The sequence below is a fragment of the Phaseolus vulgaris genome, chromosome 11 (assembly GCF_051622355.1).
Source record: "Phaseolus vulgaris cultivar YP4 chromosome 11, ASM5162235v1, whole genome shotgun sequence".
Classification (NCBI taxonomy): domain Eukaryota; kingdom Viridiplantae; phylum Streptophyta; class Magnoliopsida; order Fabales; family Fabaceae; genus Phaseolus; species Phaseolus vulgaris.
The window spans coordinates 2,051,321-2,194,646 of record NC_143508.1 but is presented as its reverse complement, the minus strand read 5'-3'; the positions used below and the strand labels follow the sequence as shown (position 1 = coordinate 2,194,646).

Genomic DNA, 143,326 nt, shown 5'->3' with positions numbered 1-143,326 from the left:
AGTATGTCCGTGGTGAATACATGTATCGAACACCGATACTCGTAAGATACGTATCGATGAGGTGTCATAGTTCTAATACAATTTTAAAAGGAAGAAATACATTATTTTTTTAAAAATTTAAATCTTGTTAAAAAAAACTAAAATATATATTTGTGTACATAAATTTTTATTATCAATTTATATAATTTGTGTTTTACATTTTAAAGATTATATAAATGTATTTATGTTAACATCATAGTTGATAAAGTAGGATTGCATCATTTTGAGCTTAGTCATTATTTCATATCCTGAGGCTGGAGGGGGAATCCTCTAATTTTAGAGAGTTCCTTTGTTTATATTTTCTGCAATTATGTCTTTTATATGACACAATTGTTATGACCTTGCATTTCCTTTAACCATTCAGGTTCTGTGTTTTTCTTTTTTTGACCTATGAATGAAGTGAAATCATTTTCCATTCTCCTACTGGTGCTCTGGTTTGATAAATAATTAACCATTCATTCTTTCTTTCAATTTTATAGTAATGCCAGGGTTTACTGCGTATTGGTTAAGTTGCAGGGTTGCTATGTTGTTGGAAGTGCTGGATCAAAGGAAAAGGTGAGCTTCACTAATGCTTGCAAAAGTAAAACTGAATGCTTGAATTAGTTATTCCTTTCATGTATACAATAGATGAAGTATTGACATTCAGACACATGAACCGAGTACTTTGTTCATTTTCTTACTGAATTTGTTGTATTAGGTTGACCTTCTAAAGAATGAGCTTGGACTCAATGAAGCTTTTAACTACAAAGAAGAATTAGACTTGAATGTGGTTAGTTGAATTTCCAACACACCCTAGTGACCATTTGTGCGTGAGATAACATATTTTGGATGTGATGATTTTAGAACTGAAAGTGACAATTTGTGGGTGAGATAACTGTAGTAATATAGGCTTTAAAACGAACAAAAAGGTTTCCCGAGGCGTGAGTAATCACTGTCCGTAAGGACTTATCCGCGGTGTATTCCGCAAGTCCCCCAGGATACAACAGGAACTTCCCGGTAATTTTCGAGGATCAGAACTAGCAAGTTTCTCTTCTTTTATAAGTAAAACCCAAAAAGAACCCAGAAATTATAATAATAGGATAATGAGGTGAGAGAAAATGAGAAGGGAAAAATTGGAGAAGGAAGAAGAAGGCACGGTGGTGAGTGCTGTGAGGAAGAAGAAGAGGAGATCGATGTGCCGAAAAAACCAATGTCCTTTGAGCATTCTCGTGCCTCTTATTTATAGGCAAGGAGAGAAGCTCAAAACCCACGAAAAAGGGGATATGGAGAAAGCTGTTCCGGCGGTTCGGAGGTGACGCCGGAGACGCGCCGGAAATGGCGGAAGGCCACCACAACAGAAGGAAGACCGTGGAACAGGTCTTGCAACGTTCCAAAAACCCTTTCAAACTCAAAGGCACAAACTTAAAACAGAAAGTGAGTGGAGAAACGGATTGCCGGAAAAATCGGAGGAGATCTCGCGGTGTCCGTCGATCTGCAACGACTCTGCGACCCTGCGGAATGTGCACTGCAACGGTTCGCTTTCTTCTTCAATATATATATAATACATATTGACAACAATCCCCCACATATTGCAGAAGAAAGAAAAGGAAGAAAAGGAAATTTTGGGTTTATCTAAGATGTAATGCATCAGAACTGGTATAGCAAGCTATATGAACCAGTCTTAGATTGATGAACGTAACACATAGTGTAGTTGGTATAGCAAGCTATATGAACCAAGACACTTAGTATGTGTTAGAGGTTTATAAATCACAATACACCCCCACATTACTTGCTGTTATCGCTGTGTTGCGCTACTAGGCCATGCGCGTGCCCGGTATTCATGAGTGCTATAGAGATCTTGCCAAGATCTCATGCAAGCGGCCCCACTTGACACTCATATAGGTGATTTCATCAAGTGTATACTGCAAATTATACACCACCCATAAGGGATATGAAAATCATTAAAACTTTGTAAATCGTTAAAACTCTTTTACCTCTGAATTTTAACCACAAAGTTTATCCTCTCGATAATGCAGTATCTAGCACTTTCACACACACCATAGGAATGGACAAAATTGATTTAAAATCAATATTAGTGCTAGCAGAACTAACAAGTGACTTGTTTTTACCCATATGAACCTTATTCATGGGATCTCCAATCACAAAGGTTGGGTTTCCATCACTTGTTTGTTTGCAAGTGGCTTAAGTCCCATTCCCCTCGATGTTTCTAAAATCATTTTTCTCCCTAGGGGTTTTGTCAGAGGATCTGCCAAATTCCGTTCTGACTTGACATAGTCAATAGAAATCGTTCCACTCTTTAACAGCTGTTTCACCAAATTGTGTCTCAATTGTATATGTCTATTCTTTCCATTATAGCTTTTATTTTTAGCTATAGCTATTGCCGATTGGCAATCACAATGCATTGATACAGATGGGGTTGGTTTCATTCCTAAAGGAATGTTTGCTAAGAAGTTTTTCAACCACTCAGCTTCACTACCAGCCATTTCTAGAGCAACAAACTCAGATTCCATTGTTGATCTTGCAATAATAGTTTGTCTGGCTGATCTCCATGTAACTGCACCACCCCCAAGTGTAAATACATAACCACTAGTGGATTTTGTCTCATCTGAATCAGAGATCCAGTTAGCATCACTGTACCCTTCTAGCACAGCGGGAAATCCACTATATTCAATGGCATAATCCATTGTACCTCTCAAGTATTTCATGAGTCTCGCAAGTGCTTCCCAATGATCCTGACTAGGACATTGAGTGTATCTACTCAATCTACCTACTGCATAAGCAATATCTGGTCTAGAAAAGCTCATTAAATGCAATAAGCTCCCAATTATCTGGGCATACTGAGTTTGAGAAATAGATTCTCCTCTGTTCTTCTTTAATTTAGAATTAGCATCATAAGGGGTACTCACTGACTTAAAGTCATAGTAACCAAACTTCTTTAGAAGTTTCTCAGTGTATTTTTCTTGGGATAGAAATATACTATCTCCCTTCCTTATGATTTTAACTCCTAGAATCACACTTGCTTCACCCATGTCTTTCATCTCAAACTTAGATCCAAGAAACAATTTTGTTTGAAAAACTATATCATTGCATGTACCAAAAATTAGCATGTCATCCACATACAAACATATAATGACATATTCACCATTTTCAGATCTAGAATATACACATTTATCAGCATCATTGGTAGAAAAACCCTCACAAAGTAAAACATTATCAAGTTTTTCATGCCATTGTTTTGGTGCTTGTTTCAAACCATACAAAGATTTTAAAAGTTTGCATACCTTTTCCTTTTGACCTGGGACTACACAACCTTCAGGTTGAGTCATATAAATTTCCTCTTCTAATTCACCATTCAGAAAAGCTGTTTTAACATCCATTTGGTGAATTACTAACTTATGGATAGATGCTAAGGCTAGCAATACACGAATAGAGGAAATCCTAGTAACAGGTGCAAAAGTATCAAAGTAATCTATGTTATGTTTTTGAGTAAACCCTTTAGCAACTAATCTTGCCTTATATTTCTCTATGGATCCATCAGGATGGTACTTCTTCTTAAAGATCCATTTACAACCAATGGGTTTTGCTCCTTTAGGCAGATCTACTAAGGTCCACGTATTATTTTTCTTAATTGATTCAAGCTCTGTTTTAATGGCCTTATCCCAATGTTTAGCATCAGGAGCACTAGTAGCTTCTACAAAACTTATTGGATCATTCTCAACTAGATAAGTATAAAAGTCATCTCCAAAAGATGTTTCCTTTCTCTGTCTTTTACTTCTCCTAACATCCTCACTCAAGGTATCATTAGCACTATCTATAGGTTGTTCAGATGTACCACTACTCTTTAGAGGAAAGATGTGTTCAAAGAACTCAGCGTTTTTTGTCTCTACTATAGTGTTGCGTTCAATTATATCACTATTAAGAACTAGAAACCTATAGGCAGCACTATGTTCTGCATATCCTAAGAACATACAATCAGATGTTTTAGAGCCTATTTTCCTTTTCTTAGGATCAGGTAACATCACTTTAGCCAAACTCCCCCACACTCTTAGGTATTTCAAATTAGGTTGATAACCTTTCCACAACTCATAGGGTGTTTTTCCAGTTTTCCTATGTGGTATCCTATTTTGTAAAAAACACGCAGTAAGCAGAGATTCACCCCATAAATTATCAGGAGCATTAGAACTAATAAGCATGGCATTCATCATTTCTTTAAGAGTCCTATTTTTCCTTTCAGCTACTCCATTAGACTCAGGTGAATATGGTGGGGTTACTTCATGAATAATACCTTCTTTTACACAATAGTCATTAAATAAAACATATTCACCACCTCTATCTGATCTAATTCTCTTAATTTTCTTATTAAGTTGATTTTCTACTTCCGCTTTGTAAGTTAAAAACATATCAAAGGCTTCATCCTTATGTTTAATTAAATACACTTTGGTGTATCTAGAAAAATCATCTATAAAGGTTACAAAATAATTTTTACCACCTCTAGACATGGTTTGTTTTAAATCAGCAAGGTCGGTATGAATTAAACCAAGAATTTCAGTTTGACGTTCTACAGAGTGACATGTTTTCTTCGTTATTTTAGATTCTACGCATACATCACATTTACTACTTTGTTTGTCGTGCATGTTGATTAATCCTAGTCGTTGCAATTTTATAACATACGACGAATTCACATGTCCTAATCTAGCATGCCATATATCATACGAGTCAACTATATAAGCAGAAGATTTAGATTCATTCATAATTTCAGAAATGTTTAATACAAAAAGGCCTTGATCACAATATCCCTTTCCCACAAAAACATTGTTTTTTGTCATAACAATCTTGTCAGATTCAAATGACACTTTAACCCCAACTTTGCTTAGTAATGCCACAGAGACCAAATTAACTCTAATTGATGGCACATGTAGCACATCATTCAAAGCTAGAGTTTTACCAGATGTGAGCTTCAGAAGAACTTTTCCTTTTCCTAGGACAGGAGTTGTCCTGGAGTCACCGAGATATACTTGTTCTTCTCCATCCCCCACACTTGTGTAGGAGGTGAACACATTTCTGTTTGCACAGATGTGTCTGGTAGCCCCAGAGTCTACCACCCATTTGCTCACATTTGTCACAAGGTTTACTTGTGAAACGACTGCCACGATAGTATCTTCCCCATCGGCTAGATTTGCCTTAGGAGGATAGTCGTTTTTAGCCCTATGTCTGCACTGAGGTGCATGATGGCCTGGCTTTCCACAGACAAAGCAATTTCCTTTTTTCTTGAAAGTGGGGTTAGTTCCACTGGGACGAGAGAATTTGTTATTAGGTTTCTTTTTGTGATCAAATTTTTTCTCGTACCTTTTTGGAGCTGGTTTGTCTTCTATCACGTTTGCTTTGGCAGACAAAGCTTTGGCCTTTGCAGCAGCGCACTCCTTCCTGTTTGTGTCTTCAATGATGATGTGGGTGATCAAATCTGATAGAGACATCTGTTTCTGTCTGTGCTTCAGTTGTTGTTTGTAATCCGTCCAAGACTGCGGAAGCTTTTCGATCAAGAGTTCGGACACGAATTCATCTGGCAATTTTATGCTTTCAGTTTTGATATCTTCAATCAGCTTGTGATATTCGTTTATTTGGATTTTGATGTCTTTGCCTTCGATCATCTCCCAGCGGTAGTATTTTGCAATTACGAACCTTTGTCTGACGATGTCTTCGGCAGTATATTTGAGGATAAGAGAATCCCAAATATCTTTCGCATTCTTATAAGAAGCATAAACATCGAACAGATCGTTAGATAACACACTGAGTAAAGTGTGACGGCATACCTTATTCGCATGGATCCAGTCGTCAACTTGTTTCGCAGCCGTGGTTGAGTCGGGTTTGGCAGTTGTAAGTGCATGAGCAACTCCGTACATGTCCAATAGGGTGGACACACGTTCTTGCCAACGTCGGAAGTTCTGACCGGTGAAGACTTCAATTTTGGAGACGTCCGGAAAAGGTTTCGCAAAAATGGTTTGCGTTGCGGAAACAACATTTGATGTTTCCGGAGCAGTGTTGTCGTTGTTGTTCGGATTTTCAGCCATAAGTCCTTACGAGTGTAGTAATATAGGCTTTAAAACGAACAAAAAGGTTTCCCGAGGCGTGAGTAATCACTGTCCGTAAGGACTTATCCGCGGTGTATTCCGCAAGTCCCCCAGGATACAACAGGAACTTCCCGGTAATTTTCGAGGATCAGAACTAGCAAGTTTCTCTTCTTTTATAAGTAAAACCCAAAAAGAACCCATAAATTATAATAATAGGATAATGAGGTGAGAGAAAATGAGAAGGGAAAAATTGGAGAAGGAAGAAGAAGGCACGGTGGTGAGTGCTGTGAGGAAGAAGAGGAGGAGATCGATGTGCCGAAAAAACCAATGTCCTTTGAGCATTCTCGTGCCTCTTATTTATAGGCAAGGAGAGAAGCTCAAAACCCACGAAAAAGGGGATATGGAGAAAGCTGTTCCGGCGGTTCGGAGGTGACGCCGGAGACGCGCCGGAAATGGCGGAAGGCCACCACAACAGAAGGAAGACCGTGGAACAGGTCTTGCAACGTTCCAAAAACCCTTTCAAACTCAAAGGCACAAACTTAAAACAGAAAGTGAGTGGAGAAACGGATTGCCGGAAAAATCGGAGGAGATCTCGCGGTGTCCGTCGATCTGCAACGACTCTGCGACCCTGCGGAATGTGCACTGCAACGGTTCGCTTTCTTCTTCAATATATATAATACATATTGACAACAATAACATATTATGGATGTGATGATTTTGGGTTGTTAACATATTTATAAATTTAATTCGACCCTCAAATTAATTTAGATACGATATCAGTTCACATATTTTAGATTAGATTTTTCGTATGTAATTCACAAATTCTAGATTAGATTTTTCGTATGTGACGACTTTGGGTTCTTTTTCTATTTATAGTAATTGTTTTAGGCTTTAAATGATAGTAACAGATCCAATAGGCATTGGGTATTTATGTGTAAATGACAGAATCAACGGTAGATACATTCATGGTCTCACTTTTTCTCCTCGCTCAAAAGATAAAGCTAAATTTGCACCTAGTTTAGTTAAATTAGAACTGCAAAGAAGATAATTGTAACTATAAAAGAAATAGATGAGAGGAATTAGCTACGAAATTCAAGTCATGTTCTCTATTTGAGCTTCATGATTGATTAGTTGAAATTAAGAATTTTGAGCATAACTGTTGAGGTTAAGAACTCACCTATAATAAATTATGGCTAGGAAGCTTGTTGTGTGAATATTGAAATTATATTAGAGATAAATTGTTTAGAGAAGATATATTGAGATAACTTCATGGAATCCAACTCTGATGATGAATATTTTTCTTTATTAAGTAATATAATATAATGTTTGGTTGTTTTGAATACTTTGAATTTAAAATTACTTGCACACTTTAATTTTGAATAAATCTATGTTTTTAAATCTTTTGTCAAAATTAGTAAAATTGTAAATGGGTTAAACACATCATATTTAGATATGGTGGCTCATAAGATCAAATTTATTGTAAGTTAATTATGACTAGTAATCACAAATGTTCTTGTATGAACTCTAAATGTCTCCTTTCTCACTCTGTTAGTTGTCGAATTTTTTAATCAGTAGGGTGTCTCAGTTTTCGAATACCAGCTGAAGCGTGTTAGAAGTTGGGGGCGGAGTACAAGTAAAAAGTAATTTGACGCTCAAGTCAATATTCGGTATGCGAAAGTTAGGAGTAATAAATTCTATTAAATACATACTTTGGTTTAACTTTGGTCAACCTATTCATAGATTCATATTGGACTTTTGGGTTGATGAGTTTGATTAGCATGAATACCACTATTAAAATGACTATTAACATGACATTGAGTACAAACTAGTTGTGTTAAACTAATCTTTAAGTCATTATTGTTTTTAAGTATCAAGATATCTACGATCATGTTATCAAGGTCATTCTCAACTATTTAGTTACGATCTTACTCATCCCGACCATATAGAGTACAACAAATTAATAGGCAAAAGGTGAAGAGAGGAGAGAAAAGAAACTCATTTCTTTTTATCTTATCTTAGTTTAAGATATTTTTTTAGATAAATAGCTAACTATTTTGCTTTGTAACAAAGTTGAAAAATTCTTAGGATTTAAAAAAAATCTTAATAGGGAAAGAGGTTTCAAAAATAGATTCTTAACACATGATAAAATTGTGCTAATCAATTATAGGGACAGAAAATAGCAAGAGCATAATTTAAGCTCATGAAAGATGGATATTTTTGAAATAGTTGCTTTATCAAATTAAAAAATATAATTAATGAAATTGAAATTAAAAATAACATTGAATACTCAATAGACAAGATGTAATAAACAAGAATATTTCATTTAAGAATAGTTTCCAAAAAATAATTTTTAGACAACTATCCGTATTTATAATACACGATATATTGGTTATATAATCAATATTTAATATTGTGTGTTTTTTAAAATATGATATCCTTAGGGTTTAGGGCACATTTTGGTGGTTGTTTCTCATGAAATTTTGTTGAGTGGAAACTTTTGGAGAGAGAAAAGAAAACAAAGAGAAAAAAATTATCGATCCATTTTGTTTTGTCTGAGTCTCGGTTTTGGCATTGGGCTATTGTTTAGTTTGTTCGTTCCAATCCAACGTTGGTTGTTGTTTGGGCGTGCGTGTGGGTGTGTGTTGGGTGTCCAAAAAGTTGAATCAGCGACCCCATGAGACCTCAGAGAACGTCGATCCACGCCGTCACGTCATGGGTGAGGCGGCAACCCCCAAAGGTGAAGGCTTTTCTCGCCGTCGTTTCCGGCATGGCGGCTCTCGTCCTCCTCCGCTTCATCGTCCACGATCACGACAATCTCTTTGTTGCTGCCGAGGCCGTCCACTCCCTCGGAATTTCCGTCCTCATCTATAAGCTCACGAAGGAGAAGACTTGTGCTGGTACAACACTCAGTTGCTGTTTTCTCTTGATCTTTCAACATGTATATTCTATTTCTGTTTGTTCATTGGATAGGGTAGGTTAAGAGTTTCTCCTTCTAACTTATTTCAAATATCAAATGGGAATGCTCAGAATATTAATTTAGGAACGTCAATTATTTGGGACTGGTTTCTTCAGATTTTAATTTAACCCATCTAGATTTCCTTTACCAAATTTTGATTTTTTATAAAAAAATTCTTGTTTTCTTTTATGGTTTGCAATTTTCAATTTATTTTGACAATCGGGTAGGCATTGTTTGGCTTATTTGATTTGTGTGTGTATTTTGGCTTAATCAATTCTGCGTGTTGTCTTTTGTTGTTGAACATGTTGGAGGTATATATTTCTAATGGTTTTGAATTATGAACAGGGTTGTCGCTCAAATCCCAGGAATTGACAGCTATCTTTTTAGCTGTTAGGCTTTACTGCAGTTTTGTCATGGAATATGATATCCACACCATACTTGATTTCGCTACTTTCATTACAACACTGTGGGTTATATATATGATTCGTTTTAAGCTGAAGGCTAGTTACATGGAGGAGAAGGATAACTTTGCAATATACTATGTGGTAAGCTCCAATGCCTCTCCACTACCTATTGTTTCATCCTAAGATTAGAAGCCCACCCCCATCTATTTTGTCCTTTCAAAAGATAGTGACATTTTATTAGTTCTTGTAGGTGAAGCATTTTTTTTCTATTGGTTTCTGCTGGAATTGGAAACTTGACCATATTAGTTTTAGAGTTTCATATGGTGTCTTAAGATGAGCCATTCCATAATCACAATTTCATTAAGACATTAGCTGGGGGTGGTAGTATATATTGCTTGTACTGAAAATCATACTTTCAATATAATTATTTTCCAATCATTGAAATAGTTGTATTAATGCAAACATCCTTCTCCATGAATAAGGCTAGAAAATCTGGATCTGTAGAGTCAAATGGGAGAATTGTTTCCCATGAGATGATGCATGTGAAATGGAGTTCCTATTACTAATTTCTAATGGCAGTCACAAAGTCTGAGAATAAAAGCTTGAAACCTGTCCTATTTCCCCACGCTAGAGTGGGGTTGGGGTGTTTTTTACATATGACTTACTACTTGCTCTTATTTTGATTGAGCCAAGTGCCATTGCATCAAATAAAACTGCTGCAGACCATATATGTAATGTGGCTTTCCTTTTACTCCCTCTTTCTTCCTTTCCTCCTCCTGTCTGTCTACTTTGAGAGATTTAACCTATTCCTTTTCACATGTTTGTTATTTTGTCTCACATTGCTTGTAGCTTATAGGTTTACCAAGAGTCAGTTTGATGTTCTTTACTTTTGAATTGAATGCAGGTGGTACCGTGTGCTGTCTTAGCCTTGCTTATTCATCCATCAACTTCTCATCATTTATTAAACAGGATTTCCTGGGCATTCTGTGTATATCTGGAAGCTGTCTCAGTCCTTCCCCAACTGCGGGTCATGCAGAACACCAAGGTATTATTTCTTGACTTAAAATTCTATCTTCAACATTTTGTGTATGGGATCTGATTCTATCTTCCATTTTCATTTTACCCTTTCAGATTGTTGAGCCATTCACAGCTCATTACGTATTTGCACTGGGTGTCGCAAGATTCTTGAGCTGTGCACATTGGGTTCTTCAGGTTCGATCATGAAAACTTCAAAATTCATTTCCAAATTTGATGCTCAGTTGTTTTTTTGACACATGCTGGTTATCAGTGTCCCTAGGACAATATTTTTTTTTCGAATGTCTATCTTGTTGAAAGGTCTGAAATGTGAGCATTCCTTTATAAGTTTTAGTTCCTCTTTCATTTTAAAATTTAGTATCATTAAAAGTCTTTCCTTTACCAGAATTTTAGCAGGACATGTGTTCCTACCTGTATTTAATTTTCCATTTTAATTGACGTGTTCTGAGTTTCTCAATTAAGTTAAAACCAATGTGATAATAAACAGATACTAGATTGCTGCTGTTATTGGTTTGTTTCTTTAATGGTATATCTTACTGAATTTTCTAACTGTTGGTCTCCTACGAACTTACTGTTTTTTCCACAGGTGTTAGATAGCCGTGGGCATTTGTTGGTAGCCTTGGGGTATGGTTTATGGCCATCAATGGTTCTTATCTCTGAAATTGTCCAGACCTTCATCTTGGCAGATTTCTGTTACTATTATGTCAAAAGGTTGGTTTAGTTTCTAATGAAGTTCTTTTTCTCCCTGTCATTCGTTTAATGCTTCTTCTGCTTAGAGTTTCTCAAGATCACTCCAGCGCTTCTCTTGTATATTTGACCTCATGATTTTTATTTAATTGCAGTGTTTTCGGGGGACAGCTTGTTCTACGTCTTCCCTCTGGAGTGGTGTGATTGAAGACATGGTTTGGCGTGCGTTGTCACACTTATTTTAACTTAATCAGGCATTATGGTCGGTTACCCTTGTTAGAGTACATTTTGTGTTGGCTCACTTGTTTGGTTCTTTGGTGGAGTGTAAAGTTGGGGATGAAAGAAAACCAAGTATATTTATGTTTAACGTACTACTGTTATTTATAGTTGGAAGTCATTTACACAAAGTCTATATGCTATGTGTGGTTCCGCAAAGGCAATGGTCATAACGGTTATAATCTGTTAACAGCTGAAGACAATACCAGTTATTAAAATGGTTTAAACAGAATTTTATTAGTTGGATGATAATAACAGAAGAGAGCCCGAAAGTCCAAAACAGCTTTAAGATTTAAACTCTTCCTACAATATTTTAACAATACGCTTTTCTATATAGAAGTTAAACCATCTGTGCAAACTAAACTAAAATCGCAGAAACTTGCTTTTTTCCAAAAGAAATACCTGATATATTTCTCGAACGGCGCCTCAGAAAATTGAGAAATTGTTCTTTTATCCTGTATTAGTTTTCTGGTTTAATGCATCATAAATATTGAAATTCCTATTCACTTCAGTTTAAGTGTTATCTCCTGCTTCCACCCGAAGTTTCACCAGTAATACTCAACAAATTAGCTTAGTTGTTTTTCTTTTCTCAAAATTGACCCTTTTGCTTATTGTGTACCATCCTAATATTTTCAATGTCTTGGAGTTATATAAAGTAAATGTGTTCTGATAAGTATCTGATTCATCGTATGAGCATTGTAGGGAGTCACCAGAATACTGCTTTTATTGGATTTTGCAGATGAAATAATTATTAAACTTTTCTTCTTTAATCCGTTAAAGTGTTGAGTTTGCTTTCGATTGAGTCATGTTTCACATAACCACACCTGTGATAATAATATCAATAAGCATGAGACTTCAAGCACACAAGTTCCTGGCAAGAATTCCCTCAAATGTAATTCCGGGTCCAAATGCAAGTATCAAGCCCCATTCAGGATCTTCTCTACCATCTTTTCTAGTCTTGAGACCCTCCTCTATCATATACTCCAGCACATACACAATGGTGTTACTGCTAGCATTGCCATAATCCATGAGAGCCCTTCTACTTGCACTTAGTTTCTCGGGTAACAAATCAAGTCTCTTCTCAATGCGATTCAAGATGGCAGGTCCCCCTGGATGTACAGCCCAAAAGAGCTTGTTGTACTCCTTATTCTGGAACTCAACAACACTCATTAATTTGTCACAGAATCCTTCAACATTGTCTTCAATTATCTGAGGAAGTTCCCTTGCTAGCTTGAAGCTTATCCCCTCTTCTGTCAGCCTCCCATCAATTTTCTTCTCAGTGTGTGGCAAAAACTCCTGAACTGCAGTGTGAAGCTCAAAGAGAGGCTTCTCATGCTCCAATATTGGGTCTGAGCCAATTATCATGGCACCAGCACCATCCCCAAAGAGTGCCACTCCAACAAGATCATAGGGTCTATCTGCACTTGGTGGCTTGAACCCAATGATTGTAGTTTCTGAGGTAGCAAGCAACACCCGACTTCCAGGGTTGTTCTCAGCTATGTCTTTTGCAACACGTAGGCCAGCCACACCTCCTGAACAACCAGCGAAATAGAGCATGATTCGTTGAGTATCAGGGCTCAGTCCTAGTCCTTTCGCTAGGTAAAGATCACCACCAGGTAGTCTTGCTTCACTGGATGACACATAAACCAAGTGTGTTATGTCTGATAATGCTCCACCCCAGTTCTTAATGCAACCTAGTGCAGCCTCAATGGCCATTTCTGTCACTGCCTCGTTACATATCTCTAGCCTCTGCTTCACTGTGGGGGTGCCTTCAGTCACAAGCTCTGGATACTTTATCAGTATTTCCTCTGACATAACCACGTACCTTGTTTTCACTGTGGTTGTTTTGCCTGTTTATACCACATTAAGCCAAAGTCAGTGTCTCATTGACCTGCCTTGAGGTTTATTTTATTAAAATCAGTTTGGTTTGGTTTCTGTTTAGTAATTTTGCATATGTTTTGCTTCAAATCAACTTCCAAACGAAAACATCAGGGTTGCTTTTAAACACACATTTTCAACTTCTGATACAAACTATTATATGAATACTTAAACAGTTACAACTGAAAAAGTAGTTAGAATTGAAAATATAAAATATTATATGACATCCTTTTTATCATCTAACATAAACATTCATAACATGTTTTGGCCAAAACCATTGTTTGTATTCGAACAGATTTCAGGTTTCCACACATTTGAAGGGTAAAAGGTGGTGGAAATAAAGAGTACACCAATCACACATGAATAACAATATCCCTACATATACATAGAAAAGGGTAAATTGGTGAAAGCTTGTGTGTGTACTTACAAAGTCTAGTGAGCTTCTGCTTAAGCTCAGGATTGTCACAGTTTGTGCTCCTGAAATATCCATCAACTAAAAACTCTTGCATGACAAGCTGTGGAGGGAAAGCCTTGCCAAGAGCTAATATGGTAGCCTTCCCAGGGTTGACCCCTTTCTTTGTAACACCTTTCCAAATACCTTCTTCTCCCATATTTCTTCTTAGGTAGTGATATCAGATGCATGTAATTTGCTCTACCTGGAGAAAGCAGAACCAGTCGTATATATAATCTTCCAAGCATGTCTATGACGTTGTGGCGTGACAAGTTTATAATAGTATTACATGATGCACACAACTTTTGTTATATGTATAAAATGTGGGTTAGTTAGGAGGCAAGTCGTTCATGGAGATCATATTGTATTAGTTGATGGGAAGATGTTGAGGATTTGTTATTCAGTTGAAGTTAGATCAACCACACAAATGGCAGCAACCATGAACCATGAACCATCTTAAGCCACTTCAACTACCATGATTAAGGTGGTCAACATAACACTTGAGATAAGAAAAATCCCCAGCAACAATATTGAACAATATCGATTTGCTATCTAACCATCCATCGTATCTGAAAAGAAGAAAGAGAACCTTAGCTAAAAGAAAAAGAAAAAAGAGAGTAGAGAATTACTTAATGAAGATTTAATCCTATAGTATGCGTGTGTAGTGTATTTCATTACTTAAGATCAATGTGTTTATAAAATGTATGCAGTGTATGTTACTATTCTTAGTGCAATAACAACAACTTTAACAATGTAATCATTTGTTGGAAAATATTTGTTTGACATTCTATATTTCATCTACATCCACTTAACAACATTTTTTATAATAAAATATTATATTAAAATAATAAAAATAAATAAATAAAATATTAAAATAAAATAATAATTTATAGAATTGTAAGTTGGATGTGAAAGAAAATAGTGTTAAAGAAAATTACCTTTCACACAATCCATAGAATTGTATAAAATTCTTCATGAAATAAGTTTAAATATATATATATATAAATAAATAAAGAGTATATTTATAATTAAATAGTATAAAAAAGAGTTTGAGCTTAACATTCATGTAAGTGAAAATAAACGGTCATCGAATAGTTTTAAAGTACTTAATGAAAGAGTAATGATAGGTTGACACTTTTAATTAACATCCATTTTACTTAATGAAAGAGTAATGATAGGTTGACACTTTCAGTTGACATCCACTTTACTTAATTAAAGAGTAATGATAGGTTGACACTTTTAGTTGACATCCACCCACTTTTAGTTGACATCCACTTTACTTGACAATCAAATATATTATTATTTATTTTAAAATTTTGGTTATATTATTTTTTATTAAAAAAATATAATATTTTATTATTAAAAGGGTTGTAAAGTGAAAAAAGAGAAAAAATTAGTCTCAAATAAACTTTTCCCTAAATGAAAACTTAGAATTATAAAACCAAATTTAACTAGTATAAACTTTTTGAACCAAGTTTGATAACTTTTTAAGTAAAATTTACTAAAACAACTCCTTAAGATATATTTTAATAAATTTAACTAAACACATATAAAATATTCTTTTATAATAAAATTATTTCTAAAATTCATTAAAATAATAAAACTTATTTAAAATATGAGTGATGATATTCACAACTCTCAATATTACAACTAAAAAATTACCGAGATGTAAACCCACATAAAAAATTGGAGAATTTTAAAATTATATTTTACCATATAAAATCTTTTATAATGCATATTTTACTGTATAATTGACAAAGTAATATAAAAGTATATTTCATACATGTTCTTTATAAAAGTATGGATCGATCTACTTGAGTTTCTATTACTCAGGAATATTCAAAAGAGATGTATGAAAAAAATACTTTCTCTGATGTTTTCATCACCAATTCCCAAAACTCAGTTTGAAAATACTTTTACTCTCTAACATCACATTCAAAGATGAGAGGAGTTTATTTAATCATGAACAATTTCTTATCTTGTTTATTTAAGCATTTGCAACTAAAAAAAAACATCTACCATCACTAAATCTAGCGAATTTTTTCAATATTTTATTAATAACTTCAAAACAATATTGATATTTCATCCATATAATTAATCTAGCATTTACTGTCAATTAAACTAATTATCCTTCCTTAATGTTGCAAAGAAATATTCCTTAGTCATACTCACACATTTTCCTAATGAATGTTGGATCATATTGATATACTCACAATAAATATTAGTTGCTTACACATTATAAAAAAATATGTTTTTAAATATGATTTTTACTATTTTTTGTCAATTAAACTTTGGAAATATTTTTTAAACCCTAGATTTTGAAGAACTAAAAATACGCTATTTTTAGTAGATTAAAAATGTATTTTAACTAAATATATCAAATAAATAAATGTTGCATAGTAAAAACATTGCTTTATGCAACTAGAAGATATTAATATACTAAATTTTAAGTCTTTGCATAGTTTTAGTGGATGGTACTTTTGTGCATATTTTTTTCCTTTATCAATAAAATTAAGTAATAGATCAAATAGAATTTCTTGCGTAATTTAGTAATATGTTTTATAAATTTTGGGATATCATTTCACTTTAAGTATATTTAAAAGATATATAAAGATCATGAATGAATACTTATAAAGTTAGGGTTTTAATATTTATGGAATGGGGAAGAAAATTATAAAATAGAAGGATAAAGCCGAGATTTTCGTAGCTAAGGGGTGAAGAAAAACATTATGGGAGTCCGAGAAGAATAAATTTGGGCCTGCTAAATGGGGATTGTCCAAATTGGGCCCACTTGAAACATTGCATTCATCGCGTTCTCGTTGAGAATTTTTCAACGTAAGAAAATGCTGAGAAATCTCCGATCCCGACGCCGCCCCCGCCACGGCGTGTACCTGTGCGTCGTCGTTTCGGGTCTCCTTCTGTTGGTGTGCGTCTCCGTCTCTCTCCTCCACCTCCGCGCCACCGTCCCTCACCTTTCCCACGATGTCAATTTCGACTCCCTCCTCTCCGACTCCGTCAACGACGACTTCATCACCGGCGACGACACCATCGACGCCCTCGACGTGGGGGAGGAAGAGCAGGAGGACGCCATAGACGCCGAAGCCGACGACGATGAGCCTCTCGATCGGAGCTCCGGCTCGTCTGGGTACTTCTTCAATCACGCGGAGGGCGTGATCCGTCGCGCCATCAGCAAGAGCTCCTTCATGGACGATGACGACGAAGGGCCCTTTGTGGGCCCGGAGGATGTCGGCATGACCGTGTTTGGCTCCGACGACGTGGCGGTGGAGGAGAAGGTGAAGTCGAAGGTGTTGCAGGTGAAGTGCGTTGAGGACGCGCTTTTGTTGAAGGCCATGGGAAGAAGGGTTTCGCCTCTGAGAGAAGGTTGGGGCGATTGGTTCGATAAAAAAAGTGATTTTTTGAGGAAGGAGAGGATGCTGAGATCTGGTTTGGAGGGATTGAATCCTCTGCGTAATCCCATTATCCAAGACCCTGATGTTGCTGGTGTCACCGGAATCACCAAAGCTGATAAAATCATCAGAAATTCCATCTTACATGACCTCAAGAACCTTCCCTTCCCTTCTAGGAAAATCACTCACTCTTCCAATTTCTAACTCTTTTCTCTTCTTCTATCACTTTTCCTCTCAAATTATGTATAATCATCTTTCTTAATTAGCCCTTAGTTTCAAGCTTGTTTCTTTAATTTCCAACCACCTTTCTAACTGTCATATTGCATACTTCAAAACACTCATCCCAGATTCCAGTTGCATCAATTAATATGATCATTGATGTCAAAATTTAAAATTTCAGTTTATCAGCTATCTGGGTTCACAAGTTGTCATTGAATCAACTAAAAGATCACATTTTGAAATACTGCAAGAACAGCTTATACCAGAAGAAAACATTGAAATGTGTTTCTTCTAGTCGAATAAGAAGAAAATGAGGGTGCAAATTAGTGCCATGTTTTTTGTTTTTAAACTTAGATTAATTCGTTATTGCTGAGGATAATTGATCCTGTCAAGACCTATATCTTTTTAGCATATACCTAAAATATGCCCTCTATATACAATGCAGTGGCTTTGATCATAACTTCGTCAAAAGAACACAAATAAAAGATTAGCAATCAATAACTACAATAATATTACAAACGTTTTTTCATAGGACGATGTGAATTTTAATTAGAGTCTTGATATTATGGTAATGTTATCTACATATTCACGTACTGATTTACTTTTCAATAGTCAAATGGTTGGAATGTGGAGGTTGCAAATAGTTCCAAAAATTGGCTTTGTTCACAGAGAAGAAGTTGTGGAAAACTAGAAATAACATGTTATGAGTTCAAACCTATCCATGTCTTAGACATTCACGCAGATACATTATTCCATCACACCATTATGCAGTCATTCATTGTGCTATTGGTCATATTTAAGACCAATTAACACACCGTACTCTACTTCATACTCTACCTATTTTCAAATGTTACCAAAAGCTCTATAAATATTAAATACCATTTCAAACAGATGCAGCCTTATAAGGGTGGATATATATGCTTGGAAAAAATAGTTTCTAGAAATATTTCTTCTTGAAACATGGATTTAGCTAATTCCCATGTAGTTGTTAAACAACTTCCGAGTTCTGTTCACACCAGCAAGCCAGTCTGTTTGTTGAAAAAGAACTCTTTAAGGCGAAAGTGTTTTGCTTTTACTGGTGCACATGAGATTTTCAGACCAGAGGTAATTTAACACAAATTTTAGTCATTGTGTTCTTCTTAGATCCTCTTATATATTATCTTGGTTAGATTTTAGCAAATAATGCTTTTACACTTAAAATTTGTTGAAGTTGGCAATTTCATAATCTTCCACGATACACAGTTATCATATAATTACACTTATAATTGGTTGATTGTTTTTATTTTACATTAGTGAGTAGAAGTTTAATCAATCTTATAAGCTTCTGTAAAGAACTAATTAAATGGGTTTTTTTCCTCTCTTATCGTGCCTTTCGTTAAGTGCTATGCATGATAGCATATTCCCATGCATAGTCTATGACTCTTACGTTAAAAAAATATTAGTTTAAGAGGCAGAGGTTGAAACGTAACTATACTCTCAAAAGATAATAGTTAAATAGAACCACAGGATATGATAACATTTTATTCATTTATAATGATGCCTTGAACTATAACCATGTTCCTTGAATTTTGTCCAATCAATATACTTTGAGTTGAAGCATAATTGTCAAACATTTAAATAAATTATTTTAAAAATATATTCATACTTAAATTTTTCGGTATACATTATTAATCCAATATAATCTCACATCATTTAGGAGTTCAGATTCATGACTTCTTTAACCCTATGATAATATAATATCTTTTTAAAGACAAAATCGTGATAGATTTCCAAACTTTAAAACAGATAATATCTTAATACGGTGATCGATGTCATGAACTCGTTCCTCAACTGGAAACTTGGGTTCAAAACAATTTTTTTTACATCACGTTTTGTAGAAGTGCTGAAATAATTATACTCATTAATTCACTTTTTCTCTCATCTTATTATCATATATATATATATATATATATATATATATATATATATATATATATATATATATATATATATATATATATATATAATAACATAGTTTCCTTGGTTCAGATGTGGAGGGCAGCCTTAACAGAATTAACAGCAACTGCATCTCTAATGTTCACCTTGACAACTTCCATTGTTGCATGCTTGGACTCACAGGAGGTGGATCCTAAGCTTCTTGTTCCCTTTGCAGTTTTCATCATAGCCTTTTTGTTCCTACTGGTGACAGTTCCTCTCTCTGGGGGCCACATGAGTCCTGTTTTCACATTCATTGGTGCTTTGAAGGGAGTTGTAACTCTCACCCGTGCTCTCATTTACGTCTTGGCACAATGCATTGGCTCAATAATTGGTTTCTTTATACTAAAGTGCGTCATAGACCCCAAATTAGCCTACACATATTCCTTGGGAGGTTGTGCCATTGATGGGCAAAGAGTGAGTTTTGGCATTAAGGCACAGAACGCTTTGCTAGTGGAATTCGCATGCACATTTGTGGTACTCTTTGTGGGAGTCACATTGGCATTTGACAAGAAAAGGTCTAGGGAGCTGGGCTTGCCAATGGTGTGTTTGGTGGTGGCAGGAGCCATGGCACTGGCAGTGTTTGTGTCCATAACTGTAACTGGGCAGCCCGGTTATGCTGGTGTGGGCCTCAACCCAGCAAGATGCTTAGGCCCAGCACTGCTTCATGGAGGATCACTTTGGCACGGGCATTGGGTTTTCTGGCTTGGGCCTTTCTTGGCCTGCATGCTGTATTATGTTGTGTCTATCAACCTGCCAAAGGAGGATTTGGTTTGGGTAGAGGGAGAACATGATGTTTTAAACTTGGCTCTAGCTTCATGCTTCAATGTTTATGATACTTCCTTTTCAAAGGATCTGTCAGAAGAACGCAGTGCAGGGTTCCAACTCCAAGTATGACAAAAAAAATGCAGCATGAAGAAAATACTTTTACATGCAGTTTTGATGGAAGTCTCTGTGGAATTTTGGCTGCTCAATTTGGTTTGACACAACCAGAATATAAAAATGGGATTCCATGTAATTTAGTTACAATACTTCTTGGTACTATTTTTAGTGTTAATGTTAATCTTTACTTTGAATGATTGACTACTAAGATTCCAAGTTCTTATATAAGAGAAGGTGAAAAGGTTCAAAATATCAAAACTCTCCACGTATCCAAATAAAAATAAAAAAGCCTGTAGCGTTATGGAATAAACCTTTTGATCCAAGAAAAAGTAGAGTCCCTGTGACAGAGGTGTTGAATGCTCATTCACAGAATCAAAGAATAGTTTGAAAATAATAGTGGTACAATTATTGCGTGTCCTTGTTTATAACCATGATTGGGTTCTTTCATGGCTTCTGGTAACTTTGGTGCACATTTATTAGTATACTTATTCCCCTCCTTTATCATTTCATCCACACACACCGCATTTATACTTCCCCTCTCATCGTTTTCAGAGCACTTCATCCTTGTTCCAGTTTTCCTCTCCCACCCACACTTGTGCTCTTCTTTCTCTCGCTATAATTTAAAATGAAAGAAAAAAATCAGCAGAAATTACTTTTAATCTTTGGTGAAAGATGCCCAGAAAGCGATTCCACACTGATTGCGTTTGGCAAACTCACAATGATAAATACAAGGCAGATATCGCATAATAGATCAAGTAGTTGAATTGAAATGAATGACCAGTTTTCAATGCCCGTTCACAGTGCTGACACAAAGCCTAGGGGCTTAGTTCATAACAAGTCCAAATTTCTTGCCTTCATTGGTGCCCATGAAATTTTCACTGCAGAGGTTTTTGAATTCGTGTCTCTATTTATAATTTTTAATAGTTGTTAAATCTGTCTTGTGATTGATAAGTTGAGGTTAGAAACAAATTACTAAGGTTGTTTTTAATTCCTTGTGTCAGACGTGGAAAGCTGCTATGGTAGAGTTAATTGCAACTGGTGCACTAATGTTCACCCTAACGAGTTGCAGTGTTGCATGTTTGGAATCAAAGGAGGTGAATCCCAAGCTTCTTATTCCCTTTGCAGTGTTCATCACAGTGTTCTTGTTTTTGATTGTGATGGTTCCTGTATCTGGGGGTCATATGAACCCTATTTTCACATTCGTTGCGGCTTTAAAGGGTGTTGTCACCCTTTCTCGTGCTCTCCTTTACGTCCTGGCACAGTGCATTGGCTCAATAATTGGTTTCTTTGTGCTCAAGAGTGTGATGGAGCCAAAATTAGCGCACACTTATTCTCTGGGAGGTTGTGCAATTGGTGAGAAACTACAAAGTTCTGCCATAAATCCACATGATGCTTTGTTGTTGGAATTCTCTTGCACACTTTTGGTACTCTTTGTTGGTGTCACGGTGGCGTTTGATAAGAAAAGGTGCAAGGAATTGGGCTTTCCAATGGTGTGTTTCGTGGTAGCAGCATCCTTTGCACTCGCAGTTTTTCTGTCTATAACTGTAACAGGGAGGCCTGGTTATGCAGGTGTGGGCCTCAACCCGGCAAGATGTTTGGGCCCGGCGTTGCTTCACGGAGGCTCACTATGGAATGGGCATTGGATTTTCTGGGTCGGGCCTTTCTTGGCCTGTATAGTCTATTATAGTGTCTCCATTATCTTACCAAAGAAGGGTTTGGATTGGGTGGATGGAGAATATGATATCCTAAACTTGACAATGGGTTTTTCTGGAACTATCCCTAACAATGCTGTTTTAAACGATCTTCCATAACTTTCTTGAATGAAACCAAAGATACCATTTTATGCCACTATATTTAGATATCATAAACAAATGAACCATAAGCTAATTTCACTCAAAGTTCTCCTAGTTAGTTCCACGATTTTTTGAACATATTGAAGATCAAATAAAGTTTTTGTACTACATCAATCATCTTCATAGTGTGTGAAAGTAAAGTGTCTACCCACTTAGATGTGAGAATGATTTGATTTTCTTTGATAATTTTTAAATTTAAGTTTTAGTCTTCTCTTATGGGAATTTACTTCATATTATTTGTAAGGCTTTGTCTAGTAAAAAGTAGTCATATGGATAAAAACCTAAAATGTTGGCATCCACAATGTTTGATAATGTATGCATCATTATAGTAAAATAATCGAGAGTACTCAGTTTTCGTTCTCCATGGTTTCTGTATTTTTCAGATTCACAGATAGCCCCACATCAAAAACACAAGTTATGGGAGTAATAATAATTTACATAAATAAAATTTTTATTATATGTCATGGTTCATTTAGCCGTCATATATATTAAACACGTACGTACAGCTAGGGTGCAGTTTCACTAGAGGATGGCTGAAGAAGTGTAGAAGATGAGTCTAGAGGCTCGTGCACTACAGAATTTGAAGAAACTGATATGGGACTTCCCTCTAACTGCAACATTATGCTCCCCAGTATTTCAGTTAAAACTTTCTTGAACTCCTCTTCTTTCACCAGCTTTGCTTCATCTGCATTCACCATCTTAAACACTTCACCAATAACCTTATCCATCTGCACAACCAAACACCTTAATGTTCAATTAATGGCCAATTAATGGCCAAGAAGCACCCACACTTCAAAATAATTTGTTACTCTTCAAGGACACTCTTCATAGTTTTACTTTGATGCCTGTGTCTATACATAGTTAGATATAATTAATGGTAGCAGCATTATATACCTGTAAGTTACAATGAATCATATGCCACATGGGGATGATAAAACCAACCTAAATTCTAGCACAACCTCGTACAAATTACTTGTTAACTAATTTATATATCCGACAACTTCAAGTTAAAACTGTTCCAACATATTTTAAAGTAAATCCAAAATAAAGATAATTTGGAAGTGTGTTGACACCATACCTCTTCAATTGCACCAAGGGGAGGTAAACCAGCAGATGGAGCCACCGTGTCCAGTGCCACCCGTAGATACTCTTTTGACATCTTTCCATTGCGATCTTTAGGCAAAGTCTCTAAAGCTGAGTTCAAAGTCTGCACCACATGATATATGGGTGTGTTCCATATAAGGAGGTTTAAGAAAAAGAGAGAGAACATGAAAGATATTGCAAGCAATCACTAAAAAATTAGACCTTGTCCAATTCAAACTTGTTGGATAATAGTCTCTTGACACCACTTCCATCAAAGATGTTCTCACTGTGAGCAACTATCACTGGTTGTTCCTTAAGACGATTAGCCACACCCAATGCCACTACCTTAAATTCCTCCAAAAATGTTTCCTGAGAAACAGGCTTATCCAAACCAGATCTATCTTGATATAGCAGTGCAGGTTCCACAATGTTGCTTAAAACCTAAACAAACAAAAAAATATGATAAGCCAAGAGAGGAAGGATATGAAATAAGTTTGAGAAATTTATTTGTCTTGGTTAGAGTGCAAAATGAGCTTCTTAGCTGATAAATTGTTTTGATCGTGTTTAAATTTGTCATATTTTTTTAGAAAAAGAAACTTAAGTTACATCTCTAAAGAAAGTCAACGATATCGTGTAAATTGGCTACCCAAGCATCTGATGTAGGAGGAATTCCTTGTTCCACAGTGAGCTTGCCAAGAGCTTCAATTATATAGCCATGCAGTGATCTGTTCGGGGATTCAATCTGAGAGAATATGGATGTCATTTCTGCTTCATAACCTGAACCATTAACAAATTCCAGAAGATCTTCCCCATCAATGCGAAGTATCACAATTGGGTCACGCTTCAGTCCAGCAGCCATACCCAAGAGAATATCAGAGAGAACCTCTTTGAACTCAGTTTTGCTCACTTTTTGCTGCTTCCCATGTGTGAATTCATTCAACACCTATAGAATAAGTCATTCTAAATGTCAATTCTTGGTTCTTGATTGGTTCAAACATATTGGACAATCAAAGTGTTGTCACACAAATATAATTAATCTTTTAAAGGCAATAACAAAGATAAAATTAATCCATTTACTCCTCATCACGTCATGTCATTTTAGAACCAAATGCTACTTTTATTTTCTTTGTCTTCTTGTGACTTTATAAATTTATTGATGTTGGCTAACTTTAGTAGGTAGGTGAGAAAGCTTTAACCCAAAGTATGCCGCTAAAGAAAACCTTTGGCTGTCCCCACGAGAACATTGCCTTCTGTTTCTGGATGCAGCTAGTAATTTATCATTGACTAGAATGATAGCAGTTTGACATTTTGCACTCCAAAGTCTAACACAAAACTTTCTACCAGCATTTACTGACTATTATTTATTAGTAGTCCTGAATTCAAGTATATTTTAAGCTTAAATAATGCTATTAAACCTCAGATGTCAAATGCCAGCTTATCTTTATTTTCTACCACATTCTTCATTAGATTCCTCCTTACACGGAGATAAGAAAATGACCACAAAAAGTTAAGTTGAGCAGAGAAATCAATTGCAAGTTTGCAATCAAAGGCCAAGTCCCACAGGACCGACCATTTTATCATGTTGAAGGATAAGTCCAAATTATCATAAACAGATTAGGATGTTTCTGGGGACCAACTAGAAGTCAAGATTTTGACAAAAAACTTGCTCCATAATTGCCCGAAAAGGATATGTATTCCAAGCAACATGTTATATTTTCCAAAATAAAAAACGATTGTCGAAAACCTAATTGCAAAAATCAATTAAGGTCTGCCTCTCCATCAACGTCTGAAGCATTGAAAGCACATAAAAAATGTTGCAAATGCGCCAAAGACATTGGATAAAAACAAAGCTTAAAGCCCTAAACCACAACCGAACAATGTTTTAATAAGGCTAAAACAACAGACATTGGAACCGAAACAAATCAGATGAAGATATAATGATATCACAAAGAGGATACAAAAGTCAATTATATATTCCCCCTTGGACACGAATAATAATTTATTAGAAACATCCACACATAGGCAATTCAGGATACTGCCAAAACTAAAGCCACGGAAAAAGTTTCAAGCATATACGCCATATTGTTTCCTCACCCAACAGTTTTCTCAGCAAGGTGAAGGACATCTTCATAATCTTGCTTCTATTCTAGCAAAAACTGATTCTTTATTTTGGTCTGTTATGTAATTAAAATAACAGTGTTGTAAAAACTGAAGCAGAAGTAATAACAAGGCTTGTGTAAAGAAAAGGAAAAACCTTTCTCTGCCCCATGAAGCAGAATTAAAGTGACATAAATTTGATATGAAGCCGGCATGCTCACAGCATTGGCAAAATCCCAAGGCGGTTATAACAGACAGGAACACAAGCAAGAAAGAAAGAGAACAGTAACTAGTTTTTTTTTTTTTTTGTGCGACACAAAAAGTTAGAACACAGAACCTCGTACAATAAAGAAAGTATTGAAATCGTCATGAGTAGGTGGTGGTTTGAGTAAGAAAAACCTCGGAATAGATGTGATCGGATTCAGGATTGGTGCCGTGAGCAGGGAGGCCGAGAGCAGCACCTATGTCAGCAACAGCAGGTTGGAGCTCTTTCACAGAGAGTTTGCCATCTCTGTCTGTGTCTAACTCGTGGAACTTATTGTCGACGAAGGTGGTGAAAACTTGGTCGTTTCCAACCAACTCCATAATATTGGAACCGTCTAGAACCTGTCCGTTTCCACCACTTTTCTTCCTGCTCAGCCTCCCACAACCTGTCTCCATTCTCTCTCCCTTCAACTCTTCTCCCTTTTCTTGTGACTCTTGTGACTTCCTCGCTGCTCTCGTGACTCCCACACCGCCAAAAGTCACTTCTCTTCAGATCACTCTTTTCCTTTTATATCTCTCTCTATGCTCCTCTCTACTTCCTCTATGTCTTAACCATCTCCTCTTCAAAAACGCTTTCTCTTCCCCTTTATTTATTCACTTTTTCTCACCTTATTATTTTGCTTCATTTACCATCCTAATTACCAAGACACAAATATTAGAAATTAAATTAATTAATAAACTAAAGTTTTACATTGGAATAATTGGATAAATTTATTAGCAGAATATATAATAATAATAATGTAGGATCATGCATATCTATGTGAAATATGAAGGTGAAGTGTTTGTGAAGATAGCTACGTGTTTCTAAGAATGAATACACACGTGCCCAACAAAAGGGGCATCATGATTGGTGGAGAGTTCTATTTTTTTTTTTCTGGTTTTGTGTTCTATTTCTTTATAGTTTTTTAAAATTCATTTTAATGATATTATTCTTGTTAAAATACCATTTAAATTATTAAACATGAAAATAAAAATAATTTAAAAATGATATTATTTGAATGAATATAAAAACCTTGGAGTGGGTCCATTGGAAGAATTTTGATAATATTGTGATGAAAAAAGAGTGAAGGTGGGTAATGATGAAATTTGGGGGTGGGAGAGAGTTGTGGGGCGGTTGGGCTTTCTTTCAAGTGGCAACAAACCACTAATGTCCAAACATAATAGACCGAATAGAGGTGAGGTTTGGTGGTTTGTGTATTTATGGATTGTTCCCTTCCCATCTACCTTTCAATCCAACTCCATTTCAACTATAACCTTTCTATTTTTTGCTTTCAAAGTCATCATATTTGATATATTTATGTAGAAGTATATCAATGTATACTAATTTTTTTTTATTTGTTATATTTAATATTATTATTACTAACTTATCATTGATATTATTAATGATATATATATATATATTTTGATTATTTTTGCATGTATGTTTTTTGTGTGTTAAAAAACTAAAAGTGTACTACACGTGTGACTAGATGTATTATGCATGATCGCCTACTTGAACATGTAAGTCATTTGTCATTTAAACAAAAATTTATAGAATTTTTGTATTGGATGTTAGACTAATATAAAGATTAACTATGATAACTATATTAATTTAGGTCCATTAATATAAGGGTTCAATATATTTATATAAATAGGTTGAATTATATCAAGCTAAGGTACATATATAATATATTGATTATCACGTATAACTTGATTCAGACTTATTGACTTAAGCATTAAGCATATGAGTGTTTGTTTCAGATACCTTTTCGATCAAGCACGAGAAACCGAAGAACACGAGAAATCGAAGAAGCCGACTGAATGAGAAGTAAAAAAGTGGAGGAGAGGTAACATTGTGTAATAGGATCTCATAAAAATACTAATCCATTCTATTAATTTATTTATTTTTCACCAATCTCAATCCCAGTACTATTTGCTTCCCAAGTTTTACTATATATGAAGATGAAAGGAGTGAATTTCCCATAATTTTAAACAACTGGTTTTACATCAATGTGTACATAAATGAAAGGAAGGACTGTGTGAACCTCCCTGTTCATTTTCACACTTTGGAAAGAAAAGAAGACTAATGAAGTGAGAACAAAGAGATTCTAATTTGAAACAAAAGCTTAAAATATCTTTGTTTTCTTTGTTGAGAATTACCTTGCTAAAGCTGCATATGCTCTTCAAAATTCACATGTTGGAACATCTTAGAATTAATCAAATATAACATGATTATTGTAATGGCCTTTTATAATCAATTATATGTAGTTTATCATTGACTATGTAAGCCTAAAAACATACTTATTAAGTATAATATCTCTATATAAGATTATATTTTTTGACTTATTTTTATTAGGTGGAACATAACCAATTATCACTAATCATAATCGACTATGTACTCATTATAAATATAAACGCAACATTACCATGTGAATCGAATAGAAAATATAGAGTGCATTAATTTAGATTAATTTAATATATCAGCATCATGGTAAATAATAATAAAAACAACAAATTTGACTTTGGATTCTAATGTTTTGTATGCTTTATGACTTTCCATCACACATCTAAACAAAGCTAATCCAAAGTGGTCCAAGATAGCTCAAATTTGAAAGGAAGAGATATTACATTATTACTTAACTTTCACAGGAGGACAAGAGTAGAATTGGTGGTGGTGAGTTCAGAGAGCAACTCAAAGATTCAGACAATTTGCTTTGATTGCTTCTCATACACACTAATTCATGCCTAAAAATGGCCTTTTGTCAGCAGAAACTCTTAAAAAAATGAATGTAAAGTACCACCGTGATTGGTTTGGATTTGAATAACGTCTGTGATAAAAGCTGTGATCTCAAGATGTAATTAAAATAAGGAATTAATCTGTGCTTAGAAACATAACTTTTGCTAGTTAAACATTATGACAAACTATTTTAGGAGCACTACTCGGTCCATTTTATTTGCCTCAGGATAGATCTTACAATTATTAAAACAAGATCTTTTACTCGTATTTGAATATTATTAAAGTTTAATTTTGTTTAAATAACTGCTAAAAATAAAAATGTTATTTGAACACAATAGTCATATGTTAGATTTTTTTAAGAAAGTCACCGAAAAGATTTGAATCAGATTTAACAATGAAGCATAACAAAATCATGCATAATACTTTAACTTTTGAAGTATGCATGAGGGAGCCGAAATGTCTGAAACTCGTTAACGAAGTGGTAGGATTGAGCAACAGGAAAAAGCAAAATAATTGTATATAGTACTTGTTGGTAGCTACTAATTTATATATTTGTTTTCAACTTAAAGATGATAGTTTGAGACTAGGCATTGGTTTGCTGCTGTTTGGAATGGGTTAGTCCTGAACACTACTTAGAATTTGGAAATTATAGAAGCCTACTACCTCTAGAAATTTATACTTGGGAGGAAACATTTTTAACTAATAATCCATTGGCATGATCTTTCAACATAAGCTTTTCTCATACTGCCTAAGAATATACAAAAATTAGACCCTCATGTACAGGGAGCAGGACCAAGGACTTTAGCCAGATCCACATTAAGACAAGATGATTGGTGAGTACCTATGGATGCAAGTTATACTAATTGTAAAACTTAGTCTCTTTCTGGAGCATCACCAGAAGCTCTTCTTGCACTGAGGTTTCCAGCATATGACCAAACTCTCTCAAACTCAGATTTGGCCAACTTGTCTGCCTTTGAATCTGCACCCTCCTTTGGAGCATTTCTCTTCGTATCATGTATTCTTGCAGGACTACACGGGCTCCCAGTAACAGGAGAGGAGGAACAAAACGTTGGTGTTGCAAATGGGGAGGCATATGGGGTGTGTTGAATTGAGAATGGACTAGGAGAGAATCTCTTCTGGATGGGCATGCCACCAAAACCTCCCCTGCTGAACAATGACAGTGAATCTGCAGCCGCACATCGCTTTATACTATCATCTACATAAAGGACATCATCAATCCTGGCCATTATGTTAAACGCCAAGCTCTCCATCACTCTTGAATAACTTTCAAGAATAGACTGTCCAACATCCTGCAATGGAAAAAACAAAACCACACAAACTTAGACCTTATACCAAGCCACCCCTTCTCCCAACACAAACACAATCCTCAGTAATTGTGCACTAATCACGAACCATCTGTAACACCAGAATACGTAACACAGGTCACTTGTAAACATGGTTTCCATTCAATATTGACAGTGTCATACACCAAAAAATGCTACGATCAATCATCAATGTGGACCATGAAATTGAGAAAAAACAAGTTTTTGTATATTGCAAGGGAATACAAAGCACTTAATCTCAGTACATACTTAATATTCCCCCACTAATAACTTGCAAAGAAACCTAATAGTTCTTTAGACCATTGTCAGGTCATGGAATGGTTGCTCAAATTTGTGAATGCTAACTGGCACTAACAATAGAAGTTCTCAATCAGATGTACATAATATATGCCACGTGACCAATGCGTTGACAAAAACACTTTGCTTTAACATATATTCCAAGCAGTGGCCACACCTTCTAGATGAACAGAACAAACTATGAGTTCAATTCAACCTAATGATTAAGGGGGAAAAGTAACGTACCTTATTATATTGAATTTTGGCCATATCTAGTGCAGTCTGAGGGAGCCCTGGAAATCGGTGTTTCAAGCTTTCTAGAAGTGTCTCTGCCCGTTGGGCAAGAAAATGATTCTTGTTCTTTTCACTGTCAGCAACAAGTCCCTTCACCTTTCCACCCCAAGACCGTCTGGCTTTTGCCGAACTTAAATGTTTCTTGTGGTCCTTCAGCCTCCATACATGTATGGCAGCTTCAATTCTATTAGCTATATCCAGAGTGTGGTGCTCTGACGAAAGATCCAAACAATCAAGGAGACATTCAGATGAGAACTGGTCTGCCGTAATGTATCGATAAATTATATCCCCCAGACAAGCCTTTCCATTCTGCATTAAAGTTGCACAAGAGAACACACAGACAGTTCAGTCTTCACCAAGTTCTAGCTTACATTATAAAGAAACAGGAGTCCCAACTACCTATGAAGACATTACTGAATTGCTACCCTTTCATTTTCCTTGAACAATGATTTTAGCACTCAAAAACCATACATTTCACTAAATTATAAGCTTGTGCAGCTCACAGTGCATTGTTAGAATTGATAACTGACTGCCAACTACTTGTAGCATGATACTCACAAAACAGTCATAACTAAACAAAAAATTACTTTATTTCCTATTTGCAGCACAGAGCGTGATTACTTACCTTGGGTAAGGACTCTACATACGCGCCGGGAATTTCCATTTCCGCAATCACAGAAGTATTAATTGCGACAGCAGCTTTTAGTATCTGATTGGTGCAATCCCTACATTGCTGCAACCTTTTCCTGTTCTCCTCGGACAAGCCATTTGGGGGTAACTTGGGAGAGGGAAGCCACCATTTCTCCTCCTGCCTAACCGATGGTCTACCGTAGGCATCACAATCCTTGGAATCACCCAATATGATTCCCCGCTCAACATACCAAAACTGTGTGTCGTGAAACCCATCAAGCATACTAAGCAGCATCCCATCAAGCTTCTTCAGAGCCGGAAGATTGATGTACAAATCCGAGCGAGGACGCGTCGCCATCACCTCGTAGGTTCCACCCCCAGGAAACTGCTGCACAGATGGCACCAGCTCCACGATGGAATCACTCACGCACAGCAGCCACTCCATTTCCCTACGCCACATGGCCTTCTTCTGCAGTGCCAGCGGCTCCAACCTCCAAAGTTCGCCAAACACAGTTGCTGCAATCACCATCAAAACGCACATTTCACAAACCTTGGCTCTACTTCAACAATCTTATCCATAAGCACTTCCAACTTATTTTCAACATAAATTCTGGACTAACTACTTCCAAAGCTTAACTCATTCATTAATTTCAGCTTATAGTGAAAATTTATCCAAAGCATTAAACAAATTAATTAATAACACATGGCAGGGGCACTAACCAGAGAGATTAGTTATAGCATTGGAGATGGCAAGCGCAGTGCACACCCCCTTTCCACCACCAGACATGTCTTCTCCGAGAAGCAGCTTAGCGAACCGCTCCTTCATCATTTCCACTTCTGCAAAAAAAAAAAGCAATCGCTCTTCACATTCCACACTCGCGCTCTCTTTCACTCTCAATTACAACATAAAGCGATTCGCGAAGAAGGGAGAGGAAGAGTACCGGTCAGATCGAGGTCGCGCTTGTGATCCCAAACGACGACGTCTTTCCCGCCAATGACGGGAAGCATTACCTGCGGCGGCGGGAAGTTGAAGTGAGAGGCGACGGGACGCGGCGAGAGGTTGGCGGAGCTGGAAGCTCCTTCGGCGTCGAAGCGGCGCGCGGAGAAGCTGCCGCAGCTCTCGGACTCGCTGACGTCAGCGCTGAGGCTGTAGCTGCCGCAGCGGTCGCTCTGCTGGTCGGAACCGTCTTCGGACGAAACGCTCCCCATGGTTACCGGAAATCTCAGGCAGATCTCAGGCACATTGGTAGTGAGAAAACGGCAAAGGCGAAAATAAAAGTGAAGAAAACAGTGAGGAGACAGAATGGGTTAACTCGTAACGTTCTCTTTCACTTCACTGTGTAGTAGTGGTGGTGGTGGTGATGATTTGATGGGAGCAAAAGCAAGAAAAGAGACGCCGTTTGCAGGGAGTGTCTTTCCGTTACACCGCGGTTAAGTTAAGCACCCGACAAGGTCCTTTTCCGGTGGGTCCACCTCCCTACGTTTTATTTTCATTCCACCGTGTAATGTTTCCATGACGTGGCGTCCTCTGGTTGGCCAGCAGTGGAGCGAGAAACCGTTGATGATGGATCACGATGGAGGAAATCCACATGCGGAACATTACCAAACGCCGCTTATCTCTGCATCGGGATATGTGTGGGCAGTGTTAATCTGTGCCCAATCTCATCTTCAATTCCAAAACCATGATCAAGATTTTAACCTCTTCGAGAGTGGGTCCCAACGTAGAAAGGTAAAAAAAATGGAGACATTACTGACATAGTGTGTAGCCAAAGTATTCCCCTTTGAACCACCTTAACTTTTGTTCGTTTGTTTTATTACAAATGCATTGCAATTTGCATAGCCTTTTTTCTCTGCTGCTGCTACTATTCTACAGTGCGGTAATGTGTTTGGTACAGAAGAGGAAACCCAATCACGCTTCGTCGTAACCTGAACCCAGAACAAATCTTTTGCGTCACGGAAATCGTTTGAGCATGAGATCAGAGGGTACCTTTTTCATTTACTTTCCTCCTACCCACTTCGTAGCCGTTGATTTCAGTCCACGCTGCATCAACTACTTCCTCTCCCTGGACCATCCTATTCTTGAACGAGGTTAACATAATCGATTTCACAAACCCACTCAGAAAAGATGCTTTTGTTTCAATCATAAAAGGAACCAGAAACACGTGTATGTTGATTGCAATTCAATGCTGCAAACATTACAGTTCTTCGCTTCTTAATTCTATAATCTCAAACATGTTTACCGATTTCAACTTCGAAGGTTGTCTTAAAACATTACGTGTCGATTCGTGAGAACTTCAATTTTAACCCTTATGCCAACACATTATTATTATTGTTGTTGTTTGTGTGTAGAGTCTAGACACATTAGTAAGTTGAATAAAATAGGAACAATAATTTATAGATAACGTGTACGCATAGTTCCCTCTTTACAAGCCAAAACAATGCACTTAAGCTTCTTCTATCCATGGACCATAATGAGTATAGCTTTTATTTTTATTTAGACAGTTTAGTTACAATCTTCAATTAACGACTTCAACAAAGCAAAATCTTGTTTTAAATTTTTTTAAAATATTAGCTACTCTTTTGGAGATCAAATATTTTTTTCTCTTAGTTACTATAAAAATATCTTATGAATAGGACGAGGAAACATTTAAAAAAAAAGGAAAAAGTAGAGAACGTCTTAGATCTTGTTTTTCATGTTTTTCTGTATTGGAAAGTGCATTTCTCAATTTTACAGACTTCAAATTCCAATAAACGCACACGAAGTCTTTGATTAAAAACAAGGCACTTTCAGGGAAATAATAAACCCTAACAAAGAACATGGGTGGTTCTTATTTTAGCTATTAACTTCTTTTGGGTCATTATTTGGGCTGAAAGGATGCTTGGTTTCCGTGGGCTTATCATAGCCTTTTGCTTCCTGCAACTCTATAATTTTTCCGTAAACCCCTTTACTTTTTCAAAAATAGAATATTGTTTCTGACTATTTTATATGTGTAAGCTTTTTTTCTGAATTCTGAATTCTGTTAACTAGAAAATGTTTTGTATAGGGTAATCCATGATATATTTTGAAATTTTATTATTATTATTATGGATTGCATGTAGTAGAAGGAAAATACTGCATTTCAAATAGTAAAATTCCTACTGAGGTTTTGAATGACATTATCCTACAAGAGTTTTGTGATAACTTCAAATTATGCATTTGAGAAGCTTTTTTTTATCAATTCAAGATTATGTAATTTCTAAGTTATAACTTGTTCGTTTAATTTTTAATTTATAAGTATGAAAGTTTTAAAATTCCTTCTCATTCATATTCACTTTGTCAAAAATGCACAAAAGCTAGAAGGTATAGAATTAAAAATAGGAGGCGTGGATATTTTGTGTACACACAACAATTTTTTGAACTACTTTATTATATATCCTAGATTACTACTAATTTTAATTCAATTTCCTCTCTTTAGTATTAAAATAATGAATATAGTAAAAAATATATAACTTTGAAATGAATAAGAATTATTACATTTTTGTAATAATTTGTATTGAAAAATATAACAAATGATAAACAAAGGGAAATATTAAAATACTTTCCTATCTATTTGACTAATACAAGTAGTATTTAACTATTTGACTAATAAAGAGAGAGCAAGTGGATTAAACTACCTTATGTATTTAAAACAAGAAATTTTCTAATACAAGTGAGAAATTTATTAGTTTAAAAAATAAATCAATGGTGACAATTTAATTATTGCAATAACAGGATGGTGAAGTATGAACACAAAGAAATGGTGAGACAAATTTGCAAAGAATGGGAACAAGTGAGTCCCTACATAGCAAGGTCAATGACAGACATCTTAGGTGTTTTTGAGATTGATTTGATTCTGGTGGAGATCCTCATCTACTTGTTCTTCCTGCTGCTTTGCCACAAAGAAGAGCATTTTTGGGAATTGGGTATTCATCCCTGATTGATCCAACTGGTGAATACACTCGCATATAGAATTGTTGTCCAAGGTACTGTCGTGCCCAAAATTCACTCCTCACATTCCACATACCCACATTATCCAGTGCCATGTAAATTGCAGTCCATGACTTGGGATAAACCTGTAACACAATTTTTTTTCATCAATTTACTTGTCTGATTCTGAATTTGGAAACATGCCAACCAAATTCAGTTAAGTACCAAGTTACTAACCTGTGTTGTGGACCTTGATACTGCATCTCTAAGGTTGTACTCGTTACGACTTTGAGGTGTCCACACACCACCATCCATTCTGAATCAGAAGAAATACCACGTTAAAATTTTACTGATATGAAGTGAAGGTTTTAAACTAAGAGTGATGGATATAGTATTATGGATATGAAAGGTGAAAACTTACCCTACAACCCAAAACGAGTATCCGTCAATGTGCCAGCTTTGGACAATGTTTTCGTGGTTCTGAAACACGATCTCAACGAAGGCTCGAAAATCAGCACCCATGACTGAGGTGTCAAGATACATGGGTTTACGAGAAGGGCTATCTGGAATGCTTCCAACTTGGAAAACCCCACCAATCTTGAAGTAATCAGCGAGCTTCAAAGGAGTGTCTGCTGGTATGAATGATACACTGTTCACTGCATATCTCTGTTTCCTATTCACTTGTGCTGCTGAGCTCACCAATGTAATTGTCCTACTTACGTTAATTAAACCATAATGGTAGGAGCCTTGAGGATTTGGCCTTGGTCCACTTGCTGTCAAGTTTGTCCTATAAATTGCAAAGCTTATTGTTAGCCAAAGAAACTAAAGGGTCATCAAATCCACCAAAAATAAGCACCAAAGTATTAAGAAGTGAAGGACAATATACCTGATTGAACGAGCTTGTTGGAGGGACCAATCAATTTGATCAGTTGGGCCACCAGGAATTAGGCCAGAAACAGATTGTTGAGAGTTACTGTAGTGAAGAATGGCAGTGCTTGTGATGATTTTGTCAGTGAAACGGGTGGACACTGCAATGTAGTAGTCCTTGGGCGCTTGATCAGCTGTGATAAGCACAGAATAAGATTGTCCCACATGAACATCTAACGAGGAATAAGTGGTTTGTATGGTGTGAGTTCCCTCAACTTCCACCAACTTCATGCTGTGGCCTTCTATCCTGAAGTTGAGACTGTTTTCAAGTCCAACATTTGATATTCTAAGCCTGTATGTTTTCCCTGTTGTCCATCAAGAGAAGGCAAAATATACATTACCATGCAAAATCCAACAACCTTAAACAGAGTAAAAATCCACATTTGTAAAGGGAAAATAAATAGTCATACCTTGTTCAACTGTGAATGTTGTGCCGTTTGGACGACCGTTGATAAGAACGGCTTGAGGCAATGGAAGTCTATGTCCCAAATCTAGAACAGTTTGAAGCGTCTGAGATAACAAAAATCACATGTCAATGAAAAAAAAAGAAACATAAAACAAACATGTAGGATACAAATTTTGACACCAATGTTTGGATAGTATTGATTACCTTGTGATTGATTTGGTACCAATCTCCAATAAGAAGACTGAAATCACCAGCTGGGTCAGGAAATGGGACAGGGATCCTTGGCCTGCTAAGGATTTTGATTGCTCCAAAACCACCAGCTGCTTTGTGGAAAGCAAGAGATGGGAAATAGAAGAAACTTCCAATTTGATCTTTGACTTGAAGTGTGTAGGTGAAGTTCTGCCCTGGAGGGATGGGGCATGTGGTTCCATAAACTCCATCTTGGTAAGAATTTCTCCTTTGTTGAACACCATTCCTGTTGCATTCATCCAAACAAATAATTAATCAAAACTTTTTCACTTTTTTGTACTTATTATTATGCAAATTATAGGTAGTCAAATCAAATTTCTGGAGAGAAACAAAAAGTTTTCTGTTAAAACTAAGTGTATGCTTTGGGTTGAAGGCAAGAGGATACATAGATACCCAAGTGTCTATAAACATTAATGGGCCCAAACAAGGATGGGCTTGACTCGTGAGACACGACATTATGAGTTAAGGGCCTGACTCGTGAATTATAGATGTTCCAGTTAGGTGTGGGCTTGCAGTTGAATGGGTCTGGTCCGTGACAAGACTTAAGGGCCGAAGTGATGGGTGAGAGAGAGACATTTATTAAGTCCGTGTTTGGTTTTGGTTTGTATAGATCTGTGAGTGTATGGAACCTCCTCTCTCTTCATTGATGAAGATAAAAAAAAAATAGTAATAAAAAATAAACTAAGAAACTAAAATAATTAATAATTAAACATACATAGGCACATGCGTGTGACTTTAATTATTATTACTCTTTTCAACAACTTGGAATCGTATAAAACTGAATGTCTTCATTAATGGTGTATTTGGATTGGGGAAAATATTTGAGAAAGTAAATTTGAAGTAATTTGATAGGAAAATAAAATTGTTTGGATTGAGATATATTGATGTAGATTTATAAAGAAAGTTTATTAAAGTTTGTAAATGATATGATGATTGTGTGAAATTTTGTGAATGACTTAAATTGGAAATAATTATAAATAATTTAATATAAAAAAAATTAAAAAGTTAAAATTAAAATAAATTAAAATTTAAAAAATAAAATACATATTAATAATTAAATTTTAAATCACTTCTTATTTATTATTTTAATTATTCATTTTATTATAATATAAAAATATATATTAAGTATTATACTTATATTTATATTAAAACATAACTTTTATACATAATCAATTTTAAGAAAAAACAACTTTTTTCATAAATATCTTCACATCATAAAAGAAGATTTGAAAGAATAAAAATACATTGTTTTTTCTTAATTCTCTATCATTTTTTTCCTTATTTTTCCAACTTTTCCTTCAATACTCTCATTCACTCATTTATTTGCATTACTCTTCCTAGAAACAACCTAATAGAGTGAGTTTCAAAAACATGGTATGAACGCGTTTTTCCAAACAAGGTAAATCGAGTTTGATAGGAAACTCTGGCATTACTAGTTCTATCAAAAAAAGGAAAACAGAACAAGACATTTAGGAGATTGCACCACTCTGCCAGTTGGATTATGAGTGGCCGCGTTAAGAACCTTGTTTTCAACAAAACTTTGTACCGAACTACATTTGTAACATTTTATGTTTTTTTCAAGAAATGCATTGAAAGAGAGAGTTGTTACCATGACAGAAGAAACGGCTCGGTCAAGTTATTGCGTACGTTGATGATCAAATTGTCATTGGTAACAGAGTAGATTTCAGGGCCTGGGAACTGGCCATTGATCAAAATACCCTGCAATTGCAACACACATTCAAACCAAAAACAATGAGAATGAGAACATATAACAACATAAAAAAACCAAGATACGAGCAATAACAAACAAACAACCTGCTGTTTAACTCCCAGAGGATAAATGTCACCGTAGGTAACGGTCCAGTCGAAGAATCTATAAGGGTCTTCCGCAGCAACAAAAACCAAATCCAAAAGCAGCAAAACGGAACAGAAAGCAGAGAGAGCACGTAGTTGTTGTGATGGTTTATTCATCATGTTGGCGAGAAGGTAGAAAATGCAGAGAGAGAGGCAATAAATGAAAAGGGTTAGGAAGAAAACGCAGAGCTTATGTTGTATTTATAAGAAGAGAGTGAAGGTTATGGAAAGGTTGAAGGTAAGGTGAGTAAAATATTTTGACATTTTTTTAATAGAAAAAGGAAAAAGTAGTTGTTGGATTGGCACGAGTGAAAACGGTGGGAAAAGGGAAGGGTTTGTTTGGCGGTGAATGCGTGTTATTGAGTTAGCATTGAGCAATGCTGAAGCTGTATAACAGTGTATTAAGCCGCGAATTCTGACGTGACACGCGCTGTTTTAATCATATACTTAAATTTCCCCAAACAATGGTATCTGTACGCGGAAACAATTATAGTACCTTTGTCGTTTCTGGGACATTCTGTTTATGTTGTTTGGGTGTTGGGTGTTGGTGTTGCTTCTTTCATTCATTGGAGTTATAAAGGAATGAGAATTGGAACTAAGAACTTTAATGGGACCCTGCAAATTATCACAATAATGTACACTTCTTTAAGCCTCATTGCAAATTTTTTTTCATTATTCTTGACTCTCTCATGACAACCTGGTGGATTTGACTATTTGGTGTGGAATTAGATTTACTACAAATTAGTTCAATTATTCAAAGGCTTTATTTCGTTTCATACATGGTTTCATGTAACATCTTTGGTTGGTTTCGAATGAGTCACATGCAAGAATTGCTTGTTTCTTCTGCTTCACCATTGACAACTGACATGTCAGTTTATTATTGTTATTATTTTCTTTGACGTTTGAATGATATATCAATTTGAAGGGTTTGTTTTCCACCTTGATTGAAGCGTATGAGCTGGTGCAAGGAAGACAAAGTCTGCATATACGTAACCTTGGTGGCTTCTCGATATTTCAATTTCTTCCACCATTATTTTTTTTATATATTGGTATTCAATTTAGATATTGTTCCCATAGTTTGATCGCTGCGTAATTTTAGTTTCTATGAGATTTAACAGTTCAATTGGTTTTACGGTTTTTACAAATTCAATATCAGTATCTTGTGTAAATATGTTATCTTTGATAATGGTTATGATTAAAGAACACGTTAATTGTTCCTGCTAGGGAGATGGGACCTAGAGAACTGTTGAAGTCTTCTTCTCCTTCCTTCGGTCGGGCAGGTGGCTGGGTGATGAACTGGGATCCTTCTCTTTCTTCTGCTTATCCTTCGGCATTCGGGACTCGGTCGTCGGGTGAACACCGGATGGTGGGGGTACCTGCGAAGGCACTTCGACGCTCAAGTCAGTAAAGCGGGTGGTTAGCTCTCAGGTAGGTGAACAGTAATAATGACACACCTCACTCCTTGAAATGCGTGCTATTTATATTATTCTAGTGGGCCTACCTTGTTGGGCCCGTTTATCGAGGTGGATACCGCTTAGGGTTGCATTACCTAATTCTTGGTGATGGATTAGCTTCACTGATCTTGGTTTGAGCGTTAATTGTAATGGGGCTCGGCCATCAGCCAAATTCTCAGAGTGAGGATCGGCCACCGGCCAAATACTCGTGGCCTTCGGCCGTCTCAGTTGAGTCTTCAACGGTCTCGGTCTCTCGGCCAAGTCTCCAAAAGGTCCCGACCCTCGGTCTCTCGGCCAAGTCTTCAAGGGGTCTCGCCCTTCGGTCACTCGGGCAGATTGACTGGGCATCGGGCAGCCAGGTGGGTCCCAGTCTCGCCCGGTACCGGTACATTAATATTAAAATAATGATTTTAAGAAAATTTTGAAATTACACGTGAAATTAATGATTTGAAAAACCAAAAATTACGCATTTACAGTGAAACTAAACTAGTATAAAAAAAAAAATGGATTTAGGTGTCTTTTTCTTCTTTCTAATGTTTGGTACTCAGAAGAACCAGCAAAATAAAGAAAAGGCCCAACCCAGTACTAGAGCAGAGCCGGAATTAATAAAAAAAAAAACGGAGACAGTGCACTATGCTTAAGGAAGTTTCTTCATGCACCCCTACGTTTTTCTTCCTGCACCCCCACAATGTAATGCAAAGACAAAAATATCCCTATTATTTTTTAAAATTTCCAAAATACACATAAAATCCACACTACTCTTTCTTCTTCCGGACAATGCAATTCGGTAATTTTACGGAATAAGAAATCCGCATTTATTTTTTTGCATTCCGGATTGGTAAATCCGGTAATCTTCCGAATTGGTGAATCCAGTAATCTTCCGGATTGGTGAATCCGGTAATCTTCCAGATTCAGCAATCCCAAAATCAACAAGTTGCTTTCGAAACATCCCTTTATTTGAAAAAAGAACACGAATCACTTCCGGATTGATGAATCCGTAGCACACTCCCGGATTGATGAATCCGTAGCACACTCCCAGATTGATGAATCCGGTAACCTAAAAAACTCTAGTTTTTTTAAATAAAAGGTGAAGGTCAGTTTTGGAATTTACAAAATTGTGGGGGTGCAGGAAGAAGAAGCCTATGCTTAATTAACAATGGGCCCTAATTTGGGAATTGAATTGTGCATTCTTTTCTGACGTAATTGCTTCCTGCAACTAATGATTTTGAACCTGCTCACTTAATGAATTTTTTAATTTACAGAATTGTCCTTCATTTCAAAATTAGAAATCTAAAATTGAAGAATACATTTTGAAAAAAGAAATTTAAAATAGATTTTTTTTTAAAACAAAATTTCGAAACAGAATTGAGAAACTAAAATCTTATTTTAATTTTTTTTTCTGAAAAACAAAATCCGGATGCATGTTCTTTAAGAAATAGATTGTTAAAAACAAAATACGGAAACATATTCTGAAAATAAATGTATTCCAAAATAACAAATTGACTTGCACTCCTATTTAAAAAAAACATTTTAATCATTTCATTTCACATTATAATGAATAATAAATATATAAATAATTTTATTTTTTAAAATAAAAGTCTTTAATAAATCAAAGAGTTAAAAACCAAGCTTTCATTAGGATATGTTTTTTGGAAGAACAAAATGATTGGGATTTTTTTAGGCTTTCTTTCTTGATCCATTGCACAAAAATTCCTCCATGTTCTGAAGTGATGGAGAAACATTAGGAACCACACAAATTTGTGGCTAGAGTTTTTTCAATATATTGGCGCCACGCCAACGCTGTAAAATAATTTAGGAAAAAGAAATTGCAGAACAAAAAACAAAGGAGTGTCCAGTTTGGCAGTTATGATTTGTTGATATCCAGTGGCTGCCACGAAATGGATGTGGTTCCTTATCCAGTAAGTCCCCCAAACATGCCCCTTTTCACTCCGTCACTGCCACTGCCACATGTTCAACTTCAACCCTCCCAAACACACCACAAACCATACCAAAAAACCATTACCAGATTATTAATGGAAGCTATTTTCGTCACCAAACCAGCTTCTCACTCTCACTTCAAAACTATATTCTCTTCAAACCCCAAACACTTCTTTAAACAACAATCCTTTCTCCCCATCCCAAACAACCCCACGCGCTTCCGCCTCGTCACCGCTGCAATCCAAAACCAACAACAAGAAGCAGCAGCAGCTTCCAAAGACACCGAAGACGAGTCCTATGGTGAAGTCAAAGGCATTATCGGCAGCAGAGCCCTCGACACCGCCGCCGGAATGGAGTACCTTATCGAGTGGAAAGACGGCCACGCGCCGTCATGGGTTCCGGCAGATTTCATCGCCAAAGACGTTGTCGCGGAGTACGAGACCCCGTGGTGGACCGCTGCGAAGAAGGCCGACGAGTCCGCGCTCAGGAACCTCGTTGAGTCCGGCGACGGCCGCGATATCGACGCAGTGGACGCCGACGGCCGAACCGCGCTCCTCTTCGTAGCGGGACTCGGCTCGGAGCCGTGCGTGAAGCTGCTTGCGGAAGCCGGCGCGAATCTGGACCACCGCGACCGCAGCGGGGGTCTCGCGGCGCTGCACATGGCGGCGGGGTACGTGAGGCCTGGCGTGGCGAAGTTGCTGCTGGATTTCGGCGCGGATCCCGAGGTGGCGGATGACCGCGGAAGAACGGCGTTAGATCTGGCGCGGGAGATTCTGAAGGCGACGCCGAAGGGGAATCCGATGCAGTTCGGGCGCAGGATTGGACTCGAGGGCGTGGTTAGGGTTTTGGAAGGGGCTGTGTTCGAGTACGTGGAGGTGCAGGAGATTCTTGAACGGAGAGGGAAGGGAGAAAATTTGGAGTACCTTGTGCGGTGGAAGGACGGTGAGGCCAATGAGTGGGTGAAGGCGAAGTTTGTGGCGGAGGATTTGGTCAGAGACTACGAGGCTGGTCTTGAATACGCGGTGGCCGAGGCGGTGCTCGCGAAAAGGGTGGCGGATGAAGGGACGCCGGAGTTTTTAGTTAAATGGGCGGATTTGGATGAGCCCACTTGGGAGCCCGAGGAGAATGTGGACCCTGACCTTGTGAAAGCGTTCGAGGAAACTAACAACCAGGCCCAGCCCAATAGTAATGGGCCTGCTGTCGTCGTTTCCAATCAAGATAGCCCATAATTATTTTATTTTTTTGTATTTGGACTAGGATCGCTAATAACTGTTTTGTACCAAATGAAATGAGGGACTACAAAAATCTTAATCAAAATCTATACAAATTTTCCTCGCGGCTCAAGCTTCAGTAACAAAGGTTGGCTTTATAGCAGAACATGTCACAGATTCAACGAAGTCCTAAATTTTATGTACAGTTAATAATTAATTAATAAGGCTCATTTACCACTAACCTATCCATATATATATATATATATATTTATGAAGTGACACTAAGAAATATATTTAATTCATGCTTTTCTTTTTTTCAAAAACTAAAGTTTATTATGGAAAAATTTAGGAATCCTGAAGCTTTTTATTTTTAGCTACATACATTTTATTCTTGTTTTATTTTTACTTTAAATTAAATAAATAATATTTAAATGTTTTTTAGTTCAAACATCACCTAAGAATAACATGGATGTGCTATTTGTTTTTGGTCCTGTGGGGTTGTTGAACTGTAGGAGACCAATGCAATGCACTTAGAATCTAGAACCTAGCTTCCATTTTATTAACTAAAATTAACTCGCCACTTAGGATCACTGCAACAAAAGCAAAAGAAAATAATGGAAGCAAAACTCTTAATGGCGGGAAGGGAAAAAGGGAGTTGGGCTGGGCTTGGGCTTTCGCTCTTCCACTTCTTATTTGCACTCCCCTTTGTTTGGGCTCTACATTCAGCACCTCATAGTCCACATGTTTGGGATGTTTGTATTTCAAAATGTATATAATCTAAACCGCAACAAATATAATTTTAATTCACAATCCAAAATATATAAGGTATATTATGAACTGTGCAATCTAAATGATAGAGTTTTTATTTTGAATTTTACATTCCATAACATGATTTTAAAAAATAAAAAAAGAATATTAAAAAAGTTAAAATAGATTTTTGATATTATATGGGGTGCACGATGCAACTTCCCCTTTGTTTGGAGATACTAGTGGACATCCCATCACTCTTCCAAGTCAAAGTGATTAATAAATGATTAAAGACAGACATCGAAGTATAAAGATGAAGGGTGATTAGAATTGAACTGATATAAAAAAAGTAATAGAAAATCAATAAAAAAAAACTAATAACTTAATAAAATAAAAAAAATGTCAGGAATAAATTTGAATATTTTTTTTTATAAAGGGATAACGAGAAAGTCATGTGCACATAATCAAAAACTAATTATCCACTTATTTGCCCCAAAAAACTGTGCCTCCCGTTATTTGACCCAAAAATTTATCAATTATTTTTTAATTTTTAAAACATAATCAAATATAAAAAATAAAAAGATATTTATTTACATGTTTGATTAGCAATCATATATGATAAAAATTAATTAAATTTATTTAAAAAATAATTTTCCAAAATATATTAATTATATTACAAAACAAAAATATTAATCATATTTATGGTAAAAACAAAAAAAAATATAAAATATATTTATAATAAAATAAAAATATTATATATATTACTATAAATAAAAAATTAGTTATATTATTGAAATTCAAATATTATTTTTAAAATTTTCAATGTTAAATTATTTTTTTTATACAAGATCAATGATGTAATATGTTATAAACGAGACAATCATTATCCACTAAATTTGAAGGCATAATCGATTACATTATGTTATAAATGAAATATAATTAATTATTCATCAGTTTTGAAGATATAATTGATTATTCATTTGTGTTTTTTTTTTTTTTTATGAAAATGAATAATTTTTTTTTAGTAATTTGCATAAATGTGTGTAAATGTTGAATCATTATTATAATTTTTTTATACAATTAATAGTGTTATTTAAATTTAATACAATTTTTTTTAATTATATTTTATAAAATTGTGAATATTTAAAATATTTATTTCTATCTAACAATTTTAATTTTTTTTACGTATATTGATAATTTTCCATCTAACTATTTTTACAATTATGAATATCAAAATATTATTTTTAATGCAAACACAATTAGTTTATGATAATTTTATATTTTTTATTGATTTACATAGTTTTTTTTTCTTATCTAAAGTCAGTTTTCACACAGTTTTAAAAATAATGTTTTATTACAAACAACTAAAATGTATAAATAAATAAATTATTTTTTAAAATTTATTTTATGAAAACTTTTCATCCCAATGTTAAGTAACTTTTTTTTTAAAGTAATTATTTAATAGTACCGAAAATAATTTACAAAATGTTAACTAACTCAAATATACACAAAAATAACTTATATTTTATTATTTAAATATTTTAAAGACAAAGAAAATTTGTAATCTTACATTTAAAAATTCAAAATATACTCAATCCAAACTTACTAACTTTTTTCATATTTTTTCTTCACATTTCCACTCTCTCGTATCCTCCTAATTTCACTTCCCAATCCAAATACATCATAAATTCAATTACACACATCATATGCATTCATATGCACTGTAAATCATCTCATCTCAAACATATACATGATTAATTGATGATTAATTCTATAAACTAAAGATAAACATTTAAGCATCTAAGATAATTCCTACTCCACTAACTCCTTATCATTTTGATCTGACTATAAATGTAAGATCAAAATCTTGGTTTAGGTTGAAAAGAATATAGAAAGAAATTATAATAAACTAATAAATGAGAACTTATATTGATATCATATTTAAAATCTAGTATTAAAATATTGTTGGATCTTAAATTAAATACGCAGAATCTCTTTATATTATTATTATATTATTCATTAAAGAAAAATAATTTTTTTCAAAATAGAAATGTAAAGATATGTCTAGATTCATTTTACATTTATCAGGAGAGATACAATCCAAGTAGAATTAAAACTTGAAATATTAACAAGAGTGAATAAATATTTTTTTTTAAAAAAAAACATTACCAGTAATTCTCTAAAAATAAAATATTTTCTTCCTTAGAAAATGAATAATTATATAACTTTTATTGTTACTAATTTGAAATAATAGTTAAATCAATATTTTTATCCTTGCTGATATTATTTTAATTATCATTCATTATTATCTTACCATGCCATATTATTATTATTTCCATAAATATATATTTTTTTTCTGCTTGTGAATGACAGTGAGGATAAAATAGATTAAAGACAATAGGATTGGAATGATGAATAGTATAAATAAAAAAGTGGTGATTATGATGATCATAAATGAGATTTTTGTGCGAATAAATCCATGGAATAAACGTCAGAAAACGTTTACTATTTGAAAAGAATCGTGAAGAGTAGTGATTTAATTTTAGTTAGACATTAGGTGCTAAATGAAGCAATGGGTACCAAAAAAAGAGTTAAAAATAATGATTACAGAAGAATGTATAATAGGAGTTAAGAAAGCGAATTTGGAAGATGGTATTCTTTTGATATTTTGGGGAGGTATAATGAATGGTTACATAATTAGAGAAAGTGATGCAGAGATATTTTGGTGGAGTTGAAGGGTTTCAGAGCTCATTTGGAAATCTGGTTGCTATGGTCGTTTTCCCCACAGCTAATATCCGTATGAAGTAGTTGTTGTTTGATAGAAACCACTGATGATGCGTGGTATTCTGGTAACTTCTCTCACAACTCCCACATTCAAACCCTTTCGCTTAAAAAAAACCTTATAAATTATAGAAAAAAGTTATTAAGAATTGCAATTTAAATCTAATTCAACATCATTGTGAATGGGCAGAGCAAGGTGCTCTTATTTTACGATGGTAGGGATGATTGCTTCCATTACTGACCAGAAAGACACCAAATTCTCCTTTAGGTGCTTCAACAGCGGTATAGGTAGAAGGAGCTGGTACCGAAAAACCTTCTGTATAAAGTTTAAAATGGTGAATTGAGGTAGAGTAGACCAATGATCCTGTAGTCATTTTGTCGGCGTGAAGTTTATATTCATATATAAGAATTTTAAATTTAACTTAATCTTATAAATCAATTTATAAAAAAAAATTCATACCTAAATATATCAATTTTAAACTTAATTCAATACCATAAATCAACTTATAAGATAAAATTTACATTTACATGTAATATTTAATTGATGTAAGATTTCTAACCGAGAACTGAAGGAGCTAGTTTTACTATTTGTTCTCGAACGGGTGTTAGGGTTTAGAGAAAGATTGTTTCTGCTTCTACCTCTGGTTGGTTGCTATCACTCCAAACTTCATGTTCTCCTTCCTTCTTTCGGTTGTCTAGTCTCAGAGGCGGGGATAGTACTTACAGAAAGCACTTCAACGCTTAATCCAGTCAGGTTGTCGGTTGTCAGTACTCGGATGTCAGAGTACTGTAGATAATGACGTATCTGGTTCTTGAAATTTGTGCTATTTATATTATCTTAATGAGTTTTTGTTGGTGGACCGAATTAGGAGATTGATTCATATTTAAGGTTGTGTTAAATAATTCTTAATTATAAATTAATCCTGCTGACTTGATTAACCTATAACTTGTTGTAATGAGTCGGTCGGTCACGTGTCGCCTTGTGGTTAATTGATTGAATAATCAAGTCATCGGAATACACTATTATAAAAAGGTTGATTAGGATTACATAATAATTTTTTCTTATAAAATAAAAAGTTATGTATCTAAAAGACTTAGGAGTTTGAATTTTGAATAAAAAATAAGCAAAGTCTCTTGTAGAAACCGCGTGGTAGCAAATGGTGCAACTATTCAACACATTGGTGTGCCGGCCCAAAACCACAAGCCACCACTTAGACTTATTTAATGCAAGAAATTGAAAAATTGAAGAGAATGGCCCCACAATCCAAGTGTCTCACGCATTCTCACTCAAATATTCAAACCCTTCTTAACTCCCCATGGATCTTTGGTGCTTCCATTAACACTATCCTACTGTCACAAAAAACAAAACACTCACCAATGTAACATCTTATTACACTGCAAAATATAAGACACACCAATGTTTTGTTCCAAAACATATACTAATATAAATTAATTTACTAAATGTTAAAATTTTTATTTTATTTTAATAAATGTGGAGTTAATGCCACATATTAGTTAATTGTGAAAGGGTAAGTCTGACAGTAATTGAATGGTTTGATTTGATTTGATCAGTGGTGTATAAAAACTATGTAGTTGGAGAGAGAGAGAGAGAAAGAGAAGAGAGAAGAAGATGGGTGGAAGAATGCACACGAAATCGGACTCGGAGGTAACGAGCAACAGCATGGAGCAATCGTCGCCGGCGCGTTCGCCTCCGCGGCGGCCGCTGTACTACGTTCAGAGCCCTTCCAACCACGACGTCGAGAAAATGTCTTACGGTTCGAGTCCCATGGGTTCCCCGCACCACCATTTCCACTACTACCTCTCTTCCCCCATTCACCACTCTCGCGAATCCTCCACCTCTCGCTTCTCCGCCTCCCTCAAAAACCCTCGAAACTTCTCATCTAACTGGAAGAAGCTCCACCCCCACCCCCAGCACGACGCCGACCCCGACGACGACGGCGACGACGGCGACGACCTCGACCGCTCCTCCCGCAACCTCCGCCTTTACTTCTGCTTCTTCCTCCTCTTTCTCATGCTCTTCACACTCTTCTCCATCATCCTCTGGGGCGCCAGCAGGAGCTACAAGCCTCGGGTCATTGTCAAGGTAACATTTCTCGACTCGGTCAACCCCGGAGTTGAGTTGCTCTTCCCCTGACTCGGTTTAATAATCACAATTTAATTCGTGATATCGTTTTTATTTATTATTACGTATGCGTACCTCGTTCGTTCATACACGGAATCGAGACTCTGTTTTGGGTAGCTAGCGCACAGTGCAATGATTAATTTCTAAGAATGTGGCATGGTGGGGCCTTGTTCTGATTTGATTTGATTCTTGATCTTTTTTTCTTGTTATTATGTCTGTGATGGTGTTTGTTTGTTTGATCTGGGTAACAACCTAAGAAAATGTTGTGGAACAGAGCATAGTGTTCGAGAACTTGAATGTTCAGTCGGGGAACGATGGAAGTGGCGTGCCAACGGATATGTTGTCGCTGAACTCAACGGTCAGAATGGTGTACAGAAACCCTGCGACTTTCTTCGGCGTTCACGTCACTTCCACGCCTTTTCAGCTCAGCTATTACCAGCTTGCAATAGCCTCTGGCCAGGTTTCTCTTTTCGTGCTTCAAATTTTAAATTGAGAAAAAAGTTGTTTGTTAGTTTTGGTCGAAGCTTTTGGTTAATTTGATGCATAAAGTGGGGAAAAAGGGTGAGAGATATGGGTTTTGGGTACGTGGAAGGGTGCATGGGGGTGTGTGTTTGTGGGAACAGCCTTACTGGGAAAGCTGAATTTGATTGGTCCTCTTTATTAAAAGCTGCTATATCCCTAAGCTTCCTACATCATCATCATCCTAGTTGTGGGGACCCGCAAAACAGAATTTTTATATAATAAAATGGTTCATTCTTTTTATGACTATTCAATTCGCACAGAGCCTTTATGCCTCTCACGTGATTTTCACATAAATTATTGCATTGCAGTTTTTTTGGATTAGAATTTGATTTTCGGATACCCACAGACATTCTGGATACCCGTTGCACCCGACACGCTTCAACGTTACTCTCCACCACATATCTTTGTCTTTTTCTCATACTGGTTTTGGTTAAAAATTACTGATGCATGTATATGATATGACTGATTTCTCTTGCATTTGATTTCTGCATTCACTATGTAAAATGGGTGTAATGTAACAGATGCACAAGTTCTACGAGTCTAGAAAGAGTGAGAGAAAGCTGTCGGTAGTGGTGTTTGGGCACCAGATTCCTCTCTATGGGGGCGTGTCAGTTCTGGGAAACACTAAAGAGCATTTGCAGAATGTTGCATTGCCTCTGAATCTCACGTTTACGGTCAGATCAAGGGCTTTCATCTTGGGAAGGTTGGTGAGGTCGAAATTCTACAGAAGAGTGAGATGTTCTGTGACATTGCATGGCAACAAACTTGGAAAACCTCTTCATTTAACCGATTCATGTGTCTACAAGTGAGATGTTGTGTCCCCTTATCACGGATTCATGTTTTCCATTTATCACTTGTAAAGGTTGCTGCTGCTACATTTTTTGCTCCTTATTTTTAGTCCTTTGTCACCCATCTTCTAGAACAACAAATTTGTCCATTTGTATCCGTAAATATCTGAACGCCAATTTTTAATGTAATGTCTCATTTTCGTAACTTTTCTCTTCCTGGTCCTGCGCAATTCTAGCTGCCCAAACCCCATATCTTGTCTATTTAATCCAGCTAGTATGATATCGTACAATTTATAAAAAAAATTAAAATAAGTGTGGGGTCACAAGCCCCGTCCCTTATAAGATGGATTATTCTCGAGTTTTTAAGTTTTACTATGATCATGAACTTGTATGAACCAAGTCTAGTCTAGTAATGTTGTTGGGTGATTCATTTTCGATCATAATATTTGAAGAACTTGTATTTACTTTTAGATAGGAATGAAGAGAAAGAGATCACTGAATTGGATAAATACGAATTTAAATATAATTAGGAAATGGATGGAAATTATCCAAGTTAACAATTCACGAGAACAAAGAACGATTCATAAGACACGAGTCTAAGACTAGAAATCGCTATTTTTAACTTAATTGTATGTTCTATAAGGAGACATATCTCTTAGTTAAATATAGTAAAAAAATGGAATAATATATATTGTACACTTATTATAGGTAAAAATAAGTAAAATATATATGTAAAAAAATGATATTATTTTGTCAACATATGCTTGAATTTTAGAGGGACAAAAATAAAATATAATTTTAGGGTTGTATTTAATATATTTAAAGTTTTATAAGAATGCAAGCCATATTTAACCATACATGTAAAATGGTATAAAACTGAGTCAGAAAACATACCCATCAAGAGTCAACATTTTCGCTTTCATATGAATAGACTATTATTTTTCTTGTTGATTTCCTTTCCAAAATAAAAACCTATTTTCAAAAAATTCACCCAACTGAATCCATTACCTCTTTAATTTCTAAAATAGACCTACGCAAGGTTCACAACCCAATTCTTACTTTGAAAAAGGCCCTTCTACTCTTTTTTTTTTCAAATTTTCTAAAAAAAAAACAAACACAGGATCTAAACTAAGAATTGGGAGTAACCACGTCGAGAATTTGATTTTTGAAAAACTGATTTTTCAATGTAGTCATCTCATACTGAGAAACTAGTCATATTATTAAATGTTAAAATTTCGACTCCATTGTAAACTAAATTTGAATGAAGTAAGTTTATTTCGACATTTTTTAAAAAAAAAATGGTATATTTTGAGAAAAATAATCTTTTTTGTCACCATATAAGTAAACATAACGTTAACTATTTTTAAAGAACTAGACTTGTACGCGTTCTTATAGTGACCTTTAACCACTAAAAACTTTAGTATTTTAAGCCCTCTTTTTCAAATATATGACTATATGTATGCGACTGTTTTAGTTTTAATAATCAGTCTCAATATTAAATATCTACTTCATAAATACGTGATTATTGCATTTTGCTTATGATGTTTTTGATAACGTAAAGTTGTTATCATTATCAAAATGCATGACAAGTTCTGTATTTTCTTTTCCCTGAAGTCAGATAGTTTTGGGTTGTGCAGAATGTTTGGAAAAAAATATTGCAAGTATGAGATACTTAGATATGCAATAAAAGTTGCTTTTAAATAGCTAATTTGAAGTGAATTGGATACAACAAAGTGAAAGGTGATTTAGATATCATCCAATGCAAACAAACAAAATATTTATATGATTTTATGTAAGTTATTTTATGTATGTTTATGACATAGAATAAAATTCCATTAGGCCTCTTTCTTATTCAAATTGTTCTTTGTAACAATGTAAGTTATTTGAAATTTTGATTTTGTGATTAGGATTTTTTTAAACTTTTATTCGAATGTCTTGAAATTGGACGAATAATGCGTGAAATTAAACCATTTTAATAAAAACATATTATAAAGAGCACAAATGTTAAAATTTAAAGAGTTGAAAACTATTTTCATGTACAATCCTAAAAGATTTGTCCGGAAAAACTCCGACATATACCTAAATATAAAAGAAAAAGCTATGGGCCCAAAGCCCAATATATAGTTCTTCAATACTTTATTATTTGTGTGATGATATCTAACTGCTATAAGAAAATGTGACTATAAACAATTCTTTGCGGTTTTATTTTCATTTTCAACTTAGCTGTATGTCTTAAAAAAATTAATGATTCTTTTTAGATAGTTTGTATATGTAAGCTACAGTTTTTTATATCATAACATTTATATTTGGAAGAATAATTATTTTATAATTTAAGTTTTTTTTATTATTAGTGTCTACTCATATTTAACATTTTAAAGGATAGTTTAAATATAAGATAACAAAAATTAATGCATGTATAACTCAAGATACTGAATTTGTATGTTAACGTGTTGATTAATTAGGTTGATATTGACCTATAATGTAATGTAATATACACGAGAATAATTTATGCAATTATTAGAAACCTCATATTCTAACTACCACTCAACATCAAGAATTTTCGAACCTTCCTTTAAAATAATTTTTAATTATAATTAAAACTCGTTTCTTTTTCAATAATGAAATAATTATGAAAAAGGCTTACCCAGCCGCCACTTGTACCTTTGTTATCTTGGATTTTTTATTTTTATTTTATTGAAATAATTTATCTTTTTCTTATAATCCTTTGTAATAACACATCCATGAGTGCATCATGAATGAGACTAAATACATTAATAATTTGTTTCACTTTCGGGTAGCTTTCATTATGATATATAATGGATTCACCAAGAATATATAAACATGCATGTTTTAATATTTTTTTTTCAACAATAAAAAATTAGATAAATAGAAGTACTAGGTTACTCCAACCCATATAAAAAAAAATCACCTTAGATGAAAAAAGGGTGACAAAAAGCATAAATCTAGATCAACAACAAGGTCTCAAGCCTTACATGTGGATAACTAAACAAAGAACAAAACAACTTAGTATACCCCTATGCATAAAATTACCTCAACATATTACAAAAAAGTTTCATTGCACCACCTTCGTTTTCACCCAACAATAAAAAATTGCAATGACATTGGTTGTAGTCCTATTCAGATCAAAAAAACTTCCATGCATAAAGCCATTTTTTAATGTTACCATTCAAAACATTGCACACTATCCATGGATTTCACAACCCTTTTCTATCATCTGCTTGCTCTAGCTATGCTCTTGAAAAGGAGCTCTCATACATGAAAATCATACAAAAGTCATTCAATAAGCAAAATTTAAACATACATATAAATTAGTACACCAATCAAAATACGAAAAATTTGAGTTTGAAAATTTATAGTTAATCCATGCCTAAGCCTTCATTTGTATCATAGTAAAAGTTTCAATATGATCCACCACTGTATTTTTTAAAATAATACAATTTCTCTACAGATACCCCATATTATAGTCATCCACATGGATTTTCACATGTTATTTCCCACACAATTAATGTCCATCAAACCAATTTGTTCAAAGTGTTTTTCAACTCTATCCCAATGTACAAATAATCTACCCACCTAGCATCAATCGTATACCACACCTTACATTACAAGAAAATCATAAAATCAAAATCAATTTTAGAGATCGAAAATAATTAATTGTTATAGTGACTAAATTAGAGACTAAAAAAGGTATTGATTTCTAAATTAATTTATTGATAAAGAGTTTCTAAATTAGTATCTAATTAGCTACTAATTTTTGGTAGCTAATTAGATACCAATTTAGAAACTATTTATCAATAATAAAAACCAATAATTTTTTAAATGTCTAAAATGATCTCTAATTTAGCCAATAGAAAAATTAATTATTTTTTATTTTTAAAATTGATTTTTATTTCATAATTTTCTTGTAATGTTAGAAGTCACTTTACAAATAAATAAAAAGAATGTTTTACACTTTTCAAAATAATTCCACACATAACACATTCTCCACAATCTAAATTTTTCTACTAATAAGATTATCATAAGTTCTAATTTTTCTTATTAAGACAAGTCATGCAAAACAAAATGTGCTGAGCACAAAGTTTTTACATCTCAAAAGTATTTAAAATTAAAATTAGAAAGTGACTACACATTAATTAATTTCAACATGATTACGTAAGCAGATTTCGTAGAATAATTATTTTGATAATTCCCCAACCAAGACCACTCATCTACCGAAATTCTTCTAAAGACAGAGTTCTTAGTTCCTCCTCCATCCATGAGAGCACTAACATGTTCGTATTCTATTTATTTTGAAATTTAAATTGATTTTATTTTCAACAATAACTATTCACAGCATGTCCCACTAAAAGTAAATTGTTTTGGTACAAGTTGGTGGTGTGTCCACTAATTAAAATATAAAAACTTTTCCTTTACAATTTTTATTTCTAATAAAATATTATATTATAATAAAATAATTTTGTTCAGTTGTTAGGTAAGAAAAATATAAATGTAGATTGAATGTTTTGTATTATTAAAATAAAAAATTACAACTTACGAAAATTCAAAAATCAAGACAAATAAACAATTTGCCTGCTAAGGCAACAAAAAGTTAGTGTCCCTTAAAACTTGCGCCAATTTTTTTTTTCCTGTATCACTAAATAAATGTTACTCTCATAAATTTATAGTCATCTCTTTTTCCTATATCATTAGAGAAATGTTATTTTAATAATTACATAATCAAAATATCCGTCTCCTATTTTTTTTTTTATCTTTCTAATAAAAGATTTTTTTTCTTTCTACTTTTAACAGTTTTAATATTTGGACTTGTAGTTGACTTCTCTGTATAAAAAAGGTATATATTGAAAACCAACTTTTTTTTTTCCTTTTAAAGAACTACTTACCAAGTATTTTTTAATAATAATAATAAATATAAATAAAATTTTAAATAAGGCAATAATATACACAATTATATAAAATAACAAAGATAGCCACTCATTATAACTCATTCTGTATGATAGAGGAGATCTTGGTGGGGCTAGGGTATAATTAAATATAGGGTTGAAAAATAAGTTAATGGTATTTGGTAAGCAGCTTCTGGTTGTTGCCAACGGTTGCAGCAGTGTTATGGTTTGAAGAAGTTCGCATTTAACCCTTTGTTTGCAAGAGTCCTTGCAGATGCAGCTAACAGAAGAACACTGAGAAGCAACCCTAAGCACCCGAGTGCAGCGTTGAAGCACCAAACTAAACCTCTTCGTGGAGGCTTCTTCAGGGATAAGAACATGAAACAGGGGTATGCATAGGTGATCGGCACCAGCGTAATGCTTCCAATGAGTGCTGATAGGCTTGGCAGGAACGGGAATGTGACTGATATAAAAAATGTCAATCCCCCGAAAAATAATCGTATGCATGTTCTCGCCAATACTGAACATTTCTCGTTCTTCATGCTCGTGTATCTTATCTCAAGGTTGTCGAAAACCGGCATCGCGTAGATTTGGTAGCTGCTCAAACAGTGTATGATCACTAGAACGTATAGTGCTCCCATAGAGAATTTCGTTATTTGGTTTTTGTGCAGTTGCGGGAACGAATACAACAATCCACCATCGTTTATCTGAAACAAGCATGCAAATTTATTAGTTAATCAGGTGAATCAAAAACCGTGCGTAATCTGAGAAGTTTGATCGATTGTTGCTGCATTCTTGCCTGGTTTCCATAGGCCCAGAATCCGGCGATTGCAAGGGGAAAGACGCACATGGAGATCAGTACATATGACATACTCACTCCTCTGCGCATTGGTTCTTTGGATGTTCGTTCGAAATCTGAAGGCAGTGTTCCCTGCAAAACCAAAATCCAAAACACTTCTCTTATTATTGTCACTTTCAACATGAAAAGTTTATGGTAAATCTCATCTCATAAATCAGTCACTATGAGAGGTTTATTGAAAATCTCACAAATCTCTTAGATGTTTTAAAAACTTGCCTGTATTTCGAGCAAAACATTATGACCTCTGTAGGCTAGAACGATGATTCCGATTGCATTGAGAACGTCACTGATCTTAGCCACCGCAGTGGAATCCTGGGAGAGGGTTGATTTATAGGAGACGTTGCTGGGCCTACCCTTCTTGACGGAGAGAACCCAAAAGAGGGTGCAGTAAGTGATGGAGGTGACGGCTCCGACGAGAGAAACCATGGCCATGGAGTTGAGGTTTGGCAACTGTGCAACGAGAATGGCGGCGCAGGTAAAGACCAAGAACCACTCAGCCCCGGTAAGCGCGTGGGCACTGCAAGTGTTTCCATTATCACTGTCGCAAAGTGTGTTGAATAATAGTTTCAGGGTCCCACCACCGGTGATGATAAGCATGACGCATGTGCCTCCTGAAAGATACATCACCGGGAATAGTGCTGCCACTTTCCCTAACCTTTTACCTACAAAAACATGTTCAAACGTAACAATGTTAGCCATTTGTTTCTTTTTTTTACTCACCCGTTGGATCCCGTGCAACGTGTTAAACGAAAATCCACGTGTTTTTGTTTGTTGTCTTTTCCAAGTCTGAAAAGCTTGCATGGTAATAAATGAAAATCCACGTGTCTTTGAAGAAACTTTTGTTGTCTTTTCCAAGTGTGAAAAACTTGAATGGTAATAAATGAAAATCCACGTGTCTTTGAATAAACTTTTGTTGTCTTTTCCAAGTATGAAAAGCTTGCGTGGTAATAAATGAAAATCCACGTTTCTTTGTTGTTACGAAAACCGTTTACACGTTAAGGAAATTATCATGTACTTTTGATTTTACGCGCAATTTAGATTAGTCTTTAACAAGATGTTCTTGATTTATTTGTAAATTGAAAATTTTAAATGCATGTCATGGAAAAATTGAAGGATAATATATACAAAAATAGTTTTGAAAACAAAAATAAATCAAGGTTTTGGGTGGAATAAAGGGTGATTATGACTGCTTCGTGGTAGTACTAATATATTCGCAATAGCATTTTCCATAAATAATAATAGCACTAACCCATGATGATTTTTTATATTTAAAAAAAACAGGCAGAAAAAGACAAAATGATGGGGTATGGTGTCAATCATGGTAGAGCCTTTATATATTTCAGTGTGAATCAATGAAAAATAATGTAGCGTCAAAAACCTAATTTAATTGTGGTTGTGGATGAAGAATGGAAAAGAAATGCAGACAGCACTTTTGGAAAAAGAGGTATTCATGTGAACAAGGTGAAGGTGAACACGGATTTGATTTGAATTTGAATTTGAATCTGAATTTGGAGAAGGGAGAAGTTGTGGTTACCGAATGCAGCCATGGCGAGGAAGAGGTATCTGCTGTGACGAATTCCAGGGACGGATTCGTGAAGTTGAACAAGAAGAAATATTGAATAGAGCTGCCAAATGAATGCTACTGTCAAACATGCTGTGCCCCACGCCCTGCATGCCATTCATATTCTTTAGTACATAAAAAATCTCTATAGATCACTATCACTATGATATGCATGCATGATAGACCCGCACAAGCCAGAACATGAATCATGTGGATCGTAGGTCCAACCAAAGACTTTCGCGTAGACTAAGACTGCTTTGGATGTTCACAACTCATATCTTTCACAATCTTAATTATTATTAGAGTTTTTACATCAATTAAAAATTACTATTTTTTTAATAAAGTTCAATTCTTAATATGTTATCAAAACCTATTTTAAGGAGTGTTGGTTGGACTTATCAGGTTACTCGTTATCTGGTTGTTATCAGACTAATCATAATATAGACTACTCATAATATGTAGTCTCACGTTTGATTTTGGTAGTCTAGGATTGATTAGAGATTTCACATATATATGTGAATGTAAATCTCACCTGATAAGTGAGTTTAACTTATAAGTCGGTTTGATTAGGGTTAAAGTTGAATAATGAAACTGAAAGATTGATTAATTAAGTAGAGCTTTCAAAGGTGTTGACTCTTTGTGCAGGTACATGCATGTGTTGTCTTCATTATACAGCAGACTCTAACACATGTACACCTACCAAGAAAGAGTGTGACACTTCAATTTTTTCTTGCTAAAACTTAGACCTACCTAATTTATTATGAATTTTCAACAAATTTTAACTAGAAACTACATGTAGATGAGAGATTAATCGTGTACAACACTACAACTTGAGATCCATGGAAATATATATTTCTAAATGATGATGATTATTATTATATATCTTAGCTGAATAAATAGTACTGGAGTTGAAAAGGGTAGTAAAAATTTCCATATTTTAATCAAACAAGTTTGAAAGGTGGTTAAAGAATGAGGCATGACGTACCAACCAAGAGTGGCGAAAGCAAGTGGAAGCATGAGAGCCTGGAATCCGATGTTGGAATTAAGAACATGGAAGGCTGCATAAAAGGCATTCCCGTTTCTTGATTCAGTGATGGGAAGCCACGCATCTTTGGGGTGTTGGTGAGTGAGTGATGGATGAGCTTCTGAGGGAGAGGAACCAGTTGGTGTGAGTGGATCAATGTGGATGATGAGAGGAGAGAGTGGGGGTTTGAAAGTGGCATCTGAGTAACTCAGAAGAGCTATTTCTGATCTCAAATATTCATCTGCTTTAGCCACTTCTCCCATCATCAACCAAACCTATTTCTACTTCCAATGAGATAATTTGGTTTCTGTATAGTTAGTTATATATATATACCCCAATGATATAACAGCTAAAACACCCACAAAACCACACTTTCTGAGAGAAGAAATTGAAGCTTCCTTTGTTTCCTGTGTACCAAAAAAAGGGAAAAAGAATTGAAGGTGCTTTTAACTTTGAAGGGCACAAGAAACTGCAAACTCTTTTATAGCATGGATTTAAAGTCTCCATAAACGCGTGGAATGCACTAAAAGATCAGTGACATCACGGTGCTGATCTCACTCCTGACCTTCTCACAAGACCAAGTTACGTAATCTACTTTTTTTTCCAAAACAGTTTTGGAAATGATTCAACTAAGATTGGAGATAAATTAGAGAATCAGAACAAACCTGGATGGTTGTAATTGAGGTTTTTTTTTTTTTTCTATTACAAATAAGATGGAATCACTTTTTAAATGGTGAAATCTATTCTTATTTTTATTTTATCCTTTCTATAGAAAATCATGAATTAAAAATTAATTTTAGAGACAAAAAATAATTAGTTGTTGTAATGACTAAGTTAGAAACTATTTTAAAAACTAAAAAAATATTTATTTTTTAAATTAGTTTATATTGTTAAATGGTTTCTAAATTGGTATCTAATTAGCTACTAAGGTTTTTGCTACTAAATTTAGAATCTAAATACTTGGTAGTTAAAACCTTGGTAGCTAATTAGATAACAATTTATAAATCATTTAACAATAATATAAACTAATTTAGAAACCAAAAAATTTTGTAGTCACCAAAATGATTTATAATTTCGTCACTATAGCAACTAATTATCTTTGGTTTTTAAAATTGTTTTCTAATCAATGATTTTCTTGTAGTGTATTTCCACACTTTTAATTTCATCAAATTTTTTTATATATTTCTCAAATGAAATGAAATGGTTGAATCAAATGGGTGAAATATATTAGTACATGGTCGCAATAAGGAGAATTGTTATCTTACTTAAATTTTGAATAACTACAAGAGAAGAAGACAAGAGAAGAAGACTGAACTGTTATCTTACTTAAATTTTGAATGACTATAAGAAAAAAGACTTAGAATATTTAATATTATTATATTTCAATATCTTAATTGATTTTTCTATTGAAAAATGTCAGATAAATCCAACAACAATAAGCCATGAACATTTATATATATAAAAAAATTAAGATATCACTTTTAATCCAAAGCTTGAAGACATTAAATATCTGAGTTTTATTTTTTATATATTACTTTTCAAGTACAAAAACTTAATATATTGAGTGCACAATCTTACTCCGTAAAATAAACTTATATTTAAAATGCACTTAAATTCTCATCTTTGGAACTTCTTAAATCATAGCCTCTAAAACTTTGAGTGAGAACAATTATGTAAAAAATATTTCATTTGTAGATTAGCAACTTTAAAAAATGAATCGATTTGAATTTTTTATTTGGCATTATAGAAAAAGAGATGGGTTCCTTGGTGAGAAGAAGCTACGTAGCAAAGGAGTTCCATGTTCAGATTATTAACTAAAATATAAAGTAATTAATTGGAAACTAAGAAAAAGAAGACTTTTGCATGATGTGTGGATCTTGGTCTATTTGTCGGTCATAGCCAGCCATTTCATAGTCCTTCCTTATAAACTTATACTTAAGAAATTATTTCATAAATATAAAAAATATAATCATACAAGTTTTATTTAATATATAAAATTTTTTATTTTTAAATAAAAAAATGTATTATTATGTATATATAATATTAATTTTTTTAAATATATTTTTTAAAATGTATAATGAATTTTTATTTGGACAAATAATTTTATTTAAATGAGTTGATATAAAGAGTATTAATTAAATTTAAGGTTCATTCTTTTTTTTTCAAACATTTATATTTTTTATTTGTTTCATTAAATTAGTTTTACATCAATTTATTTTTTAGAATTTTGATTATCTGTAATTTTGGAAGAAAATACCCGCACAAAATTTGTGCAATACAAAATATTATTTGTAAATTTGTGTCTACAAGAAAAATATGAAATATAAACCAATTTTTAGAGACCAAAATAATTAGTTACAATAATAACTAAATTATAAACCATTTTATAAACTAAACAAAAATTGGTTTCTAAACTAGTTTCTATTATTATTAAATAGTTTCTAAATTGGTATCTAATTAGCAACCAAGGTTTTAATTACCAATTATTTAGTTTCTAAATTTGGTATCTAAAAATTTAGAAACTGTTTAACAATAATATAAACTAATTTAGTTATTATTACTAACTAATTATTTTGGTATCTAAAAATTGGTTTCTATTTCATGATTTTCTTGACGTATTATTTTAATTTAAAATAATCCTACAATAGAGTTTTAATGGATTTTCAAAAATATATGGATTTTAGGATTTTACTTAATTAACCTTTTAACATATTTTAATTTAATAAATGATTTTATCTTATTATTATTTGTGGAGTATTATAACTTACTGGTATTCTCATATACGAATTTGATCTTACCGAAATATATTTTAATTTTAAATTTCATCCTATTCTGAAATAAAGCATGTAAATGTATGTATATAAGTTCAATTTTTGAATCATATCAAGGTTTTAAAAGTCAAAGTTAATTTGGTAAGTCAATTTTTTTTCCACTATAATTTCTTTAAGGGTCAATTCCTTTTACCATATGTTATTTCTGTTCCCTTAAATTAAGTGATTTTAATCATGTGGGTGAGAAAAAGTTTCTTTGATATTTTGAAATGAGTGTATAGAAATAATTAATTAATCAATCAATCATATGTCAAATCTGGTTTACATCTTTTTCCCAATTAAATAAAAGAAACTAAAACTTTCTCATATTGGTTGGTGAAGTGTTTGGTCTCCTGAATGAATTCTATTGCTTTCATCTTTTCAATGAAAAAGGACTTTCACTTGTATTAATTAATTAATAAGTTAATTAATGTAACTATTTTATATACAAAAAAAAAATGTAAGTATTGTATTAATATTAATAGTGGCTAATACATTTAAGAGAGGATTTACGATAAGGATACATTTGTCTAGAAAAGTGGACACTCACTCAGATCCAATTGTGGTTAGTGGGAAACAGTGACAATGCACAAAGGAGGATGCAAAATGGATAAAAATAGTATAAAAAAAATAAAAAGTAGACAATATTTTATATGTAAATTTATAATGCATTAAGTATACAACATAAAAAATACAAAATCATATGCACAATCAATTCAACACACAAAAAATACGAATTAAGAGGGAAATATAGTCAATGTTATAAAAAAATTTACGTAATTATTTAATCAAGTTAAAAATAAAATATCATCCTTTACAAATATTCAAAACCCTTGTTAAAAATAAAATATCATCTTTTATAAAATTTAAACTCTATAGAGATTTAAAATATTAACCCTAAACTAATATTAAATTAATTTAAAATATAAATTAACAGAAAAATAACTCTATCGAGAAAGTCATGTTACGGAAGGAGAAACTATTGATTTTAAAGCTAAATAGTCGTATTTAAGCATTAAAAATAACTTTACAATAAATAAATAAATAAATAATTTCTACAATTTCTTAAATATATTAGTTGAAAAAGGGTATTTTCAGTCTCTTGAATTTACTAATGAAATGTTTTTAATATTCTTTTTTTTTGGTACAGTTCATTCACTGTTTTCAAAATTAAGTAAAAAAATCTCTATGAATGATCTCAAATTGTTTTTACACATAATTTTTTTTAATGGTTGATCTCTTTCAAACGTATAATTTAATAATTATTATTTTTTTAATATATTAGTTTTCAATAAAGCCTATTAGTAACCAAAAGATTTGGACATTTTTTTAATTCTGATTTGGTCCCATAATTTTATTTTAATTATACGTTTAATCCATCAAATCCATTATAAGTTATAGTTTTCTTAGGTCTTCATTTCACGAAAAATATAGTAAAAGATATCAATCTTGGCATTAACGATTCTTACAAAAGGAAACTTCGTTTGGTTTGATTCATGAAGATTTTGGAATATAGAAACTTTTCCACATGACTCACACGCCATTATTTATTCTACAAATTGGATCTTATCTCACTCGTGTTGTCAGCCAAATGACATGCAATTTAATACTCATCCCACAAAAAATGTCTAGTGGTGTATGATGTCTAAATAAATCACACTCTTTCAAATTATTTATTATAAAATTTAAATTATTATATAATAGATTTTATCATGATATGATACCGACAGCTCAAGATTGTAGCAATTAAATAATGAAAAACTTTGGATTCAGACGAATTAAAAAATATGCATTAATCTAGTTCTAGTGAGTATTACAATATTACTTCCAAAATTGAATATATTACGAGAAATTCGAAACACACATATATTGTTTAAATATTATTAGCACCATTGGTTTTAAGATTATAATATATTTGTATTGTTACTACAAGAAAATAGATCCCAAACTTGCAGAGACTAATCCTAAAATCATATAAATCTCATGCAAAATACGTTTATCAAGATATACACACAAAAATTTAAAATTAATTCAAAGGAAAATAGAACAAAATTTAACTTTACTCTAATAAAAAATGTGATCAAAATACTTTGCTCTAATCACTGCTAAATGAAAGATATTTTTTTTGGTGATTATTTTAGAATAAAACCCGAAATGTAAGAGTATAAATAATAAAAAAAAAATATTAACAACATCTTCAACAACTTTAAAAATTACCAGAAACAAAATCTTAAATAATATGATATATACTTAAAAAAGGAGCATACGGAATAGTAAATAACTTTATAAAAAGGGAGCAACTAAATAAAATAAACACAATTTATTATATTCAAATAAAACTGAAAGAATATTAAGAAAATGCTAAAAATTAAACATAAAAATTACATAAGCTCACGTCTCCTATTAAAATAGAATTGCAACAATATAAACTGAATATAGAACATAGATATTTTTTTGTCTATACCAATCCAATAAATGAAATGTCCAGACACTATAAGTATATTGGACACAATTTTCCAAAGGGCTTGGCAAGAATAAACAAGTGGATTTGTTGTTGGTGCATCGTTACATAATGTCAATCCATTATCAAATAAAATATTACTTTAACGACTATATATTAAAACATATTAATTTATTATTATAATTATTTCATTAATATAATTTCAAAATTATTCAATTTTAATAATATATTTTTTAATTATCAGAAAGGTCAATATATTAACAATTCCTTCTAGGGAGATGAACCTAGAGAACTACTGAAGTCTTCGTCTTTCTTTTACTGGGATTCTTCTCGTCTTTGTGCTTCGGTCTTGGGTGATTACTGAACGGGGTACCTGCAGAAGACACTCTGACGCTCAAGTCAGTAAAGCAGGATCGGCACTGAGGTAGGTGCCAACAATAAATGACGTACCTTTCTCCTTTGAATGTGTATTATTTATATGATTTTAATGGACTTACCTTATTGGGTCTGATTAGTGAAATTGATCATACTTCTAGATGTATTACCTAATCTCTAATGACAAATTAGCTTTATTGACATTGGTTTGAACATTAATGAATTTATGTGTCGGTCGAACAGACCGTCCAAAGTGATTTCTCTCATCTCGATCAAATTTCCCTTGTCTCAGCAGGATTCCCTAATATCGTTCAGGTGGTCCGAATCTCCTATAACGTTATCTTTCCAATATCACTGTTACATCTATTACCTAGCGCATTGAACCATTAGTTAATGGAAATTTTTTGGATTTGCCAACACAAATGGAAAGTAACGTTAAAGTTTCATTTTTCTAGAAGATGATTATTAAAATTTGAGTGGGGTTGTCCTTTTTAACTCTTTTTCAATGTTTTAAATCGTTAAATTGTTAAAAAAATGAAAACAAAACAAACTTTTATATGTTATGGTATAGTGTCGTCGGACCTAATTATAAATATATTAAATGTATATGATTTTCCATTCCACTAACTCAGAAATTTTCAGTTAAAATATATTTTACTAAATTTTATTTAATTCTATAAGATGTACTTTACCAAAACGATTGTATTTATAACGTATTTTCTAGAAAAAATTGAGATGGTTTCGATTAATATTCGCAAATTTTTTTAAATATGAGATTGTGTATCATATTTTCACATAAAAAATAAATTATCATTCAAGAAAAAATAATCATACAATTCAATTTTGTTTCTAGTTTTGTTTTTTTAGGAAAAAAAAACTTTATTTAAACAAAAATAATACTGAAAAAAAAAATTTATCAAATTTTCGTTCAAGCAAACTTATTATATTATTTTTTTTCTTTTCTTTTTATCTCCTTAATAAATTGGAATTGTATATAAATCTTTATTTTAAATGTGAAATGAATTCTAAGGTGTAAATTTAATTGATTTTGTGAATTTATTTAAATAATAAGTTATATTGTATGACGATATTTGTTGAAATTGCATTATATATCTAGTTATATGTGAACTATTATTTTATTTGTATATTAAGTATTGACACATATGTTATAATGGTGATCTCTTTGATTCACTAATTATCTATGTCATATATACTAAAGTAGCAAGTGGTGAGAATGTGAATGGAGAGTTCTTATACACTCACATATGTGGATACACAACTTCAGTTGTAATGAACTTACCTTAGGAGTTCTTGAACACAGTGATATATCTGTATGCATGACTTGTATTAAACTTACTTGAGAGTTCTTACACATACTAACATACGTGGATGCATGATGAGTTGTATTGAACTTATACTAGGAGTTATTGCACATTGTGACATGTGTCGATACACGACTTTTTCTTTATTAGCAACACGACTTAGATTGTAATAAATTTACTATGATTCATTCTCGTAGGTTTACTTATAATCCAAATCTTGTGTATTGAATCAAATGTTAATTTCAGGTAAGACATACTTAATACGAGTTTTTCGAAAAATTTTAGTTGATATTCCGCTATCATGAGTATTACAGTATTGTTGAACGTTGATATTTCAAGAATTGTTGGAGATCCCACATCGACTAGAGATTAGAGCATTTCATTGTATATAAGTGGATGCAAACCTCAACCCTATGAGTCGGTTTTATGGGGTTCAGTTAGGCTTAAAGTCCATTTTGTAATAAGAATATTATATTATTTTGATTTGTTGATTAAAATGTATGTTTTACCTATTTTTCTTATGTTAAATGTTTATTTTAATAATTTATCCTTACATATTTTATTTGTATGGTATACTAGTGAAAAAAACACTATCAAAAAAAATTACTTTAAACTTTCCATTCTCTAATGAGTTAATAGTATAGTGAATAAGAAATTTTTGGGTCCTATATTTTATTACTTTAGTTGTTTTTCTATATTTATATAGTGCATCTTAATTTTTACTTGGTAATTGTTTATTATCGGAAAAAAATATATAGTGTTATTTTAGTCAAGAATATATCACTAGCTTTTTGGTTTAAAAAAATATAATTTAACTATTGTAAAGCGAGAAACAATAGAATACATACTTTACATGTTTCGAAAAAGTAACGATAGATGTTTCAACAAATTCATAACTTATTATAAATATACAAGCAGTATTGATTATTCTTTTGAAAAAATATATTTTGTTTTATTGATTTTAGATTATCATTTAATCACAAAATTATATATCTTTCTGTATCCTCCTACTCGAAAATACAATTATAACTAAATATAATAAATAATATATCTTTCTATAACTGAATCACTCGAGATAAGAGTTAGTTATAAAATAATATATTTAAGTCTTTATTCTATTTACTCGAGAGTCAATAAATATCAATCATACTTTATAATCGGTTAAAAATAGTAAAAAATATACTAATATCTCTTAAAATACTTGATTTTATTTCATTAGATTACATAATTATAAAGAGAATTTGTTGATTCTTGAAGTGATAACCAAGTTATAATGGGAAGCACATAATAAATATATAATTTTACTTTCGGTATTTGGGAATGGAATGTGTTGAATTTCGGTTCATTTGCTTTGGTAAAAGATGTGCTATCATAGTGCTTGGTGGAGAATTTTACCCTTATTTATTAATTTGAGATGCGTATGTGAGAATTTTTTTTATACTCCCTTTCAGTTAAAAATTATAAAATTTGACAGGTATCATATCATATTTAATATATTTTAAAAAAAAATTATAGAGTTATAACTTGACTGTAAAAAAAATGAACCTAAAACATATTTTATTTTTTATTTTTATAACAACTTTGACTGTTCTATTGTTGACTATAATCCAAGCTCCTCTTTGATTCATATTGACTATAAATATGTTTTGTTTTTCTTGAAGTCAAGAAATTGGTATAAAAAATCTAAGAAACTTATGTATATTTTATATTTTTCCATTATTTTAATGTATTTTATTTTCACCATTCAGACAAACATTCTATATATGAACATTCATTTGAAAGATAAGCATTTTTTTTTTTATTGTAAAGGTTGTAGCACTATTTATGGTATAGAAATGATCATAGGACATTTTCTCAACCTTCTCTGTCAAAGCTTATGGGTCCAACAAATAGACACCGTAAATTTTATTCTTTTAATTAATATTTAAACTTTATTCTACATATAGAGATTTCATAAACTTTAATTTTGTTATAATTAATCCTTAAAACTTATATTCGACACCTAAAATTCTAATTTTATGCAATTATTTCTTAAAAGTTAACAACTTTGAATTAAATGTTATTTTATTAAATTATTGTATTTATTATTATTATTATTATGTATATTATTATTAATACGATGGTAACACTTAAAAAAAATCACCATGTATAAAGCTTGGAGTATTACAAAAATATAATTTAAACATACACAAAATATATATATATATATATATATATATATATATATATATATATATTTACTAAAAAAAGTAAAAAAAAAAAATCTCTATTTCATTTTAATGTTGCTCCTATTCATGCACTTGTGCCTATATTAGCTTTCGTGCATAGTAGAATCATTGTAGTTCACAAGATGATCCACACATACTTACAAAGCTAAGATATAAAAATAAATTTTCAACACAAGACAACATATATAAAATAAGAAATTTTAATTAACAAATCACAACACTTCAATTTCATTAAAATATCAACATAGAACAATCATATACAGTACACATAGATCTATACATCAAGGATATTCAGTAAGTGAAAGATTAATTGTCACATTTCGGAAGATTCGTATTAAGTACGTCCCTCCAGAGTCTAACATATGATCAATTCAAGACTTAAATTAAAGAATAATGGATCAGGGTAAGTTCAATACAACTCAAATCGTACATTTACACACATCCCACAATGTGCAAGAACTATCCCTCAGTTTCTCACCACCTGATATCTCAGTCTTTGTATCTTAGATTATTAGTGAAGAATTGAGGTATCTCTTACAACATAGGTTTCATTACTTAATACATAAATCAAACAATGGTTCATATATCATCTCATATTTGTGACGACAATTCTCATAACATTCAACAACTATTTTCATGCATTATACATTATTTAAAAATTTCATAAATCAATTAAATATACAAATTAATATTTATTTCACATTTAAAATAAACACTCATACAATTCACAAAGAGACAAGGAAAAGAAAAAAAAAATGATTGAACAAAAATTGGCTTACTTTTATTTGTGCGAGAATTGACTCACTTGAATCTGGCAAAATCAGAGGTTGAGTTGTATGCTATTCTTGTTTGAGCAATATTTGGCTCGCTCAAGCAAAAGAAAAAATAATCAACCTTATGTAATATAACAATTTTATTTTCAAGGTGTTACTCAAACCAGTTTAATAAATACAACTCTCAAACATATTCAAAATTATTAGTACAAACCAAAATTGACTCAAACATCATCTTTCAGTCATTTCAATTAACCTTGGCCATTCAAATTCAATATATGAAAAGTTATAGAAAATTAACTTTACTCATTCAAATTATATTCAAAACTAAATATTTTAAAACAATTATCTATTAAATCTAAAATCAAATAACACTCAGTTTTAACATTTAAACAATTTTGAAACAAAACACAATGATGCATAAAAACTAAAATCGTGCAAAAGTGGTTCTATCAAAAGTATAAATATTTTCATTTACCCATAATTCTTTATTTTAAAGAAAGATCCCCACTTAAGTAAGAGAGTTATTCAAAATTTAAAGCAAAGTATCAACATAACCAAATTTTATATGATTTTAACCAAGTTGAGGGAGTCAACTTTTTCAAGTATCCCCTAAACAAAATAGAGAGAATCTTTAGGATAAATAGTAACAACTTTACTTAAAAATTTAATCCGTTAAAAATTCTTGCGGTCAAATCGTAAAAGAAATGAGGTGTTGAAGGATTATAATAATATTGTTTTAAATCAAAACTGTTAAAAAAATATTTATAAAAGATAATAAATTTTAAGAAGAAATTACAGTAAAATTAAAACTCTTGGTATTTATTTTAGAAAAAAAAATAATCAAAGTTTAATGTGTGTGTTTATAAATATGGTGAATTTTGAGTACGAATTAAGATGAAGTTAAAGTTTGGAATGTTTATTTATAAAAAGAGTTCAAGGAATTTCCTTAAAGTTTAAGAGAGCACCCTTCGGAAACTAACAGGAAAAACACTAAAAAATTCTACGTTTGAATTACACAACCGATCCAATGAAAAAGTGTGTGAACACTCCAATTTTTATTTTATTTTCACTTTTAAGCTGTTGGTTCTAATTTTGATTCTCCATGCTTTTATGGAAAGTGAATTTTAGCTTTGTTTGATTGAGAACCATGTAATCATTTCCACCACAAAGCCACCCATCAAAAGTATCTTTCGGCAGGGTACAAATTTTTCCTATAAAAAATGATACTTTCACTATCATGATTGTGATTATTTAAATACAAATATATATAATAAAAATAAATTTGTAATTATATAATATAAAAAATAATTAAAATAATAATATTAAAATTTTTAATACAGTGATATAAAAATATAAGATTGTCAATATATCATTATCTATTTTTAATATAGCTTTAATACAAACCACACGTACCCAACAAACCATTATAGAATATATACTTTGAAAATACCATTTTAAATATTTATATTATTAATAGGAATAAGTCTTAAATTCAAACAATTAAATGTATAAATTATTATTATCATAACATTAAATAAATATTAAATTTCATTGATCTGTTTAATTTGATTAATTTAAGATTGATAACTAAATCAAATATTTTATTTGTCTTATTCAATTCGTTTCAGTCAGTTTTTTTATCAGCAATAAAAAAATAAATAAATACGAATCACTTTAGGAGTGGTTCAACTTTTATACATAATACACAATAAATATCAACTTCATATGATTACCAACAACTAACTAAAAAACAACCTTGTCCAAACCAAACCCTGAATAAACAAACTTCAAGACACCATCCTCATACATACTATAGGTTCTAAACACCAATTAGTAAAGGAATACAAAGCAGAGCGAATTTTAACTGAAAATCAAGACCACACCTTTACTTGCTCCATAACAAACATCTCAGACGCATCAGTCACATCCCTTTTAAAAATGATAGAAATTATATTTGATCACGATAATAACTATATCAATTACTTAAACTTTTAAAGTGTTTTCTAATAAGATATTTTAGTCTCTATGTAGCGAAATAATGAAAAGGTATAGAAAGAAAAAAAATATGACGTGAAAAAAAAATGTATTTTGACAAAAAAAAAAGAGTACAGTAGTTAAAAAATATCTAACATTAATTTGAATATGAAAAGAATATTAAAAGCAATACAAAAATTATTTTTGTATAGTAACATAATTTTTTTTAACATATTTAATGTTTGATATCATATATCCATATAGAAGGGCACAATCGTCAATTGATAATTCTTTTATATAATAATAGTTTTTCATTGATACTACATTATAATTATGCCTAAATATAGTTATATATTTCCATGCAAATATCAAGAGTTGAGGACACTTAATTAACAAATGGCAAGAGCACATGCATTAGAGTGAATCGTTTTCGAATTATGAATGTATAATTCGTTTATTGATACATTTGTCCATGGTTGATAGCAAAATGAATTCAAAGAATAGGTTATGATCAAAACACGAAAAAGAAAAAAAAAATTGCAAATTAATAGTTCAGTAGCTGCAAAGCAAATGTTGTTGATTGGTTGGTTCACGATGATGATCAAATGAAGAATGGCATCGACTGGTAGGTATGAACATCAACACAGCTTCTTCAAGATCCTTAGTTACGTTTCTCTCGATCAACGTTATCACGTACTCTATTAACGTCCCTTCACAAGGCAGCGTTAAGGGCACGTTGCTTGAAAGACCAAACTCTTCTTCTGCCATCTTGAAAAGCTCTCTGAAAATGTTGTTTTTCAAGTACTGTAAGGGAAGCACAAAGCGTTTCTGATCCATGCTGTACACAACAAAGTGACCCTTTTCAGCTTTCGTCCACACGCTGCAACCTTCTGCTTTTGCTGCATTTTCTTGAGTCTTTGGCCACAGAATTCTCTTCCTTTGGTAATTTGTGGCCTCCTTCTGCCACTTCCAAGCCATTTGGATGATCTTTTTTGAGGAAATCATTTGGATGATGAATTATAGGATACTGGAATCTAGGAACTGGTTGGTTGTTTATATAATCAGAGATCCACATGTGACGTGAACACAAATATGTAGTAGAAAAAGAAGAGTAATTTACAAGGGTGCATGCATGCATGGACTTTGTTGTGGTGTTTAGGGAATGAACTTAAGGAGTGTGTCCCAAATAAATTTGGGGTGTATGCAAAATTTGTGACTACCCACTTGCGAAATGGTTTATTGGATTGGAGATAGGACAGGATGGTGGGCAAGAAGAACAGGAAAAATGAGCATTATTGTAATTACTTGGGAGAAGTGTGTACAAATGGTGGAGCATGTGGTGATGCCTTTAATTGTGAGATTTGTTGCATTCGCCGACTTATGGACAAGTGAGAGTAATTATGGTGATGGGCCAAATGGAAAAAGGCAAGGAAACGGGGCATGTTGGATCTTAATTGTGTGTGTGAACTGTCTCCCACAACATTTTCATGGCTAAATCAAATGCATACTGTGGAGTACTTTTTTTCTTTCAATTTTCACTGCATCAAAACTTCACAAAATAGTTCAGTTGCCCAAATAATTGTACACATCAGTGTCCACTTGTTTTCTATGTGGGAGGCTAAGCTCCACGATATGTGTATTGTGAATCTGGTTTTATTGGACTAGTTGAAGCAACCAAATTAACCCTTTGAATTTTACTCTGCTAAACGTAAGATAACTGATTTTTTTTTCCAAGAGAAACATGTTTTTTAGTTTGTTTATTTAATTTTTGGTTTTAGTTTGTTTAACTTTTTTGCGTATGTCGGATTTGTAAATTTTGACTTAGTTATGATAACTCCTATAATCTAATCCATGGTATTTACAGAGATAATTATAAGTGGTGGTGAAGAGTACATCAATTGAAGTAGAAGAAATCTCTGTATTTTACCGTCATGGCTAGAATTCATATTCACTTAGTGTTGCAGTGTTTTTTTTTTTTTTTCTGAGATATTAATGTATCAATTTGTAAATTTTAATCATCAAATGTTTGATCAATAATAGTATGAAGTTAGACCGCTAAACAATTATCTTAAATATTGTTCTGGACAACTCAGTACGTAATATGAGACCTATAACATTTAAGTGGTAAAAACCTAATGTATTATTTGTGATTTTATAATAATATATATTTATCTTATTTTCGATTGTTATTCATATTAAATGATCTCTTTTATTTATAGGTGATTTTCTGGGATTTTCACGATTCTCTCTCGCATAAAGTTCCTAGAAAACAAAATCGACATCGGATTCTTCAACATGCTATATCAAACTCGGCCATGATCTTGCAAATACTAAAAACATTGATATTTCCAATCTGTACAAAATAAATTGATATGCCAAATTCTTACGAAACATATCACGTGGTTCAAAAAGATAGGAAAAAAGCGATGAGAGAAAGTTCTGAAGCGTATTGTACTTCAAATCTTAGATTCACTCTCATATTTAATTACAAAACTGGTTCTGGAAGAAACAATAGAGATTCTACAAGACTTCAATCTATATTTGTAATCTTGATTTTGTATACAAAAATATCAAAATGGCTTCAGAAGCCATAAATAATCCTTTGTCCGTTGCTCTGCATAAGGCCATTGCCATGCGAAGAAGAAGAAGAAGATGACGATGACGATGATGATGCCACGTGGTGACACGTAACCATTGAAGTGATCAAGGCCTTCTCAACATCTTCGGGAACATGTTCCCGAACCAACGAGATTATGTACTCCAAGAAGAGGCTGTCACAAGGTAACGTAATGGGTCCATTCGATGGCAACCCAAACTCCTCTTCAGACCAATTCAATAGCTCTTTGAAGACGTTGGTGCTAAGGTACTTAAGAGGAACCACGAATCGCTCATGATCCACGCTATAAACCACGAAGTGACCCTTGTTTGGTGTTGAAGAATGAACATTATCAAGGTGCCTCGGGTATGAAATTCTCTTGCGTTTTCCCGCAGCCATTTTCTGCCACTTTCTTGCCATTTCAATAAGCCTATTTGCACTTATCATGATGAAGAAATTTTGTGAGAAGTTTAATAACTTTGTGTTGTGTTGTGTTGAATTGAATGGGGTGTCACTTGTTCTGGTATTTATATTCAGAAAATTCGACAGCAGCATATGGAAGTGTATCTGTAGTGTTGTCGTGATATGGTGCATGGCCACGTGTCATCTTGCAGAAACCAACCACGTAACAGGAATTGCGCTTGTTGGTGGATTATATACTTGGTCTACGACACACAATATTTGTCTGCGACACACTTTGCCACAAAAGCTAAAGATTCATGCTGAATCGTTTTCTTGCTGGAAGGTACACGAACCACAAATTAACATTTTAGATAAACCCAACAAGGGATTTGGCTGGGAGGTAACATAAACCTAAATAATGCAAAGATAGTTTATAGTGGATTAACCACACATCGTTGTAGAGTTTTGTAAGATGCATGAATGTGAACAAAAAACAAAATTAAAAACAGTTATGTGTGTATCAAGTCTTTAATACATCAAATGCTTTGTCTGGCATTGATAACGCTACATGGCTAATTGTTTATGGAAAGGGAGGCACACATACACAACTTGGATCATCATTGTAGCACAACTTTTTTTTTCATATTCTCACAATGGAAGACAGATTTTAATGTTTTTAAGTCTCGTATCTCTACACATTAAAACTAATTTTTATCATTGTAACGTTCTGAATGAGACGGGTTCTGGATAAGATCAGGATAAAATATTTTTCTCTATAATCACATTTTAAATTTTGAGCTGTGTATAAACAGGGAAGTTTTGAAAAAAAAAATGTAGAAAAACACATGATTAATTTTTTCTAACCCTATGAGAAGACAATTCTAAAAATCATCAAACAAGCATATGAGAGACAATTCTAAAATCATCAAACAACCCTATGAGAGACAATCCTAAAAATCATCAAATAAGTAGATTTGTTCTTACAGAAAATAAGTTGAACCGTCCAAGGTGAATGATGAACTTTTTGACGATGAAGATTGATGATGATTCACCTACTTCTATTGTCTAAGTTACTAAAAACTTGAAAAGATAAGAATATTCAAGTGATGAGGTTTGAATGTGTACTCTTGAATAATAATAACAAAGCTATATGCCGATATTTATATAGGTTTTGGGGTTTAGAGAAATATTCATTTAGTTACAAAAGATTGTACTGATTAAGTTATTATCATATAAATCAGTTTTTTATATCTCAGTTATTCATATTTAACCCAAATATCTCAAGTGGTTATTAGACTCTCAATATTTTTATATTTTGATTAGTTATTCTCAATTAATATTAAAGATAGAAAACTTGATAGAATTTATTTAATTATTTATTTTAATGTATTTTGCTGATATTTTGAATAGCATCTGAAATTAAGATGAACAAGTAATTATTATAATAAATTGTATTTCATTTTTTTATTAGCAATTAATAATAATTTCACTTAATAAAATTTGTTTATTTTATTGCATTAAGAATTTTTACTTTAATTGTCAAATAACAAAATAATTTATTTAACTATCGTACTAAAATACTCACTATTCAAATTAATCTACTAAGGTAGACATCTAATAACTTCTTAATAGGAGTGTTTATTTTATTTTATTTTATTTTTTATAAAAAAAAAATATAGGATTTAATATGTTTTTCGTCTTTATACTATATCGCAAAATTGAATTTTTTTCATATTCTAAATTTTAGACCTCTTGGATATTTGTAGTAAGAAAAATATTGGAATAAATTTTTATCAATGTTCTTTTTTTGGTAACAAGGGAATTTTCAGAGTAAACTTATTATAATATTATCACATCCACTACGTGAGTAATGAGTCAACATAAAATATTTTAACATTCTAGTTCAGAGTGAAAAAATTATCAGGATTCATTTCAATAGTTTTCTTATTACAAGTTTAAGGAAAGTTTAAAATTGTTCTCAAACAGGTTTGGGGCCTAAAGAACGATTGTTCCTCCTCTACCTTCGGTCGGTCACTGATGTTTCAAGCTCTCTGTTTCACCTTCCTTCTCTCGATCGTCTGGCTCCAAAGGTGGGGTGGTACCTGCAAAAAACACCCCAATGCTCAATTCAGTCGTCGAGATGTTAGTACTTGGGTGTTAGAGTATTGTAGATAATGACGTACCTTTCTCCTTGAAATGCGTGGTATTTATTTTACCTTGATGAGCCTTCGTTGGTGGGCCGGATTAGAAAGTTGATTCATGTTTAAGGTTGCACTAACTCTTAACTATGCTTCATGTGACATTTTCGTCATGGTTAAGTGGTTAGTTGATCTGAGTGTTGGCCGACTCACTGAGTCGTCGGAGTCGTACCAGTACAAAACTAAAGAGAAAAATCAATTTAACATGAGAGTAGAGAGGAAAAAAACATATATAACCCTAAATTATATTAATATAAATGACAAAAAAGAAAACAGGTTTGTGTATTGGATAGAATGGTTACAGCATTTAGTGTCTCCACGATGTTATAAACAATAGGTGTGGATAAAATAACACCATGCAAGGTCCAATTTTGAAACTTCATTTCTGTATAAAACCATCCAAGTATATCCAAAGACACTAAAGCTACAAAAAAACTCAGAACCTCACCCCAATTGAAACTGAACATGAGAATGAAATTCAGCCATACTCTAACTATTGTGATTCAAAACATACATATTACACCTTCACCTACGTACCAAAGTCCCTTCTGTTGCTCTGAGCCTCTGATACACAAAACTTTTGCTTCCTTCAAATCTATTTTCGACACTTAAGCTTTACTTCCTCTTGGCTGCAAAAACTATTAATATATTGTTCGATATAACCCAAACTACAGCAAACCAAACAATGTTGCATAAAAATATTTTTTTTATGACCGACATGTAACGAACCCCTTGAAATGTCGAAACAGTTGTCACTTTCGCTTGCAAAGGCACTTGAATTCCGCACCACTCTTTGGTTACAAGTTGCACACATCATCTTATATTCCTCTGGACCAAAATCTGTCCTCATTTATGCATTCTTAGATCATTCTCTAACTTATACTTACACTGTCACATGTAGAATATCTCACATCGATCAGAGATTAGAGTCTTTCATATTATATAAGTGATTGCAAACCTTACCTCCATGATATTACGAAGTGGACTTTAAGTCTAATTCAACCTCATAAAACTGACTCATGGAGTGAGGTTTGCACTCACTCATTAACAGTAAAATAGTTTAAAGATAATAAAATCAGAATAATAATAAAATATGAATTAATAACCAACACTACATAATTATCACACAAATTCACATAATTTTACAATCGAGGTGAATGATACTTTAGGTTGGAGATCATACATTCATTAAAAATTATAATATTTAGTAATATATATGGATGCAAACCTAATCTTTTATATACCAATTTTATAAAATTGAGTTAGATTTAAAGTCAATTTTTTATTAATTTATATATATTTTTTCTCTTAATTCACTAAAACGTATTTCTTTTAAAGACAAAATTGGGACAAAATTATAAATAAACACTTTAATAAATGTTAAGAAAAAATCAGGTACCATTAGAAAAATTAAGACGGGTCAATAAAACTAGTACAAATATGAAAAATATTGATTTTTTTGAAGTATCAATAGTTTGTGATTTTCTACATTAATATAAATAGACAACAACTTATATGCATGAGAGAGATGAGAGCTGGATTAGTTTAATTTAAATACTTTTATTTGTTAATCTTGATTAAGTCCATACTTTAGCAATTTAAGTTCTATTTTTTATTTATATTAAAACCAACATCCAAGTAAAGATATTTATGAATATATTTGCATAGAATTTTGATTATTTGAATAGATACACATCCACAAGCAACTTGACTAAAAAAATCTCAAACTCCTACACTAACCCTTTTTCTCAAGCAAACAAAATGACTCATTCCTTCCACACCTTCCTAACTTCCTAATTTTAGCTTCTTCTTTTTATAGCCACCACATACAATGAAGGAAACTTAGAACCCAAACTTCCCCTCCCAACCAAATATTTCCTCCAAAAATAAGTGTTCCACCCATCAAACCAAATCTAATAAACTCACCTCCCTTTCATTGAACAAATCATAAATGTCATGTTAACATGAAAAGAAGGACTTAACCTACACCACAATACTTTTTTTCTCCACCTCTACTTTCCTAATCATTAAAAAAAAAAACATTATTATCCCAAAACACCTTTCTTCTCCCATTGCTAACCCCATCATAATTGTTTAAATAAACTTTAAATAGAACAAGTTATAAATGGTGGCGCTTGAAGAAAAGGAAAGAAAGTAGTTGAGGAGTGAAACCAAAATTTGTTTTTAGTGTTCCACAAGGCTAACCTTTCCCTCACCAAACAGACTCTTTCTTTTTCTAAGTTTTTTAACCAAGGAGAGTGTCTTTCTCTCCTGTGTTTCTTCCTGCACCGGATCAAAGTTTTTTCTTTATCAATTAAATAAGAGAAATGATCAAATGATTCATCTAACTCGTTTTCATTTTGTAAAACTCTTTTTAAAACACATTTTAGAAAAGTTATTCTAAAAATATACGTTTCAAACCGTATTCTGAAAAGTTTATTTCAGAAAAAAAAAATTGAAAAACGTTTTCATGAATTATGAGAAGTGTATCCCAAAAAAAATCCAAAAGTTATTTTAAAAATAAAATAAAATAGTGTTTTTAAAAATATATGGGGGTGCAGAAAGAATTTTGAAAGGGTGTTACACCCTTGGACCAATCACGGAGACAAGTATGGGTCGTAAAATGTGTATAACATTTCAGAAAGCATTTGGGCTACCCGATCTTATTATAAGGTTAGGTTTATTCAAAGTGCATTAGGAAATATATATATATATATATATATATATATAAATATATATATATATATATATATATATATAAATATATATATATATATATATTTCATATTACATCATTTGAAGCTAATCTCAAATTCAGAAATAGTATCCAGATTAGATTATGTAATCCATAATATATTTTTTTAAAATGGTATTCTAGATTACACAATCCGAAAAAAATTTCTGGATTTGAGAGTAACTTATAGATTATATGATTCATACATATTTCAAATTACATAATCCAGAACCTAATATCATATCAGAAAGACTTACAAATTATGTAATTTGGAAGCTAATCACACATCTGAAAAAAGGTTTTTGGATTGCATAATCTGGAAGCTAATCTCATATCAGAAAAGACTTTCGGATTATGTAATTCAGAAGTTAATCTCATATTATAAAAGACTTTCAGATTATGTAACTCAGAAGTTAATCTCATATGAGAAAATACTCTCAGATTATATAATCTGAAAGCTAATCACACATGTAAAAAAAAGCTTTCAAATTCGATAATCCATGAGCTAATTATGAATTAAAAAAATATTTTTAGATTATATAATTTGAAATATTAAAAAATAATGTTTTGAAATAAAAAATTTATGGGAGTAGCACATAGCATAGGAACGTACGGAGGAAGAAGCAGGAGAATTCGTTAAAATAATAACAAATTACATTGTAATTTTGGTTTTTCAATCTCCTGACTTACTATATTAGAGTAATTTTATTTATGGTGACGTAACTTTTATAATCTCGAAGCATTTTCACAAATGATAAAGATTGAATACAGATTTCCACTAATAACATATAAATGGAAAATATGAGCTATTTTAGTTATTATTTAATAGGTATTTTGGTCCTTTCATTATTGATTTTTTTTTTAAAATTTTATCTTAACATTTTGAATGTTCTTAGTTCTATTTCTTAAAATGGAGTTAATGTAATTTCTAAATGTTATTACAGTGATATGTGTTATTCGATCCCAACATCTTGCCAAACTAATCAAATTTAATTAATAATGTGTCATTTGTTATTTATGTTTTGCTATGTATGTGGTGTGTTATCATTCTAATATTATTATCATCGCTATCAAATTAAAACACTTAAAACGGTGAGATGAAATTAAAAAGAAAAGCTCTCATAGTAGACAAAATTATTAAATATTTTAGTTATTTTTTTCCAACGCACTAATTATCATAATTTATAAAAAAATGTAATTTAGGTAAGATTTTAATTCTCACTTTCATATTATGCGGTTTTAATTAATAAAAGTTTTTCTTAATGATTCTTTAAATGAATAGATTACATTTAAAGTTTAATTAAACCAAAATTAATTTTTGTGGTCACATTCTCAAATGTGATTGTCATTCACTCCACTCATGCACGATTAAGACTATGACCAAACAAATACCACATTCATTTGTGATTATGGAATTAGATGTAGCACTACAACAAACAATAATGAAACGATTGTGATTAATTATTATAACAAAAAAGCATAGTATAATTTTGCCTGAAAATTACACATATCTTCTCAAAAAAGGCTCAATAAATACAAAATAATAGAATAATTTATTAAATCTTTTTAAATTTCAACTAATAATAGCTAATATTAAATATGTATTATATATTATGGATATGATTCATATCCTTGTTTATGAGAAATTAAATAAAATATAGATAGCAGTTGTATTCCCAAATTCCTAAATATTTTTTTCCGTTTCATAACGATTGCACGTATAATCATTTGAAAAATCATTTATATTTACTTCTACGCATAAATAATTTTTTTTACTATTTCTTTACATATATGATATTAAAGTTTGAGCTTTATTGCTATTTTGAACCTAAAACATTTTATAATTATTTATTGAATTTCTTTTAACATTTATTTCTGGGCCGGGCCGATAATATAGTTCATATATTTATTGTTTCAAGACGTTGTTAACTAAAAATTTTATACATATAACGAAAGAAATAATTACAAGAACTACTAATAATAATATTATATATATTAACTCATCAGAAACAAAACACCAACCTCTCTATTTTCACTATTGATAAAAAATAATCAAAATATTAAATAGATGTTTTATCTACAAATAACGTTTAAGAAGTAATCACAAATATATAAAAATAAAAAACTGATTTTGAACGATTATCTTTCAGAGTATAAATAATAAGGCCCAACATTATGATGTTTCCAATTCAACTTTAATTTGGTCATTTTTAGTTGTGTGGTCAATCATCAGTGTTGAGATAGTAGATTTAATTGATTTAATCATTTTTGGTTGATAAATTTAAATTATTTATTAATAATAACTTATTTATAAGATACTTTAATTATATTATAGGCGTATACGAATGTATAAAATATTTAAATTATTTATCACTGAAAATATACCACATGGGAATAATAGGGATACTTGTAATTATTTTATCTCAGGGACAAACTAGTATTAAAACATAGACAGTATTATAAAAATAAAATTGTAGCATCAAATTGTCATAGAAAAAAAAAATCATTATTGAACATATATATGCAAGTTTCCAATAATGACTAGAGATTTGTTCATTGCTGTTTCTTGTTTTAATTTATACAGCAGTCTGATGTTGTGGACCAGTTGTTCGTAGCACAAAAAAGAAATGATTGCAGATGTTCTGTTTTTTAGTTTTTCATCACTTTGTTTCTTATTTCTGAATTGTGTATTTTGTTTTTTTTTATTGATTATTCCTATTATTTGTCAGCTGTGAGAGACTCAATTTGCATTCTTATTGATTTGTTTTTACCTTTTTATTGAAGGGATTTTTTACATTAAAATGCTTGTATCTCTTGCGTACTTGGGGTTTCTGTTTTCCTGTCTCTGTATTTATTGCTCTAATTTCTCACTCATTGGGCATTTTACCCATTAAAAAGAAGAGATCAAGCATACCACAGGATTTAACTGAATAAGGATTGTGATTAGGTGAAGGTGTTATTCAAGAATAAGAAGCCAAAAAAAGTTAAGAGGTGATTTAGTAGGCATAATATATTTTCTTACAGAATGAATGATTAATTTTGGAGGACATGAGTAATGAATATTGTTTGTATTTCAAGTTTTTATAAGCTTTTTAATTTTCTTAGTTTTTCAGTTATTTGTCTTTTTTGGATTTTTAATCTTTAGACTTATGTCAAGTGAGGTAAATTTATTTGCAAAGATACTTCATTAATCAAATTAACAAGGGAAGTTGTTTTTGTATATGAGTATATGGATATATGGGTATGAGACACTAGAGGTAACTGATTGAACAATTGATTCTTCTTTGGTTGTGTTTCGCTTCTTCCTTCCCTTGCTCCTCAGTCTCAAGCTTTGGCTCCTATCGAGAGTGTACCGATAAAAGATACTTTATTCAATGCTCAAGTAAGTATTTCAGCGTATAATGAGTGTTGTATTATTAGTGTTGTACACTTGTTTTGTCTAATGTGTTTATTTATATAGTTTGTCGTGTGTTATATTATTGATGAGTCGTATTTAATGTGTATAATCATAAAAATAAAAATACTTGATTTATCGCATGTCTTTTTATCTTGAAGTCTTTATCCTTAGTCAGTCGAACAATCTTCGATACTGAATGTTATCGATCATCTGACCCCGACCGATACATAAACATAACTGTGATCTTAATCATAAATTAGTTCAAGTTATCTATTTATACTAATATCTCATGGACATGTTAACAAGAATCCTTATTTGGATCTTAAATCTTCATTAAATTTATTATAAGGTCTAATATCTTTAATAAACTTATTATCTTAATGGCTTAATCTTAAATTAGAATTTATTATTAAAACCTATTTCTAATATTATTTTATTAACCTCTTACAACTAATAACATGGGATGTTGTGTTCTAACAACATATGAAGATACTACAAGATTAGTTTCACATGAATTCTGATATGCCAAGTACTTTGATCAATCATAAACCGAAAATTGAAAACACAGAGTGATTCAATATGTATATTTTTCATATATATTTAGAAGAAAATAGGTGATAATATTACCAAATTAACAAGAGAAGATCATGAAACACCGAAAAGAAGATATTATGGAGTTTGATTGTATTGTTATTCTTACTTGGGAAATGGGTGTGAGTTGTAAACTTTGTTCCTAAATTCCCACTCACGAACAACCCAACAATCATTTCCCATCCCTACCTTCTTAAAACCTTATTTCTTTTTGTCTTTTGGAACGCCCTACGCGGAAACCTTTTCAAAAATCAACCAACATGCCACATTACCTCGTTTTCTGTTTTTTTCCTTCTTTCGTTTTTTTTCTCTTCATTTTCACATAGGAGTGAGGGACAGCTGTATTGGACTATAGCCACCCAAGATATTGTTTGTTCCCTTCACAATGTGTGATTTTTAAGCCATTGACTATAGCCACTAACCTTCCAAAAAGCTAATTAATTACTCACTTAACTAATTCAAGCATTTAATAATTCATCTTCTTTTCTCAAAAAAGTTAAATAACCCTTTTTCCTTTTCTTCTTCTATCTTCCAATTAATTAATCACACTCTTTTTGTAACACACTATCCTTATTTTGCATCTTATCTAAAACTCACCATCCATTAATTATAAAACACTTACTAATATTTTAAAATCAACGTATATAGCAAAAAAAAACATGAGGAGGTATGAAAAAAAAAACATTATGATAACCTCGTAATGAATCAAGGTCCATCTCCATCTGGTAACAGTTAAAAAGAAAGAAAGAAAGAAAAGAACACGATGTAACAGTCACCAACAGCTGTTTGGTATTGGCGCATAGAGATGTGCAGAGTCGGTGAGTGAAGTCAGAAAGTGACCCCATTTAGTTTCTTTGTGCAGCCGCGTTAACTCAGTGCGTTTCCCCTTTCATCCATTCTTATCTATTACCAAAGCTTTTTGGAAAATGCTGATCTGTCACCAATATATCAGTGTTGTATATATATATACCTAGCTTCTTCTCCTTCCTTTCTCAAAACTCATCCTCAAAACAATTCAACATCATCCAACACACATGGCTTTCTTTCTCCTCTTTTTCCTCTCCCTTCTTGCTTCTTCTGCCACTGCTTGCGATCGCTGCCTGCACCAATCCAAGGCTTCCTTTTACTCCAGAGCTTCTGTTCTTTCAAGTAACATCATTCATTCATTCATCATTTCATTACTGTCATAAATGGCTTCAATTTCCATATTTAAGCAGGCCAAATAGAATGATCTTACTAATTGATTATGTGAATTTTGTGTATGAACCAGCTGGGGCATGTGGGTATGGCTCTTTGGCACTAGACATAAGTGGTGGACACCTTGCAGGTGGTGTGGCCTCTCTCTTCAAAAATGGAGCCGGTTGTGGTGCTTGCTTTGAGGTGTGTGTGCAAATCAGAAGGACCATGTACCACCAAATTGATGTGAATTGTTCTTATGATTACTTATCATTTTTCTTTTGTTGCAGATAAGATGCAAGAACCCGAGTTTTTGCAGCACAGAGGGTACTAGAGTGGTATTGACTGATAATCTTAGTCACAACAATGAAACTGACTTTGTGCTGAGCAAAAGAGCTTTCTCAGGCATGGCTCAGAAGGGAAAGGGCCGAGAAATATTGAAACTTGGCATTGTTGACATTGAATACAAGAGGTAGGCTTAAATCACTTCAGTTTTGGATAAAGTTTTATCCTTTTCCTTTGGTTCTTCCTTTCCTTTTTCCTTGCTTTGCCACTGGTTTTGGCCTGACCCCACTCCCCACCTACCGGCCCACCCACCACCTATACAGAACAATCATTGTGGACCAACCCTTTTAATATTATGAATCCCTACCTCAATCATGTGCCACTTTAATGACAGTAACGGTCTAATGCCTTTTATCTGCATAATAATATTTCATGACCCTGTGTTAATCTTAATCTATTAGACATTTATAGTGCATCAGAAAGAATGCTTTCTGACTCTTTCTTGGTGGGTGTTTAATGGAGCAGAGTACCCTGCAACTACCAAAATCAGAATTTGGCTGTCCGTGTAGAAGAATCAAGCAAGAATCCTGATTACTTAGCCATTAAATTTTTGTACCAAGGAGGTCAAACAGAGATAGTAGCCGTTGATGTGGCTCAGGTGTGTTGTCAGACAGAAAACATTATAGTATTTTGTTTTTTGTTTTGAATGAAACTTTGCTAACGTTGGCTTGGTGGGTTACAACATTGATTGTTATTAGGCTGATTCTTCAAACTGGAGCTTCATGAGCAGAAACAACGGGGCAGTGTGGGACACAAACAGGGTACCCAAAGGAGCATTGCAGTTTCGGTTAGTGGTAACAGCAGGGTATGATGGGAAGTGGATTTGGGCAAAGAATGTCCTACCTTCTGATTGGAAAAATGGTGTCATATATGATTCTGGCCTTCAGATAACAGACATTGCACAAGAGGGTTGTTCCCCTTGTGATGATTCCATCTGGTCATGATTCATTGCAACTCTCAATAACCTACACACACACACATACTATATAGTCTAGTCTCACACACCAACTTATCATACTAAGAAATCATGGAGTACACAATAAACTTCCAAACCATTCTTATTTCTTTTCTTTCTTCTTGTAAGTTGCAGACAGCAAAAATGCAATAATAATGATTCTTTTTTTCTTTTTCACTCCGTTTCTGGAATATAGGAATTGCATTCTAACCTTTTGAATCAGCATCAGAGGTATTGTTCTTTGACCAGTAACTAAGACTTGTTTGTTTCGGGGCTGAAAAAGCGCGTTAATACTGCATTTCATGAACTTGCTTCTTAGAGGCCATGAAATTTCCATTCTACCTATCCATGTATAAAATTGGAAACAAAAATCAGAAAAAACCGTAATTTTTCTAAGTTACCTTCCAAATTCACTCACTTTCGTCTTTTTCTTCTAAAATAAGTTCTGGTAAGCTTTCGATATAAAATCCAGAGGTTTATTATTCCGCGGATACCTCAACAGTTTATATCACAACACTTTTTATTTCACATTTTTTTTTCTCTTTTCTGGCTTTCATTTTTTCTGTTTTAATATTTATAGTAGAATTTCGTACAAAGCATTTTTTTTCTTAAATCAGCGGGAAATAAAAAAAAAATAACGAAAATGTATAAAGGGACTGTAGAGAAAAGGGTAGAACAGATATTAAAGAAACAAAAATATGGGAGTGTGAAGAGGAAAAAAGGGTACAAATAACAGGCCGTACCATATTCAGAATACTTTAGTCTGGGCCATTGCATTTTCCACCCCATTTTTAAACCTGCACTCCATATAAATTAAAATTTCAAATTTACCATTTGAAATTTGTATTCTAGATTTTACAATGGATAGTAGATAATATGTATTCTATATAAATTAAAATTTCAAGTTTATTATATGAAATTTGTTTTCTAAATTATAAATTTCAAAATATATCTATTTCCTAAGAAGTACGTTATAGATATGAAAATATATACTAAAATAAAATTTATAAAATACATTAGTACATTCTAAATTATATATTTTTAAAAATATTTTAAATTTCAAAAAATATTATATTTCGAATTACATATTTTAAATATACAAGAAAAAAATATTATATGTTTTCTAAATATATCTTCAACAATAAATAAATAAATAAAGTAGTTGCTGATTTAGTGATACTGTATGAAAAAAATAATAATACTATAAATGGGTATATAGTTATTAAAGTCATATCATAAACTAGTTGGTTGACTCAACATTCAAACAGGCTGCTTATGTTTTTATGCATGTATAAAAAAACTTGTAAATATGATATATAACGAATTTATCGACATATTAATCAATTTTATCTTATATCTCAATAACAAATTTATAAAAAAAATAATAAAGATAAAACAACAGATACAATAATACAATTCTATTAAAAGGCAATGGAAAACATGCATACAACTATTTCCTTTCAACTTTATACATCTTTTCTATGATCTTTAATCAGGTAAGAGTATATAATACAATGTAGAATAAATTAATAAATGAATAATTATAGATAAACATTCATCATTTTAAACATCCTATAAATATCAATCAATATTCTATTTATCTTTTCTGTTACATAACTAGTTAATAACTACAATTTTTTTAACTAGATATAAATTTAAAAACTACTTTATAATTTTTTATTAATAATATAAATTATTTTAAATATCAATAATTTTTTAATTTATAAAATTATTAATAATTTAGTTAATATAATGATTAATTATTTTGATTTCTAAAATTAATTTTTATTTAATAATTTTTTCTATGGTAGTGTTATGTGAAATAAGGATAATTATAACACTTGAGGGCGAATAAATAAAGAGGGATTGGAGCAGTTCCTTGAGTATTAGATGGAGCTGTTTTAGAGGCAAAATGTTTTCTCGTACTTTTTTCCCAACAACAACTGGTAACAATCTCGTTACTAACGTAACTAACTCTTTAATAGTTGTTGTAAGCCGTTGAGCTTATATTTGTGTATTAAGGTTGTTTTTATGGACACAAGTATATAATTTGTGATAATTGTTGTAATAATCAAAGTAGTTGCAACTGTATTAAGTACAAAACCTATAAATACTTGTATTATGTATAGTTAATGAGAAAATTACTTCTTCTTTTGTCTGCAGTTCTGTAACAGATATTTTAGTGAATGTGTGTGAATCTGATGCTTAACCTAACAATATTAAGTATATGTGATTTAAAGTTGTAAGTGGGAATACAATTTAAATTAGGATAGGTTTATGATTATGTAATATGTTTCATAGAGGGTGTAGATAGTAATTAAGGTTTTGAGCTCAAGTGTGGGCTTTATTGGGTTTAGTTTCTTCTGAAAATTAAATAAGTTAAAAAACTGAGGCAGTTTCTTCCTACAATCCATGATTTCTTTCTGTACCCTATACTTTTACAAATTCTAAAAGTATCTATTTCATTCTACAATCCGTAATACATTTGTATTGATTGTGCAATTCAAAAAAAAATATAAAAATTTATTTTGGATTATACAATTTGAGAAGTCTTTGGATTCTAGATTTAATATTTAAAAATTAAAAAAAATATTTAATAAAAATAGTAAAGGGTAATTTGGATGTTTTTAAGGGATGGGGTGCAGGAAGAAAGAAATGGAGGTGACGAAAGAAATATCCAAAATGTGATTGGAAGATTTTCCTATCTTTCTCATGTTCAAGACAATAACCAAAATCATCATTCTTTCGTTTATTTTCTCTTCTTCCTTCTTTCATCCATAGATTTCTTATTCTTGAGATTTATTTTTTTTTCAATGTGTTTCCTATTTGGTTGTTGTTTTCTACTTCTTACTCTTTTAGCCATGCATGGAGGATTTTATTAAGAAAGTGTGAAAGATTGAATATGGGTTTAATATTAAAAATTTGATCATTAGATTTTGATTATTAACTCATCAATGTTTCATATTTTTTTCTCAACGAACACAAACATAACATAAGAAGTAAATTTTAAGTCTAACTCAACTTCATAAAACTGATTTATAAGATGAGATTTGCACCCATATATATTATAATATATAATCGATGTGGAATATCCAACAGTAATTTGAGATAACGAAAGTTTTTTAAAAAAAATAATTAAATAGCATCTTATTTAATGGAATTGTATAGAAAAAATTGTAATTTTTTTTAAGTTTGGTGAAATTAGTAGGTGATTATAATATTGTAATTATAGATAGACATTGGCCGAATTTCGCTTAGCATGTTTAAAAAGTCATTAAGCGGATTTCTTATGTTATCTAAGTCAATAGCTTAGATTATAATGTTATGTTAGTTTATTGAGAGATATATTGAACATTTATCTTTCAAAATAATGAAATTACAATTCTAATTATGATTTATTCAACTCATAAGAATCTTAAGTAATTTTTTCAAAAATCATGAAATCATTAGTCGGATTATGATGTATTCAAGTGTTAAGATTCTTACGTAAAGATAAGAATGTGATTGATAAGTATATTTATAACTATATATTATTATATATGTGATTGAGTATACTGTATAAAATGATTTAGTATTCAAATTTAGTGTTTTAAAACTATATTAATTTACCTAATAAGTATAAAACTGGTTACTTTAACTTGTTTTGTCCAAATCATTGTTGATTATTACTATTATTTATTTTAATTTTGTTTATATATATATATATATATATATTAATATTCATATGTTTGAATATTTTATATTTATTTATACGTAATTAGTTAATTATGTTTATGCTATAAAATATATAATTTAATCAGAAGAGTATATTCGGTTAATTTCAAATTGGAGAGAATAAATACTGTATATATATTTTTTATGAACAATAAAAAACGAAATAAATGAGATTACTATAAGTATTTCAATCTGTATATATGTTAACCACTAAGAAGAGTGTTACCAAAATTAGCATATTTTTTTCTAACGCAATATTTATCGGTTAATTAAAAAAAAACTATTAAAAATACTTGCTAAATAAGTACTAAAATCTAAAGAAAAGTTCAGAAAAAGTAATAATAAATAATATATATATATATAAAAGTATATACAAATAAATATAAAATTAGTAAGATATACTTTCTTAATCGTTTTTTTTTAATCTGAAAACTTGAATTAAAACCGTATGTGAACTATATTATTTTTCTTCTGCATTTTTAAAATCAACCATATCTTTTAACAGCAAATCATAAATCATAAATCACTAATTATTTATCATTTAATCTTTATTATTTTTTTCGTTTATTTCTTAGAAAATACAGACAAAATGGATGGTTTTTTTTCTAGTGGTGGAGTCAATGAGTCAGTCAACTGTTGTTTTGTTGCAGCAAGGTTGTCATGGAAAGTGACATAAAAAGAATTATAAATTTCTTCGTAAATTTTGATAATTTAAAACGAATGAAGAAATTTGGTATTATACTTCATATATTATTATTAATTTGAATATAAAATTATCGTAATTTTGGTCTGCTATTAAATTTCTATTTATTATGCACCTAGCTGGCTAGCTCAATTTGCGCCTCATTCATCGCTTCAGATCAAACAAAAGTGTGTTTATCGTTTGTTTGCATTAAAATTTCTCGAAAGTTATGATAAATATGTTTTAATTTTGTTATGACTAAGTGAGTGTATACGTAAAATAACAAAATAAAAATATATTATCATAACTTAGGATAAGTTTTTAATGATATTAAGACAAGATTTGAATTAGAGGTGAATCAGATAAAATTCTCATGGCTCAAACCTTAATACTGTAACTTTTTCCTTTTTTATTTATAATTTATGTCACTAAAATATTATTTTATTAGTCAATATTCCATTTGGTCTGAAATTATCAATGCAAGACAGAAAGAGAGAGAGAGAGAAAAAACATGCTAGCTGTCAATTTTATGCATAGGAAAAAGTAAGTTGTAGTTAAAAAACATTAACTCTGATTTATATATATATATATATATATATATATTAATTATCTCTTCTCATAACTTTTAATTTATTATGATTTCTGATTAATTATTATTTTTAAATGTAAACATTTATAAAAAAACTATATTTTACAAAAAATCTATTTTCATTTCTTAAACTAATATTCTTTATATATGTATATGATAATCCAAATAGTTTTTACACTACCGTGTAAAAAAAATTGTCTTATGAAAATGTTGTCTTAAATATCATATCTACCATTTCATAATTGAATGAATAAGATAAAATTCTTAATGTGTAAAATTAAATATTATTTAATAAAAATTTGTCATTAATTATCCATTAGTTATATATATATATATGGTCATAATTGATGCAACTATAATTGCAGTTACTAACACAGCTAAATAAAAGTTGAGAATATGATAAAAAAAATTACCAAAAAAGTTGATAATATGACAAAAGAGTTATAATGATGGACTGTTTTTAAAATCTCGGTTAAGTTAAAAAAGTATATTTATGTAATTTTTACTATTTACATTACAGTTTTAATTACTTAATGTACACTATTCAACGTCTAAACAATATATAACTTTTGTCTTTAATAAATATTTTTTTACTCACTGATTTGATATAATTTTTCTAAAGTTTAAAATATAATATTCATTATTTAATAATATAATTTTATACAATTTAATTTATACAAACAGTTTTAAGCACTTAACTAATTAGAAATCTACATAAATTAGAAACCATAATCAACTGATTAAAAATCCTGATAAATTGTAAATAATGAGAAGAGAAGTTAAAAATAGAAAATGGAGGATATAAAAATTAGTGTTAATGTTGATGAATTAAAAACGTTGATAAACTAAAAATCATAGAAATGGGTTTAAGAAAGTACCTCTCAATTTATTTTTAGATTGAATAGTGGTGTTGAGCTGTGATGGGCCAAAAGAAAAACGACATGTTTTTAGATTCCGTTAATGGAAATTTTCTGTATGGGTGGGTGGGGATGTTCATATTTACAGATTAATAGTTCTCACTTATTAAAATTATAAATTTCTTAGTGTATATATGTTAGAAAATGAATAAAATTATAATAATATAAATAAATAATAAAATAAAATTAACATTGTATTAGGATCTAATGAATAAGTTTAAATTACTATAAATACATTTAGTAAGGGGAAGGTGTGAAGAGTAAAAATTCAATTAAGTTAATAAAGCTCAATAATGAGCACTATAAATAGGTGGTCTATTTAATATGTAAGTAGATACACACAACCAACCGATAATGAGTTTTGATCCAGTAGCTGAAAGTCCACTCAGATTTGATAACTGAGAGTAAGCTCAAATTTAGTAGTTGAGAGGAAGTCCAAATCTAGTTGAGAGCACGTCCAAGTCCACATAACTGAAAGATAATCAAAGTCAATTGATCCAATAATCGAAAGGCCAAATTGTCAGTGAAAAACCGAAAAATCTTGAGGAGAAAAATGAAAGTTTTTATTTTTAAAAACCCTGTAAGAACACTTAGTAATTTTATGTGAGAGACAAATTTTATTGTATAACTTTGTCAAATATTATATAATTCAATATCTTCCAATTCAATAATGTTTCTTTTCAAAAAGTAATTTAGATTAAAAGTTATATATATATATATATAAACGCAAATTTTATATTATTATAAAATTAATTCATACCGTGGTTACATAAATCAAAATTAATATAGTATGTATTTTTCAAAATAGATTAAAATATAGATTATTTGATCATTTTATCATGTGTATATAACCATGAACTCATTGGTTTCAATGGCATTGAACACCATTTCTTCAAGCAAGATATTTGTACAAATTATCCACAAACGCTTTAAGGAAGTAAAGTAAAAATAAATTAAATTATTCTATAAATTAAATTTACTTACGCAAAAGTTAAAGAAAGAATTTTCATAAACTTTAAAAGGGAATTTCTACAAATCAATATTTGGAAGAGTTTATTTTCTTTTCTTCCTAAAATTGTATATAGTTTTGTAAAGGTATTACAAGAATACTTTTTTATACTAAACTCATTTTTTATTAAAAAATTAAATTAAAAATGTAGTTTAAAACACGACTTTAATATAAAAGTTTCTAATAACTCCAAATTGTATTTTGGAGTAAGATTTTTTAAAAATCGTGATTCCAAAAGCGATTTATTTAAATAAGTAACATTTTTTTAAGATTTATCCATTTACGTAAATAGTATAAACAATATAATTAGCATAAATTAATTCATAACTAACATCTATTATATATAACTAATTACATATTATTATGGCATATATATACAACTATCCTTGTTTTCACAAATATAAGTGAAGTATAATAAAAAAATTATATTTCTTATACTCTCTTTTGTTGAGTTTATATTAAAGTATATAGTTTTGTTAAAGTATTGCGAACAATTTTTTATACTAAACACAATTTTCATTAAAAAAAGTTAAATGAAAAACAAAGATGTAGTTTAAAACACGAATCTAATTAATTCCAAATTATATTTTGGAGTATAATTTTTTTATTTTAAAATCTTGATTTCAAAAATGACTTATTTAAATAAGTAACTTTCTTTGAAGATTTGGTAAAATAATATTTAAAAAGTAAAATAATAAATAATATTAAATGAATTTGGTAAAAAAAAAGCGTAGCTATCCTGCGCTTGTCATCCATGTGAGTTGCAACTTGTGGGTATCCACTATTATAATCACCCGTGAGTTTAACACTCCTGAGATGTCCATGAGTATTTCAAAATAAAATTAATAGAATAGTAAAATATAACTCTAAAACATTATTTTAAATAAATATTAATTTATTCGATTCCAATAACATAAATTTAAATAATATTTATTTCTTTAAAGCATAAATATGAAAACAACAAGTGAAAAATATTTCAATTGATTTTTTTTATCGTTTGATTCTAAATATTTGATTTCTTTTATATATAATTTATATAATTTTTACTAAAATTTCAATAAAACTATGAATTTTAAAATCATTTTGTATCCTATTTTGAATAAAAAAAATACTCAAAATATTTGAGAGGAAAAATGGTCAAAATATTAAGTAAACTAAAATCAACGATACTGCTAAATTTACTTGCTGCACCCAGATAAAAAGCGGAAAAACCTCAAGCAAAAAATCATCAATTTAAAAGAAAAGAAATAATCAATTCTGTAAATAAACTTTAAATCTAATTTATTCTTATAAAATTATTTATTTTTCTAGAAAAAGAATTAAAATATATTAGAGTAAAATATTTAAAGGATAGAATTATTAGAGTGAAGTATTTAAGGATGTTGGTATAACCAAAAAAATTAGTTCCACAAAACCTATATTACCTTAACTATGGCATACTACATTTACACTAAAAAAAACAGATAAGATAAAAAGTAACTATATTACCCTCTTAAAATACTTTTGGTATTATAAAATAAAATTTATATTTATTTATACATTATAAATTTAATTATCTAAATTCTCACTATATTTTCAATGACATTTTATCTATTATAATCAAGAGAGATGTCTTCCTACTAAAATATACAGTTTAGTAACATCCAGTTAAGTTAGAAAAAATGATTTTTAATTTTAAAAAATGTTATATCTTAATGATCGATTTCTGTTATCTTTTATATATTCTGATTGTATTAAGTTATAATAACTTTAATCTGAATATTTTTCAATTATCATAATTTTTACTCCATTACTCATAAATATGATCAGAAATGATTCAACCATAAATATTAGATAATTTAAGCATCTAAATTGATTAAAATTTAAGTAGATGACAAATTAGTTAGCCATTAGAAGTTATAACTTGATGAGGGAAAAGACAATAATGGGAAAGGATTTTGGAAGTGATGACCACGAAATTTCCTTTCCCATTGAGAAATCGAATTCGTACTGGTATGCTTCTGGTATTAAAACAAGTAGCAGATGCTTTTGGCTTCACTTGCAATTTCTCTTTAACATATACAACATGTACTTAACTAACTCACTTAAGCACTGTACACCAATGTTGTTTTTCCTATTATTCAATCATTTTCTGGGCCCTGCTTCTATCTTTTCTGGCAAAAGAGGCACAAAATGGAGAAAATTCGAGGAAAGAGCATGGGAAGTTGCTTTTTTATGATACAACAAATTTGTAAGACTTTGATTTGGTAAAGGTATTAGCACAAAAGCTTGAAGAAGGATTAAATAGTGTTTCTGTTTGACTCCAATGAAATTCATCTCATCATCATCATTTACTTGTGATCGAGAGACTATTTTTGCATCTTCGTCTTTGCACAAGACTTCCAAGTCAAACCCAAAATCATATCCATAAAAAAAAAAAAAAACCATTCTCCATTTTTCTTCATACATTTTTGTTTATATTATTTTAAAGAGAAAGTTTGTGTGACTTGAAAAAAACCAAATTAATGTTCAGGACGCGTAGTTGCTTTTGAATTCACAATCAAATCCTTGGAAAATCAAATCAAACAGTTTCTTTCTGTAATCACTCTGAAAGACTTCTGCAATTGACTTCACAAACAAATTAATCAGGTATCGTTATTTATTTATTTTCCTAATCATTAACTGTAATTAATAAAATTAATAAAATAACAATAGCTTTTTTGGTGTTTACTTTTTTATTACACTATTTGCTCTTTTTAATTACTGTGTACTCTTTAACTTACCTACCTACCTACTACTTTACCATGAATAACGACCAGAAAATATCTACTTAATGTTTATCCGAATTAATGTAAGCTTTCGTTATTCCGTTTGGTTCAGAGAGTTTCTAATCCTTATAGTTAGTTTAAGGTTAACAATTAAACATATTAATTACTATAAAAATATTCAAAAATAAGATAATTATATATTCATTTTTTTTCCAATAATTTTATTTTTTTTAAAAATAATATATTTTTAGATACATAATACTAATTATTTAAAACATTATCTATGGAGCTAAAAGTTGTAATTCATTTACGTACTCCAACTGGGTTTTGAACTCAATGGATTGTATGAGGCTGGTTGTTTAATGTTTTCTTGAGTTGTTTTGGTTGTTCCTTATTTAAGTTGGAAGGTGTTCCTTGGTTGAAAGTTGGTAAGGCTCTAGCTCTTTATGTATAAGGGTTGGACTACCCCTGAAGTAGTTTTCATTTATTTATTTTTTATTGCTGATAAAAAAAAATCTATCGAAGTAAAAGTATAGTATAAATATATAATTATTTGAAATGTATAAGATGATTTGAAATATAAGCCTAAAATTTGTGGAATATAATTTCTAAGTCGAAAGTTAATTGAATGGTTTTAGGGTTTTGTTTAAGGTGATATTTTATGATAATAAAATTGCATCCGTTAAATGCGATCACATGCATATTATGATTGAAGCTTATTTGTCAGATAGCTGAAAAAAGATAGTGGGTCCCACTTTTTTGGTGCATACCAAGTCAAATAGGGTTTCAATTTCAAAATTCGTACAAATTATTTGAAGTCCGGTAAAGTTAAGTTTCTTCATGTGTGTGTATATATATATGTACCAACCAATATGCATGAGTTTCACCAAAATTCTAAATTTTTCATTTAAATAGAAGAGTTAAAATTAATAGAAGAGGATTAAAGAAGAGTTAAAATTAATAGAAGAAAATTAAAGAGAGTTAATAGTAATAGAAGAAAAATTACTACGGTGAGAGACTCAAAAGTCCCTTAAAAAATAAAAATAAAAATTAACTATTACATCAACAACTTTTATTGTCATGTTTATATATTAGTGTAATTATTAATATTAATAAAATTATTAGTATTAATAATATTGTTAATAAAAATATTTATATCAACAATAATATTGAATTTACTTACAAATATAGATTTGTGGATAATGTAAAATTTATCAACAAAGTAATGTTGAATTTGTCTATGAATTTAGATCTCTAGGTAATATTTTGTAAACAATGTTAAATTACCTACAGATTCAGATATGTGGATAATATTCGTAGGTAATACTGAATTTATCTATAATTAATATTTGTGGGTAAAAATTCATCGATAAATTTGATTTTTTTTGTATCAAGGTTTTAACTACCAATTATTTAGATTCTAAATTTGATATAAAAAACCTTGATAGTTAATTAGATATCAATTTAAAAACTATTTATCAATAATAGAAACTAATTTAGAAACTAATAATTTTTGTAGTCTCTAAAATAATATCTAATTTAGTCAATATAGAAACTAATTATTTTTTATCTCTAAATTTGGTTTCTATTTAATGATTTTCTTGTAGTGTATAAATATAAATTAATTGAAATTCACCTTTACCAATTAGATCCCGCATTTGAACATAAAATGTAATTCAAACAAAACATAAACAGACCAGAGATACAAGAGAAGGTGAACAACGTACTTAACAAAAACTTAATTAGATATTCCTAATCTAGGTAAGTTTGATAATGTTTTTTTTTTTTTACCAAAATAGTATAATTTCATAAATTAATTACCAAAATAGATCAAATTTAAAAAATTATTGAAATGGGTAATTCATGTCAAACTGGTTAATTCAATATTGCTTAGAGCAAGAGTAAAAAAAACATGTAGTATATAATGTAATGGGTGATGAATTTCAATTTATTAGCATTTAAATTGAGTTGGATGTATAAGTGGGAATGAAAATCTATGATGATATGGTTGTGATGTGAAATGTCGTGCATTATTAATACAATTATTTATGGGGAAAGAATACTATGTTGAGATCTTTAGGTTGTATATAGAATTTGGAATTTGGAAGGAGATGGTTCCAACTCTACTAATATTGGACTCACATAGAGGAAAATTTTAAATGATGAGAGTCGAAGGAGATTCAGGAGATTCATATAACCTAATTTGTAGTGTGAAAAGAACTATGTTTGGTAGGTCATAGAGATTTACCCTGTCATATGAGTGAATTAAGTTTCTATTTTGTAACTTTGTTGTGGTGAAAACTTAGGGAAAGTAATATAAAATGTGCAGATATGCGAGTATAGCAACATACGAGTCTTCCAAAAGTAGAGTCAAGTGTTTGTGATGTACAATGTTAGTAACTCATAACATGAAATGTAACCTTTTGACTAAGAGGTAGACACTTAACTTTTGATAAATGTTTAATGGATTAAAATTATATCCATGAGAGTATATGAATGAGAGGTGAATAAAATGTATGAATTTGTTCCTTCAATATATTTATATGATTTCAATAAATGCATGTTTATTTTTAAAAATTTAGCTTAACATTTTGTGTGTGTTTATATATTATTTATCAATGGTAATAATAATGTATTTTACATGAACAAATAATGTTAAATGGGAATTATCTCAACATAAATGGATATAGGAGATTGGAAATGATTATATATATTTATTTTTTTTTATTTTTTTGAAGTTATATGTATATAGATCTGGTAGTAAGAGAAATTTTTTATTTTAAATTTTAAAAACTTACTTGAGAAGATGTTATTATAGAGTTGTAACTATCCAAAGTCAGATTCTAAAATAATATTAGAGGTTAACAATAGATTTGTTAAAACTATCATTTATAAAATCCTCTCAATTTTTTCTTGTTGAGATAATAGTTAAGTTTCATCCCAATGTCGTTGATATGTTTGAAAGAATAAAAATGTTTTTTTACACCCATGTTCTATTTTGAAAATTATTTTATATTTTCAATAAAAAGATTTAAAAAAATTATTATAAATATTAATATTTTGTTGTATAAAGTGAAGTGGTATCAAAATATCATAACCTTAAAAGAAATTATTCATGAACTTCCATGTCTTCTTCTTCTACTTTCTTTTAGGGAAGAAGCAAAATGACAATTTTACTCTTTTTCTATTTTTTCATTGAGCACGCTTCTTCCAATTCTTAACTGGAACAACTCCTTCACAATAGCCTCTTACCACCATCTAAGCACCGTTGAGCCACCACTATCCAATCCTTCATTTTCAAAAATACAAATTAATAGATTTAATGTATTCTAAATTAATTTTAGAATTCAAAATACATATTTTAAATTATAAAATTTGAAATATAATTGTACAATTTGATCAAAATTTTACAGTCCATAATTTAGATTTTGTATTTTAGAATCTGAAATACATACATAATTTACATTTTGAATTACAAAATTTAAAATGAATAATTTTAGCATTTTTTAAAGTATGAAGATGTGAAAAAATGTGAAGCTCGGATACAGTCAAAATGGCATCGTCGATGTTTCCGATACACCGCGGACACGGACACACGGTGAAAGCGTGTCCGACACAGTGTTGGACGCTTTTTATTAGACCGAAAATGGTCCTCTTTCTGGATATGTCGGAGGAGGCACGTTTCCCTCCTTGGATACATCAAAAAAGCTAGAAAAAAAACGTCTTTCAGTGTTTTAAAGACTTTTTCTCTTTCACACTAAATCTCTGATAAAATCTAAACAAAATATTAAAATTCTCAAAAAGTAAAAATTAAACATTATATATATATATATATATATTTTTTTTTTATGTAACAAAATATATTACTATATTTTAATTTATATATAGTCGTGTCCCGTGTCCTATAATTTTTAATTTAGCCGTATCTTCATATTTATATCCGTGTCGTATCCGTGTCCGTATATGTGTGGGCTTCTTAGAAAAAATAACACTGTAGAGTCCGAAGGCTGGATTTGCCTAGGTTTGAACAGGATTGCAATTGGTGGTAATTGCAGTCTATTTATGTTTCCAAGTTCCCAGGCAAAAACTGTGCAAAAGACTCATTATTCTTCTTTGAGAATTTGGTTCCAAGTTTCACACATGCTATGGGTCAGTCCTTCGAATTTGAAGTCTCAGCAAAGAATCAAAATTTTGTGATCGCTCCTTTTAGTATTTGAAACGAAGGACGTAATTTACCGGGAACTTGTTTTAATGAGTCAAAATACGTAATCACCTGTTAATGAATTCGTTCAAGTAATTATTATTTTTACGCCAATGGTTGTAGTCATAGAAAAGACGAAGAAAGTTTTTTGAGTTAAGGCTCATTAAATTCATGCTGCAGTACATTAATGCTTCAGTACTGTGTGATTTGAAATTCCATTGCAGAACAAAATATCATTATGTTCGCATGTAGATATCAGGAACTTTCCAGATGTTGGACTTTAATTAGCAAATTTTGGTTGCTTTCTAATTAAAAGTTTAAGAAGTGAGTAACTTATTTTTAGATTGTAAAAAGAATTGTCTTTATTTAACAATATAATTTTTAGTTATATATATATATATATGTATATTTATAACTAGAGGATATATTTAGAATCAAAGTAAAACAAAAACAGTTTAAAAAGTAAATTTAATTTAAATATAAATTAATTTTGTATATTATTTTTATATTATTTTCGAATGAGATGGAGACTTAGAAAACGATTACCTTCTTTCTTAATCAGTCGATACGTCTCTACCTTATCTCTTTCTATAATAACTTCATAATTTTCCCTTCACTCTTCTCCTCCTCCTTGTAAACTCCAAGCTTGTACAGTATATGCAAAAGGTATTACGACGCTTAGTGAGATCTCAATATTCGATGTTTGATATAGTTAATGCGTGATGATGACATACTTTTTTTCTCAAAATGTGTGACTATTTATATGATTATCATGAGTAATTTGTTATTTGGTCGAATTAAGTTTTTTATTATAATTAAGAGTGTATTACCTAATGCTTAATCATAGTTTGATCTTTAATCTCTTGTAAAACTTAATGAATATGGTTTTGTCGGTCGATTTTAACCGAATACTAAGACATCCACCTATCGTCCAGACCGACCGATACATATATTTAAATGAGAGTTTTTATCATAAAAATAAGTTAGGTGCAATATAATTCTTTTTTCCAAAGTAAAATTGTCTAAAATTGGTTCAACTCAAAGTTATTTATAAATTCACAATCAATTTGTAACTTGAATAAAAGTGTAAAAAAAATATGGCTATAACCAGTACTTTAAAATCCTATGAAAAGTTAAACGAAATCAAACAATACAAATTTGTTTCTTTACATTGAATTGCTTAGTAGACCTATAGACAAGAAAAAATGAATAACCATAATGTGTGGGACCAAATCTCATAATTTTATTAATTTTTTTGGTAATGAAGCTTTAATATCAGGTGAACTTTCTTTAAAAAATTATAGTATTTGAATATTGACATATTAATGTCTCAATAAATCATGCAATCTCTCAAATAACATATAACATTAATAACATTAATGATAATATTTTATAATAAACACTCATAAATCACTATTAAAAGATAATTAAGTATTATTGCACTTAATCTAATATTTTTATCATCAATATAACACTATAAATAAATAAAAAACACTATAAATTAAGTTATGATCTTAAACTAAATCATTTATTTAAATTTGATTTGATTTTAAAATTAAAATATAGTTACAAATATTTATACCAAGAAGATAAAATATTTAAAAAGATTGAAAATTAACGAAAAATGAAAACTCTAAAATAAAAAAATAAAAACTTAGATCTTGAGTAAACATTTACGTTGTTTGTAGGGACGAAAGTGTGTCTCAAGCTCTTTAGCTAGGGGGAAACCACTTCTCTTAGACCTCAACTAGGGGGTTTGTTTCAGTACTGTCAATCTCACATTGTTCAGGATTCGAGACCAATGACAGTTTATATATTTTCTCCCCCTCAATCTATCGAGACGTCTTTTAAGAACAAAACAATGAAGCTGAAAAACTCCAAAACGGACCATACATTAAATACAGTGATTGATTTTAATAATATTATTTTAATAAACTTGAAGTTAAAGCCATAATATTGACACTATCTATAAAAACATCGTAAATTATTTATTAAAAATCGTAAACTATAAACTCTCTTCCTTAACCTTTAACTAGTTAAGGACTATTATTTTGATAATGTCAATATATTAAAAATGAGAATTGATATTTTGATAATCATAAAAATTGTATATAACTCTTAGTAATGTATTTAGATATAAATATATATAATAAAAAATCAATTTATAATTAAATGATATAAAAATATTAAAATAATATTAAGAATTATATAAAAAATGTGGATTTTCAAATATATCATTAGTAAGAGGAATTTCCGGTAAAATTCGAGAAGGAAAGAAAAAAAGAGGTCAAGCAATAAGATATTAAGATGTAACATCCGTCCCCACAGCACAATTTAGTCTGCAGTCAAGCCGCGTGGGTCCCACCACACAAATCTCATAATAATGTGTAATTACATTACAAGTCCATTTTCTTTCAAGATTTCTTACAGAGACTTTTGTGCCCCCAATGCCTCCACGACCAAGTCATACATAATATTACTATCGTTAATAAATAAATAAACAAAAACCATGAAATAACAGAGTAAAGGTCCCAGTTCCAAAACCATTCCTTATAAATACCCTTCCATCACATGCATTTAAGTATATCAACCCACTTCTTGTTCCCTGCCACAAAAATATAACTTCACTGCCACTGCACTTCCTCAACACTACTACGCACTTCATGATATGGCCACCATGGAAGACATCGCCATGAGTTCTGAAATTGCACTTCCAGGCTTCCGATTCCATCCCACGGAGGAAGAGCTTCTCGATTTCTACCTCAAGAACATGGTTGTTGGCAAGAAACTCCGTTACGACGTTATTGGTTTCCTCAACATCTATCACCACGATCCCTGGGACTTACCTGGTAATCGTCGATTCAATTACCTAATTCATCGTTAACATGTGTGTTCTGTAACTGTAACCTCACAATGTTAAATTATTATATGACGAACATAGGTTTGGCTAAGGTTGGGGAGAGAGAATGGTACTTCTTCGTGCCGAGGGACAAGAAGCACGGAAGCGGGGGAAGGCCGAACCGGACCACCGAAAAAGGATTTTGGAAAGCCACCGGTTCGGACCGGAAAATAGTGACTCTGTCTGATCCCAAACGCATAATCGGGTTAAGGAAAACCCTGGTTTTCTACATGGGAAGAGCTCCCAGTGGACGCAAAACCGATTGGGTCATGAACGAGTACCGTCTACCTGACAATTGCAAATTACCCAAGGTAACTTTTATATCCAAATTTTTTCATTTTCATTTTGGCCCATAAGAAATTATCAGAGATATCAACTACCAATTCTTCTAATTTTTTTTAAATTTAATATGAAATGGTTAAAAATGTTTTAAACAAGAATATAATATATAGACAAAATTTTAATCTCTTAACCTTTAATTATAATTTTGTTTTAATTAAATAATTAAAACTAATAAATTAAAATCACTTTATTTGTATTATAATATTACGTCAAATACACAAATATCGGAAATTATCCATAAATTGTCAATAAACAAGTGAGACCGTGACCTTAAGAAAAGGGATCACAATTCCGGAGAAATGATGGTCTAATTTCTCTTTGAAATTTAAGTGATGCAGCTATTTGGCATAATTATTATAGATTTATTGACTTTTATTTAAAAGTCATATAAATTATTTATTTTAATAAAAAAAGTCTTGGAATCAGACATGTATTTAATTTATTTATTTCACCACTTTTAACTTCTTGCAAAACATTAAGTAGAGGTGTTTTCCTAGGTACAACAGAGAAGGGAAGTTTCCTAGAATTTAGGCAGATAATGATAGGTGGTTTTCCGTACGAGTACATTTGAAATGGTTGGTGGTAGACTATTAATACATTTTTAATCTTACATTAAATTATAACTAGAAACAAAAACATATTTATTAAATAGAATGTTTATTGTCTCATCGTATTTGTATAACACATTTATAAGATGGTGGCTTTCTAAATTATTAAAAGTAACATTTTGTTTGTTGGTAATTGGCAGGAAATAGTGTTGTGCAAGATATACAGAAAGGCAACATCGTTGAAAGTGCTGGAGGAAAGGGCAGAGAGAGAGATGAAGCAAATGGTGGGTTCCCCTGCTTCTCCTCCTTCCTCCACGGACACCATGTCCTTCAGCAGCCCACAGGAAGAGCAAAACGTGCCCTTGCCACTGCCCTTGTTGCAGAATGTTCTCAAGAAAGAGTCTGAATCTGAAGAAATGGCACCATGTGTTGCCAACATGACAGTGCCTAAACAAGAGAAAGGAAGCAACCAATTGGGTTTGAAGGACACCAGCAAGGGTAGTTGTGGGACATCATCCCTACAAATGCCCTTTGGGAAGGACAACCTTCCTGATCTGCAGCTTCCCATGCTAACAGATTGGACCCAAGATACCTTTTGGGCTCAGTTGAACAGTCCATGGCTCCAAAACTTTACTCCTTCCAACATCTTAAACTTCTACTGACTCCACACCAAGATCTATCAACTGCAACTGCAACTTCAACTCAATTACTTATCTTATTTATTTATTTTGGAATTAATGTATATGCAATTAGTTAATCAATTAATTAATATCCTATTTTATATTAGCTCAATTAACTCACCCCCTTCTTTCACTCTCTCATTCAATGTTCAACTCAATTTCATTCACCCTTTTGGAGATACATGTTTTCGCAATTAGCCATTCTACTCTGTTCCTGCTCAAGAACATTTCACATTATCATTATGGATCCCTCTATTTCTTATGTTTTTTTTTTCACAATATAGAAATAAACTGGTTTCCAAAAGTCATTTTAGAAATGTATCAATTCTAGAATTTAAATGGTTAATCTAAAATTGAACTTGTTCTGATCTTAAGTCGGAAAAATAATATCGTTAGAATCAATCACCGCATACAAGATATTGTTTGTTTTGAATGTTGGTGCTCTGTCATGCTTTTGTTCTTAAAAGATACCTCAGTGGATTAGAAGAGGAAAACGTATATAAATTATCTTTGACCTTAACTCTTGAACGATGTGAAACTATATTGGTCGTACTAAAAAAAACCTAGTTAGAGAGGATTTTCATATCATGATGAACTAAACTCCTGAATACAAATTAAGGATGTGGTGTGAATTCTCTTGGAGTATTTCAAATTAGTTTGAAGAAGAATTGCATAAAATGGACAATTGGAATTAGACATGGATATGACTAATGCTTTCGTCAGATATCAAATTAAGTTTGCTCGTGTCCTTTTTTTTTTAAAGAACATCTATCAAATTAATTATGTTTATTTTTAGGCATCATACCTTGTAAAAAAAATTCTTTTTCACTTAAATGAAAAAAAAAAGTAAATATAACATTGAAAGTTTAATAAATTTTCTCATGATCAAAGTTTATTTACAATCCTATTTAAAACATTCAATTTGTAGTTTTTTTTTTCTATTTTGTGAAAATCTACACTTATTTATAAACTTATTATACAGGTCTGACTCGTACAACTGGAAGTCAAGCATCTGGTCAAGGTCAACCGACACAACCAAATTCATTACGCCTAAACAGAAGATTAACAAAACCAATCAGTGGTCAAACATTAGGTAATACACTCTTAATCTTAATTCAATCTCCTAATCCGGCCAAATAACAAATGTCTCATGATAATCATATAAATAAACACAAATTTCAAGAACTAGATACGTCATCATTAATACTAATAGCTTTGAGTGTCAAATACCAATACCGAAAACTCACTTGAGTGTCAGAGTCTCTTTTGCAAGTACCATTCAAACTTGGAGTTCACGGAGACCAGAAGCGAGAGAGTGAAAGGAGAGTACAAAAACGTTTTTAAGGAGAAGGGAGGAGAAGTAGACCGAACGAGAAATATCTATTAGTTAGTGAGACATACACGGTTTTTTTTTTAAGTTGTGAGGTTTTAATTTGCTAGGAATTCATTATTGATGGTTAAATATTTGTGGTGGGACATAGCGATTATGTAAAATATTTGTGCATTGAAGTTAGCATAAATTTTGTTCTGATAAGACTAACATAGTACCACATCGCTTAAGAGTTTAAATAGATATTCCTCCCTTAATAACCTACAAAATAATCTTATGAGTTATTCATAAAGTACTGAATTTTTTTTTCACATCTATATATAATTCATGCAATTCTAAAGAAATAATCCACTAAAAAAATAAAAGAAAATTTTGAAACTATCAATAAATCTACTGCTACTCGTAGGACCTTAGTGGTATGTAAGGAGTCTTTGACATCCCCAATTTCTTTTACAGATATATAAATAAAAATATATTTTAAAATTTTAGTATATTTTATATATTTGGCATCTTTAAAATGTTTGTATCTTTATTAAGCTAGACATTGACATGCTTTTGTAGTGTTTTTTCAATTGCAGGGAATCAGTGTAGTAACCAAAAAAATGATGAAATTGGACGAATTGCTTGGAGTAGACCTTTTCAACGACCATAAATTTCAATGTGAAAAAGACTTGTATGCTCGAGTTTGTTAATAAAATGACACCATAATGTTATATATGGAGAAAAATATATAAATTTTATTAAATAAAATTATGATAACCCCTCATAATCCCTTTTATTTCTCATTTTTTATTCCACACCTATTATATTATATTTTTAACATGTTAGAGACGGATAGTAGAACTAACAATAAAAAAATTTATTAAAAAAATTAATTTTAGAAAAAAAATCACTAAAAAATTATTAAATAAAAATTAACTTTAGAAATCAAAATAATTAGTTATTATATTGATTAAATTAGAGATGAATTTATAAACTAATTTTTTTTATATCTAAATAGTTACTATTATTAATAAAAAATTATAAAGTAATTTTTAAATTGTTATCTAACTATTAATTACAAAAGTTTTAGCTCATGACTAGTTCACATTCTAAATTAATCTCTATTAATTTAGAATCTAAAATATTAGTAACTAAAACTTTGGTAACTAATTTAAATATAAATTTTTTTCAATAATAAAAATAACTTTAGATACCAATAAAATTTTCGTCTCTAAAATAGTATCTAATTTAATCAATATATTGAATTGAATAGTTAGATATTAACTAAATTAGGTACCATCTTATAGAGACTACAAAGATTATTAATATTTAAAATAGTTTATATCATTAATAAAATTTATAAACTAATTTTTAAATTAGTACCTAATTAATTACTAAAATTTTAATTATCAATTAGTTTAAATTTTAAACCTAAATCTTAAACTCTAAAACATAAACACTTTATAACAATAAAGTGATTATAATTTTAATAGCATTGCAATTACATGTGGACTAACATTATAAGTGAAGGTTGATTTGAAGATTGGTGATATGCATGATGCAAACATGGCCACAAAAGGAAACACGACTTGGTCTCTCAATGCACCACCAAAATATTCAAAATTTTGAATTGTTCAAACGTGGAATTTCTATTATCGGTTTCTCTTTGATTCAAAATATATATCAAAAAAAGGAAAGCACAACATTAATAAATGAGTTAACATGGTTTATTTTCTCTCTTTTTTTTTCTCCCAGTATTATGGAATTTTGGACAAGGAGAAAAGTGACTTTATATACATTTTAAAGCATGTAAATTAAATAACATGTTCATTTTATTTCCTAGACTTGGAAAACTCTTCTTCACTTCCTTTCTACTTTTCTAAAACACCTTTTTAATCAATATCATCACACGTAACATTTGATTTTTCTAACCAATCTAACCAACTTATAATATTTTAATTGAGAAGCATTTGACACTTATACTTTATTATATCTATCATTCACATCACACTAGTTTTTTAATTGAATATGTAGTGCTAGATAAAAATAACAAAAATTATTAAATTCACTAAAAATTCAATCATAATTACCAACAAAGTTTATTAAAAATCATATAAATACTACAGTACACTACTTTTGAAATTGAACATTTTGTGCTTAGACAAAAATAACTAAAGCTTAAAATTAGATAAAAAAATAAAATTACCAATGAAAACTTCATTAAAAAACATATAAACATTCAATAGACAGTTTAAATATTTTTAATTTAGTAATGTAATCTAACAGATATCCACCATAATTTTTAACTACACATTTTTTTACACTATAAGTAAATTTATCTATTATTTGTATCAACATAGCCTTAAAATAAATGGTTTATCTTATTATTATTTTTAGTTAACAGGCTATCATAATTTGAAATACAGAATTGTAAAAAAAAATATTTTTTACTCTCTATAAGATAGAAGTCTTTTTGTTCTCGAACGAGATTGGATCCAGAGAACTATTAAAACTGCTCCTCTCCTTCCTAGGTCAGTCGATCAGTCTACACTTCAATTTCTCTCCCTGCAAGCTCCTTCCTTCCCTTTAAATTTTCATTCCACCTCTAGGTCTTCTCGTAACCCAGACTCGGATAGTACCCGCAGAAGACACTTCATGCTCAAGTCAGTTTTAGTATTCGACGCTCGATGATTAGAGCATTTTATGATGACGATGACGTACCTTATTCTTAGAATTTGTGTTATTTATATTATTTTAGTGGACCTTTCTTATTGGACCAAATTAGAAAGTTTGGGTTATTTTTAGAAGTGTATTACATAACTCTTAATTTTTGATTAACTTCACTAACTTGCTTAAGTGTAATTGTGGTGGTAAGAACACGTCTTCATATACCACTTTGAAAATAATGATGTAGCAAGACAACGATGACATCATTAATCATTAAAAGTATATTATTGTAGAAAATTAAAATAACAAGTAATAACATATTTACATAGATTAAAATAAAAAGTAACAAATAGAGACTATAAAATATTTAAAAAAATAATAATAAACGGAGAAAAGTCACATTTATATGAGAATAAAACAAAAGTAATATGTCAATAAAAAATAACATTTTATAAATAAAAAAATATCATGTTAACACAAGAAAGGAAGATGAAAATTTGTTCCGTTCAATATCACTTTGTGTAATAGTCCAGACAAAGCTCATTAAGTAACAATTGAAGATCTTGAACAAAATGTCGAGAAGTGAAGTGGTCGTTATCTCACAAAATTCAAATATATATAGAAAAGAAATAAAAGAATAAAATACTTTTAGTATTGTACTAAAATCCAATGGATAAGTTCAAAATATTAAGAATACATTTAGTAATTATAAGGTAAAAAAAGTAAAAGTCCAATAAAGTTGTCCAATAACAAACTCTATAAACAGGTAATTTAATAAGCAGGCAAGTAAAATATTTTTTATAGAGATTATAACTTAATTTAATTGATTATGACTTTATCATTGAAACATTTGATAGTTACATCCACCTGTTTAAGAGAGTCCAAGTCAATTTATCAGATATAGCCCAAATCAACTTATTTGAGAGAGCCAAAGTTAATCTACCAAGAAAACCCAAATGAATAAGAGAATAGAAGGTTATTTTACTTTGCGTTAAACCAATAAAAACACTTGATAATCAAGAACAAAGACTAATTAAATACATATTTTTGGTTTTGATTATCTGAAAGTTTTTTTAAAAACAAAATCTAAACTGAGAGCTCTAAATTAAAAAAAAAAAAAAAAAAAAGTTAGATATAGCTAATGTGAAAAAAAAAAGCCAAAACGAATGTGTAAATTAAGAAAAAAGTTGATTGGAAAGGGAGGTTTGTCCTTTTTATGAGACTTGTTAGCAGAAATAGACAAAGAAAAAAAAGGTGTGGCTGCAATGTGATGTCAGAAATTGATGCTGTCGATTCCTTAGGATGCTCTGTGAATTGTGTTGTGAATGATCCATCATTGAGGCGATTGAGAGTGATGCTTTGGACATGTTTCACCCTAATTCTTCACTTTAACAACAGATCAATGAATCACTTCCTTTATTCACAAAAAGGAAGCAAGAATGATGATATATTAACACCATATACAGTGTGTGAAACATTCACTTCGTATACCAATAAATTAATATTTTAATTATATTTAATTTAAAATATTATTATAATAGAATGTCAAGTAAAGACTACGTAAATAATACTGTAATTTGACTGATTGAATTGACCTCTAAGTTTTAGTCAAGGAAGAAAATGTAGAACCACAACTCACAAAATTATCCTCAGTCATGTTACTTCCACTTCCACTCCCACTCCTGTGGAACAATTCAAACACCATTAATCAATATAATAACGTTCTTTAAATATGTTCTTAAGGTTTATATATGTTAAAAAATTAACTCATACATAAATCTCACTATATCCAATAATTATGCCCTTCAATTCTTGGTCGAGATTTAATGGACCATCCAAAATCTCCACATTTTTTGGCCCTAGCAAGCACAAAGGTAAAATGGGTCTCTAATAATAATAAAAAAACTCTCAATCTTGGTAAATTATCTCTCCACTTCCCTACTTTCACCTTACACTTTTATAGTAATTATAAAAAATCAGTTTTAATCTTTTTAAAAATAAATAAATAATCACAAAAAAAAGTATAACTCAATTTTTTTTAAATAACTTTAGTTGTACTTTGCACTTCTATATCTTTATTTCAGTAGTAACATTTTTATCCTTCTCGCATTATAGTGTTTGAAGAATTTGACTTATTCTTTTGAGATCTGCAGAAGAAGCCCAATGGCCTATTTTGTTTGTAACATTGTTTTTTTGTTTGTATTTTTTTATTTTGATTGTGACTTGTGAGTTGAGAGAATCATTTTCTTGTTCCGTTTGACTGTAGTTCTGGGCCACTTTAGAAGCTAGAATTATTTGTTGGGCCTAGAATAAGGTTGTCTTACTCTTTGGACTGGATCTAACTAAGAACAAGGGAAAAAAAATCTTTAATCAGGTTACTCATGTCACAGAAAACAATTAAAAAAAATTAAAACAGTGTCATATATCGAATCAATAACAGCACATTCTGCAGACAGATAATTTTATGGAACGTGGTTATCTATAGAGCAAAAGCGGAAGCTATTCATAGAATCTGTAATTCATTATTCAAACCTTAAAATAAGAAAAGACTTCAAATAATATAAAAGGGCCATGACGAAGAACTCTAACCTTTTAGCATCTCTCTACACGACATTCTAGACTTTGAAAGTCAAATTGTTTTTTTTTCATATATCTCTATTTTTTTTATTACCAAACGGAAGAAAGTCCGTTAAAAAAACAATATCACATTGAAAGAGAAGAGATACCCAAACCTCTTAGCACCCACAAAGCTTAACTTTAAAATCTTTTTTCTCATTCGAGTCTAATCATATTCCTTTCTATTTTCTGTTTTCCCAAATTTAAGATACAATCCGTTTGTTTAATTTTAATTTTAACTGTCATTTTTCTCTATAACAATTCAAATTAAACTCTTCTTTTGAATAACAAATCAACCTCTGCTATCAGAAAATGATACTCGTACACATGTAGGTGTCCCACCATTAATTGAGAACTTTTTTTACACACTTATCTTGCACATCAGAGAGTGTACTTTGTTTGACACTGAACGTGCTCAATAAGTGGTGGTCACTGCTACAGTTTGTAAGTGAAGAATGGCTGGAGGAGCAATTGGATTTTATCAAAGGTGTGTGTGGCTTCAAATGTGTGATGTTGATTTCTCTGAAAATTGACAAGTAATTACGAATAGTAAAGAAAGTTTGACAAACTTTCGGAGAAATATAAGATGGAAAGGGTGGGTTTATGGATGTGATGGATATGACACATAATCATAACACGCTTGGAGAATCTTTCTATAATAATTGTGATGCTTTATAACTTGGGGACGCCTAGAATTAAAGTCTTTTCAGTGAATTTATCTAATGTTATTAAGATTATTTCACCTTCAGACCTAACTAAATTATCTTGATAAAATGAAAGGCATCTCAGACAACTAATGTATTGTCATTTTTATTAGTGTTTTAGAACGAGGTTTTCATAAGTGAAATCCAATCTTCCAATAATGTTTGTGCAACCTCCAAATCAAATTATACCAAAATAAGTAAGAATTGATTAAAGCAAGAGAAAACAAGTAGGTAGCAGGAAGAAAAAAATGGAGAGTCTCTCTTGCCTTAGAGTAGGGTGTGATCTGCTTCAGTAGCCACATCCCTCTCTGCTATGCATTCAATTGTTGCATCCAAATTGTTCACGGAAGCACTAGATGTGGATCAAACGTCATTCCTTCATAATTCAACTGCTGCTATCATTACTTATTCAACCTAAAACCATAACATCTCTCTTCTCAAACGTCACCAACAAAAAGGACCCCATCTTTTGTATTGGCATCCATCCTCATCCTTGTGATTATGATTATTATTTATTATTATTATACACAACGCTGCATCACTTGCTACCCCATAGCATAATATACATTACAAAATAATACAAACACTCCTCCATTCCCATCTAATAGGAGAAGCAACCAACCCTAACAAATGTCTCGGTGGCTTCTGTTGCGCCTTGGAGTCTGAATCAATTAAACAATTGATAAAAATAAATAAATATTTCATAGAAGGAACCAATTCCAAAACCATACTTGATAGTTGCAATGATTGATGATGACTTTGAATTAAAAGAGATTATCCTCTCTGCCAGCCACCCAGCCATGTCCTATTGTTGGATTGGAGTGATGGAGCAGAAGAGAAAGAGAAGAATGGTTGCTCCCTCATCAGAAGAAAAGGGGTTGCAAAGGAATCAATCAGGGTAAGAAATGGAATCAGAGGGTTGCCAAGCAGAGGCAATCAAGAGAGAGAGGTCCTTCCAACCAAGCTTCAAGGAACCATTCTCTTCAACAAGAGTATAACCTCTCCAAGGGAACATTCCAAGCAACAAACTGGCTTGTGCAGCAGGGTTGCCCCGGAGGGAAACGGCCCGAAACCCGGCCCGTTTCAACTCATCCGCCCACCGCTCCAACTTAACCTCTCCGGTCCTCTTGGGCCCGCCCACGGCCACGATGTTCCTGATCTCGCAGCCCAAAAGCTGCTGCTCCACCGTGTGCCTCTCGAGGCTGTCCGCACCTAAACCATCCCCGAGCGCGTCGAACAACGCGCTGTAATAATGCAAGGCCTCCACGAACCGCGCAAGGAAGCTCCCGGCGTGGCTCAGGTCCTGCTCCACGGTCGTGATCAGCTTCGGCCTGAGCTGAGTCAGCAATCTCAACGTCCCTAAATCGCTCCCGGTTATGTCATACAAGCAATGATGCATCCAGTGCACCACGATCGCCTCGTTAGCTCGAACGCCGAGTTGACTCAGTTCCGTCACGCTTCCGATTTTCCCCTCCACCGGGTGAAACTCGAACGGGAGCCCGAGCGAGCTCGCGAAATCCGCGAGCCTCCGGCCGGTGGAGTCCAGGAGCTCCGAGGAGGATCCGAATCCGGTTATCCTCATGGAGCGGATCTTCTTCGAGCGAGAGGCGAGGATGTGGAACAGTCCTGGCCATTGGAGACCTTGCATGATATCGAGGTCGATGATATGGACGCGATCCTCGCCTTCCAGGGCCTGGTAGATAGCCTGGTTCGCGGTGAAGTGAGAGAACTTCACCAGCGGCGAGACCGAGTTGTAGGATTGGAAGGCGTTGAAGATTCGCTGCGACTGAGTTAGGGTTACCGATTTCGCGGTCAGAGGAGAGTAGGAGCCGAGGCAGGAGCTCACCACACGCGCCTGCAGCGCCTGAGCGAAGTACGCTCCGACGCGCTCCGGCGAGGTCCCGAACGGCGACGAGAGTTCGGCGATCTCCGGCAGCAAGTCGTTGGCGAAGTCGAGTTTATCCATGGCAACACACTCTGCGCATTGGAGGAGGAGGCCAAGGAGTTTAAGGCCAGTGGACTCACCGATGTGAGGTTGGGGATCGAAGGCCTGCTCTTCCTCGGTGGCTGTATCGGCGGCGAAGTTGGTCCGCTTGAAGGAAGGTTGATCGGCGGGAGAATCAACGGTGTCAACGGTGCGCTTGGTTTTCATGTCGTTAGTGTTGGAAGTGCGGGGGGATCGCGGGACCAAGCTTTGAAGCATGATCGGTGGAGAGCGAGAGAGAATCGAAGGTTTGGAGGAAAATTTTGGGGGAAAAGTGACAAAAGTGAGAGTGAAAGACAAGGAAATTTGAGCAGATGGTGTGTCAGAAAATAAGTGTTTTAGAGAGAGAAATATGATCTTAGAGAGATAAAAGGAGACAGAAAGGTTTATAACTTTGCAGCCAGAAAAAGTTTTTTTGTTTGGGTTGGGCGTTATGTAATGTTATCCTCTTTTGCTCTTTCTTTTTCTCTTCCATCTTCCTTATCTTCCTTTTATATCTCTAATTCTTAATTATTCTCGTTAATTATCGCTAATCATGTCACTTCCTCATTAATTCAGGAACATAATGTCATCGCTTTCACTCTGCCAAAACGCTTTATTTTACTCATCGATTTTTCTCTCCCTCTTTATTCACACTTCCTCTATAATATTCCCAAAATTCACCATCACCATTGCCATTTTTTTCTCCTAATTATTACTTCTATCATACTCCCCTTTTTTTTAATTCTTCTACTTGCATTCAATCTTTGTTTTTTCCGCCACCTAAACTACAATATTTTTATTAACCACTTTTAAATCATATCCTATTTCATCTATATTTTATCTTTGTTGACTTCCGAACAATGAAATATTTTAAAATATTATTTTTCATTGAATATTATTATTAGTTTTAATACTAATGATAGATGGAGGTGAGGCCTTATCAGATTTATTAAGTTTAACAAAAGATTAATTATATTAAACAGCGATTAAATTGTTCTTCTTTATGATCCAAAATTTTAATATGATCCAATAACAAATAGTTTATAGTAATTATATAAATAGTCATTGAGCAAAGGTACGTTATCATCACTCACACATTAATTATATCAAACACTGAATATCGAGATCTTAGTTGAGTATTAAAGTGTCTTTTACAAATATCATCAAGATCAGAAGTTTGCAAAGAAGAGAATGATAGCGAGAATAAAACAATAAGTCATTTGAAGAGACGAAAAAGAGGTAGAAAACAACTGCCCAAGAGAGAAGAAAGGTAATAGTTCTCTCAATCTCAACCCGTACGAGAATAATAATATATTTTAATTATTTTTATAAATTAAATTAAAAATTTACAGTCACTCCAAAGTATATAATGACCTATTTTGAGTTAGCTTTAGTCATCGTTTTTAAATTTTAGTTAATGTTAGGAACGTTTAATTAATATTAAAATTCGATTGTTAACATTTTATTTGTTTAAAAATATGATGTTTTTTTTTAACTTCCAACAAAAACAACCTAGAGTTTATCTTCTCTTTTTGTTTTTTTTTTCATGGGACAATGCATGTAGCTGATTACAACTTACTGTCTAAATTTTTCACCTGGGGTATCCAACCCTAAAGTTTGTACCCCCACGTACAAGAAAACATTCTTAGAATAAAAAATTTCCCACTTAAACCTTTTTTTATTCAATTTCATTATGATAATAAACATTTTTAACCTTTTATTTTTTTCAAATACAAAACTCTTTCATTCTATCTAAAGCATAGTATATCATACTCTTTTTATTTCTATATTTGACATTTTTAACCTTTTATTTATTTCATTTTACTTTCATTCATCTTTATTTTTAAATGAATAACTTCCATATTTTAAAAAATATCAATAAGGGAAAATAATGTTATACCGTGATTTAAATTTTTCATTGTAGATTCAAAATAAAATTAAAAAATAATAACTTATATTCTTTACTTGTATTCTTGTTATCTTACAGAAGAAAGTATAGCATGAAAAACAAATGTATTAACTATCTTAAACATATAAATAAAGTATTCAATACTTACTATATAAAAAATAAGAAGAATAGAACAAGAATGAAAAATGTCAATAATATATTGTTAAAATATGTCTTTTGTTATTTATTTCAATTTATTAAAAAATCATTTGTGATAGGTTACACCATATTTAATGAGTTTTTATGAGTACATGAGTCTTGGAAAGAATATGTTAAAGAGTCAATAAAATAATCATTCTTTGATGTCTTTATAATTGTTATTAAATACACACCTCACTTTCTCTCTCTCAAGGCTTTGTTTTGGATGATGGCGAGTGTGAAAAGAGAAAGAAATAAGAGGAAAGAAAGTAAAAATTAAGTTGTTTTTTCCTCAAGAGAAAACAAGTTGAAAGTGAATATATCTAGGTGAAAAGTTTATAAATAATATGATTGGTATAATTAAAATGTAAAAAAATTAATTATTGTGTAATTAATTTATTTGTTGAAATATCTTTGTCTTAAAAATGTTAAGATTAATATATTTTTATTTTAAATAAACATGAAAAATATTAAAACAAAACATGATTTACAAAAAATACTATTATCTTAAATTTTATGAAATATTTAAAATAAATATTTGTTAGTTCATATAATCCTCCTTTTCTTTATTCTCATGAGACTATTTCAAATCATTAGTTAATCTTTTTGTACATGATGGACACATACACTTCCTTTTTACACATGTATATTCTCTTCACATTAACAATAATCATAATATTAATTATTATATTTGAAAAATAATTCTAAAAATAACAATAAACAATACTTTGAGTAATTAATAATATTTATTGCAAAATTTCTCACACTATTTTTTTGAATGATGAGAAATTAAGAGAAATATGTATAAAAGTTGGTTACTTGAAAAAAAACATATAAATTATTTATGGGGGAGAAGTAATGTAAAAATAAATTTTCAAGATTACTTAATTTTAAAAACTATTATTATTTTTTACTGTTAAACTTATTACTACATCGACTTCCTCAATTCTCAAATCCACACAATAAAAAAATTGATCCATCCAAACAAAGTACAAGGCAGGAATATAAAATTTCATTTAAAAAATATTAAAGTTGTAAAACTTTGAATTAATTTTATGTTACGATGAAATCATGGATTTTGTGCAACGCAAAACAAGAAGAAGAGATTGGTAAGAAAAACAAGGAACCGAAGAATCTCTATTATTCAATTATTCAATGATAAGAAACTTCTACTATTGTCCAGTCACTTCAGTCACCACACAACGAATATCTACACGTTAAGAAAATAAAAATAAAAAATATATAATTAAAACATAAATCTTATAAGATAGTTTTATTAAAATAAAAGTTTTAAAAGAATCTTAAAAATTATGTAACACATTAAAATCCATAAAAAATAAATTAAAATCTAATGATGTCATAGAAATGACTTAATAAAAATATGCATTGAAAATACGAGTGATTGATTTCTTTGGAATAATAAAATGGAAGAAAATGGTGATGAATTTCATAAGAAAAAAATTGAGTCATACGACATTATTTCATTATAGTTATTTCTTTAAAAGAGGTGAGAATTAAAAAAAGAATGCATGTATATAAATTATTTTAGACTTTATTTATTCTAGATTTTTCAACAGAGGAGTATCTTCTATCACAAATATAAAAAGTGAAATTAAATTATTTAAATTGATGTAGAATATACTTTAATAGTTATAAATAAAATAAAATAAGGTAAATTTGAATTATATTTAGATTTTGTAAAAAGTTAATATTGTTTGTTATATTTGGATACTAAATATAGAAAAAAAGTAGATAATTATGATTCTTTTATTTTGTCCCATCTAAGAGAGACATGCTACTGAATGGATGATTATGAAAAATGTTAGATTGGTAGTAGTAACGAGGTAGGAATGTGTATTGTGTTTGGAAAAAGTGAGAAAGGTAAAGAGAGTGTAATGAAAAACAATTCATCACTCTTTTTGGTCTTCCATTTTGCTCTTCAAACTGAAAAGAAAGAAAGCTAGATTCGCATGTAAGCCATGCCCAACAAACTTTTTTTAGGGATTTCCCACTTTTCTTATAGCTTTTATAATAAAATTGTATTTATAGGATCTTTTACCTTTTTTTATAATGAAGTTTGTTAAATAAAATGTTTTTAGTATAGGAGATCTTAATTAGATCGATTTTACATGAAATAAGTCTTATCTTAAAAATTAATTTATTAAGATTGTTGTGGTATTATTGGTTGAGTTTGATGTGACATGCTAATGGATTATCAGAAGATTATTAAGATCATTTAGACATTTTAGTTTTATTGGTTTATGTTTGAGGTTAGGGGTGATAGTGTCATGGGCCGAGCCTGATATTGTGTGCTAATGGGTCCTCTGACGATCTTGTTTTTAAGGTTTTGATTCTATATCAGCATAAATTGTGGGAATTCCAGAAAATCAGTCGGTAAATAAATGACAACATTTATTATGGAAGAATGCCAAAAATAAAGCCAGATACAGCGAAAATGAAACGTAAGAGACTAATATATATGTTTCGATAAGGCACAGATAAGAGGAGATCAGACACTAACTAATAGTATACTTATTCTTAATTACACATAACGTTTTAATCGAAAATCACTAATATTCTTATTGTTCCATTGGAACAATTTATTAGATTTGATTATGTTTATTGTGTTATTATCTTTAACACATGAATTACCATCTCAATATTTTATTAAATTAATATTAATTAGTGATTAAGAGGTTTAGCTCAATCAATTTATTTAGGTGTATGAATTGTTTTAAATTCTCTGGTATGAGTTTAATTCCTACCAACAAAAATAGTTCATTAATTAGTAAATTTATTTAGAGTTGTACATGTATTATTTTTGGATTTAAAATTATTTTCAATTCGAATTCAACGTGATGGAATTCAATATCTGTTAAAATGTCTCTCACATTCCTAGTTTTAAAAATTGAATCAATTTTTCTGTACAAAAATGAATTAATTGAATACAATAAGACATATTATGAGAAAACAATTATAACTTTTTTTAATGTTATTTGCAAAATAATAATAAGGACTTCTATGTGTTAATATAAGTATTTTGAAATAAATTAAAAAGTAATAATTGAACTTAAATTAGGTTTAAGTTGTAATCTATTTAATCATGTAATTAAGGTAATGAATGGAGGTTCATTTGATATTAGAATGGATAATAAGGTTGTTATTTGAGGGGAGTGAAAACAGTAAATTGGGGTGTTGCGTATACTAATAGTAATACACAAATATTTTTCTATAAGGTATTAACAAATACATTCCAATTAGAATTTTAAATATAAGGATTTTTATTAAAGTTTTAAAGATAAACTTATATGCTTTATGTCTTTGTGAATTGGTTATATTGTTTCATTATAAACACATACATTTTATAAATATAACAATCAAATCAAATAATCTAGTTAATTTCTTTTAAATTTTGCCGATTTTTTTTCTAAAACGAAAAGGCAAATAAAATGATTTAATTTACCTTGATTGTTTCCTTATACATGCACGTAGTGTTTTTTTTTCAAATAATTATAAAATCTTTTATTTTTCCCAAGGTATTCGGGAGAGTATAAAAAATAAACTAAAATTTGCACTAAGTATGATTTTTTAATTAATTACTACAAACGTCAATAATATTACTTTGCATATATATATTCATGATTGAGTGGTATCCATACATAATAAAATTCATTTAATTAATACTTGAAAAAGGTACAGAACCTGAACCTCTGTTGTGTATAAGTGAATTGATTTTTGAGGATAATATTTAAAGACATTTATATTACATTAACGTGAATTAAGAGATTTCGGACAATCAGTTTAAGTAGGAAACATGCATTATTAGTGAATAAAACCCGTAACAAGGCCAGTTCCAGAAGAATCACAATGAAATATTTAATATATATCAGAAAATGTATGAGAAAGAGGACAAATCACACTAGGTTAAAAACACACTTGTGTTTAGTATTTTTAATGTAATGATTTGATATCACCTACACTCTTATATAATACAGAACAAATACAAAATATAATAGGGCACAGTCCACCCTAATTTAATGCAAATACTGCACCCTAGTAAAAAATATATTTTTCCAGATATTATACATAGAAGAAAGTAAATAAATGTTTACACTATAGTTTAGCCATTCAGGTACAACGTTTTCTAGTTTCCCAAATCCCCCACTCGAGATATCATTTCAGAAGAAAAATGTGCTCCATAGCAAAAACAACTCGAACTCAAATTATTAAAAATTCAAACTATAAATGAAATAAAACATTAACCAACCCCCATTTCTTTTACATAAAATTAAGAATAGGAACGAAAACAAGTTTCTGACCAAACCAGAAGACTTGAGCTTGAAAGCATGCAAAGAAAGCTTTCAATCTGATAGTTAATCTTAATCAACGGAAAGGAGAGAAAAAAGGGGAAAATCACCATGAAAAACAAAAGCAAAAGACATACGCTGCTGATACTAGTAACGCTTCCCAAGAATTATGCCAAAGACAATGGACACAAGAGCTACTCCCAAGATGAACTTCAAATTTATGACAGGCGAATCCTGGCCACTTTGAACATTAGTCTCGGACGACGACGATGTTTGAGCACTTGGTACTTCTGACTTTTTCTTGCTTTTCCTTTTTGATGGAGTCGAGAGGCTTGATCCAATGTCTCTGGATTTCACTTCCAATCCTTCTTTTTTATCAACACCCTCATCACCCTGGAATATTTTTAGAAAATACAAAAAACATGTCATTTGATCACAGAATAATCCTGGACTGGACCTAAACAGTAGACAAGAAGACATTTCTTATGTTGTACTCGAATGTTTTGAACTTTTCATTACACTGACAATGTACAATAGCTAATTTGACTTGGGTCTCCAAATTTCAGCATTCTCCATCATGATTATTATATTCTATAAACATCACCCGAATGCCACCCCTTCTTTCCAAATGAAGCCAATGAAACTATTGCTGAGAAAGTGTTTTGATGGCTTTGTTTTTGTGTTGTTAGGGAAATTGAAATGAATGTAAATCATGTAATTTCTGGCTTTAAAACAACAAGGAAATTATTCAAGGAGAAACACCGGTGGTTGGGAACTTTCGGGAGGAGAATTACCTTAACTGATGATTTATCACTAGCCAGTTGCAATTTCTGCTCTAGATCTGCCACTTGTTTCTGTAAAAGAGAGATATCCTTTTTCTTAATTTCAAGTTCTTCAACAGAATTCTTCAGGGCTATCTCGAGTTCCAACTTCTGAGATTCTGCTCCTTTCTGTATTTTTTTAAAAAGTAAATAAAAACAATCAGTATGATACACAATTGCACACCACTTGCGAGAGTTTTATATTTCTGATAGCAGGCAGAGGTAGATCGACTATATGGGGTGGCCAAAGAGAAAAAGAACACAATGAGGAGAGGATAAGTTCAGATATCTCATTTTTAGCCTTTTTCTTTCAACACATTTTGCTAACATGAACAAAAATATGCAATTCAAGTAAAAGAGTAGATGGGATACCTGGTTAGCAAGAGCATCCCGTGCAAGTTGCAACTCTTTCTCAAGTTCTGCAACCTTTTCATTCAGCACATTTCTATCATTGAATTTTTGTTCATAGTCTACCAGTTTTGAATTTAATTCTGCTTCTCTTTGAGAAGCAGCAGCTTGAACACTTCCAACCTGCAAAGCATCGGATAATCAGCAAAGCTCATTCAATAAAAACAGTCCATTAACAATATTTAGTTCTGATAGGTACTATGCTTCTGAATTTTGCACTCATTTACAAAAAAAATAGGAACTCTCAGTACTACCTCTTCATTTAGTCTAGATGCAGACTTTGTCAGTTGCCCTTCAATTTCCTCCAGCTGTCTTTGCAACACAGATTTCTCAGCAATCTCAATTTTGAGAGTTTCGATCTCAGATCTCAGAGAGCCTTCAATTTTCTGTTGTTCCTTCAACTTCTCTTCAAGGTCAAGTATAAGAGACTGAAGTTCCTTCTTTATATCCTGATTAGTCTCATTGAGCAAGTTCTTCTCATCAATCACTGAAGATAACTGCAAGTTTATATAATTTCATTATCAATTCTCTAATAATCATGGTTTAGACAAAATGATTATTTCAGAAAATTATGTTACCACCAATAGGAATTGAAGAAGGAAAAGTAAATAAATATCAATACGAATAGTCTGTATCTCATGTACCTGTGAATTCAATGTCTGCACCTCTGCACTATGCTTTGTCACTAATTCTTCGATGGCATTCTTCGAGGTGAGTATCTCTTTAACTGTTTCATCCTTCTCAGCAAGTGCTGCAGAGAGTTCTGACTTCAAATCACTTAATTTGGATTCATAGATAGCTATTTCCTGATTAAGCTTTGAGTTTTCATCATTTAGCCCTGAAGTTTCTTTTTCATGGTGGAGTGACTTGCTTTGCAGTTCCTCAATGACAGTTTCAAGGTGCTTTAGTTTTATGAGACTCTCCTCCAGCTCAGCTTTCTGAGTTCCAGAAGTTGCAACTGCTTCACGTGCCTGTTCTTCGAAAAGCTTTATTTGGCCCTCTAGTGTGTTCAGCTTCTCATTCAACTCTTTGCTTTCAGATTCCTTCTCAGTATGCCTCTGTAATGCTTCTTGTAATTGTGATTCTACTTCTAGAATGCGGGATTCATTTGCAGTATGAATTTTAGTGGATTTTGATTGTAAATCATTCAGTTCAGCTATACTGTTCTTATGCGACTCAAGTTCTTGAGTAGTGACATCCTTCTCTGATAGTGCACGGTTCAATGATTCCTCAAGTTCATCAATCTTTGTTCTCAGTTCAATGTTTGTTCCAACCAATAATTCATTTTCAGAAAAAGACTGAGAACTCTTGCTCTCGGCTTCTAAAATTTTCCGTTTCAAATCTTCGTTTTCACTTTCCAAAGCAGCCAGTTTGCTCAAACTCTCTTCAAATTCATTCTTCAAGGTTGTAGACTGTTCCCCATCCAGTGCAATCTGTTCTTCCAAAATCTTAATTTTCTCAAGCAGAGAGTGAACCTCAGAATCCTTCTTGCTGAATTTTTCTATAGCTTCTTGGAGTTTCTGTTCTGAATCTCTTGTCAGAGACTCATGCAACAATTGAAGTTCTGAGTGTCTTGTAGCAGTCTCCTCTATATCTCTTCCTCTTATGATAACATTTTCTTCAGAAGCTTTAAGTTTCTCAATTATATCACTCTCTCTCAATTCAGCAGCCCTGAGATCACTTTCAGTGCTTTGCAATTTACCTTGTGTGAGATTTAAATCATCCCTCAAAATTTCCACTAGATTTTCTTTCTCAGCAAGCTGCTCATTCAAACTGCTAGAAGCATCTTCTAGCTTCTTCTTTTCATCCGTTATTGCATTCAGAGAATCTTCCAACTCCTTTCCTCTTTCATTAGCTGCTTGCAGTGTAATTTCGAGGGTTGAGGTTCGTGCCTGAACTGCCTCAAGTTCTGATGTCAAATTAGACACATCATTGAGGTATTTATTGGCTTGCGCTTCCGAAACACTGCATTTGTCTTCTAATGCGCTTATTTGTTGTTCAAGTTCCTGAATTCTGTATTTCTCTGCTTCAAGTAACAACTCCAACTCACTCACCTTTTTATCAGAATCTTCCAATTTGGAGTGAGAGCTCTGGATTAAATCTTCCAGTTCTCGGCTCCGCTGATGGTTCATACTGGCTCGGTCTTCATGCTCAGAACATTTGTCATTGACTATCTTCAGCTCCTCCTCTAATTGTGAACTCCGCAAAGATGATTTATTCAAGTCTGATTCAAGTTGAACTACCTTTTCCATATACTCTTGCAATTGGCCATTAATAAGATTCTTCTCTTCCTTGTCCTCTTCCAATTTAGCGTTGAGATGGGAGATTTTTTCGGACAATTCAGTCACTTCTCTGTCAGCATCACTGGTTTTCAATTGTAGTAAGTTTAATTGTTGCTCAAGCTCCACGTTCTTCTGCTCTGCTGCTATAAAGCGTGTTTCAAGGTCCCTCAATTGTGTTTTTGCAACTTCTGCAGCTTCAACTGAAGTCTGAATATGTCCCTCAAGTTCAAGGCTCCTTTGAGTAGCAGTAGCTGCAGCAGCTCCAGATTCATTGTGGAGATCTTCCAGCGACTTCACCTTCAGCTCAAGCTCTGCGTTGTTTGAAAGTGCCTGAGATAAAAGAAAATCTGTTTTAAGAAAGTTTTCATCTGATAGCTTTAGTCTTTCCTCCAAATCAGTGGACAACTCCTCAAACTTCTTCGAATTAAGGGTTACATCTTCCAAGGTTGATTCAAGAGTTCCATTTTCTGTTTTAAGTTTAGTCAGCTCCTCTTGTACATTGAGAAACTGTGTTTCCTGATTCTTGAGTGCAACTTCAATTGTTTCCTTCAATTTTTCCTCCTCCAGCAATTTGGACCTTGCAGTTTCCAACTCAAATTTTTTTTCTTGCAGTTCTTCCTTTGTTGAGGCCAGTAGATTTTGAAATGCTGACACGTCTTCCTTTAGCTGTGTTTCTGATGTCTTTATCAGGTTTACTTCCTGGGTCAACTCATCAACTAAAGAGTCCCTTGAAGACAGTCTTTTCTCAACTTCCAACAGCTGTGATTTTGAAAGTGTCAACTCCTCTTGGATAGTAGAAAGTTCAGCAGTGGTTGTTTTAAGTGCTTCTTCAATCTTTTGATTTTCAGAAATCTTATCATAAACACCTTTCAGTTCTTCTTTAAGGGAGGCCATCTCATCTTCCATTCCTTTTGCAGTCAGTTTGGCTTCTTCAAGTAATCTCTCAAATTCTAAGACCTTCTTTCCCTCGGATTCAGCATGTGAACCACTCTGCTTATGAAGCTCCTCGAATTTCCGAGCCTCGTCTGCTGAAAGTTTCAGCTCATCATGCAATTCCTGCATCTTCTTTCTAGAGTGTTCAAGCTCAAGGCTAATATCATCGAATTTTTCCTTCACATTAAGAAGCTCCTTTTGCTTCACTTCTTGACTCTGAAGGGCCTCTTCAAGATTGCTGAGCTGCTGATTATATTTATTCTCGGCTTCAACCACCTGCTCTTGCAATTTCTTGTGACTCAGTTCAAGCTCTTCGTATTTCTTTCCACTTTCCTCCAATTTCTCTTTTGTAACTGAGATCTCTCCCCTCAGATGATTGTTTTCATGCTCAGAGGTCTTCAAAGATTCTGTTAGTCTTTGGAGTTCAACATCAAGTTCCTGTATCTTCTCTTGAGCTTCTAGAAATTCTCTGCTCGGGGAATCTGAGCTTCTTTCAGTTTTGTGGGACTTATCATCTATGGCATTCTCTTCTTTCTCAACTTTTATGAATTCTCCATCCAAGGCACTGTCTTCCTCTTCTTTCTTTACTTCACTTGGCAAACCTCCATTTGTCTCCTGCAATAAGTCAATAAAAAAATGAACATCAAACATTGGTATAGTTTGTACTAAAAGCCTTTGCTACTATAATACTATCAAATATCAACAGTAGACCCAGCAGTGGAACATCTACAAATTTGGAAATATGGTAAATTACTTTACGGAAATCGTATATTAAAAGTTACAGGATATAATCTCAAACAATTGTAAATGGAATAAGAGTCCAGTAAGTGATCATATCACCACTCTAATAATATATGGATACAAAAGCAGTTGTTCAATGATGGAGAGATCAACTAGACAATAATATTTTATGAAATTGTGTATATTTATAAAGTCTTAGTGGTGAACAATTAGAAGATAGACAAATAAAAAATAAAATTAACTCAAGTGCCATCATATGCTTATGATAGAGCAGGATTGCCTATCAAAAAAGTGAAATAGAAGTTCTAAGCAATTTACTAGTATTTGAAATTTATACTAATTGATTTTATCATCAATTATTCAAACAATGTTATAAGTTGTGTGCCTCTTATAACTAAATGACCATCAATTGTTAAACAATCTTATAAGTTCTATGTGTCTTATAATCTATCTGGATACATTTATATCTTTGAAATTTATAAATTTTAAACGAAGTATATAAAAAAAAATAGCATAATCTCTATCATCTAATTCAGTCCTCGTCTCCTATACTAATAATTCAATCCCATCTCCACAAGCACGCAGTTATTGAGTAAAAAAGGAAGTAGGTGTGTGCAATCTGCATTCCATAAAAATATTCAATTGGAAATAGATGCCTACTGACCAGTGCAATAACGATAACACTGCAACATATGATGCTAAGAAAAGCTTTAGAAAGAACTTTTAACTCGAGACTACTTTATACAAAAAGAAAATTCTAAAATAACGAGTGCAAGAAGAAAATGATACCTTGATACTGTCATTGTTATGATCTGCCTCCACAACAACCTTTGTTCCTGGAACTTCTGATATGACTTTGGTCTCTTCTTCCATGTTGCTTCTTTATATTGACTGCTTTACAAGAAAAGAAGACACTAGAGGAATTTAGATGTAGTTGTTTGTTGTTGAGGTACTTAATTCACTTTCCCTTAAATGTGATAAAAGAAAGTGGATAAAAGAAGAACAAGAAAAATAGAAGGGTTTGTTGACCTGAACACTATTATTTTCATTATCATTATACCATACAAATAAAAAGAACATTAAGGTGAAAATGTTTATAAAAATAAACAAGTTTAGGTTAATATGTTAATTTACTTTTTTTAAGATGAAATGAGAAATATTTATTAAAACGACAAAAATGCTCTCTCTCCTTCCTCCTCCAAAACATAACTCTCAAACTCTAAAAGAGATTTAACATAATCTTACTAAAAGAAAAATGTAACTAGTACAACAAATTATGCAATAAAAATGTATGACATGTAATTATTAATGGGATAAAAAATATTCTTATATAAATATAAATGACTCTACAGATAACATAATTCTTCTTGCTACCTCCATCCCAAAATAATTGTCGTTTTAACATTTGAAATTTGTCCCTTAGTTTTTGAAGAGATACTCAAATATCAATTCTAATATTGTCTATAATAGATCAGTTGTTTTGAAAGACTGAGTAATGCGAAGTCAAAAGTCAAGAGAGAGAACAAGGATATTTTAGTATATATATTACTAATAAATATCTAAAAATAGGTAATTTTTAAATATGTGAAACAACCTCAGACATACTATGCCATGGAGGCAGTAATAGATTTGAGTTCCCTTGAGAAAGTTATGACAACAAATACCAAAAATATAATCATTCCAGTTTTTAAGGCATCCTCATTCATGAATTCATTGTCATGATAGTTTTCCCACATGACACAATAAATGAGCTCAATAAGAATATGAAGTTTATATGAAAAAAATGTTATTAGCTAACTTTTCTCCATAAATAAATAATTCGCATTCCCCATATAAATAATGCTATTCCTCTATAATTTGTACTAAAATGGAGAACTTAATGCTACAAAGATCGAGCTAATCACAAGAGCAAGCATCACTATATATGGGTCAATGACACTTAATAGAAGGTAAAAACAACAAATGATACTCAGGTGAGTTTGTCATAAGATTTTTGTTTTAGTTGTTTAGAATTTGGAAAAAAATAATGTAAGTTGAGTTAAAAAAAATAATATTGAATTTTTTATGAAATTATTTGTATTAGATAATTTAATATGATAAATAAATAAATAATAAAATGTTGTTCTTAACTATAAGAAATTTACATAGATATTTTAAAAGTATTTATGTCCAACAAATTCTAATCATTCTTAAAGGTTATAACTATAATTATATAATAATTCATAATTTAAAAGAATTATAATTTTCATATAAGAAAAAACTCAAATGAATTCGTCAAATATTAATCAATTAGATAAATTATACTTCTTATAATTATACTACTGAAGTTATCACGTATATATTTCCATGCACATTAAATTTATCCCTAACATGTGTCAAAAAAAAAGTAATACTGACACTATTCATAATTAATTGATGACAAAGATTAACAGATGACTAATATCACTAAAGAAATTTGAATAATATTTTTATTTAAAAAAATTATCAATACCCTTTTCATTACATATTTTCTAGTAAAAGGTTTTTAATGTTAATTTATTAGTAGTTAATGGATTTGTGACACTGGTCAATCAACCCCTTAATTATATTAACTACACATGCAAAAGATCTGATCTGGTTACTGGTTTTGTGAAGGATTGAAGATGCCATGTGGGGTCCCCAATGCTGTCTTACAGCTTGATCTCACACATAAGACATTTCCATGTCCATCACCCACCCATACCACCAATACCATACCATGGCTTTATAATCCCCTCATAGCTTTGGGTCCATTCTCCAAATTTTTTTCTACTTTTGTTCAAAATTAAATTTACCAATATAACTTTTCAACATAAAAAAGAAAAAATACATCTGGAACGTTGGTTGGGCATAAACATCCCGGGACCCAAAGATCCAACATTCAAAGATAAAAAATGAATCACAGAATTTGCTAATATCTATGATATATGAGTAGGACCACTTTTGATAGTTGGCTAAAAAGCCCCCACCAACACTTTCCTTTCCTATAGCAAAGCCAAACATATCATATTTAGTTATGTCTTTTAAAATTTAAATAAAGATATACACGGCAAAGTTAAAGCGCGTTAATTTCACTATCTTTTGTTAATTTCACTATCTTTTCGGTACCCCTAACTCTCACTTCTTTCATTAGCGCTAACTCATAATCACTTTTACTGTAAATTGTAATCATCTGCGCTCTTCACGATGATACTTTCTTTAATTTCAAAATTCAATTTAATAAAAACTTTATTGTTATTTATATTGCAATAATTAAATTTTAAAAAGTATACTTTTATTTAGTTACATGGTACCCAATAACTAGTTGAGTAAATTTTTTAAGTAGAGTTAGACTTTTAAAAAAAAAACCATAAACCAATTAAAATTTACTATGAATATTTTTTAAAAAAATTTAAAAAAGTTAACACTGCTAATCAATTATAATTAAATTTTTATTTGTAGTTATGATTATTGAATTACAATAGTTGTGTAAGAATAAATAACTAAAATCCAGTGGAAGTTGTGTTTATCAGCATAATAAAACAGAAGTGTTGATAATTCACTGTTATAGAAAAATAGCTCTTTGTTTTACTTGATCCTTGTTGTATGTTTAGTCACATAAAAAGGTTTTTAATAAAACTTTCAAATTCCTTAAAACAAAATCCTCCTTAGTTGGCTAGTTGCAAAAGGACAAACTTAGTCAGTAAAAGTGGAGGTCAGAATGGTGATTTACCAAAAAGATTAAGGGTAGTTGTGAACTTTAGGAATAAAAAATTAGAAACAAAAGTGAGACTGGCAGGGGCTGAGATTCCTGAGAAGGCCTTTTAAACAGCAGGCAATACAGTGACAGTTATTTTTGAACTAATGCCTTTTTTTTATCCTCTACCCCTGCTTCTTCATGCAGTATCAAACATATATTTACCATTAAATTCAATAAAACAAGATCTAAAAAGGATATCAAAATCAGAGTATATAAAATATATTAAAAAAATCACCACCTAATGTGTGAAAGCTATAGAAACTTTTAGTTTTTTCTAATTTCTACAGAAACGTCTCACCAGAAATCGGCTGATTGTCTCCACCGAGATCCATCTCCAGATCAAAACCAATATTCTCGATAAAGAAGCAAAAAATGTGACACTTATAAAAAAAAATTAAAAACTCAAATCGAACATTGAAAAAACACAAGAACAAAAGTTAGAGATGAAAATTGAAAGATTAAACTAATTAAACTCAGCACGATCGGCTAAAAACATTCACTATCTCTGATCAGAGCAGTGAAACACTCTTCATCGCAACAGAATATACAGAACAGCTCAGAATCATTGATCATGTAAAGCCAAATTGATAGATAAATAAGTTCCGATCGCGCTGAATACCGATCGTCTCAAACATCAAACAGACAAATTAAGATTGCATGATAAGATCAAGCGGAGAAATAAGATTGCATGATAAGATCAAGCAGAGAAATAAAATTGCATGCGAAGAAGAAGAATGAAAAGATAACACAGCAGCAGCGCTTTAGATGCAGAGAAAGAAGAAAGAAGAAACAGAGAGAATAACCGAAAACATAAGGTGGAAGGCAGCAACAACTAGGGTGGTTAGTCAATTCATCGGGCGTGATAAACCCACACGCAACTATATATGATTAGATGAGTAAGGAAAGGGGAAAGAAAGAGAGAGAGAGAATTCTTGCCTGGGAAAAGTTTCTTTGCTTTGGTTTGGTTGCAGAAAACGTTTAGAATTTGTTTGAATCTGAAAAATAAAAAATAATTGAAAATGGAGATGAAGTGGTGTGATAATGGAAATTGAGAAAATGAAGAAGAATGAGAGAGAAAGAGAGGGGTATATAAGTGAAGTGAAAGGAGATGAGAGAAGAGTGTTGTTTTCTTTTTCTCTTTCTTTTTCAGCGTTGAGACAATGCTTGGTGGGGTCATGTAACAGCCAATCCGGCACATAAGTGGGTGGCGCCGCTAGTTTTGATATTGCCACACTTTTTCCACTTATTTACCAAATTCCAATCCTAAATATTTCTTTTCTTTTTCTACTATAGTCAAGTCAAATATTATCTTTTAATTCCATTATTTTATTTTTCTTTTCTGAACTTCTAGATTAGTGGTATTTAGAACTAATTAAAAATTATAAAATAATAATATAAAAGAATATAATTGCACAAGAGTTATTATATAAATTTAATAAAAATGAAGTTGAATTCAATCTTAAAAAAAAACAGTTTGTACAGAAAAGTTCACATATAATATAAGACATATAAAACAGCGTTGAATCTATTAAATTAAAAATAAAACAGCTAATAAATTAATTTATAATTATAAAATGCATAAAAAATATAATTACATAAATTTTATTATATAAATAATATTTATAATTTTAAACAAAATAAATATTGTCATGTAATTATAATTTTAAATTTAAAAATAATTAATATTTTAATAAATTAGTTAATATATTTTGTTTATTTTTAAAGTTATATATTTATTATTATTTGAGCAATTTTTGGGGTGACTTTCAATTCGTTCAATATCATTTTTTTTATGTTTAACCAAATTGAGATGCAAATTTTTGGATGTTTAATGTCTCAAATTCACTTAGCGTCACCCAACACCTTGCATTCAATGCCGCTAACATCAACGTAAGTACCCTAAGTTCAAGCTCTAGCTTAGTTGTTTTCACAACTTATTTTCGCTCAACTACCTTTTCTTTTCTTTTCTAAAGGCTATAAAATTGAATTAAATCTTATAAAAATTTATCATTTTATAAATTGTAAATGATTACAACTTTATAAGACCTACATTTGATTAAATTCATGCAATTTAAGTGTTTAAAAGAAGTAAATGTAACATTTATCAAAATATAAATCAAATACTAGTTATATATTAAGTTGATTTGGGACATTTTAAATGTGAAGTGATTAATGTTGATATTTTTTAATTATTTTAAAACTATAAATTTTTATGTGATTGAATTTTATGTTGATGAGTGCGATGAATTGTAAATTATGTAGAATGTGATCGAGACATAGTATTTTCAATGAGGAAATACGGTACTGAGATGGTTAGAATGTGAATTAATTAGGGATTCGTCTAAAAGAGATATCTGACTCTATTAGTATATTAGAATCACACAGATGAAGATTATTAGGAGATGATAGTCGAAGGAGGTTCATATGACCGAGTCTAGAGTTTGAAAAATAACTAATCAGAATACATCATATGGACTGACATACAAGTTGAATGGATTCATATGTTTCTGTGAAGAGATTTATCAGCGTGAGTAGTATGATGTGTGGAGAGATTCCTTAATATGAGTGGTATGACAGGTGCGGATCTTTAAGTCTAAATTAATTTATGAGTCTTCTTGAAGTATGGTCAAATGTCTATGTACGAATGTAAGTAGATTTCTAACATGAATAAAGTGGAACGTAAGATATTTGTAAACACTCATTGTTTAAAACATGAAATTGCATGAAATGTGATTATTCATATGTTTATGATTGTATTTATTGAATTGGATTCATATGTTATATTGAAAGTCTTTAAGATACTAGTTTACCCTACTTTCTATCTGTGTTGTTTTAAAAATATGTAATGATCATGATTTACATAATAATAAATGTTTATATATAATGAATCTAAACAGTAAAGAAACAAAGAGTAACATAAAAATTAAAATGAATATTTTATTTTAAAATATATATATATATATTTAAAAATATCTATATAAACAAATAATATTTTATAATATAATATTGTAGATAAATTATATGTACAAATGTATTAAATTGCATTATATAACTACTAGGTAAGGTAAAAGAGATGTTACATTCAAAAACTAAATGTATTTTGTTTATGTAAGGTCTTACTAACTTTTAATTCACGGTGGTTTTAAAAATTTTAAAATATTTTTTCTTCACATATTATTTAATTTTAAAATATTATATCATAACAAAATCATTTCTAAATTATATTTAAATAATAATAATAATAATAATAATAATAATAATAATAATAATAATAATAATAACATAAATTATTGTATCAGTAATAATAATGATAATAATCAAAATCTTAATAACAATATTCTTATTAATGATCATAAAATAATACAATCATTTATTTCATATAAAGAATTATAATTGACTTGATAATATTTTAACATATTTAAATTTAAATTAAAAAAATATCATATTTAAAATTAAGTTCGATTGTTTTTTTTTAATAAAAAACCACCTGAAGTACAATCTTAAGTTCGATTATCTTTAACAATATTAATAATTATCATAATAACACTAATAATATTCATAAATAATAAAAATAATCATAATAAATAATAAAAAAAATATAATTAGTTTGTTTTAAAGTGAATTCTTAATCATTAATACAGAAAAAAAAAACCACCTATTTATTTTTTCTAAATAAGAAGTCTATTTGATTGTATATAAATTTAATGCACCACTACCAGAAAAAAAAAACATGCACTGGTGTATGTTTTAATAAATCACACTTTTATTTATTATGTGAAATTGGTAAGAAAGACACATTAATTATTTAGATGAAATAGCAATAATCTATTTTATCATTAACATTAATGAATGGTAAAGAAATAAAATATATCATTGAGTTAAACCTTAAATCTTAAATGCTGATAAAAAAAGTTACACCTTAAATACCATATAGTAAATGTAAAATGATATTCTTTAACTAATAAAGAATGTTCATATTTATTTCTTTCTCAGTACCATCAATTTCATTTTCTAATGGTGATATTTGTTGAATTCCTTATAATGACCTTATCTGGGAGTAATGTTCAAAAAGCAAATAAGGTAATATGTTCTTATCAAGATAAGATGTGAAGTTATAAAACAATTTATTACTTTCCTAATTATAGTTATTACATTATAAATTTATAAAAATTGAAATTTTATTGAATTATTATATGATGTAAATTTAAAAGTATTTAATTATTTATTTTGTTAGATAAATAAATAAATTATTTTTGTAAAGGTGAATTATTATATTTTTTTGACAAAAAATACTATTATTATAATAACTATTGAAATAAAAAAATATTATTAATTTATTAAAATATTTTTATTAAAAATATTTATTATTATTAAAAAATCATTAAAAAAATAAAAAAATAATTAATTATTATATTAAATAAATTATATACTATATTAGAGACTAAAAAAAATATTAAAATTTATATTAATTTCTATTATTGATAAACAGTTTATAAATTAATATTTAATTAACTATTATTTAAATTAATTTAATAATTAAAATTTAGTAGTCAATTAAATATTAATACTATTTATTTGGATATTAATAATTTTTATAGTTTCTAAAATTAATTTTTATTTAATGATTTTTTAAGTGTGTTGTATGTAATATTTTTAATGAAAAGAATTATTTAAATTTAGAAAAATACTTATTTAAAGAATAAAAGTGTACGAAATTTTTTTTTTTTTCAAAATTTAAATTTCTACAAATATTTTAATTTTTTTTAATTTAAAATAAAAGTTATTAAATTTATTATACTTTAATGTTATATCTTATAATAAGCACTGTCATTACAGCTTCTTCACTTCAAGATTTTGTATAAAAATAAAAATATGGCGATTATATAAAAATAATAGTTAATAATTTGTAATATGCAGTTATTTTAGTATATAAATCATTAATATTTATTTTTTATTGTTTATAATTTTAAATTATAACTAAAGATAAAATAGGAATATAAAATATTTCAAAAAAATAATTCCTCATTGTATATTTTATAAATTTTCTAAATTAGACGAGAGATTAATAATAGACTCTAGTTGCTTTTTAAAGTTAAAAATCTAAATCTGTAATTAGAAACTTATAAGAATTAAAATTGCATATTCTTAAAATTATGCAGAGAAAAAAATATTTAAGTCATTACTTTATTTCCGTTTTCAATCACTTTAATTACTCAAGATTATTTCAGTTCAGCTATAACAATAACAATAATAAATATATCACATACTAAAAAAACTTGCTAAAATAATTCATTTTAATAGATATATTGTTTTAATTTAGAAAAAAAAGGATAATTTATTAAATGATAGAGAATAAAAGTTACTTACAATACTACAAAATGCTGGCCCTGGTGTTTCAATTCAATTTTAGAATTTTATTTTTGATCACTTGTTAAATGCATATTTATTAAGGTAAAACTCTAAATTTGTCAGGGAAACACCTCATAGGTGGAATTAAAATATTTTAAACTATTAGTATTACATTTTTACAACCTAATAAAATAGAAAAATTCACAACTTCTTAACCAAAATATAAAAGAAAAAAAACTAATTTTATTCGACAAAGGTTCACATACTTCCATTATTATTATAAATAAAAAGAATAGCAATTTCTTATTGTTAATTCAAACCAAAACCATTTATCCACATATAATTAATAATAATACCAAAAACTAAGGAGAACGAGAGTTCGTTCTTGGAATCATTCTTCCTTCCTCATAAATGGTATCAATGTTTCAACAACAATCTATTGAGATAATGTCATTAGGGTTAATCATCGCATTCAAGATATTGTTCTCTTTGGAACTTGGAACTTCATCACGGTTGTATCCTTAAAAGACGTCTTATGATGTAAAAAATGAATATATATTTAAATTGTCACTTGTCTCGACTCCTAAGCAATGTGATATTATTAGACGCATTAGAATACGCCTCCCAGTTGAAGGAGATAACATTGTTAGGGTCAATTATCGCATTTGAGGTATTATCCTCTTTAGAGCTTGAAGTTACACGGAGATTTTGTTCTTAAAGACGCCATAGGAGGGGTTAAAGAAGGAACATATATTTAAATTATCCCTGGTCTCGACTTTTAAGCGAGAGACTATTAGACGTACCAGAACTAGCCTTCTAGTTAAGGGCTAGGGGAATGAGAGTTTGTCTCTGGAACCGTTTTCCATTCCCACAATCGACGTAAAAATTTTGATCTCAGATATATTAAGATAACATTGTTAGGGTCAACTACCACATCCAAAATATTGTTCACTTTGAAGCTCATAGCTCTATCATGATTTTATCCTTTAAAAGTGTCTTAGAGGATTAAAGAAAAAATGTGTATTTAAATTATTTCAACAACCTCGATTCTTAAATGTTGTTGTTGGAGATCCCACATCGACTAGAGATTAGAGTCTTTCATAGTATATAAGTGGGTGCAAACCTCACCTCATGAGTCGATTTTATGGGGTTGAGATTTGCATCCACTTATATACAATGAAATGCTCTAATCTCTAGTCAATGTGGGATCTCCAACAGTTGTGGAACTATTAAGTGTATTGAAATAATTTTTAATTATTTTTCTTTTTTGAAATTTATTTTATTTTATTTATTAATGAGAGAGTATTAGTGAGGTAATGGTGAAATGAGGATAACTAATAATCAGTCAGAATTTTAATTAAAATAAGTTTAAATCAGAGTTGAATAGATTAATATATGCTAGATTATTTTATAATGACATATTCATGATTTAGACATCTTAGAAACAAGATTTTTTTTTTAGTTTTTAAAGTAATTATTTGAAGAACACAAGAATATAAAATGAGCTAATAATTTCATTTTATTTTGAGTTGATTTTGAATTTTGTATAAAGTTAATATCAAATGAATTATGATGAGTTAGTGTATTACAAATTCAATTATACCTTGAGACAATTAAAGTAGTATTAATTATACCTTAGACAACTAAAGTAGTCTTTTTTTTATATGATTAATATTTTACTAATGCATATTTAATTTGGTTGTATTTTTTGTTATTTTGTTTGTGTTATACCATGTCAAGTTTGAAAAAACAAAGCTTTATTCGTCTAAGTATAAGTGACAAAACAGATCAATCTGTCTGTTTTAGTGTTCGTCAAGGTGAATTGGTTTGTTAAAGTTACACGAATTGAAATTGATAATTTGTCTTGTCATAAGATAAGTTGGTGGATTAACAGTTGATCTGTTATTTTTTATATTTTTTCAATTTTTGTAATTTTTTCTTTTGATTTTTTTTATAGTTATTGATATTATTTTTTTACAATAAAAATATAATGAATAACAATAAAATTAAATTAAACTTTAATATTATAATCGAAGAATGTTTAATGTCTAACAAAATAAAATAAATAATATTTCAATAAATCAAATGATGTGTACAAAATTAATATAAATAAAATTCTACATAAAACATTGATCATCGTCGATTTAAATTTTAAAAAACATGAAATTCATCTTTAAAAATATAAAAAATAATAAATAAATAAAAACTAACAAACCTGCTATTCTCTCTCCCACTTGTACTTATTATAAAGTGGACTTTAAACTTAACTCAATCCCATAAAACTGACTCTTGGGATGAGGTTTGCACCCACTTAATACAATGAATTGTTCTCATTTCTAATCGATGTGTGATCTCCAACAATACTCTATCAAATTAGACAAACTGAATTAGTACAAACTGACCCACTTGACAAGTCCGTTTTGCCATCCTAATGACAAGTATAATTATTCAAAAAAATAAGAAAAAGTCATACTAAATTTATTTTTTGAAAACCAAATTACCCTTAAAAATAAGCAGTTTGAAGTGTCTTTTCATATTGTAGTTACATGAAAATAACATTTTGTTTTTAATAATATGTGGTTAATTTTTTGCAAATAAAAATGAAAGAATATTATACATTGGTATTTGAAGTGATGTAATAGAAGTTTGGTGTGGGTTTGATTATTAAGAGTGAAATGAGAAATGAAAAGTAATGGCTTTTTGGTCTCAAAGTGGCGGCCACAGACAACCGACCAAACCGCCCTCCATATGCGTGCAAACACGAACACCATTGTCTTTTCTTTTGAAAGAATCAATGCCCAACACTATATTTTATTCTTGTTGCTATCAACTAACTATTCAAGGAACACTCTACTTTTTCTTTCTTACATATAAAACTGCAATTTATTTATTTTTTAATTACTTTAAATAATTAAAAAAAAGTGTTGGAAATCACGAGAGATTACAGTCTTTCACTGTATATAAGTGAGTGTAAACCTCAATCTTATGAGCCGATTTTATGGGATTGAGTTAAGTTTATAGTCCACTTCATAATAAAAAGTTTAAAACATATATGACATCATGCACTTAAAAAATTGAATTAGATCTATGATATCATCTTTGTTTTTTTTTTTTGTTATGTAACAAATTTCTTTATAAATGCTAATACTATTCACTATGCTTGTTAAATTATTGTTAGTTTAATAAAATTTTACACTTAATACGAATTTTCAATTATTCTATAAGAAAGGAAGAAGTCAAACTATTTGTGCGACTAATTGTGTCAAACATTAGTTGTAACGAACACAGTAGAGAAAATCAAATTGAAATATTAATAGGTATGTAATCAAACATTGAATTCACTTCGTTGTTAGAGATAGTTGTATTATATGTGTTTATTTTTTGATAACTTTATCAAAAACATTAAATGTATATTATAGGAGAAATAATTATTTGTAGATAACAAACTATTTTTTATAATAATAAAGGTATAAAATACATTACAAATATTTTGTTTAGATTTGAAAACAGATATGGGAGAGTAAATTTGAGATGATTTAAGAAAATGTAAAAAAAATGATATTACAAGAAAATCGTTAAATAAAAACTAATTTTAGAGACCAAACTAATTAATTATTATTTAACTAAAATAAAGACCATCTTATAAATTAAAAAAGTTATTGATATTTAAAGTAGTTTTCTATTATTAATAAAAATTTATAAAATAATTTCTAAATTAGTATCTAACCATTAGCTACCAATGTTTTAATTGCTTATTACTCCATGTTTTAAATTAGTTTCTATTAATATTTTATAGACTAATTTAGAAACTAAAATATTAATAGCTAAAACTTTGATAGCTAATTTAGATATCAATTTTGAAATTATTTTATATTTTTTATTAATAATAGAAACCACTTTAAATATTAATAATTTTTTACTCTCTAAAATAATATTTAATTTAGTCGATAAATTGATTAATTATTTTTTGTCTTTAAATTTGATTTTAATTTAATAATTTTCTTGTAATATGAGGTTATTTGAACCAAGATAAATATAATAAAAATATAAGAATGTGTAAATAACGTGATAAATGTGAATGATATTGTTTTTAAATAGCCTTATTATTAAATTTAAACAATATTCTCAACAAATATAATTTAGGAAATAGATTTTTTACTGTATAAAAAATAAATAAATAAAATAAATTTAACTACTGTTCTTATTAAGCATAGAAGTAGTTGAATGTTTTAGAATTCATTAAAAAGACAATATATACCTTGATTAACCTAAATCCCACTAGGCTTGCAATATAAAAAAATTGTATGAAAAAAAGAAGAAGTAGATCATTATCACTGCACATAATGGCAGAATGTGATAACATCACTATTCATAGGAGGTGATTTAATTGTAAAGCCAAGTTGGGGTTTTTTATGGTACAAAAATAAATATAAAATTAATTGAGAAAAATGAAAGGTGACCATACTAAATAGACAACTAAGTATATCTAACTTTATTTTATTTTTTGTGTGAAACAAAAGATAGAAAGACGGTTCTCTGAAAAGCAATTCCACCACACCACACCTTGGGAAAAGCAGAAATGATTGAATGAAGTCAGATTTTGGTATTTTTATTAGCTCGTCTTCTCCATTTTCATATTCATATTCTTTCGATTATTAGTCTGTTATTAAATTAAATAAATTTGACTAATCATCATTAATTATTCATCTGCGTTTTGTTCAGAGGTTATTTTTTACCTTTGTCGATAAACTTTTTTCAAAAGTAGATGGTGATGTTCTTACTCTTCAATAGATTATTTAAATAATACAATATTGCGACTAAAGAACAAGTCATAGTAGATAGTTACTAAAAATGGGTAGATTTTGATTCGATTAATGTATGGTACAAAACTTTTCTACGTACAAATTATGAATGAATTTCTACTCACGTATTATATGGTTTCAAATTTATTTTTTTTTACACGATCAATTGACCCCAAAAAACATTTCAAAATATTTCGAGTCAAAATATTAATTTTAGGAGGTTCAGATGTTGTTTGATGCAAAGTGTTCGCATTAACACTTTTTGGAACTGCTTTAGTGATTCGGCGATACTTTGAATGGAACGACCACTTTTTTTTAAAAAAATTCATACATATTCATCGAACAATTTGCATCAAATACATTAAAATTCCCAAAAACAATTGACCACTTCGATATAAAAAAATTGTCCCTAAAAGACTTAATTATTTTTGTGATACCACAATCCACATTCATCCACCCAATGAAGAAATGTTTGCAAATTCCTTTGTAAAAAGTCTTTAAGTGAGTCACTCTTTTGCAACCAAGTTGAAACCATGACTGAGATCTAGGTCAAAGCTTCATTTCATATTGAAGCCAATGAGGTGTTGAGACAGAAAAGGGCAAAAAAAAACAAGCACTATCAAGTTCTTATGAAAGTAAGAGATGCATACAAAGATTTGGCCTATGAAAGATGATACGACTTTAGTTAGACGATCAATAGACACATTTTGTGTCTTGTACATCACCCAAAGGCGAAGTAGTAGTCGTCATCCGCTATTGATCTCCTAAAAAGAGGTTCTGGCATACATGGAAGTAAGCATGAAGCTTCAATTACCATAATCAACTAAATGTACCTTTGGACCAACTATGATTACTGATGTGAATTTCACTGTGCTCATGGACACATCACCGAGGGATGTTATGTTTGGTGGTTTAACTCGCCAAACTGGCAGGAGAAGGTCGCTTGCGTCATTATGAAGAAAATTCATCATGGAACTTATGAGTGGATACCTACCAAACTCATCGCTCAACGGTTGAGGAACATGAGAATCACATCCTAAGAAATTTCAACACCATCTCAGGAGGGTTCGTAGGGGGAGGGGGAAGGGCACTAGTTCGAGTAGGAAATGATACTCCCCGACAGTATTTGTCTTTGAAAGCAAGAGGATAATCGTCTCCTCTCACTCTTTCTTTTTTTTTATGTCAACCTCGAGGATGTTGCACCCCATGATATTGATTAAGTGGTAGTATTGGTAGTCATGATGGGATGCAAAACATGCATAAGGTCCTGATCAACCAAGGCAAGCTTGACAAACTTCATTTTTTAGACACATTTGTAGGATTGCAAGTCCCAAGAGACCAATTGAAGTCATTTGATGGAGTTTTAGTTGGCTTCTCGAGCGAGTAGGTAGAAGTATGAGGGTACACCTACCTTCAAATGGGGATTCGACTAGCACCATTATGGTCAAATATATTATAGTCAATGTCCCGTTCATAAACAACATTTTCCTTGAGTGACCCTTCTTGAATAAATTAGGGGTTGTTGCGTCTTCAGTACATTTAAATGTCTAATTCCAATCTCTGAAGGGTAAGTTGTAACCATGAGAGTCGACAAAAAGATAGACCATAAGTGTCATGAAAATAGTTTCAACATTCATCAGAGTACTTATTCGGTTTCTCACTCCTCTAATGTCAACAATTTGGATCTTGACCCGCGCATCATTTATGAGGATCGGGGTCGCAACCAATAGGTGATGTCAAAGAATGTGAACAATAGGTGTTGCCCTGTATGAACAATTTGAGAACGAGATAATAAGGTTAGTAAAAGCAAACTTACACACCTTTACGTGAACGAATTTTTAGATGCCCAGCATAAATCCTAATTCCTGCCATCAATTAATCATGGACCAAGGGCGAAACATTTGTTTAGAGAATAAATAAATTTGGTAATGGTTAGAAAAGTAAGCGAGAAATGAAAGATGTGTGTAGATTTTACGAATGTAAACAATGCATACTCAAATGACTTGTACCCCTTATCAAACATTAATGTTTTGGTTGGTAATGCATCGAGATACGAGTTACATAATTTTATAGATGTATATTCAGGATATAACTAGATTTGAATACATCCGTTGGATAAGAAAAAAACAAATTTTATGGTAGAAGGGGTCAACTACTATTCGGGTAATGTTGTTTAGGTTAAAAAATGATAGAGCAACTTACCAAAATGTGATGGATACAATTCTACGACAAATGTTAGGTATAAACATGGAAACATATGTAGACGACATGGTAGTCACCTATACCTACACCCCAATCATAAAGTCGACCTATAAGAGTTGTTCGCCACCATTTAGTTGCTATCAGCTTAAACATAACCAAAAAATATGTGTTTTTAAGGTAAAGGTTGGTAAATTCCTAGGCTTCCTTTTTATAGAACATGAAATCAAGACAAATCCAGAAAAAGTGCGTGATATCATTAACATGGAGAGTTCGAACAACATAAAAGAAGTACAAAGATTGATTGGGTGAATGGTCACCTTATCAGGCTTCCTCTTTAAAGGAGGTGATAAAGGGTTTCCATATTTTCAATGTCTTCAAAACAATGACCACTTTGTATGGACGACACAATGCCAAGTCCTCATAAAGCTGATAAAGCATAAACCATTACAAATATATATTATTATGATAGATCAGATAATTAACCCGATTCTCGTGTAAGAGATAGAAGAAGAGCATAGACCGTTATATTTTATTAGCAAGGTACACAAAATCACAATGGTCTCCAACTATCTCGATAAACTAGTTATACACTACTCTAAACTCAAGTGAAATATGAAAAAAAAAGTTATAAATTTTTCTTATTCAAGTATATTTGAATCTTACATTTAGGTAAAATGAAAAAAAAAACAAGGGATTCGTCTTGTATTCAAAATGAATAAAAAATAAAGTTTGAAAAATCAAAATAAAAAAAAATGTTTGAAACTTTCAAGATCATATATATATATATATATATATATATTAAATGACTAAGATGACATCAACGTTTCATTAAGCTCCATCTCTGTACAGTAACAAAACTATATGTCAAATTAGGTCAACATTTTGCCAATAATTTGTTCTGAAATTAGGTCAGCATCTTATTAATATGACGGTACACATAATAATAATAATGGAAAAACGTTGACATGATAAGAGATATTATAAATAAATAAAATTTAGTTTCTATTGATAAGATAATTATTTATTTATTTACATCATTAATTATTTCTCTAAAATATTATTAATTAGTTAATAAAAGCATTCTAGGCTTGAAAAATAAACCAGTTTTTAGTTATTGTCCTCGTAAGTTCATTTATTTATGTATTATTTCTCAAAAAATTGGAAAAATCCGGTTTCTTATCCTTATAAAATCAACCAAGCTCTTTTGAAAATGTGTTTTTAATAATAATTGATTTATGTGAAGAAGAAATAAGAGTTGCCACTTGACTGACTTATCAGAAAAGACGGTTTCGTCCTATCATAAATTTGGGATACATGTTATTCTCTCACTTTTATAAATTTACTTCAAAAATGTTTTCCTGTAATTACATGTATAAGTTTTTTCTAAATTTATAATTAACTTCCATATTATCTAATTTATTTATAAGTTTTTTTTAAAGATATGTAATTCAAAAAAAAAATTCAGATGCGTCATTTTTTAACCCAAAATATCATTTTTCTAAAAATATATTTTGAATTACATAATTCATAAATTATTTTCAGATTGTATAATCCGAAATATCATTTTTTAAAAATAGATTCTGTATTATTTAATTTATAAATTATTTCTGAATTTGAGATTAATTTTCGGATTAGGTAATAAAGAATATATAATTTTTTTAAATTATAATTTATAAAAGTGACACTAAAAGGATAAAATAAATGTTTTCAAGTTTTGTTTGTGGGTGAAAAATCATATAGAGGTGCAGAAAGAAACAGTCATCACGGAAGAGGCAAGGGTTTTGCATATACACTGTAAAAGTGGAACTGTAGAGTGGAAGCATATCCAATATCTTATCTCATCTTCTTCATTATCATATACCCTTTATTCAGAATCACTCAAATAAAAGTAACCACACTCTTCAGAAAGATAAAGAGAAACATGGATGGGTTACAAATAGCTCTACCCATTCTGGGAGTTGTTGCTGCTGCAGCTGTTACCTTCTATGCAGTGAGCTTTTCTGAGCTCAGAGAGGTACTTCGTTACTTTCACCTTTTCCCTATCAACCCCACTTTAAATTCTTTGCTTTAATTTCATTTGCAATGTTAATTTGCACAGAAATCATTTCAAGATTTGGAAGAATCTGAATATGAAGATGGAGTTTTTAGGCCATCTCCTAGCTCCAGGGAGAGGCGTGCCAGAAGACAAGCCAACAAAATTAATAAGAAATGACTTCATTAAGAATGTGTTTAGATTTAAGTAAAAAGTGTTTTTAATTACAAACATGAATGGATTTTTAGTATAAAACACTCTCAAAGGTTGTTGCAACTTTGTATCTAAACTCTGCTTTTCCCAAAGTTCATAGTTTGGTGGCATTTCCTTTTCGTTCGTGTTTTGTTATTTAATTTGTATTTATTCAATGAGATGTTTCAGCGTGAAACTTGTTATTATGTGGTTGTAAGTGTTATTCTTAACAACGAGGATTAACATCTAGTATAATAAACAGATATCATAATCATAGTATAAAAAATTTAATTTTATTAATTTTGTTAGAACTTTGTTAATAATTGATGTAATTCAATACCTATTTGATAGCTATGGCATGTTTATCAAATGAAAAATTATCATTAATATGTAATAATTTTAAAAACTTTGCCCTTTTTTTATATTAACGTTATTTTATTTAATAAACAAACGATATACCTAATATGTTGAAGATTTAATTTTTTTTCTAAACACAAAATATAAATATTTATTGTAATAAATTGAGTATTTGTTTATTTTTTATATCGAAAACTTAGCAGGAGTCTTAGATGCACTTACTAATAATACTAGTATAGAATAAAAGTGGCTAGCATGTTTGATTTTACGTGTTTTATGGACCAACATTAGGATTAAATTAGATTTAATGTATAAGTTTAAGTTTGAATTAATAGATGTCCAACCAGTGAAAGGCTACTTTATTGCCACAATTGAAAATGTTATAAAACTTGGATTTAAACATCTTCTTTTTGCCATCTGTTCACCAATAATATTTTTTTTTTTCTCTCTCTCTAGGATGGAGAATTAGAGCATGTGTAAGGACTTAAAAAAAAACAAGATATAAATAACTACAGAAATACTAGTTTATGTTTAAAGACTTAAATAAAATTAGTAAATAGTAACAATAATATTATTTGCATAATTTTTTAAAGATATTTAAAAATATATAAAATGACTTTTGTTACATTTTATTCTAAAAAAAGTTCACAAACCATGGTCACACACATTCACCGTTTAAGACGAGTCTGGTATAAAATCAGTTTCATAAAACATTTTAATTTAATTTATTAATATTTATTTAAACTTATTTATTGACTAAAGGTTAAATTATGTAGATGTGTGAAATTCAAAGTTTACAAGATTGACATTAAAAGTTGTGAATAGTTCAAATAATACTTTACATAATTTATCCTGTTTTTTTCTTTATATGATTTTAGAAGTGAAATTACAGTTAAATACTAGTTAATAGTCTTAAAATATTTAATGATTAATTAAGTTAAAAAAAACATGTTAAACTTAATGCTAATCAACTTTTAAAAC

At 30.9% G+C, this 143,326-nt stretch overlaps 17 protein-coding genes and 1 non-coding gene across 20 annotated transcripts; 9 read left to right on the top strand and 9 right to left on the bottom strand.

Annotated features, from left to right (window-relative positions):
* The first annotated feature begins 8,516 nt into the window (after positions 1 to 8,516).
* LOC137817940 (uncharacterized) lies at positions 8,517 to 11,596 on the top strand. Its single transcript, XM_068621166.2, has 6 exons — positions 8,517 to 9,004; positions 9,409 to 9,608; positions 10,372 to 10,512; positions 10,599 to 10,679; positions 11,089 to 11,213; positions 11,345 to 11,596. Exons 1-6 carry the CDS (start codon positions 8,782 to 8,784, stop codon positions 11,391 to 11,393), a joined length of 819 nt encoding a protein of 272 aa, XP_068477267.2. The 5' UTR covers positions 8,517 to 8,781; the 3' UTR covers positions 11,394 to 11,596.
* Positions 11,597 to 12,161: 565 nt separating this feature from the next.
* Positions 12,162 to 13,980, bottom strand: LOC137824102 (type III polyketide synthase B-like). The gene is made up of 2 exons (XM_090297202.1): positions 13,771 to 13,980; positions 12,162 to 13,315 (listed from the first exon to the last, which is right to left on the bottom strand). The coding sequence occupies exons 1-2, from the start codon at positions 13,952 to 13,954 to the stop codon at positions 12,321 to 12,323; spliced, it is 1,179 nt and encodes a 392-aa protein (XP_090153328.1). The 5' UTR covers positions 13,955 to 13,980; the 3' UTR covers positions 12,162 to 12,320.
* Positions 13,981 to 16,530: 2,550 nt separating this feature from the next.
* LOC137822161 (uncharacterized protein At4g19900) lies at positions 16,531 to 17,501 on the top strand. Its single transcript, XR_016517291.1, has one exon. It is a non-coding gene; the product is annotated as an uncharacterized protein At4g19900 (transcript).
* A 771-nt stretch (positions 17,502 to 18,272) lies between these two features.
* Positions 18,273 to 20,427, top strand: LOC137822152 (aquaporin TIP1-2). Its single transcript, XM_068627058.2, has 2 exons — positions 18,273 to 18,524; positions 19,449 to 20,427. Exons 1-2 carry the CDS (start codon positions 18,381 to 18,383, stop codon positions 20,289 to 20,291), a joined length of 987 nt encoding a protein of 328 aa, XP_068483159.2. The 5' UTR covers positions 18,273 to 18,380; the 3' UTR covers positions 20,292 to 20,427.
* Positions 20,428 to 20,784: 357 nt separating this feature from the next.
* Positions 20,785 to 22,491, top strand: LOC137825024 (aquaporin TIP1-2). The gene is made up of 2 exons (XM_068630698.2): positions 20,785 to 21,162; positions 21,278 to 22,491. The coding sequence occupies exons 1-2, from the start codon at positions 21,046 to 21,048 to the stop codon at positions 22,085 to 22,087; spliced, it is 927 nt and encodes a 308-aa protein (XP_068486799.2). The 5' UTR covers positions 20,785 to 21,045; the 3' UTR covers positions 22,088 to 22,491.
* LOC137825015 (uncharacterized) lies at positions 22,434 to 26,359 on the bottom strand. 2 transcript variants are annotated; one of them, XM_068630689.2, is made up of 5 exons: positions 25,709 to 26,359; positions 23,859 to 24,155; positions 23,435 to 23,653; positions 23,208 to 23,336; positions 22,434 to 22,857 (listed from the first exon to the last, which is right to left on the bottom strand). In XM_068630689.2, exons 1-5 carry the CDS (start codon positions 25,967 to 25,969, stop codon positions 22,636 to 22,638), a joined length of 1,128 nt encoding a protein of 375 aa, XP_068486790.2. In that variant the 5' UTR covers positions 25,970 to 26,359; the 3' UTR covers positions 22,434 to 22,635. The 2 variants fall into 2 exon arrangements, with proteins under 2 accessions (XP_068486790.2, XP_068486795.2); XM_068630694.2 differs by having other exon boundaries at positions 22,434 to 22,814; positions 25,709 to 26,335.
* A 2,417-nt stretch (positions 26,360 to 28,776) lies between these two features.
* Positions 28,777 to 33,102, bottom strand: ROPGEF1 (rho guanyl-nucleotide exchange factor 1). Its single transcript, XM_068630681.2, has 5 exons — positions 31,774 to 33,102; positions 31,553 to 31,669; positions 30,828 to 31,348; positions 30,155 to 30,511; positions 28,777 to 29,599 (listed from the first exon to the last, which is right to left on the bottom strand). Exons 1-5 carry the CDS (start codon positions 32,039 to 32,041, stop codon positions 29,162 to 29,164), a joined length of 1,701 nt encoding a protein of 566 aa, XP_068486782.1. The 5' UTR covers positions 32,042 to 33,102; the 3' UTR covers positions 28,777 to 29,161.
* A 1,371-nt stretch (positions 33,103 to 34,473) lies between these two features.
* On the bottom strand, positions 34,474 to 38,760 carry LOC137825000 (L-ascorbate oxidase homolog). The gene is made up of 8 exons (XM_068630674.2): positions 38,176 to 38,760; positions 37,970 to 38,079; positions 36,316 to 36,586; positions 36,116 to 36,215; positions 35,665 to 36,010; positions 35,200 to 35,565; positions 35,016 to 35,094; positions 34,474 to 34,924 (listed from the first exon to the last, which is right to left on the bottom strand). Exons 1-8 carry the CDS (start codon positions 38,332 to 38,334, stop codon positions 34,718 to 34,720), a joined length of 1,638 nt encoding a protein of 545 aa, XP_068486775.2. The 5' UTR covers positions 38,335 to 38,760; the 3' UTR covers positions 34,474 to 34,717.
* A 2,531-nt stretch (positions 38,761 to 41,291) lies between these two features.
* On the top strand, positions 41,292 to 42,950 carry LOC137819618 (signal recognition particle 43 kDa protein, chloroplastic). The gene has a single exon (XM_068623521.2). The coding sequence runs from the start codon at positions 41,567 to 41,569 to the stop codon at positions 42,833 to 42,835; it is 1,269 nt and encodes a 422-aa protein (XP_068479622.2). The 5' UTR covers positions 41,292 to 41,566; the 3' UTR covers positions 42,836 to 42,950.
* Positions 42,951 to 47,779: 4,829 nt separating this feature from the next.
* Positions 47,780 to 50,003, top strand: LOC137827824 (late embryogenesis abundant protein). The gene is made up of 3 exons (XM_068634172.2): positions 47,780 to 48,449; positions 48,763 to 48,948; positions 49,532 to 50,003. Exons 1-3 carry the CDS (start codon positions 47,976 to 47,978, stop codon positions 49,817 to 49,819), a joined length of 948 nt encoding a protein of 315 aa, XP_068490273.2. The 5' UTR covers positions 47,780 to 47,975; the 3' UTR covers positions 49,820 to 50,003.
* A 4,652-nt stretch (positions 50,004 to 54,655) lies between these two features.
* LOC137825406 (lysine histidine transporter-like 8) lies at positions 54,656 to 58,614 on the bottom strand. Its single transcript, XM_068631079.2, has 5 exons — positions 58,105 to 58,614; positions 57,093 to 57,226; positions 55,775 to 56,220; positions 55,499 to 55,630; positions 54,656 to 55,406 (listed from the first exon to the last, which is right to left on the bottom strand). Exons 1-5 carry the CDS (start codon positions 58,407 to 58,409, stop codon positions 54,921 to 54,923), a joined length of 1,503 nt encoding a protein of 500 aa, XP_068487180.2. The 5' UTR covers positions 58,410 to 58,614; the 3' UTR covers positions 54,656 to 54,920.
* A 12,027-nt stretch (positions 58,615 to 70,641) lies between these two features.
* Positions 70,642 to 71,067, bottom strand: LOC137822133 (auxin-responsive protein SAUR64). Its single transcript, XM_068627040.2, has one exon. The coding sequence runs from the start codon at positions 71,065 to 71,067 to the stop codon at positions 70,642 to 70,644; it is 426 nt and encodes a 141-aa protein (XP_068483141.1).
* A 1,342-nt stretch (positions 71,068 to 72,409) lies between these two features.
* On the bottom strand, positions 72,410 to 73,355 carry LOC137822127 (auxin-responsive protein SAUR66). Its single transcript, XM_068627033.2, has one exon. It carries the CDS (start codon positions 73,277 to 73,279, stop codon positions 72,671 to 72,673), a length of 609 nt encoding a protein of 202 aa, XP_068483134.2. The 5' UTR covers positions 73,280 to 73,355; the 3' UTR covers positions 72,410 to 72,670.
* A 9,526-nt stretch (positions 73,356 to 82,881) lies between these two features.
* Positions 82,882 to 84,660, top strand: EXLA2 (expansin-like A2). Its single transcript, XM_068631372.2, has 5 exons — positions 82,882 to 83,156; positions 83,278 to 83,387; positions 83,474 to 83,655; positions 83,994 to 84,126; positions 84,227 to 84,660. Exons 1-5 carry the CDS (start codon positions 83,042 to 83,044, stop codon positions 84,470 to 84,472), a joined length of 786 nt encoding a protein of 261 aa, XP_068487473.2. The 5' UTR covers positions 82,882 to 83,041; the 3' UTR covers positions 84,473 to 84,660.
* Positions 84,661 to 100,866: 16,206 nt separating this feature from the next.
* Positions 100,867 to 102,917, top strand: NAC036 (NAC domain containing protein 36). Its single transcript, XM_068626332.2, has 3 exons — positions 100,867 to 101,191; positions 101,284 to 101,552; positions 102,332 to 102,917. Exons 1-3 carry the CDS (start codon positions 101,011 to 101,013, stop codon positions 102,791 to 102,793), a joined length of 912 nt encoding a protein of 303 aa, XP_068482433.2. The 5' UTR covers positions 100,867 to 101,010; the 3' UTR covers positions 102,794 to 102,917.
* A 7,376-nt stretch (positions 102,918 to 110,293) lies between these two features.
* LOC137817904 (GRAS family transcription factor) lies at positions 110,294 to 112,692 on the bottom strand. The gene has a single exon (XM_068621131.2). The coding sequence runs from the start codon at positions 112,311 to 112,313 to the stop codon at positions 111,000 to 111,002; it is 1,314 nt and encodes a 437-aa protein (XP_068477232.2). The 5' UTR covers positions 112,314 to 112,692; the 3' UTR covers positions 110,294 to 110,999.
* A 5,524-nt stretch (positions 112,693 to 118,216) lies between these two features.
* LOC137829225 (early endosome antigen) lies at positions 118,217 to 128,632 on the bottom strand. Of its 2 annotated transcripts, none has more exons than XM_068636023.2 (7): positions 128,348 to 128,632; positions 124,444 to 124,545; positions 120,343 to 123,528; positions 119,953 to 120,195; positions 119,663 to 119,821; positions 119,264 to 119,419; positions 118,217 to 118,862 (listed from the first exon to the last, which is right to left on the bottom strand). In XM_068636023.2, exons 2-7 carry the CDS (start codon positions 124,525 to 124,527, stop codon positions 118,617 to 118,619), a joined length of 4,074 nt encoding a protein of 1,357 aa, XP_068492124.2. In that variant the 5' UTR covers positions 124,528 to 124,545; positions 128,348 to 128,632; the 3' UTR covers positions 118,217 to 118,616. The 2 variants fall into 2 exon arrangements, with proteins under 2 accessions (XP_068492124.2, XP_090153131.1); XM_090297005.1 differs by having other exon boundaries at positions 128,215 to 128,349.
* A 12,860-nt stretch (positions 128,633 to 141,492) lies between these two features.
* Positions 141,493 to 142,194, top strand: LOC137821023 (uncharacterized). Its single transcript, XM_068625435.2, has 2 exons — positions 141,493 to 141,778; positions 141,863 to 142,194. Exons 1-2 carry the CDS (start codon positions 141,686 to 141,688, stop codon positions 141,974 to 141,976), a joined length of 207 nt encoding a protein of 68 aa, XP_068481536.1. The 5' UTR covers positions 141,493 to 141,685; the 3' UTR covers positions 141,977 to 142,194.
* Positions 142,195 to 143,326: the final 1,132 nt, after the last annotated feature.

What these genes read in the sequence shown, in the direction of transcription:
- LOC137825015 (XM_068630689.2), bottom strand. Translation starts at nt 25,969, where the DNA reads ATGGAGACAGGTTGTGGGAGGCTGAGCAGGAAGAAAAGTGGTGGAAAC. An exon ending in CTCCTACATCAGATGCTTGG is followed by an intron (nt 23,654 to 23,858) that starts GTAGCCAATTTA and finishes TTGTTTGTTTAG; the next exon opens with GTTTTAAGCAACATTGTGGA. An exon ending in ACAAGTTTGAATTGGACAAG is followed by an intron (nt 23,337 to 23,434) that starts GTCTAATTTTTT and finishes CATGTGGTGCAG; the next exon opens with ACTTTGAACTCAGCTTTAGA.
- LOC137821023 (XM_068625435.2), top strand. Translation starts at nt 141,686, where the DNA reads ATGGATGGGTTACAAATAGCTCTACCCATTCTGGGAGTTGTTGCTGCT. An exon ending in GCTTTTCTGAGCTCAGAGAG is followed by an intron (nt 141,779 to 141,862) that starts GTACTTCGTTAC and finishes TAATTTGCACAG; the next exon opens with AAATCATTTCAAGATTTGGA.
- LOC137817940 (XM_068621166.2), top strand. Translation starts at nt 8,782, where the DNA reads ATGAGACCTCAGAGAACGTCGATCCACGCCGTCACGTCATGGGTGAGG. An exon ending in GTGCACATTGGGTTCTTCAG is followed by an intron (nt 10,680 to 11,088) that starts GTTCGATCATGA and finishes TTTTTTCCACAG; the next exon opens with GTGTTAGATAGCCGTGGGCA. An exon ending in TGTTACTATTATGTCAAAAG is followed by an intron (nt 11,214 to 11,344) that starts GTTGGTTTAGTT and finishes ATTTAATTGCAG; the next exon opens with TGTTTTCGGGGGACAGCTTG.
- LOC137817904 (XM_068621131.2), bottom strand. Translation starts at nt 112,313, where the DNA reads ATGCTTCAAAGCTTGGTCCCGCGATCCCCCCGCACTTCCAACACTAAC.
- LOC137819618 (XM_068623521.2), top strand. Translation starts at nt 41,567, where the DNA reads ATGGATGTGGTTCCTTATCCAGTAAGTCCCCCAAACATGCCCCTTTTC.
- LOC137822127 (XM_068627033.2), bottom strand. Translation starts at nt 73,279, where the DNA reads ATGCACCATATCACGACAACACTACAGATACACTTCCATATGCTGCTG.
- LOC137825406 (XM_068631079.2), bottom strand. Translation starts at nt 58,409, where the DNA reads ATGATGGGAGAAGTGGCTAAAGCAGATGAATATTTGAGATCAGAAATA. An exon ending in ATGTTTTGCTCGAAATACAG is followed by an intron (nt 55,631 to 55,774) that starts GCAAGTTTTTAA and finishes TTGGTTTTGCAG; the next exon opens with GGAACACTGCCTTCAGATTT. An exon ending in TCTGGGCCTATGGAAACCAG is followed by an intron (nt 55,407 to 55,498) that starts GCAAGAATGCAG and finishes TGCTTGTTTCAG; the next exon opens with ATAAACGATGGTGGATTGTT.
- LOC137827824 (XM_068634172.2), top strand. Translation starts at nt 47,976, where the DNA reads ATGGGTGGAAGAATGCACACGAAATCGGACTCGGAGGTAACGAGCAAC. An exon ending in AGCCTCGGGTCATTGTCAAG is followed by an intron (nt 48,450 to 48,762) that starts GTAACATTTCTC and finishes GTTGTGGAACAG; the next exon opens with AGCATAGTGTTCGAGAACTT. An exon ending in TTGCAATAGCCTCTGGCCAG is followed by an intron (nt 48,949 to 49,531) that starts GTTTCTCTTTTC and finishes GTAATGTAACAG; the next exon opens with ATGCACAAGTTCTACGAGTC.
- ROPGEF1 (XM_068630681.2), bottom strand. Translation starts at nt 32,041, where the DNA reads ATGGGGAGCGTTTCGTCCGAAGACGGTTCCGACCAGCAGAGCGACCGC. An exon ending in TGCTATAACTAATCTCTCTG is followed by an intron (nt 31,349 to 31,552) that starts GTTAGTGCCCCT and finishes TGGTGATTGCAG; the next exon opens with CAACTGTGTTTGGCGAACTT. An exon ending in CCAAAATTCAATATAATAAG is followed by an intron (nt 29,600 to 30,154) that starts GTACGTTACTTT and finishes TTTCCATTGCAG; the next exon opens with GATGTTGGACAGTCTATTCT.
- NAC036 (XM_068626332.2), top strand. Translation starts at nt 101,011, where the DNA reads ATGGCCACCATGGAAGACATCGCCATGAGTTCTGAAATTGCACTTCCA. An exon ending in CGATCCCTGGGACTTACCTG is followed by an intron (nt 101,192 to 101,283) that starts GTAATCGTCGAT and finishes TGACGAACATAG; the next exon opens with GTTTGGCTAAGGTTGGGGAG. An exon ending in ACAATTGCAAATTACCCAAG is followed by an intron (nt 101,553 to 102,331) that starts GTAACTTTTATA and finishes GGTAATTGGCAG; the next exon opens with GAAATAGTGTTGTGCAAGAT.
- LOC137822152 (XM_068627058.2), top strand. Translation starts at nt 18,381, where the DNA reads ATGGATTTAGCTAATTCCCATGTAGTTGTTAAACAACTTCCGAGTTCT. An exon ending in ATGAGATTTTCAGACCAGAG is followed by an intron (nt 18,525 to 19,448) that starts GTAATTTAACAC and finishes TCCTTGGTTCAG; the next exon opens with ATGTGGAGGGCAGCCTTAAC.
- EXLA2 (XM_068631372.2), top strand. Translation starts at nt 83,042, where the DNA reads ATGGCTTTCTTTCTCCTCTTTTTCCTCTCCCTTCTTGCTTCTTCTGCC. An exon ending in GTTGTGGTGCTTGCTTTGAG is followed by an intron (nt 83,388 to 83,473) that starts GTGTGTGTGCAA and finishes CTTTTGTTGCAG; the next exon opens with ATAAGATGCAAGAACCCGAG. An exon ending in GTTGACATTGAATACAAGAG is followed by an intron (nt 83,656 to 83,993) that starts GTAGGCTTAAAT and finishes TTAATGGAGCAG; the next exon opens with AGTACCCTGCAACTACCAAA.
- LOC137824102 (XM_090297202.1), bottom strand. Translation starts at nt 13,954, where the DNA reads ATGGGAGAAGAAGGTATTTGGAAAGGTGTTACAAAGAAAGGGGTCAAC. An exon ending in GCAGAAGCTCACTAGACTTT is followed by an intron (nt 13,316 to 13,770) that starts GTAAGTACACAC and finishes TGGTATAAACAG; the next exon opens with GCAAAACAACCACAGTGAAA.
- LOC137825024 (XM_068630698.2), top strand. Translation starts at nt 21,046, where the DNA reads ATGAATGACCAGTTTTCAATGCCCGTTCACAGTGCTGACACAAAGCCT. An exon ending in ATGAAATTTTCACTGCAGAG is followed by an intron (nt 21,163 to 21,277) that starts GTTTTTGAATTC and finishes TCCTTGTGTCAG; the next exon opens with ACGTGGAAAGCTGCTATGGT.
- LOC137825000 (XM_068630674.2), bottom strand. Translation starts at nt 38,334, where the DNA reads ATGATGAATAAACCATCACAACAACTACGTGCTCTCTCTGCTTTCTGT. An exon ending in GGTACCAAATCAATCACAAG is followed by an intron (nt 36,216 to 36,315) that starts GTAATCAATACT and finishes TTGTTATCTCAG; the next exon opens with ACGCTTCAAACTGTTCTAGA. An exon ending in AACATTCACAGTTGAACAAG is followed by an intron (nt 36,011 to 36,115) that starts GTATGACTATTT and finishes GATGGACAACAG; the next exon opens with GGAAAACATACAGGCTTAGA.
- LOC137822133 (XM_068627040.2), bottom strand. Translation starts at nt 71,067, where the DNA reads ATGGCTTGGAAGTGGCAGAAGGAGGCCACAAATTACCAAAGGAAGAGA.
- LOC137829225 (XM_068636023.2), bottom strand. Translation starts at nt 124,527, where the DNA reads ATGGAAGAAGAGACCAAAGTCATATCAGAAGTTCCAGGAACAAAGGTT. An exon ending in ATAACAATGACAGTATCAAG is followed by an intron (nt 123,529 to 124,443) that starts GTATCATTTTCT and finishes GACTTATTGCAG; the next exon opens with GAGACAAATGGAGGTTTGCC. An exon ending in CATCTAGACTAAATGAAGAG is followed by an intron (nt 119,822 to 119,952) that starts GTAGTACTGAGA and finishes GATGCTTTGCAG; the next exon opens with GTTGGAAGTGTTCAAGCTGC.